Source organism: Prinia subflava, chromosome 12, assembly GCF_021018805.1.
Source record: "Prinia subflava isolate CZ2003 ecotype Zambia chromosome 12, Cam_Psub_1.2, whole genome shotgun sequence".
NCBI classification, from domain to species: Eukaryota; Metazoa; Chordata; class Aves; order Passeriformes; family Cisticolidae; genus Prinia; species Prinia subflava.
The window spans coordinates 2548503-2664836 of NC_086258.1; the positions used below are offsets into that span (position 1 = coordinate 2548503).

General features: G+C 57.0%; 3 protein-coding genes and 1 long non-coding RNA gene across 10 annotated transcripts; 2 read left to right on the top strand and 2 right to left on the bottom strand.

The window, feature by feature from the left end:
• The first annotated feature begins 6181 nt into the window (after positions 1–6181).
• On the top strand, positions 6182–27417 carry STXBP1 (syntaxin binding protein 1). 2 transcript variants are annotated; one of them, XM_063410128.1, is made up of 19 exons: positions 6182–6288; positions 16204–16253; positions 16437–16518; positions 17236–17312; positions 17493–17571; positions 17686–17789; positions 18493–18641; positions 18973–19057; positions 19203–19333; positions 19725–19832; positions 19946–20006; positions 20557–20622; positions 20766–20846; positions 20948–21086; positions 21259–21368; positions 21512–21613; positions 22749–22834; positions 23529–23683; positions 25650–27417. In XM_063410128.1, exons 1-19 carry the CDS (start codon positions 6252–6254, stop codon positions 25730–25732), a joined length of 1785 nt encoding a protein of 594 aa, XP_063266198.1. In that variant the 5' UTR covers positions 6182–6251; the 3' UTR covers positions 25733–27417. The 2 variants fall into 2 exon arrangements, with proteins under 2 accessions (XP_063266198.1, XP_063266197.1); XM_063410127.1 differs by lacking the exon at positions 25650–27417 and adding an exon at positions 24511–25630.
• Positions 27418–27566: 149 nt separating this feature from the next.
• On the bottom strand, positions 27567–42694 carry AKNA (AT-hook transcription factor). 2 transcript variants are annotated; one of them, XM_063410126.1, is made up of 22 exons: positions 42526–42694; positions 37502–37784; positions 36388–37379; positions 35820–35894; positions 35141–35324; positions 34872–35029; positions 34363–34422; positions 34154–34254; positions 33761–34055; positions 33551–33678; positions 33297–33470; positions 32918–33125; positions 32720–32826; positions 32314–32543; positions 31959–32145; positions 31520–31693; positions 31274–31368; positions 30957–31109; positions 30767–30868; positions 30111–30236; positions 29718–29874; positions 27567–29421 (listed from the first exon to the last, which is right to left on the bottom strand). In XM_063410126.1, the coding sequence occupies exons 2-22, from the start codon at positions 37671–37673 to the stop codon at positions 29163–29165; spliced, it is 4137 nt and encodes a 1378-aa protein (XP_063266196.1). In that variant the 5' UTR covers positions 37674–37784; positions 42526–42694; the 3' UTR covers positions 27567–29162. The 2 variants fall into 2 exon arrangements, with proteins under 2 accessions (XP_063266196.1, XP_063266195.1); XM_063410125.1 differs by having other exon boundaries at positions 29718–29877; positions 42526–42693.
• LOC134557277 (uncharacterized) lies at positions 37666–42516 on the top strand. Of its 2 annotated transcripts, none has more exons than XR_010082010.1 (3): positions 37666–37758; positions 37864–38045; positions 40822–42516. It is a non-coding gene; the product is annotated as an uncharacterized LOC134557277 (long non-coding RNA). The 2 variants fall into 2 exon arrangements; XR_010082009.1 differs by having other exon boundaries at positions 41719–42516.
• A 652-nt stretch (positions 42695–43346) lies between the features above and the next one.
• Positions 43347–94733, bottom strand: WHRN (whirlin). Of its 4 annotated transcripts, XM_063409381.1 has the most exons (14): positions 93974–94733; positions 80257–80472; positions 68060–68185; positions 59880–60082; positions 59470–59520; positions 57650–57686; positions 55919–56131; positions 54961–55167; positions 52597–52629; positions 48521–48592; positions 47276–47840; positions 45334–45512; positions 44585–44707; positions 43347–44034 (listed from the first exon to the last, which is right to left on the bottom strand). In XM_063409381.1, the coding sequence occupies exons 1-14, from the start codon at positions 94571–94573 to the stop codon at positions 43852–43854; spliced, it is 2808 nt and encodes a 935-aa protein (XP_063265451.1). In that variant the 5' UTR covers positions 94574–94733; the 3' UTR covers positions 43347–43851. The 4 variants fall into 4 exon arrangements, with proteins under 4 accessions (XP_063265451.1, XP_063265454.1, XP_063265453.1 ...); XM_063409384.1 differs by lacking the exon at positions 68060–68185; XM_063409383.1 differs by lacking the exon at positions 59470–59520.
• Positions 94734–116334: the final 21601 nt, after the last annotated feature.

The following is a 116334-nucleotide window of genomic DNA, read 5'->3' on the forward strand; positions in this document are numbered from 1 at the left end:
GGGAGGCTCCTGCGGACCGCCATTCCCCTCTGCTGGTCGGCACTGGGATAACTGGTGGCCGCCAGCCAGGCGCTGGCGGGGAGCCGGGATGGGCTCGGTGCAGCCTGCGGAGGGTGCGACAGACTGGCGACACTGGCACCGGCGGGGACACGGGGTGTGGGCACGGGGACAGGCACCGGCATGGCACGGGACATGGGACATGGGACATGGGACATGGGACATGGGACATGGGACATGGGACATGGGACATGGGACGTGGGACATAGGACATAGGACATGGGACAGGCATGGACATGGGACATGGGATGTGGGACATGGGACATGGGACGTGGGATGTGGGATGTGGGACAGGCACTGGCACAGGCAGGACAGCCTAGGCACTGGGATGAGCACAGGACATGGCCATTGACGTGGCATGGATGTGGCCCTGGCTCTGCTCCTTGGACGGATACTGGACGGTCTCACACCCTCCCATAGTGTCCTAAAATCCTAAATGTTCCGGGGCAGCCCCCAGGGAAGATGATGAGTAGAGCAGCAGGAGCTGCCAGTGCTTCCCCATTCAGCCCCAGGACTCAGCAGATTGTGGGGCACCCCCATTTCTGCCAGTTAAAGACATTTCCAACATCTTAACAGTTTTTAACTAAATTTTTGGGGTTGAAAAAGCCCAGAGCGAGGCCTCCTGGCCTAGACTCCTTAGGAGAGGAGGGGTCAGGATGTGGCCCCAAGGCTGCAGGGGGAGGCATCTCCTACATCAACTTCCCCTTGGTACCACAGACATCCTTAAACTTGTCTGTCAGGAAAACTGGGCTGAGCCAGCTCTGACCCCAAGACCAATCCCTTCTCTGGCCCCTCAGCTCCCTGTTCTTTCCCAGAGCTCCATCCCACACCAACAGCCACTGGTGGAGGGCCCAGTTGCCAGACCTGGCCATCCCAATTTCCATGATTTGGACCAAAACAGCACAGGATGGAGTGAGGGGAGCAGCCACTCTGAAGCTCCTTCCCAGCCCTGTGTGGAAAGGGGGCTGAGGAAAACCCCTTCCCTTCCCTTCCCTTCCCTTCCCTTCCCTTCCCTTCCCTTCCCTTCCCTTCCCTTCCCTTCCCTTCCCTTCCCTTCCCTTCCCTTCCCTTCCCTTCCCTTCCCTTCCCTTCCCTTCCCTTCCCTTCCCTTCCCTTCCCTTCCCTTCCCTTCCCTTCCCTTCCCTTCCCTTCCCTTCCCTTCCCTTCCCTTCCCTTCCCTTCCCTTCCCTTCCCTTCCCTTCCCTTCCCTTCCCTTCCCTTCCCTTCCCTTCCCTTCCCTTCCCTTCCCTTCCCTTCCCTTCCCTTCCCTTCCCTTCCCTTCCCTTCCCTTCCCTTCCCTTCCCTTCCCTTCCCTTCCCTTCCCTTCCCTTCCCTTCCCTTCCCTTCCCTTCCCTTCCCTTCCCTTCCTTTCCCTTCCCTTCCCTGCTGGGGGTCTCCAGCCCTGCCTCCTCACCCACATCCCCCTGTACACAGAAAGGCTTCTGGGGATCCCAGAGGTTCTGAGGGCTGTGGCCACCATCCCACAGTCCCTGCCTGGAGCACCGTCCTGGGACATTCTGCACTCCAGAAAATGCCCTGGAGTGGGAACCAGGCTCTGAGTCCCATCCAGCCCTCAGCCAGCAGGGTCCTGGATGTCAGGATGGGGCCTGCCCATATTTGAGCTGCGTTGTCAGGAGGGCTCCATGGGGAGGGTGTTCCCATCCCTGCCCTCCCAGCCTTCCCCTCCAAAGCCTCCATCCCCAGCCCGACACCCTCCCCAGGCAGCCTGTGGAGCGGCGCAGCGTGGCTCCCAATTTCTCCAGTGAAACAAGTGCCACTCTTTCCTTATTTATATTTTCTACCAGGTGTGATGGATCCAAGAGAACCACCAGGCTGCCAGGGAGCTGACTGTCCCCAAGGACAAGGGGACACACCTTGGGGACCCCTCCAGCTGGATCCTGCTCTCCTGCAGCCCCCTCCTATAGCCGGGGCTTTTCCTACAGACAAGCGATGCTCGGCCTCCCTGGGAAGGCTGACGGGGAGATGGAGGAGCAGTATAAATACCTCACTCCTAAATAGCCTGCTGGTATTTATAGCCTGTGCTTGGCACTGAGTCCGGTGCCTCTGACAAACCCAGCTCAGGATTATTTTTAAGGAAGCGTCGAGGAGAGCGGGTTTTGTAGCAGAGGACTGGGACTGGCGGCTGCCTGACCTGGGGCTGCTGGAGCTGGATGGGGCCTTTGTCACTCTGCTGTCCCTCGGGGCGCTCCTTTGCTGTCCTGTGTCCCCGGGCATGCCGTGACAGGGTGAACCTCTCTGTGGCCGTACATACATGCATGCATACATGTAAATCTATCCATGTGCACACACCTGCGGACACAACCTGCCTCTGGATCGCTGCCATGTGCTCCGGCTCTGTGCTGGCACCACCCCGTTCCCACCTCCTTTCCCATTTTCCCCCCTCCACATACGGCCCAGGCTCGAAAGGGGAAGCACAGAAGCTCCCAAATCCCCTGGGCACAGCACTGGGAGTCAGCCTGGAGGGAAAGCTCATCGAGTGCCGTGCTGGGTGAGGGGTGAACACACACCCTTTGCCCCCAGATTTACAGCTCTGCCATGCCCAGCGTGGAGGGGTGGCCACGGGGTCACTGATCCACGGCGTCACTGATCCACGGCGTCACTGATCCACGGGCTGTGTGATGTGTGTGATGATGTTTTACTGGGAAATAAACCTGATTCACCCCACGACCCCTCCCCACTGCAGCCCTGGGAGTGGGAGGGTCAGGTTCCCTCCAGCCCCACCATGGGGTGGGGGGCAATGCCTTGTTTTGGCAGAGCTCTGGTGGCAGAGCTGAGCCCTGGGGCACGGGAAGGGGCTGTGCTGGGTGCGGGGGTGATGGCGGGTGTGCGGGGATACCGGGTGGGTGTCTGTGGGTGCTGCTGGGGGTGTGTGGGTGATGGTGGGTGTGGGTGGGATTCTGGGTGCGGGGAGATGCCAGAGGTGTGTGTGATGCAGCGTGTGGGGTTCCTTTCGGATGTGGGGGCCTGCTGGGGGTGCGTCTGTGTTAATTCCGGTTGTGGGGGTGTGCTGGGTGTGTGTCTGTGGGTCATTCCGGGTGCTTGGGGTTCCGAGTGTGTCTGTGTGTCTGTTGGTGTCCGTAGGTGACGCTGTATGGGGGGGTTCTGTGTGTGTGTATGTGTGATTCCAGTTACAGGGGGGTTCTGTGCGTTTGTCCGTGGGTGATTCCAGCACGGAGGGTCCGTGTGTGCCCCGTGTCTGTGTGTGCCCCGTGTCTCTGTGTGTCCCCATGTCTGTGTGTCTGTGTCAGTGTCTGTGGGTGATGCCGTATGCAGGGGATTCCGTGTGTACACCCATGGGTGACTCTGGTTGTGGAGGGTCAGTTCGTGTCCTCCTGTCCGTTCGTGTCCCCCTGTCCGTTCGTGTCCCCTCTCCATTCATGTCCCCTGTCTGTTCCTGTCCCCCTGTCCATTTGTGTCCCGTGTCCGTTCGTGTTCCCCTGTCCGTTCCTGTCCCTCTGTCCATTTGTGCCCCCGTGTCCATTTGTGTCCCCTGTCCATTCATGTCCCATGTCCATTTGTGTCCCTGTGTCCGTATGTGTCCCCATGTCCGTTCGTGTCCCCATGTTCGTTCGTGTCCCCGTGTCCGTTCCTGTCCCGTGTCCCGTGTCCGTTCCTGTCCCGTGTCCGTTCCTGTCCCGTGTCCGTCGTGTCCCCGTGTCCATTCCTGTCCCCCTGTCCGTTCCTGTCCCGTGTCCGTTTGTGTCCCCGTGTCCGTTCCTGTCCCGTGTCCGTTCCTGTCCCCCTGTCCGTTCCTGTCCCGTGTCCATTCGTGTCCCCGTGTCTGTTCCTGTCCCGTGTCCGTTCGTGTCCCCGTGTCCGTTCCTGTCCCCCTGTCCGTTCCTGTCCCGTGTCTGTCGTGTCCCCGTGTCCGTTCCTGTCCCGTGTCCGTTCCTGTCCCGTGTCCGTTCGTGTCCTGGTGTCTGTTCCTGTCCCGTATCCGTTCCTGTCCCGTGTCCGTTCATGTCCCCGTGTCCGTTCCTGTCCCCCTGTCCGTTCCTGTCCCATGTCCGTTCTTGTCCCCGTGTCCGTTCCTGTCCCGTGTCCCGTGTCCGTTCCTGTCCTGTGTCCGTTCGTGTCCCCGTGTCCGTTCCTGTCCTGTGTCCGTTCCTGTCCCCCTGTCCGTTCCTGTCCCCGTGTCCGTTCCTGTCCGGTGTCCGTTCCTGTCCCCTGTCCGATCCTGTCCCGTGTCCGTTCCTGTCCCGTGTCCGTTCCTGTCCCCGTGTCCGTTCGTGTCCCCGTGTCCGTTCGTGTCCCCCTGTCTGTTCCTGTCTCCCTGTCCGTTCCTGTCCCCTGTCCGTTCCTGTCCCCGTGTCCGTTCGTGTCCCTGTGTCCATTCGTGTCCCCGTGTCCGTTCCTGTCCCCCTGTCCGTTCCTGTCCCGTGTCCGTTCATGTCCCCGTGTCCGTTCCTGTCCCTCTGTCCGTTCGTGTCTCGTGTCCTTCATGTCCCGTGTCCGTTCCTGTCCCGTGTCCGTTCTTGTCCCCGTGTCCGTTCCTGTCCCGTGTCCCGTGTCCGTTCCTGTCCTGTGTCCGTTCCTGTCCCCCTGTCCGTTCCTGTCCCCGTGTCCGTTCCTGTCTGGTGTCCGTTCCCGTCCCCTGTCCGATCCTGTCCCGTGTCCGTTCCTGTCCCGTGTCCGTTCCTGTCCCCGTGTCCGTTCGTGTCCCCGTGTCCGTTCGTGTCCCCCTGTCTGTTCCTGTCTCCCTGTCCGTTCCTGTCCCCTGTCCGTTCCTGTCCCCGTGTCCGTTCGTGTCCCTGTGTCCATTCCTGTCCCCCTGTCCGTTCCTGTCCCCGTGTCCGTTCCTGTCTGGTGTCCGTTCCCGTCCCCTGTCCGATCCTGTCCCGTGTCCGTTCCTGTCCCGTGTCCGTTCCTGTCCCCGTGTCCGTTCGTGTCCCCGTGTCCGTTCGTGTCCCCCTGTCTGTTCCTGTCTCCCTGTCCGTTCCTGTCCCCGTGTCCGTTCCTGTCCCCCTGTCCGTTCCTGTCCCGTGTCCGTTCATGTCCCCGTGTCCGTTCCTGTCCCTCTGTCCGTTCGTGTCTCGTGTCCTTCGTGTCCCGTGTCCGTTCATGTCCCCGTGTCCGTTCGTGTCCCCTGTCCGTTCGTGTCCCCTGTCCGTTCCTGTCCCGTGTCCGTTCATGTCCCCGTGTCCGTTCCTGTCCCGTGTCCGTTCGTGTCCCGTGTCCGTTCATGTCCCCGTGTCCGTTCGTGTCCCCTGTCCGTTCGTGTCCCCTGTCCGTTCCTGTCCCGTGTCCGTTCATGTCCCCGTGTCCGTTCGTGTCCCCGTGTCCGTTCGTGTCCCGTGTCCGTTCGTGTCCCCTGTCCGTTCCTGTCCCCTGTCCGTTCCTGTCTCCCTGTCCGTTCGTGTCCCCTGTCCGTTCGTGTCCCCGTGTCCGTTCATGTCCCCTGTCCGTTCCTGTCCCGTGTCCCTTCCTGTCCCCGTGTCCGTTCGTGTCCCCTGTCCGTTCGTGTCCCCTGTCCTTCGTGTCCCGTGTCCGTTCCTGTCTCCCTGTCCGTTCGTGTCCCCTGTCTGTTCCTGTCCCGTGTCCCGTGTCCGTTCCTGTCCCGTGTCCGTTCCTGTCCCCCTGTCCGATCCTGTCTCCCTGTCCGTTCGTGTCCCCTGTCCGTTCCTGTCCCGTGTCCCGTGTCCGTTCCTGTCCCGTGTCCGTTCCTGTCCCGTGTCCGTTCCTGTCCCCTGTCGTTTCTGTCTCCCTGTCCGTTCTTGTCCCCGTGTCCGTTCGTGTCCCTCTGTCCATTCGTGTCCCCATGTTCGTTCCTGTCCCCGTGTCCGTTCCTGTCCCTCTGTCCGTTCCTGTCCCCGTGTCCGTTCGTGTCCTCTGTCCGTTCGTGTCCCGTGTCCTTCGTGTCCCGTGTCCGTTCGGGTGCCGCCGCTGCAGTACCGTGTCCCGCCTGCCGGGGGCGCTGGCGGGGGCTCCGCGCTGCGGCGCGGGGCGTGGCCGTGTCTGGGCGTGGCGGGGGCGTGGCCGTGACGCAGCCCCGGGCCCCGCCCCGGTCAGCTGAGCCCGCGCCGCCCCCCGCGCCCCCCGCGCCCCCCCGTCCTGCCCGCTCTTCCTCCGCCCTCCGCATCCCTGCGCCGCCACCCGCAGCCTCGCCCGGCCCTTGCGCGCCTCTGGGTGCCCCCGAGCCCCCCCAGCCGCTGCGCCCCCCCCGGCACCGAGACATGGCCCCCATCGGACTCAAGGCTGTGGTGGGAGAGAGTAAGACCCGCGCCCCCCCGCGGGGTTTGGGGGTGGGGGGCGACGCGGGGAAGCCGCGGGGGCGGAGGGGTCGGAGCGGCCGCGCTGCCCCGGCCGGGGTGGGGGGGATGCTGCGGATGCGCAATACGGACCCTCGGGGGGCTGGGGGGCACACGGCGACACGGGACACCCCCGTGGGGACACGCTGGCGGCGCGGGCTGGGGGGGTCGGGGGTGCTGTCACCTTCCGGGGTGTGTTTGTTGAATTTTTGCGGTGTCGGGGGTTTTTCTGCAGTGCTGGGGGAGGGGGGGATTGCTGACGGGGCGACGGTGGAAAGGCGGGGGGGGGGGGACAAGGAAGCCGGAGACTCTCGAGGCCCCCTCGGTTTGATCCCCCCTCGACCCCCGTGGCCCCCAACCTCCCCAGGGGCCTCCCCCCCACGGGGGGCTGAGCCCCGAGGGCGGGCACAGAGGGGCGCGGACCCCCCCAAACCCTCCCCCAGCGCAGTGCCAGGCCAGGCCCTCCCGCTTTGTCTGCAGCAAATCCCGCTCAAACGCTGGGCTTCGTTTCATTATTATTATTACCTCTCCTATTATTATTATTGTTATTTTCCCGGATGTGCCTCCCCTCCCCCGCTCCGGGGGTGCCCCTGTGTGTGTCCCCCCTCCCCGGGCATCCCCTGCCCGCGGGGGTCGCGCTATTCCCGGCCGGGAACGTTCCCGGGAGCCGCGGGCGGGGGCACGGCCCCATCGTCCCCGGCCCCGCTTCCTCCTTCCCGGCTGTTGCAAGGCGATATTTTCCCGGGGGAGAACCGCGAGGGAGGGGGGGCTGTTCTCCAAAAACACCCGAGGCTGGACGAGGAAGGAGGGGCGCTCCTTTCCCCGGGGCGAAATTAAGGCGAAAAAACTCCGCATTAAGGAAAAAAAAAACCAAGAAAATGAAAGGGCAGGAACCGGTGGGAACTTCCCCCCGCAGCCATCAGCCTTCCTCCTCCTCCTCCTCCCCGCCTCTCGCAGGGTTTATTTCCGTGGCACCGTGGCCGGCCGCGGCCGGATCTGGGTTTTTTTTTGGGTTTTTCGCTGGTTTTGGGGGTGTTTTCGCCGTGCCAGCCGTGCCCGCGGCCGTCCCCCGCCCTCCCGCGCCGCTGCAGATGGCGCGGCCGGGGCTGGTGGTGTGATGGGTGGGTGGCGATGGGCAGGGGGGGATCGGGGGGATCCCCGCGCACCCACGGCCCCGCCGCGCTCCCGCCGCCTCCATCCGCGGGTGGGGGCTGCGCCATCCCCGCCGGCGGCTGCGGCGGGGACAGAGCCCGGAATGGCCGGGGAGAGGCAGGGACGTGGCCCGGCGCTGCTGTGCTGCAGGATCCGCGCTGGGGACGGGGGGGCGGCCCTGGGGCTCTGCTGGGGTTTATTGGGGGGTCGGTCCCGGAGTGGGGACAGGGCTGTCCCCAGCCCGGTGGGGTGCGGGAAGGGGGGGTTGGACCCGCAGCCCCCCTGGCAGGGCCGCACGCGGTGCCCTCGCCCGAGAGGGGACAGAGACCAGCGCCACTGCGTGTCCCTTATCTTCATTCATTGTCTCTGCTCCGGAGCAGGCTGGCACAGAGCACAGACACACACACAGACACGCACAGAGAGGTTCGAGGCAGCATCAGGGAGATCTGACTTAATCCTCCCCTTCAGCGTTTGGTGACAAACCGCCCGTTCTTTCCCTGAAAAACATCGTTCAGACTGAAAATGATAATGTGGAGCCGGGCAGCGGCGCCGGAGCCGGGCTGGCGGGGAAGCGTGGGTGGCTGCAGGGGGAGCGGGGTTTGTGCAGGCAGAATGCTGCAGAGGAGCGGGGCTGGCACCCGGGGGAGCACCCTGGGGTCCAGCGCTGCCTCCGCAGGGACCGGGGTGCTCCTCACGCTGCCCCGGGGAGCTCCTGGGCTTGGTGCAGCAGTGCCTGTGGCAGGTGGAGCTGCTGCCCCAGCGTTGGGAGCAGCCTGCAGGGGCTCCAGACCCCTGTCCCTGGGCACTGGTGCGGCTGGCACGGGATCCCCCGGGCTGCGCCAGCCTGGCGCTCCCGGGAGCTTTTCCTGCAGGGGATGTTTGCTCCTGAGCAGCAAGAGGGCCAAGCCTGGGGCTGAGCCCAGGGCAGGGCATCTCCTGTGGGCTCCTTCCCCAGGATGGATGGCGAGGATGAGGATGCTGCCGCGTTGCCATGGCTGGCTCCGCCAGCCCCCCCTCCCGAGCTGCATTCTGCCCTGGCTCCCCTCCAGACCCGGATTATTCCTCTGACCAGCTGGTGCCATAACAAGACGGGGGTTGGAGGCCTCTGAAGAGGTGGGAGGCGGTGGGCAGGGGGAGAGGTGGGCCAGGGCTGCCGGAGGAGGAGGACAGGAGCAGATTGTCACCCCCCAGAGCTGTGGGGTGTGTGCTGGGGGGTGTCCCTGTGCCTTCCTGAGGTGTCCAGTGACGGTGACTGCATCCTCCTGCACTTGCTGTTGTCTGGACAGGGTTGGAGCTGAGTGTGCTTGTCCCCAGGGTGATGTCTGGGGACCAGGTCCTACTGCTGTGTCTCTGTGTCCCCTCCCAGGGAGAACTGGCCCCTCTGCCCTGGTGCTGGTTGGGAAAATGTCACCTGAGAGTGGCTGCTCTGAGGACACCCATCCCCAAACCTTCACCTGACCCCTCCTGCGTGGACATCCCTCCCATCCTCTCGTGCCCCTTGGATCTTCTCAGGGCCACCTTCCCTGAGCTTCCCCTGCCCAGCCCAGCTCTCCTGCAGCAGCCTGCAGTGAGGAGGAGGAGGCTGGTTTTATTTCACTGAGCTGTCAGCAGCGAGGAGAGACGGGCCCTGCTGCAGGGGTGACACCTGTGCAGCACCTGCCACGATGGAGCTGGAGCATACAGATGTGATCCCGAGCTGGATCCAAAAACCCTGCAGCCCTTCAGCCTCCCCAAGGGCTCCTCTTGCTCCCGGGGCTGCCACGGGCAGGTGGCAGAAGCGGAGGAGCCCTGGGATAAGGAAGCGCTTTGCAAAGACAGCAAGAAAACACCTTTCCCCCAGGCCACCAGGTGATCCTCCCACGGAGCAGCCTCACCTGCACAGCCTCCCCCAGAGCTGACCTGTGCCTGGTGCCTCCTGCCAGGGCCGTGCCCAGGAGCCCCATGGCCAAATCCTGCCTGGACTGGGCCTGGCACTGCCCAGTGTCACTCCGTGTCCCCAGCTGGGCCTCTCCAGGGTCCAGCCCTACCTGGGGATGACTCAGGGACTCAGGCTGGGGTTGTGCTGCACCTGCAGAGACAGGGAGGAGGCAGGGGCAGGGCTGGGGCTGCTGCCAGCCTGGGCACAGCCGGGCACCTGCTGGTACCTGGCTCAGCCTGGCTGTTTGGGCACCCTGCAGCTGCCACCAGCCCCTGCTGGGGCACAGGGAGCCTTGGAGGGTCACATGCTGCTCGAGGAGGATGTTCTGAGCCTGTCTCAGTGCCCAGGGGACACGGCTGGTGTGCTGCCCATGCAAGGGCTGTGCCAGGCAGAGAGGAAGAGGAGGCAGCGGAGGGCACAGGGACCATTGGAGGGGTGCCCATGGCATCCTGTGGCCTGCACAGGGCACAGCTGTGACCTCAGCCTGCTGCAGAGGTGGATGGGTGAGGAGCAGGAGGTCTCTGCAGCCTGACCCCACCCATGGGTGGGAGCAGACCCTGCATGCAGTGGCTCCCTGGGCAGCCCATCCTGCCAGTTCCCGCTTTGCAGGAGTCCCCGTGGTGCCACCAGCCTGCAGTGGGTACAGGAATGGACAGAGCCTCTGCCGGGGCTGTGGCTCTGGCACCAGGCTGTGTCTCACCTCCGGTGTTGGCTCAAAGTTGGAAAAGCTTGAAAAAACAGTTGTAAAATTCAGCGTTCACCATCTCAGGTGTTGCAGAACAATTTCAATCTCCAGACCACAGTCTGCACCAGGGGCTGAGAAACTCCTGCCCATATGTGACCATGGAAGGTTACCAAGAGTGACAAAGCTCAATTTGGCAGGACTGCATCCACTCACCAGTGTCTGCACATGCAAGGTTAAAAAAGCCACTAATGGGGAAGATTTAGACTCTTTCCTTCTTAAAAATAAAAGAAAAAGTAAGGTCTGAGTGCTGATTCCTCTGCCCCTCTTGGAAAAGGTGTCCCAGGAGAGATTCCTTCCCTCTTCCCACAGAATCAACACCTCTCAAAGGAGAATCATCCCCGTCACAAGGCTGTGGTCGCACGCTGAGGAGCAGATGCTGCTCCCTCCCGCTCGTGGTGCGGGGAAGGAGCTTGGCTCTGGAGAGTGCAAAAATAGAGCAGGGCTGAAGGTGCTTTAATCTGCGGGCTCCCCCGGGATGTGGGAGAAGCTGGGAGTGTGCACACACCTGTGGGCACCTGTGCTAGAGGCTCTTGTGTGGAGCCCGTCAGATGGTTTGGCCTTGGGTCAGGGAGCAGCGAGGACCCCTCTGCCAGCTGCCAGCTGCCCTCCAGCCTGTCCTGGTGTCCCCGAGGGCACAGGAGACCAGCCCAGCATCATTCCCACCAAAGAACCACAATTTGATGGTGTTTTCCTCTGTTTTGTGCCAAGACAGAGAAGAACCAGCTCAGAAAGTCATGGCCACATGTAGGGATGTGAGGGTCACCTCCCCTTGGGGACACTGTGACACCGTGTGAGTGCTGTCCTGCTGCAGGACAGCTCTGGGCTCCTCGTGGCACCAGCACTGGCCACACCACCAGCACAGCCAGGGACAGCATCTGGGGACAGAAACATCAGCAGCAAGAGGACAAGTGTTGGAGAAGGGTGGTGCCTTCAGCAGGGACCTGAAGGGCTCTGGGTTGTTGGTTGTTCCCAAACAGGGAAACTCTGCTCAACTCCCAGATCCTTGTGCAGACCCCAGGAAACCGTCTGGAGTTACCACAGAGTATCCTGAGCTGGAAGGACCCACGAGGATCATCAGAGTTCAGCTTCTGTCCCTGCACAGGACTCCCCAACAATCACCCTGTGCCTGATCCTGCAGTGGAAACCTCGTGAATTTTCCTCTGTTCCTCCAGGGCACTCAGAGGGTTCATGGATGTGATCATGCATTTAATTTCCCTTTTTCACTTCTGGCTGTGTTACTCAACTTCTACAGAGTTCCAGAGCTCCAGGTCTCCATCCTCCTTCTCCCTAGGCTGTTTTCCCAAAGCTTTGCCCAGCAGGGTTAAATGTGGACATCCTTCACGAGAGCAGTGCAAACAGGAAAAGGAGGAATTAAACACAGGTTACCACCATGAGTGGGACTAATCCCTGGGGAATGTGTCCTCCAGGAAGGCTTCCAGATGGGCATAATCCAGTGGGAAAAGTGGATGTTCAGGATTTGGGCTGCTGAAGGGGAGGTGGTTTGGGTTATGGGCACAGCAGTGTCCAGGCTCAGGTCACCCCTGGATGGTTCTTGGCCGTGCTGAGGGACATCAGCTGGGCTCTGTCTCCTCTTGGTGATTTCCCTGTGCTGGGTGGTGCTGGTGGCCGTGCAGGGCCCTTGCTGCCACCCTCTGCTCTGTGCTGCCAGTTTTATTTGGGGGTGGCACCTGCAGAGCCCGGCTGGGGCTGTTGGAGGTGGGCGCGTGCTCTGCTCCGTCCAGCCGTGCTGGGAGCAGGGCACCGTTCACACTGGCGTGAGCAATTAGTTAATGAACCAGCACAAAAGCAGTTGCCAGGCCAACCCAAAGCCAAACGTGTCAGTCTGGGAGATGCAGCCTGACAGCTTTTTAGGAGAGTGGCACTCCAGCAAACCTCGCCGTGGGTTTCTGTGATTTGGGGATTTGGGATCCTGAGACACAGGGTGTGTGAGGAGAGGGAGGAGCTCATGGCTGGGATCAGCTCCTGCCCATCCACAGAGCAGCTCCGTCCTCCTGTGCCACGTCAGGGCAGGTGAGGTCCCGGGGTGTGGCAGTGGAGGAGCATTTCCAAGCAGCAGGAATCCCCAGGAGGGGATGGCCATCGCTGCTGGCACTGGGGCGTCCCTGCCTGCAGCACCCCCACCCTGGGGTGGTGGCCAGGACAAGGGGACCACTCCCCCCAGGGAGGTCAGGGCTGCTCTTCAGCTTCCAGGCCTGTTCTGAAGCAGGACAATGGCCTTGGGGGACCCCAAAAAGGGTCCATCTCCTGGGAAACCCCAAGAAGGGGTTCTCTTGGAGCGTCATTAAAAGGGTCCATCTCTTCCAACGGGCTTCCAGGCCTGTTCTGAAGCAGGACAATGGCCTTGGGGAACTCCAGAAAGGGTCCATCTCTTGGGAAACCCCAAAAAGGGTCCATCTCTTGGGAAACCCCAAAAAGGGGTTCATTAAAAGGGTCCATCTCTTCCAACAGGCTTCAAGGCCTGTTCTGAAGCAGGACAATGATCTTGGGGAATTCTGGAAAGGGTCCTTCTCTTGGGGAACTCCAAAAAGGGTCCATATCTTGGGGACACAGCTTTGTTGGTGTGGCAGGGAACCCTCCTTCCCCAGCTCCAGTGGGGCTGGCTCAGTTTCCACGCCCAAGGCAGGGCTGGGGGAAGGCCAGGGTATAAATACCATGGGATAAGCCTCTTGGAGGGATGGATGGGCTCAAGTCCTACTAGGCCAGCGTGTCACCTGCGTGGAAATGATGCAGGGGGTCACGTCCATGCCACGTGTCACCCCGAGAAGGAGCCTGGCTGCAGGTGCTGGGCTGGGTCTCCAACGTGACACCTGCCTGGTGGCACTTTTGGGGCCATGCTGCTCCAGGGGTTCTCCATTCACAGCAGGGATGTGCTGCCCTGCCCAGGGGCTCTGAGGCTGGAGGAGGATCCAGAGCTGTCTCTATTCCCTGTTCTTGGGGGAAGCTGTCATTAAAATTCTTTCAGCCTGAAGGAAGCAGATGTGACGTGGTAGGTCCACACAAGCCAAGTGTTGGAGGCACTGGATGAGATGCTCGTGTGGATTTCTTTTTCCCCCTTGAAACCTGGTTCTATCTCCAGGATGAAAAACTTGCCTGTGAGCATCACCAGCTGATGTTAAATCATAAAAACTGTCTGACCAGATGTTTGAGGCCATGGACAGCAACATCTGGCCTGCTGGTGTGGATTGGGAGAGCACCACTTCTGGGAGGGGACTGGGCATGACTTGAGGGCTTTGGGACCTCAGGACCTCCTGTTTCCCCTGGGAGCCCAGAGCACTCTTCCCTAAGCTGGGGTTGGATGGCTGCTCCAGGGACAGCCCAGAGGGGAAGTTCATGGCCACATCTCCCAAAAAGTGACACCACTCTCCAGCTTTTGCTCGAGTTTGTGCCCTTTGGCAGGACCCTGGGGCTCTCTGGAGGATGCTCTGTGGATCTGCCTCTTTCCTGACCCTGCCTGGGCTCTGAGCTGGCTCTGGCAGCCTGTGGAAGAGACAAAATTTGGAGTCAAATCTGACCCGTGGTCAGGGCAGGAGAGGACATCAACGTAGAGAATGACTGTGCCTGGGGATCAGGGATTTAGAGATTGGCACCCTAAGCCTACAAAGCTCAGAGAAATTACCCTTTGAAGTGCCCAGTTCCTGCTCTGAGAGGCCCAGCTTGGTTCCAGGGTCGGGCTGAGGATGTGACAGCACTGTTTGCAGCCAGGCAGATGCTCCCACCTCAAGCATCCTCCATCCAGCCCAACATCCCTGTGCAGGAGGGACACGGCGTTCCCACAAAGCCACAGTGTCCCCTGCAGCTGCTCGGGGTGGGACTGAGGCAGCATTGGGAGCCTTTTTTGGGATCTCGTGCCCTTGGGCCCACTTTCCTCATGGGAACACCATCCCCTGGGCCACAGGATGCTCTTCCCAGCCTCCTTCCTTCTGTCCTTCCTCCCCTCCTTCCTTCCCCAGCTGGATTTTTGTTGCAGGGGCAGGAATTCTTCCTGGCTGCTGCTTTTTGCTGACGCCTTTCATTGTGTACCACCATGGCCCCTGTGCTTTACTAGGATGGAGCCTGTGGGATGGTGATGGAGCCTGTGGGATTGGGATGATGGACCCTGTGGGATTGGGATGATGGAGCCTGTGGGATCAGGATGGAGCCTGTGGTATGGGATGGAGCCTGTGGGGTGATGATGGTGATGATGGAGCCTGTGGGATGGTGATGGAGCCTGTGGGATGGTGATGCAGCCTCGGTGCTGCCCTGCAGCAGTGCTGTTGTTGCTGGCTCCCAGCCCCGGGGCAGGAGGCAGATGTGGGTGATGCCAGGAGCAGCAGGGACGTGCTGGCATCGCTCCCTCCAGGCCGTGCCCCACTGCCAGGGCACGAGCAGGGGCAGCACCGGGGTGCAGGGACAGCACCGGGGAGCAGGGACAGCACCAGGGAGCAGGGACAGCACCGGGGAGCAGGGACAGCACTGGGGTGCAGGGGCAGCACCGGGGAGCAGGGGCAGCACCGGGGAGCAGGGACAGCACCGGGGTGCAGGGACAGCACCGGGGAGCAGGGACAGCACCAGGGAGCAGGGGCAGCACCGGGGAGCAGGGACAGCACCAGGGAGCAGGGGCAGCACCGGGGAGCAGGGACAGCACTGGGGTGCAGGGGCAGAACTGGGGTGCAGGGGCAGCACTGGGGTGCAGGGGCAGCACCGGGGTGCAGGGGCAGCACCGGGGTGCAGGGACAGCCCTCACTGCCAGCTGCTGCCCCAGAGCAGCTCCTGGTGCATTTGGTGGGTGCAGCTGGGCAGCACATGTGGGCACAGCAGCTTTGCCTGCCCAGTGTAGGTACCAGGTACCTCCATCCCTCTGCCCCAGCCCTGAGCTCCCTGCGCCCCCTCCCCATGGAGAGACCAGAGGATGTGACCAAGGGCAGGCAGGACACCGAGGACAAGGCCAGTGCCCTTCTGGGGCTCCCTGCAGGCAGGATTAGCTGGGAGAGGTGGTGGATGTGCAGGGGCATTGAGGAGTGGCTGTTTTCTGCAGGTTTTGCAGCAGGACAGACAGCATCACTCAGAGGCTCCTGTTTCATCCCTGCTGGCACCAGTGCCAGCTCTGGACCCTGCTGGGCTTAACCCAGGGAATCAGCACCCGTGGGGTGACCCACAGGGAAGGCTCCCAAGGCTGAGCCTGGCAGGGTGACATCCTCACACCTCTGTTTTCTAACTTAGAAACATTCCTTAACTGTCTTGTTATTGGGTATTTCCATCCCTTCCCTGGGACCAGGAGCTCAGAGCAAAACCCTGCAGGGATGAAATGCAGGGAAAATGCTGTGTGAGGACATGGACAGACTCCTTTCCTCAGGCTCAGCTCTGTGAGGGACACACACGTGGGTGAAAGGGGCACCTGCAGGGTTTGGGGGGCACCTTGTTCCCCCAAAACAGATCTTTGGGCAGCACTGGCAGGAGGGCAAGGCTTGAACCCCCCTTCCTGCAGCCCAGCCCCAAAGGCTGTCCCTCTGCCACCTCCTCATGGCCCTGAACTGCGTCTCCCAGGGAGCTGGCCCGGGGCAGGGGTGGGGGGCTCTGGGCTGGGGTGGTCCCGGGGGTGCTGCTGTCCTGCCTGGTTGCATAAGCCTGGCAGCCACGGGAGGTGAAATGGGATTGTGAGGGATTACAAGGAGCAGGCTCAGGCTGCTTGATTCTTGTTTCTAAAAGGAGCTCTTAAGCTGCTGTTGTTTTCCCAGCACTTTGGATTAGGGCTGAACCTCATGGGGTGGCCCTCAGGCTCCCCCAGGGACCCCCCAACCAGCACACGCTCCCCACCAGCCTGGGGTCTGTCTGTGAGTGCCAAGCACGAGAGAAAAACAGGCCTGGGGGGTGACCACCCCTCCCTGGGTACCCCCAAACCTCCCCCATCCCCTCCTTACCCCACAGGGTGGGCAGGGCTCAGTGTGACCCTGCACATGGGTGGGGTGTGGTGCCCCCAGTGCAGCCCCTGCTGCTGCCAGCAGGCCCTGGGGTGCTGGAGGAGGGAACCTGGGCTCTCACATTGCCCATCCCCTTTCTTGCAGAGATTATGCACGATGTGATCCGGAAGGTGAAGAAGAAGGGGGAATGGAAGGTGAGCACCAAACCTGGGGAGGAGCCAGGAGGGGAGGGGCCAGGGTGAGGAAGGTCCTGGCAGGGTGGGGGAGGTCCTGCCGTGCCCCCAGCTCAGGGGGTGCTCACAGGGTGCTCAGGGGGTGCTCACAGGGTGCTCAGGGGGTGCTCACAGGGTGCTCACAGGGTGCTCACCTGTCCCCAGGTGCTGGTGGTGGACCAGCTGAGCATGCGCATGCTCTCTTCCTGCTGCAAGATGACCGACATCATGACAGAGGGCATAACCAGTGAGTTCCCCTCCCTGCCTCCCATGTTCCCTGTGGGAAGGGCAGGATCTCCCTCTGCACCAGGACACCCACAGAGGCATCTCCAGGCTGGCACAGGGCGGTTGGCAGAGGCCCCAGCCAGCCCTGTCCCACTTAGGATGGAGCCACTCCGCCTCCCATTGCCCGTGGACGGCTCCTGGTGCCAGGCTGGAGTTCCACAGCCCCTCCTTGCCTGCTGGGGCTGGAGCAGCCAGAACACCCAGAACACCTCGTGTCCTGGCAGTCCTTCAGTTCCAGGAGGGGACCAGGTGTTGGTTTCTATCAGCCTGATAACCTAATAGCTCCCTGCAACACTGGGAAAGGAGGAGGAAATCCCAGGCTGGGTCCTGGGAGGTGCTGGGGGCAGGGGGGTTTATCTGGTACAGCCAGAGCTTCATCCTCGGGTGGGTGAAGGGGATGTGAGGGGAAATCAAGGGAACAGCAGCACAGGAGCACTGACAGATCCACGGCCCCTGGGACCTGGCCAGGTGCCCACAGCTCCAGCGGGGACCACGGGGCTGGGATGGGGTGGGCAGGGGTGCCCCAGCTCCTGGGGGGCAGGGAGGAGTGGCTGGGGGTGTTTTGGATATGTAGGGGGGGCCATGGAGCCTCCAGTGGCCATGGGATGTCCAGCCAGGGGGTGTCCAACAACCCTGCCTGGCTGAGTGCCCTGCCCACCATCCCTGTTTTCCCCCCAAGTTGTGGAAGATATCAACAAGCGGCGGGAGCCCCTGCCCAGCCTGGAGGCCGTGTACCTCATCACCCCCTCCGAGAAGGTGAGTGGGGGACACAGGGACACCCGGGGACGTACTGGGATGGGCAGCTGTGCCCGTGGGAGGCATCCAGGCCCCAGTGGTGCCACAGGGTGATGGGGTGAGGTGAAGAGCGTGCCCTGAGGCAGCAGGGGGGCCCACAGTGCCATCCTGCCCAGCCCAGCTGCTGCCTCTCTCTTGCAGTCCATCCACTCCCTCATCAACGACTTCAAGGATCCCCCCACCTCCAAGTACAGAGCTGCCCACGTCTTCTTCACTGACTGTGAGTACCCAGAGGGGAGGGACAGCCACCGAAACGGTGCCAGCAGGTGGGGAGGGATGAGGGATGAGGGATGGAGGGATGCTAAGCGCCACCCTGCTGCTCCTCCCCCTGCAGCCTGTCCTGACGCCCTCTTCAATGAGCTGGTGAAGTCCCGCGCCGCCAAGGTCATCAAAACCCTGACAGAGATCAACATTGCCTTCCTCCCTTCTGAGTCCCAGGTGAGCCTGGGCGGGCTGGGACAGTCAGGGGTGCTCCAGGCCCCTCTGCAGCCGTCAGGGTTTGTGTAACAGCCCCGCAGCCCCAGCTGCCTCCTTGCTCTGCCCCCCTGTCTCCTGAGATGCCTTCCCAGGCTGATGCCGCCGGGGATTTAGCAGGTGCTGTGCCTTGGCCCCGTGCCCACAGCTGTGCTGGCCAGCTCTGCCATCAGCCAAGGGCACCAAGAAGCTGGCCCTGGGCCATCTGCCCCTGCTGGGGACAAAGGGAGCAGGGGACAGACGGTGCCAGACCTGCTTGGTGCCATTAACCCTTCAATCCTCAGCATTCCTAGGGAGTGACCTCTTGGCATCTTCACATGGTTTTTACTGGGGGCACAGCTGGGGACCTGTGTGTTTCTGCTTGTCCCCAGGTCTCTGTTTCCCTGCCTGGGAGCAGGTGACTGCTGAGGGCAGGGGTCTTCTGCCCCCTCTGCCCAGCTGGGAGGGACCCATGGGTAGGGATCCTGCCATGGAGCTGGAGCTGGGCTCCTGGGAGCTGGAAATTCTGAGGGCTCCTGGGAGCTGGAAATTCTGAGGGGTGCCCTGCGCATCGCTGAGCTGCAGCTGCTGGGTCCATGTGGGGATGAATCTGGTTTGCAAACCCAGCTGGGGCATGGCTGCTCTGCTGCAGACATCCCCCCTGACCTCCCTCCCTCTGCTCCCCCAGGTTTATTCTCTGGATTCGGCCGACTCCTTCCAAAGCTTTTACAGCCCACACAAGGCCCAGATGAAGAACCCGATCCTGGAGCGCCTGGCAGAGCAGATTGCCACGCTGTGTGCCACCCTGAAGGAGTACCCAGCCGTGCGGTACCGCGGGTGAGGCCAGCCTGGCACCACGGGGCATGGCTGGGGCTGCTGCAGCAGTGCTGCTCAGGGCGTGGGGATGGACAGGCTGGGGGATGGACAGACACCCGTGCTCAGTGTAAACAGGCTCACACTTGATGGTCTGGGGAGCTGAGGGGGTTGGGATCCTGAAATCTAAACAGCACCAAGGTGAAGGGGAGCTCGTTGAGGAGAGATGGGAATGGGCAACAAAACCTGCTCAGGTCCCTGCTCTTCCACGAGCCAAGGGTGTTGCACAGGGAAGCAAACATCTCCTCCCCGTGCCGTGCCCTGTGGGGCTGAGCTGTCCCCCTGCCTCCCCCAGGGATTACAAGGACAATGCCATGCTGGCACAGCTCATCCAGGACAAGCTGGACGCCTACAAGGCTGACGACCCCACCATGGGCGAGGTGAGCGCCGCTGGCGGCCCTGGGAGGGTGCTGGGGGTGATGCTTCACTCCTGAAGTGGGGAGTGGGGACCCCAGAAGAGCCCCCTGAGCTGCTGCGGGGCTGGGCAGCCCCAGGCTGGTGCTGATGGCTCTGCTGTGTCCGCAGGGGCCGGACAAGGCTCGCTCCCAGCTCCTCATCCTGGACCGTGGCTTCGACCCCGCGTCCCCGGTGCTGCACGAGCTGACCTTCCAGGCCATGAGCTACGACCTGCTGCCCATCGAGAACGATGTCTACAAGTGAGTGCAGTGCTGCCATCCCATCCCCACCCCTGTGACACCCCTGAGGCCAGTCCTAGAGCAGGAGCTGGGAGCTCAGCGTCCCTCCATCCATCACAAGTGTTCCCTTGGAGGAGGAGGGGGGAGTCCTCCCCAGTGCTGCACTCTGGTGAGCCTGGTGGGCAGGACTGGGACAAGAAGGGCTTTTCCAGCCTTCAGCCCTCGGCCCATTCCCAACATTTAGGAGCTGAAGGGGTACAAGAAGGGAAGAGGTCAATCTCAGCTGAAATCACTTTGCTACTGGCACAGCCAAGAGGAGCCCTTGTGTCTCCCCAGCTCCCTAAACCCAGCAGTGAGGGGACTGTGTGACCCCAGCCCCTTCCCCCCTGTGACATCCCTGCCCTCATCCCAGGTACGAGACGAGTGGCATCGGTGAGGCCCGGATCAAGGAGGTTCTCCTGGACGAGGATGACGACCTGTGGGTCACCCTGCGCCACAAGCACATCGCCGAGGTGTCCCAGTGAGTGGCCCTGGGGCTGCTGTGCTGCCTGGGTGGGACACTGGCTTGGCATTGCCACCCACCCCGCTGTGAGGGTCCCCTCCCCGCTCACGACTCTGCCCTCCTCTCTGCAGGGAGGTGACCCGGTCCCTGAAGGAGTTTTCTTCCAGCAAGAGGATGAACACGGGTGACAAGGTGACCTGATGCATCCAGGGAGCTGGGGACAGGCCCAGCCATGAGCTGGCACATGGTGGGGGACACTTTGCCTAGGAGGAAGAGTGGTCAGGTTCCTGGCAGGGGGAGATGGCTGTGGGGGACCAGCCCTACCCCTGGGGCTGGAAAACGGGGTGCTCTGGGAGAGCTCTGCCCCCAGGGGTCAGTCTGCCCCCAGTACAGGATCCGTGCACCTCCCACAGCAGCTACTCTGTCCCCATCCCTCAGCTGGTGGCAGTGAGGGGACCCTGGTGGCAGTAGGATGTAGAAGTGGCCAGGAGCTGAAAGTACCATCTGAGCCCCAGGCAGGCTCCAAGGGAGATCTTCAGCTGCTTTCTCCCCAGTGCACCCCAGTTTGCAGAGCTGCAGACCCCTCCTGCCTCTTAGCTTCAGGCAGTGACACATCAGGGGTCACCAAACCCCCACAGGGGGCTCACGTGGGGACAGAAGTCCTTGGCAGGGTCATCCCCTCTCTGCTCTCAGTCACCCCCAGGTCCCTGAGGGTGAGTGACCGTGTCCCCTTCCCTCACAGACCACCATGAGGGACCTGTCCCAGATGCTGAAGAAGATGCCACAGTACCAGAAGGAGCTCAGCAAGGTATGGGGAGGGGACATTGTGTGTCCAGGGACTGAGGCCACCTGGGCAGCAGGAGCTGGCAGCTCTCCCCTGGCCACGGGTGGTGGCACAGGGACCCTCAGCTGCTGCCAGCGCTGCAGAGGTGACCACTCTCGTGTCCCCAGTACTCGACCCACCTGCACCTGGCCGAGGACTGCATGAAGCACTACCAGGGCACTGTGGACAAGCTCTGCCGAGTTGAGCAGGTACCAAAGAGCTCCCCCAGCCCCACGTCCCCACAGGAGCATCAGGAGCTGCAGCTCCACCCTCCCAGCACAGAGTGGTGATGAGCATGTGCTCCCTGCAGGACCTGGCCATGGGCACCGATGCTGAAGGTGAGAAGATCAAGGACCCCATGAGGGCCATTGTCCCCATCCTGCTGGATGGCAACGTCAGCACCTATGACAAGATCCGCATCATCCTGCTCTACATCTTCCTGAAGAACGGTGAGGATGGGCAGGGCTGTGGGCAGGCAGATCCAGCTTTGGCCAGGGCTGTCCAGCTGGGAAAACCCAGCCCTGCCTCCCTGAGCAGGCTGGGTGTCCTGAGCTGGCAGCAGAGGGGCTGTGTCCCCTTGGGGAGCCATTCCTGAGGAGAACACCCCCTGTGCCGTCCCAGGAATCACCGAGGAGAACCTGAACAAGCTGATCCAGCACGCCCAGATCCCGGCCGAGGACAGCGAGATCATCACCAACATGGCCCACCTCGGGGTGCCCATCATCACAGACGTGAGTGCCCTCCTCCCTCCGTCCCTGCCGCCCTGCCCTGGCAGCGCTGAGCCCCCGGGGTGCCCTGGGGTGTCCCTGGGGGTGTCCCTGGGGGTGTCCCTGGGGCCGCAGTGTCTCAGGCTGTCCCTGTGCTCTGTGCCCAGTCCACGCTGCGCCGCCGGAGCAAGCCCGAGCGCAAGGAGCGCATCAGCGAGCAGACGTACCAGCTGTCCCGGTGGACCCCGGTGATCAAGGACATCATGGAGGTGAGACAGCAGCCAGCACAGGGCTGGGGCCACGGCAGGGGACACCGGAGCTGCTCAGGAAGGGACCTGCAGAGAGCTGGGGGCTCTCAGCCCAAACCTGACACCTCTGTGGTTGCGTGTCCTGCAGGCTGCTCCCTGCCGGGGGCTGCAGCACAGTTGGGATATTTTGGGAGGCTTTCCTGGCCTCCACAAGCTGGCCCCAGGTAGGGTGCACAGAATCACAGGATGTGCTGAGTTGGAAGGGATATCAAGGATCATCAAATCCAGCCCCTATCCCTGCACAGCCCCCACCAACCCCACCCTGGGCATCCCTGGCAGCGCTGTCCAAAGGCTCCTGGAGCTGTGGCAGCCTCGGGGCCGTGCCCATTCCCTGGGGAGCCTGGGCAGTGCCAGCACCTCGGGGGGAAGAACCTTTCCCTGCTCTGCAGCCTGAGCCTGCCCTGGCCCAGCTCCAGCCATGCCCTGGGTGCTGTCCCTGTCCCAGAGCAGAGCTGGGAGCTGCCCTTTCTCTTTCCCTCACGAGGAAGTTTCAGACTGCAGTGAGGTCTCCCCCGAGACTTCACAGCCCAAACCAGGCTTGCCCAGCATCCCTGGAATATGAGTGCGGTAACAGCTTGGCTGGTTGTGTCTGTGCCACCGTGGCCACCAAGACTGGCTGGCCTTGTCACAGCCTTGCCCATGTCCCAGCAGAGCCAGGGGACAGGCATGGCTCTGTACAGCTCTGTGTCCTCAGGAACTGTCCCAGGAGCTCTGCACTGGGACAGCTTGAGCAGTTCAGGGCTGCCTCTGCCCTCAGAGCAGCAGAGCTGCAGCTCCCTGAGGTCCCAAAAGCAGAGAGCTCCTGTTTTCCACTGTCACAACCCCCCCGGGGTGGCTTCACGCCCAGGACACCCCTCAGCCTCACCCCCAGGACAGAGGGGCCTGCCCAGGGCAGCAGCACCTCAGCAGGGTCTCCCAGGTGTCACTGTCCCTCTGCCACTGTGAAGCAGCAGCGGGTCCCTCATGCTGGAGGGGATCCCAGGGCTGAAACCTCCAGCTCAGCGCCTGCTCCTGAGCTCAGGAGGGGAATCCTGGGCACAGCCGTGCAGAGGGGCTGTGCCTGGCTCCCCGCTGAGCCGTGCCTCTGTGTCCTCAGGATGCCATCGATGACAAGCTGGACACCAAGCACTACCCGTACATCTCCACCCGCTCCTCCGCCTCCTTCAGCACCACTGCCGTCAGGTGGGTGCCCCTCCTGCTGCCCACCCCCCTGCGTCACTGTCAGCATCATCCCACACCCACCCCCGGGCTGGAGCCAGCAGCACCTCTGGGAGCTGCTCAGAGGCCGTTCAGACATCCCGTGCCTCAGTTTCCCCTCAGGCACTTGGTGTCTCTATTTCCTTGAGGTACTCTGGATCTCAGCTTCCCTCCAGACAGCCTGTGCCTGTTTCCCTTCAGGAATCAATCCCTTGTCTCAGTTTCTGTCAGGCTTCCCGTGCCTCAATTTCCCCTCAGGCACTTCGTGTCTCTGTTCCCTTGAGGCACCCTGCGTCTCAGTTTCTGTCAGGCATTCTGTGCCTCAGTTTCCCTTCAGGCACCCTGTGTCTCTGTTTTTCTTTAGGCATCCTGTGCTCCAGTTTCCCTACAGATACCCTTGTGTCTCCATTTCCCTTTAGGAATCCCGTGCCTTCACTTCTCTTCAGGCATCCCACTCTTCAGTTTCCCTTTGGGAATCCCATGCCTCAGTTTCCCTTTAGGAATCCCATGCCTCAGTTTCCCTTCGGACACGTGGTGCCTCAGTTTCCCTCCCTGTACCAGCGAGCAGCACTCGTGGCTGGAGCCCTGCACTTGACCTGCCGTAGCAGCAATGTCTGTGTGATGTAACTGAGCTGCGGTGCCTCGTGCCCGTCCTTCACCCTCCTCTTCCTCTCCTCAGTGCCCGCTACGGCCACTGGCACAAGAACAAGGCCCCCGGCGAGTACCGGAGCGGCCCCCGCCTCATCATCTTCATCCTGGGCGGGGTGAGCATGAACGAGATGCGCTGCGCCTACGAGGTGACACAAGCCAGCGGCAAGTGGGAGGTGCTAATAGGTGAGTGCGGCCCCGGGCCGGCCCGTCCCGCCCGCTGCTCATCCCACGCTCCATCCCGCCAATTCCCGGCTCGGGAGCGCCGCGGGAGCTGGAACTCTGCGGAAGGGTTTTCTCCGGACATCTGTTGTCACCCCCGGGTGCCTCCTCCCTGCCCCGTCTGGGTTACATCACCCCAAACATCCTCATTTCTGCTTCCATTTTTTCTTCCATTTTTCACGTCTCCTGGCTGGGCTGGCTGAGAAGGGAGGAGGTTTGGCAGCTCGGGTTGCTCCTCGGTTTTGGGGTCATTACAGGAGGAAAAGTGCACAATAAAGAGGGAAGCAGCTTTTTCAGTTGCACAGGACATGGTCAGGGGCAGCTCCCATCTCGCAGGGGAGCCGTGGTCAGGCACAGAGGACACAGTGGGAGCTCTGCCAGGTGTTAGTGGGAGCTGTTAGGTCCCTGACATTCTCCTGGGAAGCACAGCTTGGATACTCACCTTGCAGGGCACAGGCAGGTGTCCTTCACCATCTCATCGGTTGCTGTGGATGCCTGGTGGAGCCTGTCCCCAGCATCCCTTCAGCTCCTTGGGAGCAGCATCCCGCTCTCCACCACCTCCTGCTGCCCCAGCTGTGTCCCTGTCACCGGACACCCATCCCAGCTCCATCCTGCCTGTCACCCATCTCACCCCGCCTCTCTCCAGGCTCCATCCCCTGCATGCGGCTCAGAAGCTCCAGGCTCCACCCGCCCCCTTCCTCTTCCTCTTCCTCCCCCCAGGCGCAGCTGGTGGTGCCGGTGGCGTGGGGCAGCCTCGGCGCCGCCGTCAGCCCCGCTCTGTTCTCCCACAGGTTCTACTCACATTCTCACTCCCACCAAATTTCTCATGGACCTGAGGCACCCCGACTTCAGGGACTCCACTAGGGTATCATTTGAGGATCAGGCTCCAGCAATGGAGTGAGCCAAAGAAACCAAGTAAAGGCAGCTTACTAATGAAAAAGAAACTCTTCCTCCCCGAAGGGTTTTCTTTGATTCTTCCGTTCCTCCTTTTTTGAATTGTTCTTTTGGGGTCTGTCGGGTTCTCCGATCAGAAAATGCTTGCGGTTCCTCCGCCCAGGTGGAAAAGCACCCGGCATTGCTCCATCATCCCTCAGCCACGTCCCCTGGCCGGCTCCCTCCTGCCATGAGCTCCCCCTTGCCAGGGTCCTGCCTGCCCCACAGAGGGGTCCCGGGGCCGGGCAGGGGCACAGAGCTCCTTAGTACTGCCCTGGGAGTGGGGCTGGGGCAGAGGGGCAGCGGTGCAGACCCCAGCACTCGTCCTGCTCCATCCCCACGGGCTGGGCACTGCTGGCACCCCCGGGTGCCCTGGGGCTGGGATCCCACTCAGCCCAGGTTTGCTCTTGGATAGGCAGGAGAGTCCCGACGTTGCAGACCCCAAACCCTGCTCTGGGGTTCAGCCCCCCTGGCATCCCCCGTGTGCTGGTCCCTGCAGTGTCTGTGGGGCTGTGCCAGTGTGGGCAGCATGGTGGGAGCCCCGTTGCCCCCCAGCGAGGGGCAGCAGAAGGCCAGAGCCATTTGTTTTCCTTGTCCCCTGCCACCCCTTCCAGCCCCTCTGTGTCCCCAGGATGCTCCGTGCAGTTTGGGGGACCTGGGGAAGGTCCCTCCATGCCAGCTGGTCCCTGCATCTCCCACCCTGCACCCCAGCAGTGCCTCCTGCATCCCCCGTGAGTCCTGCAGTGCCACAGCCCCCCTGCAGCGGCACCCCCCGGCCCCGCCTCATCCCTCCCGCTCCATCCCTCGCCTCCATTCTCCTGCTCCGTCCTTTTCCCGTTCCCCTGCCCCACCCCGGCCCCACAGGCTGCATTTCCTCGCAAGCATTTCCAGCGGCGCGGGGCCGCCAGGTAAGGGGGACCCGGGACAGCGGGGACATGGCGGGGCCATCCCAAACCAGCACTGATCCCCCTGCACCCCTTCTCCTCTGCTCCCACAGGGTCCACGCACATCCTCACCCCACAGAAGCTGCTGGACACGCTGAAGAAACTCAATAAAACAGAGGAAGAGAGCAGCAGTTAAAAGGAAACGCTGTCACCACTCGATGCCGACCCACGTCCCCACCGGGCGCCCGGCCCCGGGTGCCACCCTGCACCCAGTGGGCCCAGCTTCTCTCTTGTTCTTGTGTTGACCCCCCCTCTCCCCTCCCAGTGCCTCCCCCATCTCATTTTATCCACAGGGAGGGGATAACAGCCAAAAAAATTAATAATATATATATATAAATATTAAGAAAATGGATGCATTGTGTTTAAGAGAAAAAGAAAAAAAAAATCTATATATTTGTAGCTGCAGCTGTGGGAAGCGCCCAGGAGCTCATTGCTGAGTAACCATCTGCTCATTGCTAGTGAATATGGTGGGGAAAATGACAGAAAAACGCTTTTTTTTGGGGAATGCTCCTCACTGGGGTCTTGTGTGGACGGGAGGACAGATGGATGGACACCCCACACCGCTCCAGCCGCTGCTCAGGCTGGCACCAGGCTGGCACCACCGTCTGTCCCATGGCTTGTGGGGCGGTGGCTGCTCCTGCCAGATGTGCACGCCAACATCTGGATGGGAATCTGGCATGGGGGTGGTGTGGGAGTGCAGCCAGGACGCTTCACACCGTGGTAATTCCCATGTGAAAAGGGACCAAACCGGTCAAACTGGGAGCTGGGGCCTGTCTGCTTGCACGGCCTTGCTGCAGCCCTGCTCCCTCTCTGGGAATTCCTTCCAAAAAAAAAATATATATATAAAATAAAAAGCTATTTTATATATATATCTCTGTGTTATCTCTCCATGGATACCTCTCTCCATCCATCCCCACAGGAGCTCGGTGCCTGTGCCCAGCTCCACTCATGTCGTCCCGTGGTGAAGCGTTTCTGAGCGTGCCGTCACCCTGAGGCGCCCCAAAAACCCTCTGGGCCCTCCCCAAAAACCCTCTGGGCCCTCCCCAAAAATCCTCTGGGCCCTCCCCAAAAACCCTCTGGGCCCTCCCCAAAACCCTCTGGGCCCTCCCAAAAAACCCTCTGGGCCCTCCCCAAAACCCTCTGGGGCCCCCCAAACCCTCCAGGCCCCCCAAACCCCCTGGACTCTGTGTATATTAATGACTGTGTCTTGTGACGTTCTTACGAGCTTGGTGTATAGTGATTTCCCCAGACCTCTGATTTTAGTTGGGTTTTTATTTGACGCCCCTGGATTGCCCCCTCTCCCTTGCCATTAGATGCACTGCAATATTTTGGGGTCTATGGTTTTGTTCTCTTCCCCCTGAAGGCTGTGAGCCCCCTTTTCCTTCCCTAAAATTGCTCTTTCTTGCCTCGTTGGTGGTTAGCCCCTTCCCTTCCCATCTGCTCCTTGCCCATAAAGTTAAATATATATTTTTAGGGCAAAGGCTGTATCATTGCACTGATATTTGTTGGTTCCCCCTTGGTCTCCCAGCCCGTTTCTGTTCCTCCTTGGTTTAGCAATGCAAATGCTTCAGGATCTTGTATGTTGGACATTATTATTATTATTTTTTCTGTTACAGTTATTTATATAAAAAATAATTTATCAAAAAGGAAAACTTTAAAAAAAATAATCTAGTCTGTCTTGGAACTTGTTTACCTTGAAATTACTGGAATCTAAATGTTTGAAAGTGTTGAAGCACAAACATGTATCATCTCTGTATATCTGTTCTTCTGTACTAAAGCACTTGAGTGACTAAATAAAAGCGATCTCCATCCCTAGTGCAACTGGGGCCGTGCTGTGCTGCTCCCTCAGGGCCAGGGAAACAGGGAAAAGCATGGGAAAATATTGCATCCAACCCCAAGGGAGGGCTCCTGGTGTCGTGATGCCAAACCTCCCCCAGGAGTGGCTCTGGGAAGAAAAATCAGCACACGAGTTGTCCAAGTGCGTTTATTTCCTTCAAAAATAGGTGATTTCTTCGTACAAAATACCACCCCAGTGGCTCTGCTGGGTGTTAAAAAATAGGGGATAAGGGAAGAAAAACATCATTTGGTCCTGGCTACTGCATTTGGGCTAAGTGACCACTTTCCACATGCTCCCACCACGCCCTGGCTGGGCTAGGGGAGGTCACAGCTTCCAGCTTGGGGCACAGGCATGAGCAGAGAGACACAGAAAACCTCTTTAAAATCCCCCAAACCTCTTTAAAATCCTCCAAACCCAGCCCTCTAACGCCCAAAATAGGAGGAAGGGACAGCCCCATTCCCAACCCCTCCGGGCTCATGTCAGGATCAGGCTCGGGGGGAGCTTGGAGGGCTCCAGACCTGAGCCACTCACTGATCCCTCCCTCCAAATACGGGCATTCGTACTACAAATAAAAGCAAAAAATAAATACATTTGACACTGGCACTTCAGGTAGGTCCTACAGATAAACACAGGCTGAGGGGTGGAGCAGGGGGTTTGGCTGGACCCATCCCAGGAAAAGCTGCCCTAACCACATCCTTTTCCCTAAAAAAATTGGCATTCACTCCTTAGAAACCCAGCTGGGAGGAACAGGGGCTGCACAGAGCCCACACCTGCTTTGGTCTGAGCAGGTGACTTTTCCACCATCAGCCCAAATTCCCTGAGGATCCCAGGGGAAAAACCTCAAATCCTTCATTTTATTTTCTGTGGGGCTGCCACATCCAGGGATGACCAGAAAAACCCCACAAATGCCCCTAGGGTTGTGCTGGAAATGCAAACCAGAATATTTTTATATATGTATCTGTAGAAAGATATATCTGTAGAATCAGATACAGATCTGTACATACACAGATCTATTTATATCTGTCTCTCTAGATACAGACATACAACTAAATATAGATATGCCTATATCTAGATATATCCATTTATAGATACACATATATCACACACACACATTATAGATCATCAATCAACACAAGAGTGATTTAGCTGCTTACTAGCTAAAAAAAATTCACATAAAAACCACCAAAAAAGCAAGTTTCCCCTGGGGGGATCCTGCTGGGTTCAAGTCCAAGGGTAGAGAGCACGGGGCACAGCCCCCTGAGGAGGCCCCAAGGCTGGGAAAGGGGTGGAATGGGGAATCCCAAGGAATCCCAGGGAATCCCAGGGAATCCCAGGGAATCCCAGGGAATCCCAGGTATTTCTGCCCACACAGGCACAGAGGTAAACACAGCTGCCAAGGGGGCTCGACCCCCTCGGGGTCAGAGCATCCCCAGAAGTGCTCAGGGTGGGGTGGCCGCTGCCCTGGGGGGACACAGGGCCACCCCGCTGGTCCCAGGGGACAGTGCTGCGGGATGCTGGAGACTGCTGCCCACGCCTCCCCCCTCCTGCAGCTCAAAACCGGACAGACAGATGGACAGGCCATGCAGGGAGAGCGGGGAGGGGTGAGAGCCAGGGCAGGAGCCACCTCCAGCCCTGCTGCCCCCAGGTTTGGCAGGGACTCTGCAGTGCAGGGGCGCTGAGGGGGCCCATCCTCCTCCTCCTCCTCCTGGCAGGGAGGCTTTGGGGTCCCTCAGAAGAGGCAGGAGCGGCGCAGGCCCCGTGCCCGGCCCAGCTCTGCGGCCAGTGCCCGGCTCATGCGGGTCGTGGTCAGCCTGGCGCTCTGGGCAGCATCCACTGCCCTCCTCAGAGACCAGTTCAGCTCCTCCAGCTCCTCCAGCTGCAGGCTCAGGCAGCGCTGGTGGCCCTGGGACCGGCGGGGACGCTCTGGATGACCCAGGGGGACCCCGGCCAGGGCTGGGGCTGAGGTAGAAACTGCCGGGGAGCAGTAGCTGGGGAGAGAAAGGGACATGGGCTCAGTGTTGGGCACTGGCTGTGCCCCACAGGGCTCTGTGCCCCCACAGGGCTCTGTGCCCCCACTCCACCGTATTTCCATCCCTCCATCTCCTCCATGTCCACCCCCTAAACACAGCCCCCACCCCCAGAGGAGCTGGTGGCCGTGTCACCCCATTGCCATGGGCAAACCAGCAGGTCCCTGGCATGGTCCCTGGAAGGTCCCCCTTCCGTCTTCACCCCTGGGGGATGCTGACCCTCCCCGAGCCCCCAACCAGCCCCAGGGCATCCTTACAGCATGGAGGGCACGTAAGGCACGAGGGGGACGGGTGCCAGGCAGACGGTGGCAGTGGTGGCAGCAGGGGTGGCTGCCAAGTACCAAACTCCAGGTTGCTCCAGCTTCTCGGCTGCAGCGGCGGGGGCTGGGGGACAGGAGGCACCAGGGCCACACTCTGCTGCGGGGAGGAAGGTGGTTAGGTGTCCCCAGGGGGGTTAGATGTCCCCAGGGGGGTTAGGTGTCCCCAGGCGTGTGCATCGAGTGGCATCCCCAGGTGACATCACCCCGAGCCACTGCCCGGTGGGGACAGTCCCCAAGCACTGTCGAGGGGCTGAGGTTGTTCCTTGTCCCACCACCCAGCCCCCACGCAGGCAGGAGTTGTGCCAGGCACGGGTCACCCTTGTCACCCACCGTGTGTGGCCCTGTCCCTGCTGCCCGCCGCAGAGGGGCCCAAGGGTGCCCGGCAGGTGGGGCAGGACGTCCTCCTCGGGGTGCTGTGCTGGGGCTGCCGGGGGGCACCGCCTCCCCCAAATCCAGCTGTGGAGAGAGGGAGTCAGGAATGTCCCGTGCAGAGCCAGCCGGGGATGTTTGGGAGGAGCTGGGTGGTTTGGGGGGGCTGATGAGATGGGAGGGGGGCTTTCCCTGCAGGGAAAGGGGGGTCTGCAAATGTGGGCTCTGCACTGGTACCTGGGACAGGGCTAGGGACAGGTGACACTGCTCCCGGTGGCACCAGGAACTCCAGGGAGTCCCAGGGAATCCCAGGAGTCCCAGGGAACCCCAGAGAACCCCAGGGAATCCCAGGGAACCCCAGGTATTTCTGCCCACAAGGCACAGACAAACACAGATGCCAAGGGGGGCTTGACCCATGCAGGACCCACACGAGGTCAGAGCTGCCCGGGTTTGTCACCCTGGGGGACAGTGAGGTCTGGCCAAGGGACAGTGGGGAGAGCCTCAGGCCATGAGGAATGGGTTTGTCCCCTCCCTAAGCCTCTCCAGTTAATTAATTAAGGTCATTAGCAGCTGTTAAGGGTGGTAGAGAAGGCTGGAAGGGGCTGGGGGCCACTCACCTGATGCCATCCTGCCCTTGTGACATCGGGGACACCCCGAGGTGCCCGGCTCTTCCCGGGGTGCCGGGGTGGCACGTGGTGTCCCCGCCTGGTACCGTGTCCCTGCCAAAGCCCAGCGTGAGCATGGCCAGGGTCCCCAAGGTGACGGTGGCCGCCTTCAGCCCCACCACGGACCGCCACCAGCACCCACCTGTGTACTGTCCCCGGAATGTGACCGGGGGCTTCCCAAGGTGCTTCCGCAGGGCGGGGGGCGCCCGGGGCCCCGCGGGGCACGGCTCCGGCTCGGAGGCTGCGGCGGAGGACGGGGACGCGGGGTGGGACCCGCCGGGGCCGAGCTCCAGACCTGCAGGACCCGCCTGGGCTGAGCACCGAGGGTCCGTGGGACCGCCAGGACCTGCTCCCAGCGGTTCTGCGGCCCCGGCACACCCTGCTGCCTTCAGGGAGGGGAGGGGGCGTGCAGGGAGGAGCGTGTCCCCCCTGTCCCCACGCCAGTGGGGTCCCACTCACCGAGGTCCACGCCCCGTGGCAGCGATGCCGACCTCTCCCTCCGCGTGGCCGTGACCCCGGGAGCCACCCTGCCCCGCGCCGGGGGGCTCGGGTCCCTGCAGAGGGGACAGAAATGCTGCCACCACCTCCACCCACCAGGCTGGCAGTCCCCTCAAGCCAAACCCCTCCGTGGTCACAGTAGAGGGGGGGACAGGCTGAGGCTGGGGGTGTCCCCACGCTGCCCTCCAGGTCCCCCCTGCCACCTACCCCGAGGGTGCAGCGTCCTGAGGGGACGATGGCCCGCTGGTCAGCGGCTGCCTCCCGGCCGGGGTGACACGGGGAGTGACCTTTCCGTCGGGATAGCTGCGGGAGCCGTGCAGGCTCTCCTCCAGCCGCAGCCGCAGCCGCCACACCTCGTCCTGCAGCGCCCGGATGGCCTGGCTGCCCCGGGACAGAGGTCACAGTGAGGAGGGGCTGCAGCCAGCAGGGACCCCAGCAGTGCTGGGGGCACTGGGGCAGCATCAGCAGCCCCCGCCCAGATCCCCCACCCCCAGCACCCAGCGGCTCTGGCACACCCCAAAACCAAGGAGCCCAACCTGAGCCGGGCTGGGCTGGCGTCCAGCGCCCAGTGGGCGCCTTTGGGGGGTCCCTGTGCCACCCAGGGGGGCCTGGCCTGGTTTGGGGCAGTGGGGACACAGCCACTCACTCGCGCTCCAGGCGGGAGCCCAGCAGGTCACAGCGAGCCACATCGAGGGACGGCAGGTCGGGGGACAGCAGGGTGGGGGATGGCGTTTCGGGGGACGGCAGGGGGCTGGTCGGGCTCCCGGCCATGGCGGGGGGGTGGCCATCGGCGCTGGCACAACTCCTGTCTCCCCCCTCCGAGTCCGTGTGAGCTGGGCAGGAAGGGGAGAGCTGAGAGCAGAGACTGGGACACACCTCCCTGCAGGGAGGGTGACACCAGCACACCGGCGACACCAGCACCACGAGGAGTCTGGGAACCCCACAAACCAGAGCCAGGGCACCCCCAGTTCTCTGTCCCTCGCCAGGTCCCCTGTACTCACTGCCATCACCGTCGGGCTCCGGCCCCGCCTCGCTGCCCGCGCTCTCGGCCCAGCGAGGGGGGGAGCTGCTCCGGGAGGGGCTGCTGGGGGGCAGCCGGGCCCCCCCTGTGCCCGCCGGGGGGTAGATGCCCATCAGTGCTGTGTCGGGGGAAAGCGGGGCGGTGTCTCTCTTCCGTGGGGCATGGAGGGTGCTGGGGATGGCGATGGAAGGTCCCAGCGAGCCCGGGGTCCTGGGGAAGGGACGGGTCATGCGGGCAGGGCTCACCCCCGGCGCTCTGCACATCCCCAACCCCGCCGGAGCCAGAACCGCGCTCCCCACACCCTCAGCGCCTCTCCCGCCATCCGTGCTCCTCTCCAGCCCTCCGAATCCCGCAGGCAGAGCCCCGTGGCTGCAGGCGGGCCGTACCCCGGGCCGGGGGCAGGGTGCTCGGGGGTGTGCACGGGGGGTGACACCCTGCTGGCCTCCGAGCCCACGAAGCCGCTGTCGGTCTCCGGGGACACGATGCGCTGCTCCTGCAGAGCACGGGGATAGCGGGATGGGTGCCCAGGCCCGGGAGGCTCTGGGGGTGCTCTCGGGTGGGCACCCGCAGCCCCAGGGACTCACCTTGCGGGGCCCGTGCTGGGTGGCAGCGCTGCCTGTCCCACTGCTGCGGAGGGACAGGGGCACCCGTGGCGGCCCAGGGACCCCCAGCGGGGGCTTGGCAGGGGCTGGTGGCTCCTCAGCAGTGGCAGGGAAGGGGTGGCCCCGTGTCTCCCCCAGGTTTGGGGGTCCTCTGGGGGAAAGTGTCGCAGCTCTTCTCTCCGGGAGGTGCCTGTGGGTAGGGGATGGAGCAGGAATGACGGGGCAGAGCAACCCCAGACGTGGGGAAGTGTCCTGGTCCAGCTCTCCCACGGAGGCCGTTAAATCTGAGGTAAAACTGGAGACGTGGTGTCAAACCTCCTGCTCACGCCTGCCCGGGGACTCGACCTCTCACAGCACTTACAAGGGCGAGGTCTCGAGGCTGGGCCCCTCCTCGAGTGACCGTGTCCTGCAGGGGACCTTGCTGTGGCCACCGTCCCCTGCCGCGGGTGCCTCCTCCTCCCCCTGGGACCCGCTCTCCGCCAGGCTCAGCTGCTCCAGGCTCAGCGACTCCGGCAAGGACTTGAGGTGCTCGTACCTGGGGGGACCCGCGGGCAGGGGCGGGTGGGTTTGGAGCCACGCTCCGTGCCCCCCCTGCCCCGCTGGGAGGGCACTCACTGCTCCAGCAGGTCCCCGAAATCCTCCTCCACTTGGCGCTGCTTGTGCCAGAGGGGCCAGGGCAGCCTCCCTGCCATCCCCTCGCTGTCCCCTGCTGCCCCCCGAGGACCCTCCACCAGCGCAGTGCTCTGTGGGCACAGCAAAAGGCGGTGAGAGAGGCAACACCCCATAAAGGCAGTGGGTTGAGGAACCTTTGCACCCCCAGCTCACCTCGGGGTGCGGGGAGTGGGCGGCCGGCGGTGGGGACGGGGCTGGGGGGCAGCGGGGCTGCGGGAGGGGCTGCGGGAGGGGCTGAGGGAAGGACTGCGGGAAGGACTGCGGGAGGGGCTGCGGGAGGGGGTGAGGGAAGGGCTGCGGGAGGGGCTGCGGGAGGGGCTGAGGGAAGGACTGCGGGAGGGGCTGCGGGAGGGGCTGCGGGAGGGGCTGCCGCCTGTCCCCCAGCTCCAGCCGCTCCTTCAGCCCCTCCAGGCACAGCCCCAGGCGGTAAATCTCCCCTTCCACCGTCCTGCAAGACACCAGCCATCAGTGCGGGAGGGGGACAGCGACCCCCGGGGACTCTCCGGGGACTCTGGGGAGGTGGTAGCAGGGAGACTGAGCACGTACCGGTCAGGATCAAACCCCTCCGCAGCCTCCGGGAGCTGCTGCCGGCCCCGCAGGTATTCCCGCTCCAGCGCATCCTGCGCGTCCTTCAGCATCCTCATCCTCTGCGGCACAAGGGTGCGGGGTCACAGCCTGTCCCCTGGGCCCCCGGCACCGCCACCCCCCGTGGCCCTGCCGCCCCCCGGCTGGGGTCGGGGAAGGGGCTGACGCACCTGGAGCTGTTCCGAGGGTGCGGGGGTCCCTGCACGCATCCAGCTCTCGAAGGATTCCACCTGGCCGGGATTGTACGGGCTGAGCCGGCCCGGCTGTGCTCCCCCCATATGAAGCATCCCCAGAGACTGCTCCAGCGCAATCCCCCCCTGCAGCCCCTCCCCAGCCTGCCTTCCTTCCCAGCTCCTTCCAGGCACCCCATAACACTCCTCATCCCCACAGCCCCCCCCGCAGCATCTCCCCAACCCCTCCAATCCAGACCCCCTCCACACTGCCCTCAGCACCCTCTGCAGCGCCTCCCCAGCCTATCCCTGTAGTGCCCCCCAGAACTCCCCCCAAATCCCCTCCTCCCTGCCCCACCCCTGCAGCCCCCACCTGCAGGACTCTCCCCAAAAGCTTTTCTCCATGGAGCCCCCCAAGCCCCCTGCTCAGAGCCCCCCAGCACTCCCCTCTGCAGCTCCCCTTCCCTGCACCTCTCCATGCCCCAGCGTCCCCCGCCCCCGGTCCTTACCTGTGCCTGCAGCCGGCGGCTCTGCCCCGCCAGGGCCCGGGTGAGCCGGGGCCCGGGGCAGCGGCACGGCTCGGGGCAGCTGGGGCAGCGCCCCCCGGGCACAGGAGGGGACCGAGGCTGGGGCGAACCCCCCCGCTCCGACCGTCCCGGGGCTGCAGCTGCGACAAAACACGAGGACAAGTGACACCGGTGACCCCAGCGCGGGGAAGGGGCTGTGGGGGAGCATTCCCCCGAAGCGGTGAGGGAGCAGGGGACATGGGTCAACACACCTGCACCTGGCGAGGCCGGGGCTGCGGCCGGGGCTGCGGCCGGGGCTGTGGCCGGGGCCGTGGCCATGCCGAGGGCCGCTGTCCGTGCCTGCGGGATGCTGAGGGTCATCACTCGGCTCCCGGAGCCCACGGTGCCCACGGCGAGGCTGCGGCTGGGCTGCGGCGGGTCGGAGAACAGGCTCACCTGGGCAGGGAGAGCGGGTTTGGGCAGCCAGCCCGCACCCCGACCCACGCACCGCGCCCCGGGGCACCTCACGGGCACGGCGTGGGGCGGGGTGACGGCGGGGACACGAGTGCGGGGGTCGGTTGGCACAGCCCTGCCTCAGTTTCCCCACACGCGCAGTGGTGAAGGGCGGGAGGTGGCAGAGGTGACACGGGGACGCGCTTCCGCCCGTGGCCCTGCCACCTCAGAGACGTGTCCCGCCATTCCGGGGACAGTCGGGCTCAGCCACAGCCCCGGCACGGAGGGGACCCCGCCGGGCGAGGGGGGCGCGGCGGTCCCCAGGGTGCTGCGGGCTCTGCGGTGGCCTCAACCCCCTCCCTGCGCCGGGACTGCTCAACCGCGGCTCCCCGGGAGGAGGAAGAGGAGGGAGCCCGGGGGAGGAAGATATAACAAATAACCTCAGGGAGGGGGGAGCAGAATGGGGAACCCCCCCAGGCATCCTGAGCCCCCACCCACCCTGGCGCCCAGGCGCAGCTGGTCGATGGTGTTCTCAGCCTCGGCGTACTTGGTCAGCAGCTTGTGGTAGTCGTCCTGCGAGGAGGGGACACCAGTGGGTGACAGCACCCGGCACGGGGGATGCCCGAGGGGTGGGTGCTAAAGGGGGAAGGCAGTCCTGTGTGGGGACAGCAATGCCAGGGGAGTGCCATGGGTGGATGCAGAAATCCCCTCTCCAAAACACCCGACCCATCCCTGCAGATGTGGCCCCCTTTTTCTGCGCGGGGACAGCCCTCCCGTTCTCCCAGGGGGACAAACATCCTGAAGGTGACAAGCTTTGGGGGGCGGCCGCCATTCCGGGGGGACACGAGCATCCTGTCTCCAGCCTGCACTGCCCACACATCCCTGCTCCTTCCCTCCTCGCCAGCTCCACGCAGGATGGAGAAGGCGTGACCAGCACCAAACCCCCATCGGTGTCCCAGAGACGGTGACACCCCCATGTCCCCTGCACGCCCTGCTCCCCCCACCCTGGAGAACCCCCAGCACCGCCCCCTCCTCTCTGGCTGGCGGGGGGAGAGCCGGGCCTTACCTGGAGCTGCTGCACCAGCGCCGTGGCCTGTCTGGGGGACCTGAACTCCTGCGGCAGCCCGGCCGTGCCGGGGGGCTGCGGGGACGGCCCCTCCCCGCTGCTCAGCAGCACCTCCCGGACGATTTCGGCCGGGGATTTGAAGGCGATGGGGCCGCCGGGGCCGCGGGGGCGGGCGGGCAGCACCCGGCCCCGGGGTGGGCGGTAGCTCTGGTCGAACTTCACCCGCGCCTCCACCTTGGAGAGGTCGGGCAGGGGGTGGTTGAGGCGCCCCCGGCCGTACTGGGTGCCCTCGGTGCCCGTTCCCGAGGGATCCCTCGTCCCCTTGGCACCCGTTCGCCTCCGGGGGCTCAGGGACCGCGACTGCCGGCCGGGCTTGGGGGGCACCGCCGCGGGCGCTGCTTTCTTGGGCACCCGGGATCGGTCGTGCCCTCGGGGTGCCGGGGGATTCCCGGCGCTCTGGGGCTGCCCGGTGGGTGCCAAGCCAGCGGTGCCGGGGGCTGGCATCCCTGTGCCAGCTGTCTGGGGCTCGGGGACACGCTCGGGGCTGCGCTCATCGGTGGAGAGGTGCAGGGGGAGGCTCCGTCTCGGGGTCCACTCCTGCCTGTGCCCCTCGATGGTGTCCCCGGCCGTGCCCCAGCCCCGGCGGGACGGGGTGCCAGGGCCAGGGCTGGTGTCCGACAGCCCTGAGGTGTCCCCGCCGTCCGTGCTGCAGCCCTGGGGCTGGCAGAGAGCGCGGCCGCCCCTCAACGCCTCGGGGCTGCCGCAGGAGCCTGAGCCCCAGCGGCCCTCAGAGGACAGCTCGGGGTAGGGCTCCCCATCGCCCTCTGCCCCCCAGGGCCCCTCGTCCCCCCCGGAGCTGCCCCTCTCCTCCTCTTCCTCCTCCTCGGCCGGGTCGTGCCGCAGGTGCCAGCGCCCCTCCTCTGCCGGGGACCCCTCCTCTGCCCGGGACCCCTCCTCTGCCGGGGACCCCTCCTCCAGGTCCTCACTGTCACCTGCAAAACACGGGCCCCGCGGGGCTGTCGCCACCCAGAGCCAGCCGGTGTCCTCCGCGCAGCCCCCTTGGCTCCTGCAGCTCCTGGGACATTTGGGACCCCCCCTTTCGGGCAGCACTCACCCCACGGTGGGCTCCTGGCACCCTCCCCCAGGCCGATGACCCCATGCTGGTCCATCCGCCTTTCAAAGTCGTCTTCTTCCTCCTCCTCCTCCTCCTCCTCCTCCTGCTGCTGGCCCCGCCAGCTCCTGTGCTCTGTTTGTGTCCAGCGCAGCCATGGTGCCGGGCTGGCCATGGCCGCGGGCGCGCCCGCCCCGTCACTTGTGTCGCTTCATGGCCCGGCGGCGGTGACGGCGGGCTGGGACCTCCTTGTCGCGAATGTAGGTCACAGCATCGCCGCCGCGTCCTGCGGGGCCGGGGGAGAGGGAGGGATGCTCAGCGGGACGTGGTGGGCTCTGTTTGAGGTGTTTCCCCCACGCTGGCAGGGGGAGGTTTTTTTGGCAGGACAGGTTTGCCCCTGTCCCCCAAATCCCGGGGACAAGAGCAAGCCCCGATGACACCCTCGGATCAGACCCACTCTGCATGCCACCACCAGGCTGGAGCTGCCACATCTCTCCCAGCCGTGAGGTCCTCGTGGGGAAGGAGCCTCTCAAGGTCACCCCAAAAGGTTTGTGTCCCCCCCCGGGAACACCCAGCCTACGCTGGCACCCTGTGGATGTCACCCCAGCTGGGTGGCCACACCCTGGGGACCACCAGCACTGCTGGGGGGCAGAAGCACCCCAAAGACCCCCGTGGGTGTGGGGGCTGACAGAGAGAGGGAGCAGAGCCCAGACCTGACACACAAATTCCCCTGATGATCCCAGAGCAGGAGCTCCCCCCTCACCCCCACCCGGGGTTTCCACCAGCAGCTGGAGAAACGCCGGATGCCAAAACCCCAAACGTGGGGTGTGGCAAGAAAGGCCACGGGGTTTTCCAACCAATGTCCCCTCTGCTTGATCTGAGTCCCATAACCCCAAATTTTGGCCTGGGGGGTCAAACCAGGCATTACCAGCCCCATGCAGGGGACACTCACCCTGTACCAGCAGCCCCAGGACACCCCCGTCACCGTGACCCCATGGGGAGTTTTCTGAGCACCCCAAAACCTTCCTGTGCCTGTGGGGCAGCCGAGCTTTCACAGAAGGAGGAAATGATGTTTCCTGCAAGTTTGCAGGTGGCCACAAAAGTTTTAACCCCATCCAGCCCTGCGCAGTGGGGGCTGAACCCTGCTCCCGCAGCATTTCCCATCAAAACCTTTATTTTTTAATCCAGTTCAGAGCAAAACGCTGTAAGAAGAGATGGGAGGGAGATCCCTGGGACCACCAGCAGCTGGGTCCAAAAAACATCAGCATGAGGATCTTCCAGGAGTTGAGTTTTATTGCCCCAATAAAATTGGGGCAATAAAATTGAGTTTTAAAGCCCCAAAATTCAGCCAGGTGGACCCCATCCTTGGAAATTCCCCCAGATTTCCAAAGGGAGGGTCCAGCTGGCCCCATCCTGGGATGCTGCTCACAATCCCAGGGATGCTGGGGATGTACCCATCACTGTCTTGGCCTGTCTTGGCACATTCACAGGCAGCCAATTAAGCCAGCTCGTTACTGTGTAATTAGTGGCATGCAGAGGACAGCTTAATGAGCTAATGAAACCACAGCCCAGTGCCTGGGGTGGCTGCTCTTAGCCACAGGGTGCTGCGGTGATTTTGGGGTGCTGCTGGCTGGGGGATGGTGGTGATGAGGAGTAAACCTATCCATAGCACCCACAAGCTCCAGGAAAAGTCCTCTCATCCACTCCCAAGCCTCAGATCTGCAAATTCCTTGGGTGTTTGTGAGGTTTGAGGTTGTTTTCCAGCACTACCTGGCATCATCCTTGCACCAGCCTTGCTTCCAGCCCTGCCTGCATCCTCGGGGCATTCCAGGCAGGAGTAACCCCCAAAACATCCCTTAGGGTGTTGCAAACCTCCTGAGGGGTTTGCATGAGGTTTTCCCTATACACTGAGTGGATAACCCCATTCTCCACACCCGGAGATGCTCCACAGCTCCTCTTGCCACCGGGAAGGACGGGGCTGCCCATGGGATTCTTCAGACTCTGAGCTACTGAAACCACAGAGGGATTTTGGCTTTAGCTCCTCCCTGAGCTGGGATGTTTCCAGCCCCAAGTCCTTACTCAGAGATCCCCACCAAAGTGCCTCACATCCCACCTTGAGCCCTGCAGGATCCCAGAGGGATGAGGGGCCCCAGACACCACGTCCAGGATTCCCAGAGGGACAGTGCTGGGTGAAAGGAGCCTGGGGCTCCTGTTCTCTTGGGACAAAGGGGGTTAAAACATCCCCAACCCATTTCTGGTGTTTCTTTAACCCCATCCTGGGGCTAAAGTCAAAGGATGGGGATTTTGCATCTCTTGAAGGAGTCCATGCCTAATCCACATGCCACTGGCTGTCACCCCGTTTCTGAGCAGTGGTTCCCATGTGCACAGCCCACAGCAGCTGCAGTCTGCAGGATCCACTTCCAAACACAGCCACAATTACTGCTTTCCCAGAAAATCCCTCTGCTGATGGTAATGGTGGCAACAATGAAAAATCTCGGATGCTTTTCTCTCCCTCTAAGTGATTTTCTCGCTGTTATGGGAGCACAGAAAAGCTTGAAAAATGATGTGGCTTCGTGCGCAGCAGCCACAAATCAAACAGAAACAATCCCAAATGTATGTGCAGAAACATATCCATATATTTTAATGTCCCCTATGAAAGCCAGGATTTTTGCAACAAAGAGCTAAAAAGAAATTTTAAAGCCTCAGCTAGAAAACCCTGAGCTCTGCTCTTCCCCAGCCTCTCAACCCCTCTCCTGCCCTACAAATCCCAGCCAGGGCTGTCCCAAAATGTGGCTCGGCTGAGGGAGGGATGCTCCCAGCAGTGCTGAGTGCTGCCCTCAGCTCCGAGCCCCCGATGCTCTCTGCAGGCAGCGATCCCATCCCTGTCCCACTCCCTGCCCCGAGGGAAGGACGGAGGTGCGAGGCTGAGCCCGCCCAGCTCCTTACAGGGGCAGGGGAGCAGCGCCCATCGAGGCCAGCACGGAGCCATCGTGGCTCCTGGGTTTATCGGTGCTGACAGCAGAGGAGACGGGAGCATCCTCCGCCCCAGGGCTCGCTCGGTGACAGGGAAGGGGGGGACAGGGCTGCTGTCACTCTGCCTTCACTGTCTTGTCAACCCCGGGCAGAGCAGGGGGGCTGGGGGGGGCTCTAAACCCCACACCTCCATCCCCACATGCCCTGAGTGATGTGGAATTACCCTCCTTCCCAAAAATCACTTGCCTGGGATGGGTTAAAGCCCCCCCTGCACATCCGTGCCTGTCAGGGAGGCAGAGGGGATTAACCCCCGCCCCAGGCAAGGGATGGACGTTTTGCATCTCTTTTAGGGAGATTTGAAGGAGGCCAGAACGGCCTCGGGCCGACACTTGGCAAGGGATGTCTGCGCTCCAGGAGGGAGAAATTCCTCGTGTATAAACCCTTTTTTAAAGCCCACAGAGCCCCGTTTTTATAGGCATGAAAGAGGGCAGAGAAGCGGAAACGCTGCGTTCTTAGTTTGCATTATTTCCTACTAGAACAAGGGCGGGACCATCACAGCGAGGAAGAGCCTGACAAACCTCCCTGGCCCTCTGAAAGCACACGCCTGTCACCATCACTCCAAAGCCCACGTGTCACCCCAGTCCCAGCGGCTGGAGGGGCCGTGTCTCCCCCAGCCCCCCCATACTGGCACACCCCCACGGAGAGGCACCAAAACCCCGTGGAAATGTAATTTTCCCCATCACTCGCACCGAAGCAAAGCCCCATGGCAGGACAGCTCCTTTTTCCCACCCCTTCCTGGCACTGGGACCCTCCTGTCCTCGCCGGGGACACCCCGGGTGCGCCCCCAGGGCCGGGGGCGGGTGGCCGTAATGCCCCTCAAGGACAGCCTTAATCCCCGTCTGGAGAGCGCTGCCGCTGTCCCCGCCACAGCCGGTGCCGCTGAGATCCCTGCTTAGCACAAGGCAGCGAGAGGCGGCGGGGGCACGGCAGGGCGGCTGCCCGGGGAGATTGTGCTGCGGTGAACCAGCCACAGCTTCTACCCTGTGCCACGGCCTCAACCTCTCACAGCAAAGAAATTCTCCCCAATATTCAGTTGAATCCCGCTCTTTGTCAGTTTGAAGCCATTCCCTGTGTCGTGTCCCTCCATCCCTTGTTCCCAGTCCCTCACCAGCTCTCTTGATGCCCCTACAGGCGCTGGGAGAGGCTCTGAGCTCTCCCTGGAGCCTTTTTATCCCCATCTCTCCCAGGCTGTGCGGACAGTGCCCGCCCTGCCGCGCTCTCCGCCTGCCCTTGAACTTTAAGAAGTGATTAAAGCCGTGCCCAGGAGGTACCGAGAGGCTGCGGCTGAGCACGGGACACCCGCGGCACCCTCGGGCACCCACCGGCTGCCAGGAACACGGCTGCCCTTTAAATAAAACACGGAACTGAAGCTGAAAGCTGCCGCGGCCACTTCCTCGGAGGAGCCGCCGGCACTCCCGGCCCCGCAGCCTCCGCCGAGCCCGGCCGTGCCTCCGAGCCGCCTCCGCAGCCCCTGACGAAACCCTCCCGGAATCCTCCGGCCCCGGCAGGGAGGAGGCACCTCCAGATGAAAAGTTACGACAAGTTTCCTCGGGGCCACGAAGGCTGCGATGGCGTGGGGAGGACACGCCTCGGCAAGGAGCGGCGTGTCCCGCATCCTCCCGCCGTGTCCCGCATCCTCCCGGTGTGTCCCATGTCCTCGGCCGCAGGGACCCCGCCGGGGCTGGGGGTTCCCCCGCTCCGCCCAGGGACCCCAAGCAGCTCCCGGCTGCGAGCCAGCCCAGCCCGAGCCGGGCTCAGCAGAGCCGGGAGCTCTGGATGCGGCCCCGGGATGGGGCCCGCGGGCTCTGCCTCCAGCTGTGCCTCCAGCTGTGCCTGCGGCGGCTCCCCGGGGCCTCTCCTTCCTTCCAGCTGCAGCAGGGCGGCTTGCAGGGAGCAGCCGAGCCATCCCCGCCCCCCCCGGGCACAGCTGGGGCACATCTGGCCCGAGGGCACCGCTGCAGAGGCGCCCCCAGCCCCACGAGCGCGCTGCCCACCTGTAGGGAGGGCCCGGCCGGCGCCTCCTCGGCCGGCGCGGGGCGGCTCCGGCTGTGCTCCCGATCCCGCTCCCGGCTCTGATCCCGGTCCCGGTCCCGCTCCCGGTCCCGATCCAGCCCCGGCCCGGCCCCGCCGGACAAAAGCGCGGCCCGCGGCGCCAGGGGGCGTGGCCTCCCTCATTAACATACCCGCCGCACTCCGCCAATCCGCGAGCGGAGCGGAAATTCGTTAGCATAAATCCCGCCCACCCTTCATTTGCATATCCCGCGGCTGGCGGCCAATCAGAGCCGCGGCTGAGGGGACCTCATTGGCATAATTTATACAGCGCGGGCACCCCCTGGCGGGGCGCTGCCCATTCCCGGAATCCCATGGGATGGGACAGGATGGCACGGCATGGCATGGCATGGCATGGCATGGCATGGCATGGCATGGCATGGCATGGCATGGCATGGCATGGCATGGCATGGCATGGCATGGCATGGCATGGCATGGCCGATCCCAGAGATCCTTGGCAGGGATTGAGATGAGAACAGGGAAGGGATGGGGTAGGAATGAGGAGCTATTGTGACAGGAAAGAACGAGGTGGGATGGAATGAAATGGGGACAGGACTGGACATGGGATAGGATGGGAATAAGGGCTGGATGAGTCAAGGATGGGATGGGGCTGGCACAGACATCCCCTCCCAGCCCACCACCACCACTGCACTCCCACTAGCCCTGCCAGCCCTGGGAAGCTCCCAGGATATGAGGGAAAATATCCTGGCACCCCTGCCCCTTCCTACCCCTCATCCCAGCCCCGAAGCACCCCCCAAGAGAAGCCTTTTTTCTACCCTGACAGATTTATTGAAAAATTAAAAGCACAAGCTCTCTATATATAAATACGACAACATTGCCAGCGATTTACAAGGCCTCCGGTTGCTCTCTCTGCATCCCCACCTGTGGCCGGTGCCACCCACCTGGACACCCTGGGGACCACCCAAGGGAGCAGCAATCCCCGAAACTCCCTCCAGCCTGAGCCACGGGCCCACCTCGCTCTGTGTGTGGCACTCAAATGACAGCGGGGACACCCAGACCGTGCCGTCCTCCTGCCCTGCTCCCAGCCTGGCCGCGGGGGAGAGGATGTTCCCCACCCCAGGGAGGACAGGGATGGAGATCTGAAGGGATGTGCCCGTTCTCAGCCTGCAGCGGGCCTGCAGTGGGCGCGGGGACGTTTGGGGACAAGCTGGGGGCGTGTGCGCGTGCGGGGGGCGCGGGCTGCGCGCGCTGGGACGCTGCTGTCACACCTCCGTCCCTGTCCCAGCGCTCCCCACCCGCCAAAGCAGCTCCTAAAGGGCCACATTGAACTCTGTGACAAGGAAATCGATGTAGTCCTTCTCCTTCAGCTTAAAGGCCTCGGCGATGATGCGGGCGGCCTCCCGGTGCTCCTTCCCTCGCAGCCCGGTGCCGTTCACCTCCAGAATGACGTGTCCCACCTTCAGCTTCCCGCAGTTGTGTGCCGAGCCCCCCCGCTGCAGGAGAGAGAGGGGTCAGAGCACGTTCCCACCACTCCCTGCATCAACCGGGGGGAAAAAACTGGGAAATATTTCATATCTGACAGGGTGGATATGAAATATTTCACTTTTTGGAGAGAGGGGGTGAATTTGGCTTCCCCCCTGCTTGCTCCTGGAGCGTGATGCCAGCTGGGATGGCCAAGAATAACCAAGGCAGAGACGGCTCTGCTTCTTTTTGCTGTAAATAACTTGAATTTTGCCCCAAGTCAACAGCAAACAGGGAGACAGCTCCAGAGGGCTCAGTTCCCTGGCTCCCATCCACCATTCCCCCTCCTCAATCCTCTGTCTGGCAGTTTCCAGACATCTGGAGACGGGCTGCCCTGATCCCCTCGGCGATGTCTGGAGCAAACAGCTGGCTCCCAGGAGGCGTGCTCTGGGATGGGATCATCCCCGGGACACAGGCACCGTCCTCAGCATGGCAGAATGGGGCCTGGGGAGGTGCAGGGCTGTAAGGGGGGGAACAAACCCCCCAAACCCCCCTGGCCACGGATCAAGGGCTTTGCCCTACCTGGATGGTGACGATGCGGGGCAGCGGCTGCCGCGTGTTGGCGCCGCCCTCGATGGCGATGCCCAAGGTGGGAGCGCTCTTGGACACCCGGATCAGGCACGATGTGGGCTCCAGGAGCCCTGGCTGTGGGGACAGATGGCAGCACTGCCGAGGGCGCCTGCACACCGTGTGCCAGCCCTGCTCCCTCGGCCAGGGCCCCACAGCAGGCAGGGACACTCTGGCTGCCACCACAGAGGGACAGACACAGCCTGCAGTCACTTTTTCACTCTTGACACCTAAAATCTCAACTCTGGGCAGGTCTGGAAGGGTTTGGGAAGGAGCAGAGCAGTTCTCTGCCTGCCTGAACAATCTCAGCCTCACCACCGTCAGAAAGTCTCCAAGTTATGTTTGACACTGCTGCCCCCTTCCCTCTGGGTGACAGGTAACTTCACTCACGTGGCTTGTGGCTGTCCCTTTAGAGCCAGGAATTCTCCTATGCCCCATGAAACTGCTTGCTGGAGCTGGGAGGGATGGGATTTACCCAGGACAGAGTGAACCGGCCCTACAGTGCCCCTCTCAGCCACTGCTGACCCCTTTCCCCCAGCTCAGCCCCCAGAGAACTGCCTGGCCTCCAGCAGAGAGGATAAACACCCCAGCTAAGCACCAGTGGTCGCTGCTTGTGGGGAGAGAGCAGAATGGGCTGGCCAAGGCAGTGGGGCACGGCCCCGGGTGCCCCCTCCCACACAGAGCAGCACCCCAGGGCCCCTCACCGGCTTGGAGGCCCCTTCTGCCGCCCCCTCGCTCCTGGCGGCCTCCTTGGGGCTCCGGCTTTTCCCGGCGCCCGGCTGCCGGCTCTTGTCCTTGCCGCTCGTCTCCACCTCCCCGATGTCCACCCCGCTGTCCTCGCTGAGGGTCTGCCCGCTGTCCGACAGCTGGGAGAGCGTGGAGGCTGGGGAGAGAGGCGGCGTTAGAGGGGCAGCGCCGGGCCGGGCGTGCGGGGCCGCGGGGCCAGGGCAGCTCCGCTCCCAGGGCCGGGCAGTGCCCCTGGGACTCACACCGGGGCTGCGTGCCCCAGCACAGCCCCACAGAAGGGCTGAGCTGGGAAAAGCCCTCGCAGATCAGAGTCCGAACACAAGACCAGCACTGCCAAGGCCACTTTGAAATGGTGTCCCCAAGTGCCACATCTACACAGCTTTTAAATTCTTCCATGGATGGGATGTCCACCACTGCTCTGGGCAGCCTCTCCCAATGCCTGGCCACTCGTTCAGTGAAGACATTTTCCCAATGAAAATGCCTGAAGCTCCCCTGGTACAGCTTGGGGCAATTTCCTCTTGTCATGCCCCTGTTTTCTGGGAGAAGAGATTGACCCCAACCTCACTGCACCCTCCTGTCAGAAGAGCAGAGCTGTGCACAGGCAGCATCCAGAGACGAGTGGCCCCAAACTCAGGTCTGGAACCCAACCCAGATCCCAAACTGGGATGGAGAAAGTGATGAATTCGGGGATCCCGCTGGAGGCCGGTTTATGCAGCCCATGCTCCACAACAGGGTCTGGAGGAGGCAGGGACGAAGCCCAGTGACGAGGCGCTGCCATGCGGGAGCTCTCTGCCCCTCGAGGGTGCAGACCGAGCGCAGACGGAGGCAGGAGCTGCCCGGAGCTGCCCCGCCCCCGCAGCGGGGACGGGGCCGGCTGCAGCCACGGCACCGCGCCACACGGGGGCGACATCGGCATGGGACCGAGCGGGAGGCGCTCCGGGACCCCGGGACTGCCCTGGATCCCCCTGGATCTCCAGGATTGCCCTGGATCTCCCTGGATTCTCAGGATTGTCCTGTATCCCCCTGAATGCTGGAATTGCCCTGGATCCCCCTGGACCACCCTGGATCCCTGGGATTGCACTGGATCCCCCTGGATCTCTGGGATTGCCTCTGGGATCCCCAGGATTGCCCTGGATCCCCGGGATTGCCCGGGACTCCCCCTCCCTCTCTCCCTCCAACAGATCCCCCTGGGCCCCCCTTTTTCTCTCCATCTCCCAGGGATCCCGGGATTCCCCTGGGGCCCCTCTTCCATCTGCATCTCTGAGGGACCCACACGGCCCCACATGCTGCTCCCTCACCTCCACTTCTCTTTCCTGGGATAAACGTGACTCCTCAGCTGAGTGTAGGCACAATCAGAATTTTACCCCCAAAAATACACAGTTAATGGGAAAGGACCAGAATTATTCCTGGTCCTTGAGATCGCAGAATGGCCTGGGTTGGAAGGGGTCTTAAAGCTCATCCCATCCCACCCCCTGCCATGGCAGGGACATCTCCCACGGAACTGAGCCCTGTCCAGCCTGGCTTTGGACGCTGCCAGGGGCAGCCACAGCTTCTGTGGGCACCCTGTGCCAGGGCCTCATCACAGGGAAGAACTTCTCCCCAATCTCCCTCTGGCAGCGGGAAGCCATTCCCTGTGTCCTGTCCCTCCATCCCTTGTCCCCAGTCCCTCTCCAGCTCTCCTGGAGCCCCTTTAGGCCCTGGCAGGGCTCTGAGCTCTCCCTGGAGCCTTCTCCAGGTGAACACCCCCAGCGCCTTCAGTCTCCATAGCAGAGATGCTCCAACCTTCGGATCACAAGATCCACCACGAGACCTGCAGCCTCTAGATCTGTGTCCTGTCCCGTTTACCTCTCTCCCCACACCCCAGGGATGGTTTTTCCCTGCTGCTAAGGTGCCACCCACCTCTGGCCTGTGGCAGGGGCCTCACTTCGTTGACGTCGGGCTCGCTGTTGGGCTGGTGCACCTCCACCATGATGAAATGCTGGTTGCCCACGGCCGGGGGGCTGCCCTTGTCCGGGGGAGGGGGCGCGGGGTGCGGCGGCGGGGGAGGGGGCGACGGCGACGGGGGGCTCTGGAGCCCCTCCGGGGACGGGCTCTTCAGCCTGCCGGGGGACTGCACCCTGGGGAAGGGCCCGATGGGGGCCTGGCCCAGCAGCGAGAGCTGCGCCCCGCGGCAGCCGGGCAGAGACGGCGAGATGGTGGCGTAGATGGCGCCGGGGGCCGAGTCCTCGGTGGATGTGGAGGTGACGCTGAGCGCGTCCTTCTCGGGGGCGCCCGGAGGGGGAGAGGGGTTTCGGGGGGCCACGAAGAACAGGCCAGACTGGGAGGACTCGGAGGAGGGGCGCTTGGGCTTGTCCTTGGCTGGGAGGCGCTGCTGGGCACTGGGGGGGTCCGGGGGCTGGGGGGCCGACGGAGGAGGAGGAGGCTTGAAGTTGGGTGGTTCCTCTGGGAAGGAGGAGAGATCGTCCTGCCAAAGCAAGCACAGTTTGTGGGACACCGTGCCCAGGCTGAGTGTCACAGCATCTCCATCTCCTCACGCTGACCACGGCTAAAGGAGCTGGTTATAGAAACACCTTCCTGACCTGGCAGTGTTAGAGGAACACCTTCCTGACCTGGCAGTGTTAGAGGAACACCTTCCTGACCTGGCAGTGTTAGAGGAACACCTTCCTGACCTGGCAGTGTTAGAGGAAAACCTCCTGACCTGGCAGGGTTAGAGGAACACCTCCTGACCTGGCAGTGTTAGAGGAAAACCTCCTGACCTGGCAGGGTTAGAGGAACACCTTCCTGACCTGGCAGGGTTAGAGGAACACCTTCCTGACCTGGCAGGGTTAGAGGAACACCTCCTGACCTGGCAGGGTTAGAGGAAGATCTTCCTGACCTGGCAGTGTTAGAGGAACACCTCCTGACCTGGCAGGGTTAGAGGAACATCTTCCTGACCTTTTGACAATGAGAACACGACTCACAAATGAGCACAGCTGCACAACAACCCACCCAACCTTTGCACAAGGCTGCTCCTGTGCAGCCAGCCAGGATCCCTCTCCTGACTCGCTGTGGCTCCCCTGAGGGTTGATGTGGCAGAGCTGCTGAAGCTGAGGCACAACCCAGCACCCCCAGGGTGCTCCCACCCAGCTCCCTGCAGGGTCTTACCAGCGACACGTCTGGCAGGGTGTTGATGCTGCTCTGGTGGCAGTCCCCAGCTCCCTCCAGCTCTGACGTGTTCTGAGAGGGCAGAGAAGGGAGAGAGAACCATGGCACAGCAGCAGGAGCGACCAGCACAGTGCCAGCGTGACAGGGGCAGGCTCAGGGATGCTCCAAACCCCTCCCCATGCTGGGCCAGCCTTACCCAAAGGTTTTTGCCTCCTTGGGGGTGCCCTGGAGACCCCCAGCTTTGGTGGGATACAGGCTCTCCCAAGGAAAATTCACCCCAAGGAATGTGCTCAGAGCATGCTGTGGACCTGATACATTGGGTTGAGCTCCTCCAGTTCCAGATCAGCTGTTCCTGCCAGATTTGGAAGGAGGGAAGGAACCAGCCCTGAGGGCTGCAGGTTCAATATCTGGATTTTTTTTTTTTTTTCCCAGAGGAAGGACAATAGAAATTTAAAACTCTCCTCCCCTGCAACCCAGAGCAGTGGGTCTCAGATGCCAAGAGAAGACACTGCCACTGCTTTATGAGTCCAAAAATGTCACCAGGAAATGCCACACCACAGTTGTGAGGATATCACAGCTCCAGAAATCCAGAGGGGATTTCCTGTGGGAATCTGTCAGTAGGGATTGGCCCAGGCAGAGGCCATGGATGCAGCCAAGCAGAGCAAACCTGGCTAAGCCAGGGGGGGCAGAGCAGAGCTGGGGGTGCAGCTCTGCCCTGGGGAGCTGTGCCTGGCCCTGCTGAGGGAATCCTCTGCCAGGGGGGCATCCCCAGCTCTTCTGGTGCCCCTGCCAGGGCAAACCCAGCCTCAGCCTCCCCTCCCTCAGTATGTGCTGCTCTGGAGAGAGGCTGCTGCTGCTCAGCAAGGCTGAACCCGGCTCCTGTCACGCTCACAGGGCTGTCTGGGTGGGGCAGGGCACAGTTTGTGCTTAAGTGCCTGTTATTTATTGCAGGGTAAACAGCTGATTAGCTGAAATGCTGCTGCTGCATCTGCATCTCCCCCAGCTGCTGGAGGCTGCTGCTGTGCCTGAGAGATGTTCATGTCCCAAAATAGACATGGGAGACAATTAAGACCATTAGAGGAGCAGCAAAAACATTGATGCAAAGTGCTTTTATCCCTGTAGAATCTGAAGGAGCCCTGGAGAATAAGAACACAAAGAAACAGCTTGTTCAGGGAGTGACAGGTAAAGGCCTTGCTTGGGAAACCTTCCTCTGGCACAGGATGGTTTCATCCTCAGTGAGTCCAACATAAGGGCATGTAGCTTTTTAAAGAGAATCACACAAGGATTTGGGTTGGAAAGGACTTTAAAAATCATCTAATTCCACCCCCCTGCCATGGCAGAGACACCTTCTGCTGTCCCAGGTTGTTCCAAGCCACATCCAACCTGGCCTTGGACACTGCCAGGGATGCAGGGGCAGCCACAGCTGCTCTGGGGAATGTGCCTGGCAGCAGCCAAACTGTCACAGTTGTGTCGCCACTAAAATGGGAATAATCTGCCCAATGCCCCCTAAAACCTGCCAGAGCCCTTTCCCCGAATCCTCCACACAGGCCATGTCCCAGCTCTGGCCTGGCAGCAAGGACCAGTCTGTCCCTGTGCCCCCAGTGCCACTGCCACCTCTGTCCCCCCCAGCCAGGGACACTGGTGCTGCTCCTCCTCCTCAGGGCACCTCTGGCTGCTGCAGTGTTTGAGCAGGAGATTTGCCTCTCCCCAGGCTCGGTTCTTTGGGGGCAAAGGCAATTAAACAGTGATTGCTCCGGGCCATGAAACACGAGGACTTTTAAGCACATTTGCTTTCAAGAATTGGCTATTTCGAGGCTGTGCCTTCCTGGATTTCCCTTGAAAGATTCACGGAAGCCATTGCCCTGAAAAATGAGTCTCTACTGAGAGGCTGCTCCCTCCTGCTCCTCTACCCCACCTATTTTCCAGTTCCTCCCAGCCCCTCCTCAGAGCAGCTGGGAAATGTCTGATTCTCTTATCCTGAACAGAGTCCCCAGCAGGAGTGATGGAGCTGCAGAGCATCTTTCAGTTTTTCAGTTTTTCATTTGCAGATTAAAGGGTGGAGAAACTGCCACCTCCCCGGGGAACACAGCCCAACCTTTAATTAACCTCTCAGCTCCAAATCAGTCCCCTAATTTGCAGTTACTGCTAACGAGAGCTTTGCTGAGCTACTCAGCCTGAGTCCTGCAGGGCTTCAATTCTGAACTGCACCAGCCTGGGAATAAGCCTGGGAATAAGCCTGGGAATAAGCCTGGCTTCCCTCCTCTCTTCCCTTCCATCTCCCCCTCTGGAATGCAGCCACAGGGATGGAGGAGCCACAAGCCTCCACTCTAGATTTAGGGGCTCTAGGCATGCATAATGATGTCCACACAGTGGTTTCACTCTGTCCTTATTCTCTGAGGATCATTCCCAGCACGTGGGAACCCTCCAGCACCTCTGGAACCAGCCCTGGGAGGAGAAGGCACCTCTGGATGGCAGCAGCTTTGCCAGGAGGTGGTGGAGAGGAAAAACAAGACCCATAGGGATATCAACTCCTTCATCCCAACACTGAGGGTTAGGCAGGAGGTAGGGACAAAGGGAATGCCAGAAAAATCAGGAATACCCACTGCTCTGGTCAGACATGCTGCACCTGATCATTGCAGTCTGCAGCTGATCTCTGCCCTGCAGGACTCATCTGGAGTCCCAGGATTTCCAGGAGGTGCTGATGACACTCAGTGGCTGAGCACCCCTGGCTGACACCATCAAACACAGCGTCTCATTCCCAAGCATTCCTTAATGGAATCACTTATCCCACAGCAGGGCCTGCCCAGCTTCCCCCTGGTTGTTTTTGGTGGGAGTTCTGAGCCTTGGGGCAGGTGGCCTGCCCTGGTGTCACTGTGTTTGGTCACAAAACCAAAAGGATGAGTGTGCCACAGTCTGGCGTGCCTGGGATGAGCTCCACCAGGGAATGCTGCAGCATCCTCTGCTGGGTTAGAGCCATTCCCACCGGGATGCAGCTCTGGGGGGGTTCCCAGCTGCAGCTCCTCTCTCCCAGCTCTCAGCCCCACCCTTTGCTCCCTGCCCGTGCTGACCCTGTGAATTCCTCCCGGCCCAGGAGCAGGGAATGAGCTCCACACCCTGGAGGTTCCCTGAGCCTGCTCCCACCAGGAGCCCTGCTGTGGCACAGGGGGTTCCTGGGGCTCTCCCACATCCATGCCCTGCCCCTCCACGGCCTGGCTGAGGATTTCTCACACACACTGCAAGTGCACTGACCCCCCGAACTGCAGCACAGAGCTCTGCACACACAAGGCCCATGAGGAAAATCCTCCCCCATCCTAAGGATGTGTGCTGGGATGTGAGCAGCCTGCTGAGAGAGCTGGGGCTGCTCAGCCTGGACAAGAGGAGGCTCTGCAGGGACCTTGTTGTGGCATTTCACTGCTTGGACAGGGCTGTACAAAAGATGGGGACAGGTTTTTTAACAGGGTTTGTTGTTATAACATGAGAGGAAATGATTTTAAACTAAAAGAGGGTCATTTTAGATTAGATAGAAAGAAGAGATAAGTGTTTTATAACAAGGGTGGGCAGAGCCTGGCACAGGGTGCCCAGAGAAGCTGTGGCTGGATCCCTGGAAACATCCAAGGCCAGGTTGGACGGGGCTCTGAGCACTTTGGTTGAAGATGTCCCTGCTCACTGCAGGGCAGTTGAATTAGATGTGCTTTAAAGGTCCCTTCCACCCAAACCACCCTGTGTTTGACGAGTTTCTCTGGTGTTTAGCCAGGGTGCCCACCCAGCCACACAGCACAGCAGCAGGCAGAGCAGGGCAGGGAGGGCTGTGTGGGCTCTGCCAGGCTCCAGCTCTGCTGGCCCCTCCAAAACGCCATCCCCGAGGTGCCCGTGGCACCCAGGTACCAGCTGGGCCCGGTTCAGGCTGAGCCTTGCAGCACCAAGGACCGGGGGAAGGAGCTCTCCTGTGCACAGACACAGAGGGACAGCACGCGAGGGTGACACGAGGTGGCCGTGCACGAGCAGGAGCTGCAGCATCCCCTGCCAGCCCGTCCCTCCCCTGCCCACTCCCCCTGCCCAGCCACTGCAGCCCCTACCTCCATCAGGTCTATGAGCCACAGGAGTCGCTCCTGGGACGTGCCAGGGGGAGAGCAGAGGAAAACAAGCACAAAAGCAAAAATGAACTGTCAGGGGAGGTGCAGAACAACTGAGTGAGCTGAGCAGTTCCCACCCCCAAACCCACCCTGCAGAACCCACACCCAGCTGCACCCAGGGGTGGGGGAGGCTGGGGTGAGCCCCTCCTGAGAGGGGTGATGGGGAGGGCACAGCAGCAGGGGCTGAGGGCAGAGGGAATAGTTTGGCAGCCCTGCCCCACTTCTCTCTGCTGCCATCCGAGTTCCCATCCACCGTGAGCTGCTGCTCTTTGCTGGGCAGCTGCTTCAGCAGGAGTGGGCACAGCCATCTCCAGTGGCAGCATTCCCATCACCAGGCAGGGCTCAGAGGAGCAGGGTGTGTTCTTACACCCATGGGAAGAGGTGCCACACAGCCAGGGAGGCCCTGCAGTGGCACCGAGGGACACTTGAAGGAAGCTTTGACAGCAGCGGTGCCCACTCCCTTCTCTGTGCCACAGCAGCACCCTGGTGTCCCTCCTTGAGCTCTGGGCTCCTGTGCCAGGTGGGGCTGGGCCACTGCTCACACACCAGCCCAGGCAGCCACGTTTGGCACGCAGGAGGCACATCTGGAGCACGTGGCACAGCCCCAGGCAGGGGCACAGCGTGAGAGCAGGGTGTCACCCTCAGCACACAATGCTGGCAGACCTGTGCCAGCCCTCAGAAAGAATTTCCTAGCAGCTCCTTGGAGAGCAGAGCAAAACTCACTTTGTTCATGCAGATCCAGAAAGGGTCTCACTGAAATCCCTCCTGACCTGAGCAGGGGGCTTTCCTGTGGCACTTGTGGATTTAACAGGACAAAAGCACAGTTCTGACATTCTCTGAGGTCTCTCTCAGGCAGAGAGAGCCCCAGGAAAGCCCCCTCTCCTCTCCCCTCCGCAGCCCCATCCCACCACTGTGGACTGCTGCCCTCGCTGAGGAACCAGCACAGAGCCCACTGCTCCTCCTCCTTTCCACGAAGGGTTTAATTTCCAAGGTTACTAATGCATTCGTGATGAAAGGCATTTTATGGCGAGGAAATTAATTTGGGGGCTGTGCGCCTGCACAGTCTGAGGTGATTACAGTAACTTAATTAGGTGGTGCGTGCGACAGGGGCTTGGCAGGGACGTGGGAGTGCTGCTGAGTGCTGGAGAGTGGGCTGGGAATGGGATGCAGCTGCCTGGCCACTGTGGCTCCCACTGGCATGGGGAGCAGGCAGCCAGCATCCTTAGGGAGGGGATTGAAGGGCTGGTGAGCAGCAGCAGGCATGGGAAGGGCATTGCTGGGGTGTCTGTGTGGCTGCAGCTCCAATGGGCTTGTGGAAGCAAGGCAGGCTGTCTTGGGTTGAAAAATGTAACCAAAAATGTGTATTCTATTTTCATCTGTTGAAGCCGGTTGGGAGATATTGTTCTTTATCTCTTGTAACTCTAGGGGGGGAAGAGGGCGATGCCTTCTGTTAATGGGACACCTGATAACACCAGATAAGGCAGGGCCTCCTTATCTCTTCCTCCACCCATCCTCCTCTGAGGGACATCCCCTGTGAATGGGCCATTGAAGGCCTCTCACATCACTGATAACATCACCTCATCCCATTGGGAGATGCTCCACACAGTGGGGAGGAGCCAACCATTCCTACCCAGATAAAAATGGGGACACAGGGACCCCAGACATTCCTCTTTTCTACTGGATTCCCAGAGGAAGACTGGACTCATCTCACCGCCACTACAGGATCATCTCTGCTCCAACAGAACCACATCTGTCACTCCAGGAGGATTTATTTGGACTTCTCCCAACACCCTGAACAACACAGTGTCAGGTCGTATTCCTGACTCCATCAGGATTCTCTAGGACTTTTTGTTTGTTTGCTCGCTTGGTTTTTTTTGCATTACTGTATTTGCATTTTTAATATTCCTAGTAAAGAACTGTTATTCCTACTCCCATATCTTTGCCTGAAAGCTCCTAATTGCAAAATTGTAATAATTTGGAGGGAGGGGCTTTTACATTCTCCACTCCAAGGGAGACTCCAGTTTTCCCTGACAGACACCTGTCTTTCCAAACCTAGACACAGGCTCTGCCCCTCACTGGGATGAAGGGACACGCAGCCCTCAAGCAGAGGACAGCAGCCCCTCGGTGTCAGGGGCACGGAGATACTCAGCACCTCACAGCATTACACACAGATCACCCAGACTGCATGGAAAAATAAACAGCACTGGGGGAATCCACGGGGGAAGCTGAACGGGGCTCCCTGTGGGGTGGAAAGCAGCTCACTGCAGGATTGCCAGGAGGAGGCAGGGCCAGGCAGGAGGGACCCACCCGTGCCGAGCTGACGGTGGTGGCAGTGAAGTGGCTGCTGGAGGACGAGACGGTGTCGCTGTAGGACATCATGGAGCAGGAGTCGGTGCTGGGCGCCGCGGGCTGCCGGGCCTTCATGGACTCGATCTCCCTCTTCAGCACCAGGTTGTCGAAGCGGTCGAGGTCCTGCGGGGAGATCACCCCCCGCACCTCGGAGAGCAGCGAGAACTGGGCAGGCACAGCACAGACAGGTTGGAGATCAATCACGTTCCTGGGAAGGTGGAGATTTCCCTCCCACCACGGTCAGCAGAGGCAATGGGATGTACTGGCAGGTGGAGGAGGAGGTTTGGTCCTAAACATTACCAGAAGCTCCTCTGCCACTGAACAGCAGCCTGCATCCCTCAGAATGGGCCTGGCACAGGGTGCCCAGAGCAGCTGTGGCTGCCCCAGGATCCCTGGCAGTGCCCAAGGCCAGGCTGGACAGGGCTTGGAGCAGCCTGGGACAGTGGGAGGTGTCCCTGCCATGGCAGGGGGTTGGAATGAGATGAATTTTAAGGTCCCTTCCAACCCAAACCAGGGTGGAATTCTGTGCTGGTTCCATGATTATGTGGACTTGGCTCCTGTACCCTCCTGCTTTCCCTGAGCAGATCACCTTGGAGGCACAGGGCCACACCGTGGCAATGCCCACACTGTGACAATGCCCACACCGTGGCAATGCCCACACTGTGACAATGCCCACACCGTGGCAATGCCCACACCGTGACAATACCCACACTGTGACAATGCCCACACCCTGACAATCTCCATATTGTGACAGTGCCCACACTGTGACAGTGCCCACACTGTGACAATGCCCCACTCTCTGACAGTGCCCCACTCTCTGACAATGCCCACACCGTGGCAATGCCCACACCATGACAGTGACTCTGCTCAGCCCACCAGCCCCAAGGAGCAGCCCGTGCCCTGGTGAGGGCCTCACCTTGGCGTGTGTGTTGAGCAGCTCGAAGAGGGCCATGACCAGAGCATCCACGGAGATGTTGCCCTCCTTGTACTCGTCCAGGTAGTAGGCCATGGTGGCCCGCTCCTGCTCGTTGAGCAGGTGCCGTGCCTGCTCCTCCAGCATGACGCGGGTCTGGTTCACCATGGTGCTCAGGGTCACCTGCGAGCCGGCCAGCCCCCGGTAGAACACGGGCTGCAGGGACAGGGGACAGCCTTGGCACACCAAGGGCTTGGCAGCGGGAAGGAGGGCAGTGCTCTGCTGAGACAGCCGGGCTGTGCAGGCTGCACCAAGGAGTGCCCCTGCTCTGGGCTCTGCCCTCTCTGCCTGTGTGCCAGACACTGCCTGTGGGGGAGCTGGGAATCAGACAGGAAGGAGGATTTGGGGAATGACATGAGGAAGGTACCCCCAGGAATTCATCAGCCTTTCAGTAGCACCACTTGTTTGGGTAACTCCAGAGCCATGATCAGAGGAGCTGAACTTTGCTCTCTGGGTCAGGGACAGGAGCCAGAGCATGGCTGGAGCTGGGCCAGGGCAGGCTCAGGCTGCAGAGCAGGGAAAGGTTCTTCCCCCAGAGGTGCTGGCACTGCCCAGGCTCCCCAGGGAATGGGCACGGCCCCGAGGCTGCCACAGCTCCAGGAGCCTTTGGACAGCACTGCCAGGGATGCCCAGGGTGGGGTTGGTGGGGTCTGTGCAGGGACAGGGGATGGGCTGGGTGATCCTGTGGGTCCCTCCCAGCTCAGGATATTCTGTGCTACTCTGATTCTCTGAGTTCGTGCAGCACCAGTTGAGTTTCCCATCCTTTTCAGCAAGCAGAGATCCTGTTCCCCAACCAGGCAGTGATTCAATCCCAAGCTGTGTTCCTCCCTGGCAGAACTGGGGCCACAGGAGACAGACCAGCTTGTCATCCCATGGAATGCTGTGGAAAAGGCACATTTGCCCCCACTGCCAGCTTGAAGCAGATCCTAGTGAAGAAAGAGCCACTGGCAACCAAAGGAGCCCCAGGGAGAGACAAGCCTGGCTGCAGATGAAAGACTTTTTCCCTTTGAGAGGGATTTCTGAGGGGAGGTCCTTAGTGTTTCCTCCCAGGCAGAGTTGGCAGGGGAATATGGAGCCAGACAAGACCCTGACTATCCCAGAGACAGAGAGGAGTTGAGGCTGGGAATGTTTTGCCAGCAAAGAGTACAAAGCTGTTATCAGTGAGAGCCACCTGTGAAACCTCCCTGCCTAATTTCCATGTAAAAGCAATGTGCTTTGCAAGGAGGTGTGGGGAGAAGACACTGGCACAGAGCTGCAGACACAGCACGGGCTGAGTCCCTGTGCCTGCTGGGCTGGACAGCGCTGGCTCAGCTCTGCTGGGGCTGGGACAGATCCCTGCAGCTGGCAGGACCCAGAGACAGCCACCAGGAGGGAGGAATCCTGGTCACCTCTGCAGGGTGCAGGGGGTCCCCACAGTCCTTGTCCATGGGTGACTATTGCCCCTTGCCCATTAAGGCTGGAGGGCACCAGATGTGCTTGGAAGTGGCACAGGAGAGGGGACACCCCTGTGCCACTCTGTACAACACGGCTGCCAACTCGGCATGGCGAGGAGAAAGGCCCATTAAAACCCCAAACCAGCATCCCTGCCACAACCAGGGGCACAGCTCCCTCCCTCCCATGGAAAACAAAACACAACAGCAGTGACATTTTCATGAGGCATCAGCAAAGTCTTACCCTGGCTGCCACGTCCATGGCATGGTCACCCACTGCCCTGCAGGGAGAGAAGATCAGTTAGCACTGCACGCCTGGCACAGCACCTGGCACAGCTCCTGGCACCCCCTCTCCTCTCTGGAGAGCCAAAGCTTCTGGTGGGGAGAAGGGCAAGGGGCAGCACAGCGTTGTCCAGCCCTGCATGGCCCATACTGCAGCTGTGGGAAGGCTATGTGATAAGGGAGGGACTCCACAAATGCAGAGTCCCAGGTGGCTGCTTTTGTGAGAATTAAAAGCCACGAGAGAACTGTTCTTTCTTGTGGGGAGGTTTCCATGGCAGACCAAAAGAGACTTCTCTCTCTAAATAAACTGATGACAGATTATTTTATAGGTGATAAACTGACCTAAGGTTCCAAGTTTTGTCCCTACTCGTTGTCAGTAAGAAAGAAATAAAGCTATTGGGGGCAAAGGGACAGTTTTGAAAGTTTTATTCTAATTCTTATTGATTTTTCTCTCTTGTAGTTTTGTTAATAAACCTGTCTTTACACCCTTTTAAGTTTTGAGCCTCCTTTGCTTTTCTCCTAATGCTATCTCACAGCAGAAAAGGAGTAAATAATTCTACTGGGCACTGAAACCACTGCATTAAATTAGTACTGAAACCCAGGAAACAGAAACAGGTGAATTTGAAACCACTACAACCCTACAGGCCAGAGAGGCTTCCCTGATACAGGAGCCAGACCCCAGAGCGGGGAGCTCCATGGACAGGCTGGGGGTCCCCACCCTCCCAGGGCCCTGTGAGCACCCCCAGGGGCTCGGAGATGACAGAAACCCCCCAAAAGCTCCCCAGGCACATGTTGGAACCCTGGGCACTGAGAATTTTAGACTTTCTCTGCTGACAGGCACTGACCCTCCAGAAAACACTGCATTTGACCTGAGGCCTTGGAGAAAGTTTCCAAAATTGAGTGACAGCACTGGGATTGTGGGTGTGTAGTTTGAATAGAAGTGTGTGATATCACAGGGTGGAAAACTTGGAGTTTAAGGGTTTAGAATAGAGTAATATATATAAAGCAAGATGGAGGTTTTAGGGTGTAGGCCAGTCCTCCTTTTTCACCTTCTTCTTCATGGGTCTGGGTGGTATTTTGTAACTGGATAGAAAAATCCACATTGGGGGCCACAGATGGTTGGTTATTGGGTTAAAAGTAAAAATAATTTGGGTGTCATTTCATAATTGAACAGTTTCTTCTTAAAAGGCCTTGTAAAGAGATGGAGATGGTGTGGATGCTGACAGCCTGGTCAAAGAGAAATGTTTAGGTATCAGGCAGCAGCAGAGCCTGTGGGAAAGCAAGTCAGATAATTTTCCCAATACACTGAAGCTGTGGAGGGAATCCAAACAATCCAGCACCTGCTGTTTTCCCAACCTGTTTACTTCCAAAGATGTCTACGAAGACGTGTTGGTTTGAAGGACCAGTCATGTCCAGTTGTACTGGAACAGTGTATAAAATGGGTGTGCTTTTTAATGAACCTTGGTATATGCAGGAAGATTTGGAGTCATATCGTTATTTCTGCCATCCCAAATACAACAATGAAAAGACAGAGCCATTCTTCACTTTGTTAGCTAGAACTCACAGCTTGTGAGACTGTAATACATATAATAATTAATAAACATCTGAGCCCAAACATGAAACAAGGCCTCTCAAGCATTTAATCCTGACTCTGGCAGAAAATAAGATTAAAAAAGCCACATTTAATGGTGCCCCATGTGAGGATGGAGCTCAGATGTAGCAGTGCATCTGTGCACCAGGCCATTCTGATGCACCAGCCAAACTGCTCGTGAGGAATCTTACCAAGCCACTTGCAGCCTTGCTTTCAGGGTTCTCAGGGATCCATCAAGGTTACTGGGAAAACAACAGGATTGAAGTGAGAGCAGAGAGCCTGAGAAACTGTCCACAAGGAAACCCTAGATACAGAAGGTGTGATGTGATGATGGACATTTGACCAACTGGATGTCCTGAAGGACATGTACCTGCCTCTTGAGCTGGTGACTTAGCCAACCCAGAGATGTGTGCCCACATGGGCTGGGGACTGAGAATCTATAACTGGAGTTGTGTTGTAAACAATAAAGGGCTTCTGGTGAAATCAGACTGGTTCACTATTCTGTGGCCCACATCCCCCTGCACTCTCCAGCATTTAACCCCGACTCTGGCAGCAGAGCAGATGAAAAAGCCCCACTTTCTGTGTGCAGTGGTGCACGTACCCCGCCGGGCCGAGCAGGGTCTCCCCGAGCTGGGAGCTGGAGATCCAGCGCGTCTCGTCCACGGTGGTGCGCGCGTGCGGCAGGCGCCCGATGTCCTTCACCGTCATGATGAGGTGGCGCGAGGACTTGAGCAGCTTCACGGCCTCGTCGTGGGGGATGCTCAGGAAGCTGCGCCCGTTCACCTCCAGGATCTGGTCTCCCACCTGTGGAACCGGCATGGGCTGAGCCTGGCGAGCCCTTGGAGCTCTCCTGCTGGGAGTGGCGTGCTCCTGTCCCAGCAGGGAGGTGCTAACCCCGCTCCAAATTAGGGACACAGCAATTGGAGGGGACAGGGAAAACGCTGTTGGATGGAGACCCCTCAAGCTGGCAGCCAGTGAGGACCAGTCTGTGGAGGTCAGGATCCCAGCTCAGACTGATCTGCCCAGTCTCCTCCATCAGCCAGACCAACCCCAAAGAACATCAAGGCCTCCAGCCCCTGCTGCTGCTCTGGGAGGCAGGAACCATCTGTGGAAGCCCCAAACCTCAGATCTCTGCATGCAGCAGGGAGGGTCTCACCACAGCCTCCAACACCCCGCAGCATCTGGGACAGCTGCATTCCATCCCTCCTCTGACATTTCCTCCCCAGCTGCTCCTGAGAGATTTAACTTTGTGGGCAAGGCCTTTGCTGGGACCAGGAGCTTCCCTGGCCTTGTCTGAGACACAGCACCCATCTGGTGCTCCACCCTTCATCCCAGGTCCTCTTCCTCTGTGCTCCCAGGGTGTGCAGGGCTGCTCCTCCTCACTCCCATATCACAATTCACCCTGTTCCTGACACACCACATTTTGGAAACTGCCCTTTCCTATCTTCACTTAACCACGGGCCTCAGTTCAGCTCTACCAAAACACAGGATGGATTTTCTGCTCTGCCTGGCCAGCAAGGAGACACAGGGAGAGAAAAGCTCTGGAGAAACAAAACAAAAATGATCAGTATCAGATGAAGGTGCCTGTGAAAGGACAGATGGAAGAGATTAGGGCTGTTAAATTTAGAGAGGAGATCATGTGGGGAGGCTGGATGGGGCTATACAAAATAATGCTGGCAATAATGAGAAGCCAGAGAAGGGCTCCTGTTTGCCCTTCCCTCTGCTCAAAGGACACAGGAGGCTCAGAGAGGCTGCAAGGATGCTCAGGGTGGTGCTGAGGGATAAAGGACCTGCAGCAAGAGCATCATGGACTCATTTGGGTTGGAAAAGGCCTTTAAGAACATTGAGTCCAGATGCAGCAGAGTTCAGCTCCACGTTCAGCTCCATCCCAGGACCCTGAGTGGATTTGTTTCATTCTTCAGCATAAAGTTCAATGGTTTGTGTTGGAAGTGACCTAAAATACCCCAGAAGTGCAAAGGGAGCGATCCCAGGGGAAGGCAAATGACCCAAATGACCCAAATGACCTAAATGACACAAATGACCCATTCCCAGCCATGGGGCTCCACAGATATCTCAGGTTCCCTTCGAGCTCTGCCAGCTTTAAATCCACTGTCACACAATTGCTGACTACCAACGTTACCAGGGCAGGGGAATTATGCCAGGGTCTAAAGGGCCAAGAGAAACACCCCAATGAATTAGTTCAGGTGCACAAATGGCATCTCCCAGGGCTTTCTGATCCATCAGGAGTGGATTTCTTATCCCTGGAGTGGATTTTGCTGCTCAGACAAGGAGCACAGAGTTTACTGCAGCACCAAAACATTAAAAATCCAAATTTGATTAGCCTGTTTTATTGCAATTATGAATCTTTAATGGTTTACCATACCAGGGATTAAATTTTCATGATTTTTTGGTTCAGGACAGTTACACAGGTTTAATAATCTTTCTTTAATTTCTCCTTTTAAGAGTGAACCAAGAGGAGCCTGGCACGCTCTCATAACATCAGGGACACCAGAGGGGCCCTGGATTTTTTGCCAATTAACATAGATAATAATTATACTTTTCTCCCCCAAAGTCAAGGACAAGTGGGCAAGCAATAAAAAAACTGCAGAGATGCAAAAGAACCACCTACTAAAACAAAAGCTGACCCTGAGAAATGATTTGTTGTATTCACAGCTCCAAACTGGCACCGAATAAAAGAAGTAATAATAAGACATAAAAAAAGAAAATTATAATAAAACACAGGAAAATTATTGCCCTGGATATTTCAGGAACTACTTTTCAGTTGTGCTCAGCTAATGGTGGGTGGATACCCAGAATGTGCTGAATGCTTGAACACCTCTGAAAATGTGGATTATTCTCATTTCCTAGGGAAAAATGTAGCCTGAAATGCAGGGGCTGAACACGACATGCAAAAAAGTGACAGACCATGACAAGAAGAGAGCTTGGAAATAACACCTTGATGACAGCCCTGGCTCTTTCTCCTTCTGGAGACAGTGGGGAAGGGGAGGTGCAGCCAAAAGAAACTTAATGGGCTTCAGACAAGGGTTCTGAGCACCTAAAGTCTCTTAAAAATAATCAGAACTGGCTCTGGGAGGAATTCAATCGTACAGACAGAAAAATAGGCAAGAGATTTTAGATATGAGTTCAGGTTAAATGGCACCAAACGGAGCTGGGAATTACAGGGCCAAGGGGATGCCAAATGGGTTGGCACTGGCACCAGTCCTGTTTAATGCCATTAAAGTGCCAGCAGAGAGGCTAAACGGCACTGGAGATAGCACTAAAGTAGAAGGAGCCTCTCTCCAGCACAAATAATTACCAAAAGCCCTTAAGAAATTAAAGATATGGGCAGGGAAATGTATGGATCAATTTGGAATTGACCAAATTAAGATTTGCAGTAAACAAGGAAGTGCTCAGCTTCTCCAGGAGGGGAACGGGTCAGGGCAGAGGATCCACGTCCAACAGAGCCTGTGGGAGGGATCCAGGACAGGTCTGGGAGCAGGACAGGGAATGGGGGGGCCATGGCTGGCTGGAAATGGGTCCTTGCCCCAAACAAAGAGCCCAAAGAGCAGGAACAACACAGCCACAGAGGGGAGAGGGAAGCCCAGGGAGGGAAGGGGCTCTCTGGGGGTGGCAGTGCTTGTGGCACTGATGGGGGGAGGTTTTTGGTGGCCTCCCAGGAGAGGAAATTGATGTCCCCATCGAGGTGACACCACTGGAAGGACCAGGAAAATGTTACATCTTGGGTACCACAATCACGAACCTCCTGAGTGACTTTCTCCCTTTGCAGCTCATTCCCAAACTCTGAGGGAGCCACAAGACTTTTACCTCCTCTTCTCTTTTCCAGGAAATTTGTCTGTGTCCAGACCTCAAAGCTCAATGAAGCTTTCAAGGGGTGGCTTTGGGATGAGGGGCACCCCAGGGAGTTTGCAGATGACACCAAATTGTGTCCAGGGAAGGGAACGGAGCTGGGGAAGGAGCCCCAGGAGAGGCTGAGGGAGCTGGAAAGGGGCTCAGCCTGGAGAAAAGGAGGCTCAGGGGGACCTTGTGGCTCTGCACAGCTCCTGACAGGAGGGGACAGCCGGGGGGGATTTAGGATCTGCTGCCAGGGAACAGGGACAGGAGGAGAGGGAACGGCCTCAGGCTGGGCCAGGGGAGGGGCAGGGTTGGATATAAGGAATAAGGGAAACACTGTCCAGCACAGCTGCCCAGGGCAGTGTTGGTGTCCCCACCCCTGGAGGGATTCAAAATCCACATGGATGTGGCACTTAGGGACATGGGCCAGTGGTGGCCTTGGCAGTGCTGGAGGAATGGTGGGACACGATGATCTTGCAGATCTTTTTCAGCTTGAATTACTCTTTGTTCTATGACAGCCACAGCTGATGTAAAATCATTCAGCTCTTCCTATCTACAGTCTCCCTCTCCTCTCATATCTGGATAAATATGGATTGTGGCAGCCCTTTTCACCCCAGCCCTCGTTCTGGGAACTCAATATTGAGTTGTTTGCACAGAGCAAGCTCCCTGGAATCTGCTATTTCTGTTCTAAAGGTCAAGGAGAGACAACAAAAATGGCTTAAGGAGGAAAAAGAACCCAAATCCTGACATAACACAGCACCAGGAAAAATGAGCAAGGAAGAAATCAGGGCCAGCAGAGGCAGGAACAGCAGCAGGAGCTCAGCTCGTGCTGGGAACGTCTCGAAGGAGGCAGGAAGGACAGAGGCTGCAAGCAAACAAGGCTGACTCACCTCCCTGCTCTGCCAACCCCCCCTTTGCCACTCTCAGAACTGCCTCAGAGGCAGCAGATCTGAAGACGTGCCCCAAGAACACGTTGGCAGAAGTTTCATGAATGAATAAACATCAAGAAGGCCAAGGCCAAGGCTATGAATATTTAGTTATTGACTGACTGCAGAGACCCAGCCTGGTTTTTGCTCGAGCTCTGCCTGCTGAGGGAGCAGAACAGCAGCACCTGAACCTGCACCAGCGGGGCTGGAGCTCCTCTGGGACCCTCATCTCAGGACCTTGGTCCCTGTTTCTGGAGCTGGCAAAAGTTTCTGGGCCTCAGAGAAACTTCCTTGGTCTTGCCTGGCTTTCAATACCTTTTGTTTGTCCTTCGATCAAAATTTAAGGGAAGTGCAAAACATTAATTCTTTATTTCAGTTATTATTAAAAGAGCCCAAAATTCTGATTTGGTGCCACAGATGCAAGGAGGTAAAAATGAAATGTCTGGCAAAATTACAGATTGGTTTGGGTTAAAAGGGACCTTGGAGCCCATCCAGTGCCACCCTGCCATGGCAGGGACACCTCCCACTGTCCCAGGCTGCTCCAAGCCCCAGTGTCCAGCCTGGCCTTGGGCACTGCCAGGGATCCAGGGGCAGCCACAGCTGCTCTGGGCACCCTGTGCCAGGGCCTGCCCACCCTCCCAGGGAAGGATTTCTGCCTTGTCTCTCATCTAAACATCACCTGAGAATCAGCTCGGTTCTGGTACCAAACCCAGTGAAAGCAGCAATCCCCAGAGAAGGATCCAGTCCTGGAGGGCAGCAGGAACCTTTCCATCAACCCAGCCACGCTGTGGTGAGCCCACACTGAGCAAACCCACAATATTTCCACTTTAGAGAGCAACTCACTACCTGGAAATCACATTTATCCACCAGTTCTTGCTTCCTTGTGCATCACACCCCTTCCAGCACCACCTGGAGCAGCAATCTACACCCGAGCATGTCTAACAGCAGGACATAAAAGGCCTTTTTTACCCCAGACCTCCAGGCAGCACTGAATTTACAGCCCATAGCACACACAGATCAGCACGGGAACCGCCTGTGAGGGTCTGAAATCACCCCAGGCCTGACACTGAGCACAGCACGAGCCTGCTGGACACACAGATCACTGCCTGGAGAGCAGAGCAGCCACGGGAGAGCTGCAGCATCAACAAGCAGAGGCTCGGGTGTGCCAACAACAGGGGCAGGGCCTGGGGCACAGGGAGCTGGCACTGCTCTGGGTGCCCAGCGTGGTTATTTGCTGGCATTCCAAGCAGGGATGGGATGGGGATGGAGGGATTCAGCCACGTGTTCTGCTGTTGGGACTGTCCCTGTGACACCTCCTCTGCTGAGCTCACTGCCAGGGGGTGCAAAGGAAAGAAAAGCAGTGATTTTCCCTGGGCAGCAAAACCAGGGATTTGGAGCAGCAGGGGATCAAACAGAAAAAACACCAAGGAGAACAATGCAGCTTCTGCTTTCTTATTCTGTATTTAAACTTTCAGTCTGGTGTTTAGGAGCTGGATCCTGGCCCTGGCACAGGGGACAAACACTCTGGAGTCAGCAAGGTCACCCGTAGCAGCTCCAGCCAGTCCCTCCCCTTCCAGCTTGACCAAGCACAAATAAATTGTGCTGTGTCCCTTCTGCCCTGAAATCCTGTGCCCCAGAGCACTGCCCCTCTGGCTGATGAAGCCACCAACATCCCTGGGACACAGCTGGGGACCCAGCCAGGGGTGTGGGCAGAGGTGCCAGGCCAGAGGAGCACTCTGGGGCTCTGCAGGGAGCTTCCAGCAGCATTTCTGCAGCCTGAAAAGCACTCGGCCATCTCTAGGATGCTCCTACAGCTCCCTGTCCCAGCCTGTGATCCCCTTGTGGCCCATTTCCCTGCTTAGGACCTGAGAGAGATCCAAACCTCCGAGTGCAGCATTTTTATTCTGTGGCACAAAGGGAGACAGGAGTCTGCAGTGGCTGCATCACCCCTGAAAGTCTCCTTGGCTACACAGGGAACCCTGCTGACCTCAGTGCCACAGTTTGAGGGACAGGATCGTGTCTGTCCCAGCCCTCCCCACCACACCGTCCCCAGCTCGTGCTGCCAGCCTTGGCAGATTTAAGTGGGGAACCCTGAGCAAAGCTGAGGCTTAGCCCTAAACAGCCAAGGGGAAATCACAGAATCCTTTAGGGTGGAAAAGACCTTTAGGATCAGTGAGTCCAAGGAATGTCTCACTGCACAAACAAAGAGGGGATCAGAGCAGATCACCCCTCACCCTCAGCAGCCCAGCAGCCCTGCAGGGGACTGAGAGGACATTTCAGAGTTTAACATGCATCAGACCTCAGCTGACACATAAGGAATGGGGAAGAACTGACCCTCAGAGCCCACGAGATTGTACTGGAGGAAGCAGTGATTGGATGTCATCGCAGGGAATTGGGTCATTTAGAGGGAAAAACACACCAGGAAAGAAACTGGGACTGAAGTAAATGATCCAGCCTGAGGAGTGTGAGTGCCCCATTTCTGCCTGGCACACAGAGACACTCAACTGCTCCTTTCCAACTTATTCCACTGGTAAAGACACACTAATTTTCTATATTCTCTGTATTCTTTGCACATATATTTGGAGCTCTATAGCCTCTTGTTGCATTCCTACTCAGTTTTCCCAGCACTTTTCCCTGCCCTGATAGGCAGAAGGACAAAATATATTCCAAAGCCCCTATCTCATCTTGGTTCTCCCTGGGAACCAAGGCCAAAACCCAGCTCTTCGAGACATTTTCATGAACAAAATTCAGTTCCATCTGAGGGGAGCAGATTTAAAAGGAGCTTGAACTGGAGGGGAATTGCATCACCGCTTGTGCTCCTAATTGGTGAGCACAATTGAGTATAATTGTCAATTATGCCAATTTGCTAAACTCGTAAAACTGTGTTCACCCCATAGGGAGGCTTTTGTGGACATTTTCCATATTCCCCCCTGGAGGCCTCCAATGAAGACCAGCTTTTATATCACCTCCTATACTAACATTATCTCAAAAGTGTGTTTCATTTATAGGTTCTAAAGGCATCCCTGTCCCCAGGGTGATCCTGCTGGTTCACACAGGATCCTGTGAACACCAGTGCTGCAGGAGGAGCCAGCACAGAGAGCTGCCCTCTGAAATCCTCTCCTGCAGGCAGGCTGGGAGCTCCTCGGCACAGCACTGCCTCCAGACCCAGCAGCTCTGGATGACAGATACAGGACCAGGATCTTTAATGGAAAACTCTTCCCTGCCAGCTCGGGGAGGTGTTGATACCTTAGAGTGGCTACCTGGAACAGAGGCTAGAGCAGACTGAGAAAATAAAAGTGGGTATTTACTAAAGGCCTTCAAGAGCTACACCCTGGGCAGTCAAAAGCCTCCCAGAGGCTACACCAAGATGGACAATGGAGTTTTTCATACAGATACAAATTTGGTTCATTTACATATCAGGGGTTAATCCTCCAATTACAGCTTCAGGTAATGAAGTCATTTACTCCCAGTTTGCTCCTCCCATCTCACTTTTGTTTAAACCTTTTGGGGCCTGAGGCAGTGAGGAGTTCTTGGACCTCAGGTCCAGAGGGTTTGTTGTGTCTGACCAAAAAGTGGGGACAGTAACTAACACTTCATATGGAGTTTAGAGTTATACACTAATGCAATACGGGATTTGAAAAATAGAAAGGCTAAAATCTTAAGGCATCAGGTGAGAGGGACTTTCTGATGAAGAGACTGCTGGAGCTGTTTTGTCTGGAGAAGAGAGGAATGAGATGGGATCCCATCAATCCATACAAAAAACTCCAAGGGGTGTCAGAGGATGGTGCCAGAGGCCTTTCAGTGACAGGATGAGGAGCAATGGCCATAGATTAGAACACAACAAGTTCCACTTCAACATGAGGAAGAAATTCTTTCCCTGAGGGTGGCAGAGCTCTGGAGCAGCTACCCAGGGCGGGTTTGGATTCTCCCTCTCTGGAGACACCCCAAACCCACCTGGACACGTGCCTGTGCCACCTGCCACCCTCTCTGGGATCACTCTCACCTTCAAGCCAGTGCTCTCTGCCTCGGAGCCCTTGTCCACACCCGTGATGTAGATGCCCAGGGAATACTCTGCCCCTCCTCGGATCATGAGGCCCAGGGATTTCCCTTCATTCAGGACCAGATTCACCTGCAGAGGAATAGGAAGAGATACTTGGGGAGTGTCCAAGCGCTGCCCAAAACAGAGGTGGGACACAGCCCTGGGTTGGACAGCAGCTCCAGTGGGATTGAGGAGGCACTGGGAGCACCAGGAGGAAAAGCTCTTGAGGCTGAGAGGTTCAGCTACATGAGGGGCAGCACATGTGGGTGGATTTTCAGCCACAAATCAGCTGATCCACAGCAGTTTTCCACTTTCTCCTTTTACAGGTGCATCCCTGAGGTAGAGACTGAGCTGAGAGCAAAACCCCACAAGCACCAGCGGGGTGCCCACAGCACTGGCTGTGAATTCCCCCTCTGGCATTCCTGCCCTGTGCAAACAGAGCCATCATCCCCCTGCACCCAGCTGGGAATGAGCCCAGCCCTCTGCCCTTCCCTGTGCTGAGCCTGCAGGGCCACCCCAGGCACTGCCCACAGGACAGACCCCACGGGGGGCTGCTCCCAGTGTGAAATGTGGGGCTGTGTTTGGTGTCAGGTAGATAAAGGTGGCCTGTGTAGTTGTGTACTGGTTTGAAAGCAAAACCAGTGAGAATCCAAGTCAGAAATACAATTTAATAGAGAAGAAACAAACAACAAAAAAGATAAAATAAAATAAGATAAATGCAATAGTACAAAGGAGCACTGACAGTCAGAATGCAAACCTGACACCCTGTTGGGCAGGGTGTTGGGAGCAGTCCCAAATAAAACCTCCCAGAGTGACAGATGTGGCTCCATTGGAGTAGAGATGATCCTCAGGAAAGGGTCCAGTCATCCTCTGGGAATCCAGTGGGAACGGCTCCCTTGGTGTCTGGGATTGCTGTTTTATCCCATGGAAAGGCTTTGGCTCCTCCCCACTGGGTGGAGCATCTCACAATGGAATGAGGTGATGTTATCAGTCCTGTGAGAGCCTTCAATGGCCCATTCACAGGGGATGTCCCTCGGAGGAGGATGGGTGGAGGAAGAGATAAGGAGGCCCTGCCTTATCTGGTGTTATCAGGTGTCCATTAACAGAAGGCATCGCCCTCTTCCCCCCCTAGAGTCACAAGAGATAAAGAACAATATCTCCCAACTGGCTTCAACAGGTGAAAATAGAATACACATTTTTGGTTACATTTTTCAACCCAAGGCAAGTTGTAATTGGGAAATGTGTGGAGCGTGGCCATAGGACAGTTATAAAAATGAGCTTTAATAAACAACCAGAAGAGACATGGAAGGAGGCTTTTGAACAAATATTTTTGCTTGCTTATAAGTAAATAATGTAAGCTTTAAAGTTTTTACAATGTAAGTCTTAGGGTTTTAGTTAATATGAGTTTTATAGGCCCTGTGTAGGATAGAAGAATGCAGAAGTATTATTATTTGCTTGTGAAAATAAAATTATTAGAAGCTTTAAGCTGCTTTGTAATAAGAGGTTTTGAACTACAGCTTTAGAAAGTATAGAAGGATTTGTAATCACCTAAACAAAGGAGGGAAGTGAGTTTATCCCAAGCTACAATCCTGGAAAGGGAAGCTGGACATCACCATCACTGATTTATGATTCTGGGAAGGGAAGATGAACATCACCATCACTGATTCACAACCCCGGGGTATAGAAATTTGATGTCACAAATAGGAACTGATCACAATGGAGTATAGGAATAGGACTTATTTTCAACCCTAAGGTATAGAAATCCAAATTCACAAATAGAAACTAGGAGGAAACAACAGGAAAAAAAAAAAAGAAACCTGCTGAGAAATGCTTATGAACAGGCTCAATAAATACCAGCAAGAATTAACAGTGGGTGTGCAGCTGGAGGGGAGACCCTAATCCACTATACCCAGCGCTGCTTTGCTCACACTTTGTCACTTCAACTAATAAATTAATAAATTGATTGTTGCTTGGTATATTGGCTGAGTCAAGCTCCTTATTTATTACACCAGCCGTGGGCGTGATTATCTCCAATTAACAATGCCAGGACAAACCTCCCACAGACCCAGCACATACTGCAGGAGACATTTCCTATTCCCCACGACCTGCCAGGCAGCACCTGCACAGATTTCTCCCCATCAAATGCTGATTTGCAAACCCAGCTTCCATCTGCCTTCATCCACGCTCTCTTCCTCACCGGGCCTGACAACACTGGGGTGTTCAGATGGGGATTTGGAGTGGATGAGCAATCCTGTGCTCAGCTCCCTCGAGGACTCTCCATTTAAAATGGCCTTTGTTCACTAGCTGCACGACACTTTCTAAATAAATGACTCCAGGGTTATTTCTTTTTTTGCTTTGCTCCCAAGTTTTGAGTCACTTCTGAAGAAAGGCAGACAGCAGGAATAAAAACAAATGAGAAAAGCCAAAATGTGTTTCACACTGATAGAAACAACCAGAAACAAGCTGTTTGTGAAGGGCTTTTATATTTAAACCCCTTTGCTGCGGTCAAACCAAAATCTTGCACATTTACCTGGATGGAAAAATAATTCCCAGCTTCAAGTCAGTAATTAATCCATCTTTCTAGAGGACACAGCATCACAGAGGGAATTCAGGCCACTCTTAGAGTGGCTGGTATTGAAAACTCATTTTCTGTCTTGGTGACAGAAACACAGGAATCAGCAGCAGGACACAAATCCACCTAAGGCTCCAAATTTTGGATTCAGAGGAAAGGATGCAAAGCTGGAATGAGAACTGTAAGACATCAACTACCTGTACCAGCATCCTTCTCTGAAAAGCCTGATCTTCCCTGGGTTTCCTTTCCCTGCTTTAAAGGACAGAAAGTGCTGGAAACAATTTCAACTTTGAAGGATTATAAAGGAATTACAGAGACCTTCACACTTCAGGCTGGAGAGACAAGCTGGGCGCTGCAGCCACCCCCAGGAGCAGCTGCCTGTCACATCCAAGGGCAGTTTGGTTTTCTCTTTACAGGGAAACCTTGCTCTGGACACAGAACACTTCACTGAGTGTTTTCGAAAATTAGGAAAATGTTCAGCTTTTCTGAAGTGCTCTTACCTGCCAATCTGTCTGATGGTGTTTAGCATTTCCCTGCTGTAGGTTTTTCACCCCACTGAGGCTGTGCCTCTCAAAAAAATTCCCCAGTCTGAGAAAAATACAAGTAGAAGAAATGCAGCAAAGTGCCTGGAATCACAGATCATGTCAGAACAGACTGGGAATGACAAAATTCCCTCTCTAAGTGCCTGAATGAACAGACTGGGAATGACAAAATTCCCTCTCTAAGTGCCTGAATGAATAGACTGGGAATGACAAAATTCCTTTTCTAAGCCACTGAATGACACTGGGATTTGCTGGGGTCAGCAGCAGCAGGGGCAGCCCTGCATGCAGCATTTCCATTTCTCTTTAACTCTGTCCTGGTAAGATGAGAAGCTGCTCCCCACACGGGGAGAGCATCAGATGGAGTAAGAGATACCCCCAGTCCCTGTGCTCCCCAGGTGCTGCCACGTGAGCTGCTCTGCTCACCCCTGCTCCGGGCAGGAAAGCCACGGACACAGAAACCCTGGAGCCACAAAAAAAAAAACCCGAGGAAAAACCTCTGAGCTCCTGGAAAATCCATCGCTGCTGGCAGCCCGGCAAGCTGGGTTGCTGAGAGCTTAATTGCATCTCTTAATCAGCTAATAGCTGCAGCTCCCTGAATGAACCCTGCGGCAGGAACTGCCGGGAACAGCGTGGCAGGGAGCAGGGACAGGCAGGGAGCATCCAGGGAGAATCCAGGGAGAATCCAGAGAGCCTCCAGCTCATGGACACACCGCAGGTTTGCTGGCAGGCAGGGGCTCAGTGCAATCAGCCTGGGGAGGGCAGGTGATGCCTTTTTGGGACTACCTAAAGGCAGAAGCCAAACAAAATTAAGGGAATAAAAAGCAGGTGTATTTATGGAAGGGCCTTCAGGTACATCTCAGGCAGACAAAGCCCCCCAGGGGCTGCACCCACAATGGACAAAGGCTCACGGGTTTCACACTTTTATCAGTTTGGGCCATTTGCAGATTGGGGTTCATCTTCCAATTACAGCTGCAGCTAATGAAGTCACTTACCCCCAGTTTGCTCCCCCAACTCACTTTAGTTCCCATCTCTCAGGCCTGAGGCAGTGAGGTGTCCTTGACTGCCAGGCCTGGAGAGGAATTGCTGTGTCTGCCCCAAATGGGGAAGCAGCAGCTCACACTGTGTGTGGAGTTTGGAGTTACACACTAAAGAACTGCAGGGTTACAAATATAGAAATAGATAAAAGCTAAAATCCTGAGGCATCAAAGGAGCAATGGAGGGATGAGCTGATTGCCAGGATGAAGCAAAGGCTGAGCCACTCCATGCCAAGGGCAGGATCACAGGGGACAATTTGCACCCTCCTTCCCAAGGGATGGGCACAGCACAGGGTGGTGACAGGAGGGGTGGCCCTGCCGTGCTGGCTGTCCCTGGCACAGCACTGTCACACTCCTGCCAGCCTAGCCCCACACACGGCTCTGGGCTGACACTGAACACAAGCCCAGCTGTGTCCAAGGAGGGAGCTAAACCTGTGACCGGGCTGATGTTCCCAGTGGTTCCCAGTGATTCTAGCAGTTTCCAGTGGTTCCAAGTGGTTCCCAGTGGTTCCCAGTGGACAGCGGTGAGCCAGGGCCCCTCTGGGAACACACCCTCAATACAGCATTCCCTGGGCCAAGCCCTCCTGTTTGGGCTCTTCCACTCAGGCTGCCACACATGTTAACACTCCAGTGCCAAGGCTTGGCCCAAAGAGGGCATTTTGGTTCCATTTCCACTTTATGCTTCTACTCTACCCCCTGGGTGAAGCTGTAACGCCCCTCAGGGAGAGCTGGGATCACTCAGAGCTCCTAAATCCAGACTGTCCTGACACTGTCCCAAAGCAGGCAGCAAACAAGGGCAGCAGTTCTGTGGGGGAAACTGAGGACATCACACATAACAGAATGGTTTGGGTTGGAAAGAACCTTAAAGCCCACCCAGTCCCACCCCTGCCATGGCAGGGACACCTCCCATTGTCCCGGACTGCTCCAAGCCCAGCCCAACCTGGCCTTGGGCACTGCCAGGGATGCAGGGGCAGCCACAGCTGCTCTGGGCACCCTGTGCCAGGGCCTGCCCACCCTCCCAGGGAAGGATTTCTTCCCAATATCCCATCTAATTCTATCATCCTTCAGCTTAAAGCTGTTCCTTGTGTCCTGTCCCTCCATGCCCTTGTCCCAAGGCCCTCTCCAGCTCTCCTGGAGCCCCGTTAGGTCCTGGAAGCTCAGTAACATCCAGGCAAGGTCACCATGGCATTCCCACTGCCCAGTCCCCACCTCCTTCCCTGTGCCATTCCCAGCCCCAGGGAACTCCTGCCTGCATCACACAGAAACATTTGGAAGTCCAAGGTCACAGTTTTAATTTCTGTTTCAATGCTGAAACATCTGCCATCTCCTGTAGCAGGCAATGAGGGAAATAAACGCCATCATCAGCGAGGCGCCTGCTCCGAGCTGATTCCTGCGCCGCATTCCTTCTGCCCAGCTTTGTGGAATTACCTGTTGACAGATTCAATTTTGCCATCAGAGAAATGCCTTTCAGACAGGAATTAGCCTGCCCCAGCACGGCTCAGCACGCAGCTGCGTGGCTGAGGAGGTTCCAGCCATGCTGGCAGCTATTTCCAGGCCATTACTGCTGCCACACAACACAAACAACGCCTCGGGAGGCTCGCAGGGCTCATCCTCCTCCTGCTTCCCAAGGAAACCCCACAGATTGTGTCTAGACATCCTGCACACAGCGAGTGTGGGGAGGCAGAGCTGCCTCACAGCCACTGATGCTGTCCTGGGAGCGGCTGGGGGGTGCCAGGGCCATCAGAGCTGTCCCAAGGTCACCCCCTGCCCAGGGCAGCTCCCAGCACTTGGGCTGCCCCCCAGTATCCAGCACTGGGGACAGGGAGCAGCTCCCAGGGCTGAGAGGTGACTTCAGAGCACAGGGGCAGTGGCCAAACCAGGTCCTCTGCCCATCCCAAGCCTCAGTCCAGCTCCTGCCTGCCCACGGGGCAGGGCTTGGCTCTCACACCATCTGCACCTTTGGGTGCTTTTTCTACCTAAAGCACCTAAAATAAGCAAGAGGTGGAACTGCTGCCCCTCGGGGTGGGCTGGGGTGTGACACAAAGGGCATTTTTGGGTAAGTCTGCTGGGACAGAGCTACAGAATGCCCAAGGCAGAAGGATGACCCCTGGAAACACTGAAGGCCAGGCTGGACGTGGCTCAGGGCAACCTGAGGTAGATGAGGATGCAGGGGGTTGGAGTAGATGGGATTTAAAGGTCCTTTCCAACCCAAACTATTCCATGCCTTTAATCCCCAGGACCCTGGTGCACCAGTGGCTCATATCCCACATTCCAGTCCCACAGGGAACTAAACCAGCCCTCCACGAGCCTGGATATCCTTAAAGCTGTAAACAAAATCCAACCCCAGCAGAGTCAGAGCAAGCCAACAGCGAGAGACGTGGGGAGCTGGATCATTCCCACTGCAAATGTCATTACAGACTGATAGAAAGAAATCCTTCCTTCCCTCTCCTGCATCTCTTATCCTTCATGCTCAAGTAGTTACCAGCAGTGCCTCAAACATTCAAGCCACGCAATATTAGCAGAGATATTTTATTTTTTTTTTAGTAATAATTACTGCTACTTTTGGCTCCAGAACTGCCTGAAGCCGAGGAGATGTTCACATTCTCTTTATTATGTTTTCTTTCTTGCGCTGCACCAAAAGCTTGCAGGAATAAGCAGCTCCCCTGGCAATAAGCACATTAAGGCACCAATTCAGCTGATGGAATGGTGCTTCTCAGAGAACTCGCAGCCCAGCACTGCCAGAGTGCTTTGCACACTTCATCTTCCTCCCAGCTCAGCAGCAACTCCGAGTTTTCACTGTCTGAGGGCTCCCAAAGTGCTTTTAATGAAATAAGCTGTCGATCCCAGAAGTCCATCAATGACAATTCACAGCACAAATGGCTCTTGCTGCTGCTGTGACAAAGCCAGAGGACTCTAAGCCTGGCCAGACGTTGGAAATCCAAGTGCTCTGAAGCAGAAGGTGAGCAGGGGGAGCAGGTCCCAGCTTCCAGCAGGCAGTGACATCCTGGGATGGGGCTGGGGGCTCTCACCTGCTCTTCTGTCTGGCCTGGCTCCAGCAACATTTCCTAGAGCTTTGCAGTATTGCAAACCCTTCCTTTTGCACTTCCTGCCCACTGGTGACTCCACCTGCAGACACGGGGCTCTGGTGAGACACTGGGTTCACCAATTACAGCTACGGGAAAATGCGAAATTTGGGAAATACAGCACCTGCCACACACAGCACAGCCATGGAAAACAAGGATCTGTGTGACACCCTGCACAATCACAGGCTGAACCTGCCAGCAGCTCCTCCAGCCCAGCATTCCCTCAATCCTCACCTCCCTTCTCCAGTGCCATCCCTCGGGGTAGGTCAGGTCTACACAGAGAACCTGGCCCAGAGCTCAGCACCTCTCTGTACCCAGAACAGCCCCTGACCCGAGCTTGGGGAGGGCTGGAAGAGGATGGGGAAAGCCAAATCCCAACCCCCAGAGCCCTTTGGTGGGGATTCTTCCACAGCTGGAAGTGAAGGAATCCCCGTGTCCACAGGAAAACGTGGCCAAAGCCACAGGCTGGGAATGAACAGGCTCTGGAGCTGAACCACAGAGCACAACCACCCTGTTCCACACCTCATCCCACTGGGATGATCCCACACACCCCTACACGGATCAGTTACACCCTCACACACCTCACAGTGCTGGTTTCCATCTCAAGCCTTTGGACAACAAATCCTTCTGCCTCGGGAGAATCAACTCAGTGACAAACCCATCCTTCCAGGCATGCAGATGACAAACCCATCCTTCCAGGCATGTGCTGGAGGAAGAGGCAGCCAGACAGGGATATCTCCATTGCCTGAAGAATGCCAGAAGCCTCCAGCAGCCGTGAATTTAACCTTGGGAAAGGTGGAAATCTCCCTTTGACCCCAGAGGTGCTGCAGCCGTGCCGAGCTGCAGCCGTGTGTTGCATCGCCCCAGCCTCCTGCTGCAGGGCTGGAGCTGCTCTGCTGTGCTTCCCCAAACCCTGCCTCTCTGAAAGCTTTGGCACATCCATCCCAGGACTTTCAGATCGATTGGAAATAGGAGAGAGCAGGATAAAAAAAAACAACAAACCAATTCTTCCATCAGAATGTAAAACCACCCACAAATCAAACAGGCCTCGGTGCCTGTCAGTTCTGGTTGACTGGGCTGAATTAACCAGGGATGTGATGCATTTATTTGCATTTCTGTGAACAGAATAACCCCACTTTCAGCAGTTAATTATAGATCTGTAGCTAGCTATAAATCTGCACAGACAAACAGAAAGGGAGAGAACTGGTGGCGGGCTGTTCCCCTGTTCTGGGACACGTTTGCACCCCTCCACGGCACTCAGTCATTCAGGCCACAGCGACTCAGCTCACCCACACCCTGCAGCCCATGTGCAGGAAATGTCACACCAAAGAACCCCTGTCCAACACCAGCCAGGGCAGCTCTGCTGCCTGCCAACACCCTTGGACTGGGGGGAATTGCTTCCATCACCAGCTGGCACAGCATGGCACCTCTGGATGTGGAGGTGTCTGGGCAGCCTGGAGCATTTCAGAGTGAGAGCAGCCAGTAATTTTCTTTTTTTCTGCTTTTACAGATGGGAAATCAGGAGTGGAGGCTACTGCAAAGTGCATTCCAAGCCTTGTGCACTTAAAGCAGTGACCAATGTCCCTGCTGGTGTGTCACCAAGGAGTGGGGCCAGGAGAAGGTTGAACGCTCCCTCTCCATCCCATCTCCATCAATGAGAGCTTCAAATATTTCCTGCAGCTGCCATGGATTCTTCCCAGGGTAACAGAGAGGCCTGCAGGCCCCTGTCCTGGGGTGAAAGTGTGATCCTCTGCTGCAGAGATCCAGAGGAGGCACAGGGGGATCAGAGGGATGGAGCAGCTGTGCTGGGAGGAAAGGCTGGGAGAGCTGGGAGTGTTCACCTGGAGAGGAGAAGCTTTGGGGTGACCTCAGTGTGGCCTTGCAGGGCCTTAAGGGGCTACAGGAAAGATGGAGAGAGACAGCTTGGACAAGGGGCTGGAGTGCCAGGACAAGGGGGAATGGGTGCAGACTGCCAGAGGGCAGGGATGGATGGGAGATTGGGCAGGAATTGTTCCCTGTGAGGGTGGGCAGGCCCTGGCACAGGGTGCCCAGAGCAGCTGTGGCTGCCCCTGGATCCCTGGCAGTGCCCAAGGCCAGGCTGGACATTGGGGCTTGGAGCAGCCTGGGACAGTGGGAGGTGTCCCTGCCATGGCAGGGGTGGGACTGGATGGGCTTTGAGGTCCCTTCCAACCCAAACCAGTCTGGGATTCTCTGAAGAAGCCCAAGGACTGCCTGGGTGTGTGGAGCAGCACCAAGGAATGGAAGGACACAAGCTCAGATTTTGGAAGAGCCACTCCTCACACCAGGGCAAAGGTGCCCACAGCAGGATGAGCAGGAGCACACCCAGGGCTGGCACATCCTCCCAGGGCTCTGCAAGCTGCCAGGACCACACGAGGCTGAGACAGGGGCAGGGGACACACAGCTCCAGGCTTCTGAGCATTTCATGCCCACACAAAGTGAGGACTGAAGGAATGATGTGCACAGAAACAACTCCCCACAGCTGCCCAGAGCTGCTGCTGCTCTGTCAAGGTGACACTGGGTGGCAGGGGGTGGGGGACACCAGCCAGCAGCGCCTGCTTTTCTCCTCGCCTTAAAATAAAAATAATAGGCTCTTCTCCCTTGTGGCCCACATGAATATTTCATCAGCAAACTGCCTCACCCTGTATTAGATTTTTCTCTCCCTCTGGCTGAGATGGGAAGCTCACAGACCCTTCCACAGCGCTTCCAGGAGCTGAGGACATTTTGGACACAGACAGAGAAGTATCAGGATAAAAGGATGGAAACAGTCAAGGCTCCAAGCAATTCTGTCTTTGGGAAGGCAGTGCTGACTCCTAGGACAGTACTGTGATATTCTATGGGTGGCAATGAGGAAACACCACGTCCTGCTTGTACAGGAGGAGGTTCCCTGTCCATCTGTCCCTTCAGCTGTGCCTCACTCCAGGGGCACCTGAGCACTGTGACTCTGCAGTGACACCTCTGCAGGCCATGGCAAGTGTGAGGGAGAGGAGACATCAAATCCCTGAGATCAAATATTGCAGCTCCAACACCCTGTGCTGGCTTCCCTTACACCAGGGGCTGCTGAAAGGAGGGCAGCTCAGAGAGGGAGAGCAGGGCTGGAAATTCGATGTGCTGATGGTTTCCTTCTGTCACAGGCCTGGGATCCAGGGCCACACTCCCCTGGTGTCACTACAGGAGCCATTCCCTTCCCTGCTCCTTTTTCCCTCACCAGGGTTTTCACTCAGGCCCCTCCTGGCTCAGGCTGCCTCTCCCCAAACAGAAAAGGAAAATAATCTGGTTTATTTCAGAGCATTTGTCCCCCAGAAGAACTGGGGGTGTTATTTTTTTACTAAGACAGAACTGCCAAGAGACCCAAGAAGGCTTCACAGAAACACCTGAGGAAGGATCTGACTGCAGGAGGAAGGGCAGGAATGCACTCTGAGATCCAGCCCTCCACACCCACGGGTGACACACATCAGAAGGGACCTTAAAGCCCATCCAGCGCCACCCTGCCATAGCAGGGACACCTCCCACTATCCCAGGTTGCTCCAAGCCCCAATGTCCAACCTGGCCTTGGGCACTGCCAGGGATCCAGGGGCAGCCACAGCTGCTCTGGGCACCCTGTGCCAGGGCCTGCCCACCCTGCCAGGGAACAATTCCTGCCCAAATCCCATCCAGCCCTGCCCTATGGCAGTGGAAGCTATTCCCTGTGTCCTGTTCCTCTGTCCCTTGTCCCCAGTCCCTCTCCAGCTCTCCTGGAGCCCCTTTAGGTCCTGGCAGGAGCTCTGAGCTCTCCCCAGAGCTTTCCTGCCCCAGGCTGGACATGGGTGTCAGTCCTTCAATGTCCAGCCAAACAACCTCCTTTGGGAAAGCCTTAAACCCACTCCTGCTTTGGTGGCTGCTCCTGGCAGGACCTTCCCATCCAGACCAGACTGGACAATTCCTCCCCTCCAGCCCAGCTTCTCCCTGTGCCAAACAGGAACAAAGTCAACCCACCCCATCCTACAGGACTCCTGGGGGCAGACAGGGGGAAAGCTACAGCCCACGGGAGAAAACCTGAGGATGCTAAAGGAGAGCCAGTGGAGAATCACAGAGATGACAAACCCGGGGAAACACAGAGAGCTGGGACCTGCATGGGAGGAGACCCCAGGGCTGAGTCTGATCCCCCTTTGCTCACTGTCTTGGGTTATGTAACCAAAAAAAAAGTGTCTTCTATTTCATCTGTTGAAAGCAGTTGGGGGATGGTTTCTTTTTTCTTTATCTCTTGTAACTCCAGGGGGAGGAGGGCGGATGCCTTCTGATCACAGCCCAGCTGTTAAACCAGGTGGGGCAGTGTTTGTGATCTCTGTCACCACTGCCCACCCTCGGGGATATCTTCTGTTCATGGGCCATTGAGGCTCACAGTGACTGACACATTCCATCATCCATTGGGAGATGGAACACCCAGTGGGGAGGAGACAACCATTCCCTACCCAGATAAAAACTGAGCTGTAGGAACACCAAGCAGCCTGTTTGCCACTGGATACCCAGAGGAAGACTGGACCCATCTCACCACCAGGATCATCTCTACTCCACAGAACCACGTCTGTCACTCCAGGAGGATTTATCTGGACTGCTTCCAGGAGTTTATTTGGACCCTGGCTGACAGGGTGTCAGGTCGTACTCCTGACTCTGTCAGGGTTTTCTAGGACTTTTGTTTGTTTGATTGCTTGCTTGGTTTTTTTTTTGGTTTTTTTTTTTTTTTTTTTTTGTATTACTGCATTTGCATTTTTTTTTAATATTCTTGGTAAAGAACTGTTACTACTATCCCCATATTTTTTGCCTGAAAGCTTCTAATTGCAAAATTAAAATAATCTGGAGGGAGGAGTTTTCACATTCTCCATTCCAAGAGAAATTCCTGTTTTTCCCTGTCTTTCCAAACCAAGGCACTCACCTTCTTCTCATCGCCCTCCTGCAGCAGCTGGAGGTGGCTCCTCTTCTCGCTGTCCCTGCGCAGGGAGCTGTTCTGGTGGTGGGGCAGCCCCGTGGGGGGGGACACGCTGCGGCCCTGGGGGTCCACCCAGGTGTAGATGTGGTTGGTGACATAACCCCCCGGGATGCGCCCCACCGAGTGCACCGACAGGTTCAGCTTCTTGCAGCCCTTCAGCACCTGCAAGGCAAGCCAAGGACAAGGGGTTAATGCCCTCAGGGCTGCCTGGACTGCAGGCAGGCACAGCTCAGCACTTCTGGAGGTTCAGAGATCTCCAGCTCCTCTGCAGGCATCAACTGAATGATGGAGCTGCTGGTGGGAAAAGCTGGGGTTTTGTGTTCTCTCCAGAGTTAAGGCAAAGCTGCTGCTGCTGAGAAAACAGAGAAAACCTTTCCCATCAGCCAGGGAAAGAGCAGAGTGAAGCAAAGTGGGGAGGTGAGGTGGGCAGAGCCCAGGATGGGCTGAGCGTGGGACTGAGCAGCTTCTGCAGCCCTGGAGAGGAGTCAGCAGGACAGGGAACAGAGCTGGAGGACAGCAGCACTGATCCCTGCCCAAAGTCCTCTCCAGCTCTCACGGAGCTCCTTTAGGCACTGGAAAGATCTCCCTGGAGCCATCTCCCCTCCAGGCTGAACACAGATGTCAGCCTCTCAATGACCGTGCTGGCAGCAAACAAAACCAGAGTGGGAAAAGCCTCAGCTCAGCCCCAGCTCTGTCCCCACAGCTCCAACCCCTGCCACTGGAAGCGCTCCTGATGCCTTCAGGGAACATTGACAGCACTCCCAGAAATTCAGCCACTGAGTTACCAGATGCCTTCCCCAGCACAAGCAGTCAATTAGTGAGTGGAATAATTACTAAATACATACACACACTTAAACCAGCATGCACAGAGATGACCTTGGGGGCCAGAGGAGGTGATTTGCAATCATTCCTCTGCCCCTCCAGCTTCCACTGTGAGAAGCTGACACAGGAAACTTCAATTAACAGAGAGGAGTTCTCCCTGGGGACAGCTGTAAGTGCTGATCCCTCCAGAGCCCTCAGGAACATCAGCACTGCAGATCTGCTCTCAGAAAGGAGGTGTTTGGGACTTTTTTCCCAAGTATACATCATTTTGATGAGCTGCTCCTGCAAGGTCTCCTGTCCCCACTGAGCAGAGAAGCTGCTGAGCAAAGCTTGTGGCTGGGAAGAACTAAAACCAGCAGTAAAGGGTAAAATGGTCAGTAATAGTGGGCTGGCTGGATCCCAGCCCTGGCCTGGCAGCACTGCTGTCCCTCCCCTCCAGAGCCACAGAGAACCCAGCTCAAACCCCAGCTCAGCATCTCCACCACACAGAGCAACTTGGCTGCAAACTTGTCACATGCTCCCAAGGTCACCCTGTGCCTGGAGGGCTGGCACAAGGACTGCAAAACCAACACCACCCTGGGCTGCCCAGCAGCTCCAGCCCCTGCTCCTGCAGCTTCCCAGTCCCTCAAACACAGCCCTGCTGGGATCTCCTCCTCTCCTCCCTCCCAGCTGGGCTGCCAGAGGTGCTCACCACGCTCCATCCTGCCCAGGTCTCTCTGGGGTGATGGAGCAGGTTCTGAGCGCTCTGCCTGCTCCAGGGGACCGCTCTCCCATGGCCGTGCCAGGCTTCAGGGCACAGAGCAGCTTCCTGAGCCAAAGCTGCCACACAGCCAGGCTCAGGATGGGCTGAACTCCATGGAAATCAATGAGCTGGGGTGGCAGGGACCCTTCTCACCCTCCAGACATACCAGGGCAAGGGATCCCTGTCAGATGGGTACAGGACGCCCTGAAATGTTCTTTGTTCATCCAAACTGGAGCCACTTCTATAAAGCCTCTTTTGAGTCTGCAAAACATCACTGTCCCCCTGTACCTGTGTGCAGTTCTGGGCCACTCAAAGGAAGAACTGGAACATGTACAGAGAAGGGAACGGAGTTGGGGAAGGGTCTGGAGCCCCAGGAGAGGCTGAGGGAGCTGGGAAAGGGCTGGAGCCCCAGGAGAGGCTGAGGGAGCTGGAAAGGGGCTCAGCCTGGAGAAAAGGAGGCTCAGGGGGGACCTTGTGGCTCTGCACAGCTCCTGACAGGAGGGGACAGCCGGGGGGTCGGGCTCTGGGAACAGGGAACAGGGACAGGAGGAGAGGGAACGGGCTCAGGCTGGGCCAGGGGAGGGGCAGGGTGGACACCAGCAGGAATTTCTCCATGGAAGGGAAGATAAAACATTGGCAGGGGCTGCCCAGGAGGTTTTGGAGTGCCATCCCTGGAGGTGTTTAGGGGATGACTGGACAATGGCACAGGGGTCCCCTTCCCTGCCTTCCTCAGAGAATCCATGCTGGCAGGGAGGAGAAGGAGCAAAGGGAACCCTCTGGGGTTTGTACCACACAGGAGGGACCTGAGGCACAGGAGCAGGGACTGGGCACAGGAGGAGGGACAGGCACAGGCAGGGGCTCCACGTGGAGTGTCCAGGGACAGGGCAGAGGGGGCTGATGAAGCCTGGCAGAGCCATTTAGCCTCAGCCAAACGTCACCCCCTGGCAGGGCAGGCACGGCACCAGAGCTGCTCTCTGGAGGCACAGTGAAGCTGGCAGGGATGAGAGGCCAGAGATTTACACGGGGATTTTTATGTCTCCCTGCAGCTCCCTTGACAGGGCCACCAGGAGCGGGGATCTGGGCTCAGGGAGATGTTTTATGCATGAAGGTGACAGCAGATGTGAGGGGAGGGGAGCAGCTGCACGGCTGGGGGCAGCAGGAGGCCAGGGCTCCCTCCATCCAAGAGGGGACACGGAAGGAGCAGGAGCTGGGAGTGCCCAGCAGGACACTGCTGGTGACAGCGCTGCAGCAGGCTGGTGACACTCTGGGGAGTCCTTTACACATTTCCTGAGAGGTCTCTCCTGTGCTCAGTGAGAAGCAGTTTCCTGCCCAGCACAGTTTCCTTCCTAAAAACCCTCCCTGCTCATGCCCAGGACAGGGCTGGAAGAGGAGCCCATCAGGACCCTCCCTCACTCAGAAGCACCTTTAGGACCAGGTCACCTGCTGACCTGCACCTTTGGGTGATCCCAGGTGGGGGAGGACAGGGACACCCACAAAAGATTTTTAAGGGACTTTTAGAGGGACTATGTAGGAATAGGACAAGGAGGAATGGCTTCACGCTGAGGGATGGTAGAATCAGATTGGATATTGGGAAGAAACTTCCCTGTGAGGGTGCAAACCTCTTCCCCAACCTGGTGACCACTAAAGTCAGTTCTGCTCAAACATCTGAGCTCCCAAGAGCTTTCTGTTCATCAGGCACCAGGTCTTTCATCTGCAGCTGCCAGGGAGGTGAGAGGAGATGAGAGGGGAGCAGTTTTCCCTCCCTTTCCCTGGGATAACAGCACAGTATGTGATCCACACTGAAGCACAGCACAGGGACAGGATCTGGCACACATCTACAGAACCTTTGTGCAGCCACACTCTGAACCAGACTGTGACAAAGAGCTTGGCACCAGGAGCTGCAGAGTGACGAGGCACCAGGTGAGCCAAGTGGAAGAAGCTTCCACCTGCATCCAAACCAGGACAGAATCCACCAGCAGCTGCTGAGCTGAGCTCCAGGAGAGCAGAGTTTCCATCCATCTCCCTGCACAGAGAGAAATGCTGCATTTCCCCTCTATTTTTTTTCCTCCCCAGGTTTTACCAAGGCCAGACCTCAGCCCTGTGTGTCCCTGTGTGCAGGGAGGGCTCAGGGCAGGGCCCAGGCTCTGCTCTGTGGGGCCCAGCAATGGGACAAGAGGAATGGGCAGGAACTGATGCCCAGGAAGTTCCACCTGGACATGAGGAAGAATTTCCTCCCTGTGCAGTGCCTGAGCCCTGGGACAGGAGCCCAAAGAAGGTTTCACAACTGTGGCCTGCTCCCTTGGAAGCCTTTATCCTGCTGGTCTGTTCCCAGCTGCTGCTCAGGCTTTGAGCACTGCACTGTCCCCATTCCCAGTGAGGTGTCACAGTGCCACCAGGCTGGCACCAGCCCTTCAATGTCCATTTTGCTGCCAGTCCTGCTTATAAAGGCACCACAGCAAGTGAGAGGGTCAGAACCTGCCCACACAGACAATACACACCATCCCAGCTCCCTGGGACAAAAGGAGAAGCTTTTCAGCATTATTCTTATCACAGAATTCCAGAATCATTGAGGTTGGAAAAGACCTCCCAGAGGTGGTTCCCACCTCATCCCCAGCCCAGAGCACTGAGTGACACCTCCAGCCCTTCTTTGGACACCTCCAGGGATGGCACTCCAAACCCCCCTGGGCAACTCCTGCCAATGTTTAATCTCCCTTTCCATGGAGAAATTCCTGCTGGTGTCCACCCTGAGGCCGTTCCCTCTCCTCCTGTCCCTGTTCCCCGTTCCCAGAGCCCGACCCCCCCGGCTGTCCCCTCCTGTCAGGAGCTGTGCAGAGCCACAAGGTCCCCCCTGAGCCTCCTTTTCTCCAGGCTGAGCCCCTTTCCAGCTCCCTCAGCCTCTCCTGGGGCTCCAGCCCCTTCCCCAGCTCCGTTCCCTTCCCTGGAATTGCTCCAGCCTTTCAAGGTCCTTCCCAAACTGACAGACCCAGAACTGGACACAGGATTTGAGGTGGCCCCAGCAGTGCCCAGCACTGGGGGACATCACAAAGGCCAGGCTCTGGGTGGGAATTCTACAACACAAACCTTTTTGCTCCCAGACACACAAAATGTCCTGTGTGCACTGAGTGCAGAGATACCCCCAAAGCCACAGCAGAACTCATCCTGCGAGTTTTTTTGGGAAATCAGGTGTTCTGATGGGCACACTGGACCTCACCCAGCCAGCCCTAAAGAACAAATTCCACCTCCTTCATGCCCTGTGCAGAATCAGACAGTGCAGGCTGCATCTCCATCTCCTTTCTCAAGCCATTCCAGGGATTTGCTGCCTGCTGTTCAGTGCTGCTGGGTTTTGCTCCAGCCTCAGATAAGATTTGGCTTTGCCCCATCTCTGATGTGTTTGAGGACCATGGGGTGGGAGGTTTAGGCTGGCATCACAGTGTGCAAGCTCACCTGCCAGCAGCCCAGCTTAAAGAAATCATTTATGTGAATCTAGGAATTAGTGCCAAAACCTTTAGCAGAGAAACAGTCAGCAACTGCCCAGAAATGTCAGCAGAAGCAGCAAGTGCCAGAGACAGGGGCAGATTGATTCCAGGAGGCCACTGATCCCCTAACAACACTCTATTTAATTATCTGTCAAGCCCTCTCAGAGGGAAGGAGAACGTTTAAACTGATCAGAAAAGGAAACACACATCTCATGTGCCACAATTACCTTTTAAAAACCCCATAAAACCCTAACAGCTCCCAGTACATCATGTTCTTTCCTAGGATGCAGAGTGGCAGCTGCCACCCTTCTGAAACCCTGCCAGTCTCACATCATTGGAGGCTTTCCCCCCCTCATATTCCCCACTTCCCAAGAGCCCTGAGAGGCTGTGTAAAAACACCTCCAAAAATCTCCCCAGCAGGAGCACAGACGGCAGAAATCCAGGGCAATTAATCCCCAGCAATTAACCCTCCTGGCAGCCTGCCCCAGCCTGCCCCTGGCAGGGGCACTGCCCACTCACTTCACCCCCAAATCAAGGAGCAAGGGGCTCCCGTGGAGGAGAGGGAAGATCCCAGCTGGACACCGGCAGCACGGACCATGAGCCATCCTCCCCCTCAACACAGCCTCAAGCTGCTTCTCCTCCCGGCAGGAACAGCCTCGCTGGAGCTGGGCTGGCTCTGGGATAACGAGCACGGGATAATGGGCACGGAATAATGAGCACGGAATAAAGGGTGTGGGATAATGGGCACGGAATAATGGGTATGGAATAATGGGCACCGCTCTGCTGGCGAGCTCCAAAGGTCAGTGTGGAGGTTATCAATCAGCAAAGCACCAGGAATTTGGCAGCACGTCCCCAAAAAAGTAAGGCACAGGCTTAGAAATAAAGCTGCAAAGGGAAAGAAGCGCTGAGGTACCACAGGAGGGAGGCAGAGGCAGCTTTTACAGCACGCTCCGGCACCGTGCAGGGAGGGATCGGCACAAGTTTGTCCAGCCACTCTTCCCTGCTCCATCCCGGGGTGTTCCGGCTGGACTCCGGTGGGTTTAAGGCTGTGGGATCAGACGGACTGAGCAAAACCACCCCGCTGGCAGGGGGAACGGAGCAGCTCCTGCGGCTGTGGGGAGGGCAGGGGCTGCGGGGCTGGAGCCTTTACAGGACAGGGATGGAGCCACAGCAGCTGGAAGGCTCCTCTGCCCGGGGGGACACAGACACAGGCACCCCCAAAACGTCTGCTCCAGGGATCAGCTGCAGGCGGGGGGATGAAATACTGATGATGTTCAGCGTCCCACTGCACACCTGGTTAAGGCCAAGTTTGCCAGGTGAAGCAAAGAGAGACTGTCCCAGCCTCAGACTGCAGAGTGCAGCTGTAAATGAGGATTTTGGAGTAAGTGCTGCCCAGAGCAGCTGTGGCTGCCCCTGGATCCCTGGCAGTGCCCAAGGCCAGGTTGGACAGGGCTTGGAGCAGCCTGGGACAGTGGGAGGTCTCCCTGCCGTGGAACTGGATGAGCTTTGAGGTCCCTTCCAACCCAAACCAGCCTGGCATTCCATGATTTTAACTCTGTGCTATCCCAGTGTTGCCTGACAAAGCGCAGGGAGCCTGGAACGCTCTGCCGTGGGCAAACAACTCAACCTGAGCGGGAACAGAGAGAGGGAACGAGGGAAAGGCGACCCAGAGGCAGGAGGGGAGAGCAGCACGGGTGGAGGGACAGCAGCGCGGGGGACACGGGAGGGGGACACGGGGAGGGGGACACGGGGAGGGGTGACACGGGGAGGGGGTGACACGGGGGATGCAGGAGGCACAGTCCAGCCTCTCCCCCTCCCTAGGAAAAGGACAGCAGTTGGGCTTTCAAGTAGCGGCGCTTATGCAAATCAATGCAAATCGATGTATAATTATGGTGATTGCACACATTTAGCCCCAAGGCATCGGGAAGCCCATGTCCCTCTCACCGGGAAAGGTCAAGTGAAATGGTAGCTCCAGCAGCTTCTCCCTCCCAGGGCTGACACCTCCCCATCCCCATCCTGCCACCTCCCGCCCCTCCGAGCTGCTCTCTGCCCAGCGCAGCCCTCAGACAAGCCCGTGACAATCCTAAAAAACGCAGAAAACTCCACAGAATTGTGGAAACAAAGCAAACCCAAAGCTGTTTGGGTGCTTTCAGGGCAGGGGGGGAGGCATAAGGGAAATGCAGATTAAAGCACTGCCTCCTGCTTCCTCAGGTCTTCTGCTCCACACCAAGCAATGCTGAAAGGAGTGAAGCACCACCAAGGTCATGTTGTCTCACAGGGTTAATTCCTTGGGGGAAAAACTTTGGAAGAATCAATGAGGAAGGCGCTGGATGAAGCACCGAGGGCATCCAGGCAGAGCCTGCACAGGGCAGAGCCCCTCCAGCCTCCCCTGCCCTGAGGGGCTCCCAGGCGATTCCTGACCCAGCAAGAGGCAGGACCAGAGCTCCTCCAGGGCTCCATCTGTGCTCACCACCTGGGAGAACTCAGAGAGCACCCAGTCAAAAGAACCCGAGGTAAATCACATCAGCAGATAGCTTTGTCACTTTAACTGAGGGCACTTAAAGCTGAATAATTCTCCGTGGCACGGAGGAAAGTGTCAAGAAAATCCATCCTCTTCCCCGAGGACAGGCAAACTGGGTAAAGGATATTTTAATTCACCACTTCTGACGCTTTTGTTTTCTTGCAATGGTCACCAGAAGGAAATAAGCTTTTATCCTCCAGGTTATCTTATCAAATTCTCTGCCGAGGCAAAACTGTTTATTTACAAGGAGCCCACTAAATCACACTGATGCTGCAAGAACTCCAGGATGCCCTGACAATGCTAACCCTGATGAACAAGCCAGTCCTAGTGCCAACTCCTATCATCCTTGCACGATGAGGAGAGGAGAGATTAAGGCCCTCATTCCAATCCTTTGCATCAGTACAAAGTCATTTGATTTCATTAGGGCTGATTGTGATTTGCTGGTGAAATGAAGGGAAACAGATGACTAAGGAACTTACCCACTGAGGGAAACCAGAGGCAGAGCAGCCAACACAAGCGACTCCTACCCAGGTGGAGCAGCCAAACCCACGGCCCGGGCTGGGTGTGCAGCTTCACTCCAGCCCAGGTGGCACCAGGAATTCACCTGGGGCTCGGAGGAGCTCACAGCGACAGGAGAGCAGCACCGCGGGCAGCTCCGTGCTCAAACCTGCTCCACATCTGCTCTGGAGGCAGGAGCGGCCCTTCCACATCCATCCCCTGTCACTGCCATCAGCTCCTCCTCCCCAAGGAGCTTTAAAAGTCATTTTAAATGCAGATGCCGCCAAGCTCAGGAGTGACCCTTTCCCCTCCTCCTTTTTCTCAGAGGGAGATCCCGGTGCCTTTACACTTTCCACCCTCTCCCTGCAAGTCCAGCTGACCGGAGGAGCTGAAATGGAAACTTTGCAGGACAGGAGGGCACAGCAGGAGCCCCTGGCAGCACACAGCACCTGCCTTTTAAGCTGTGAGTGCTTTTTTTGAGTGCAGTTTGGGGGTTTTTAGTTTCTGAGCAGATCCAGAGATGAAGGAAGCGATTATCACTCTGACTATTGGGATGGGTGCCAGTCACATCCTCCTTTTCCACGCTCCAGCTCCCCGAGCTCCCTTGGGAAGGGAGGAGGTTTGCAGCTTCTTTCTTTAGCGCCTTCTAAAGACACAGAGCCGGCGATCAGCACGCAGCAGTGAAAGGAGCAGGGCTGGCATCCTCACAGAGTCAGGGATCCGTGGATTGCCTTCAGTCACCCCAGCCCGGCTCTGGCTGATCATCCACAGCTCCAGCCCTGGGGAGGGTCAAAACCCAACCAAACCGAGCTGCACTTATTGCTCTGAGCCATGGTGATTAAATAAGCAGGGTCGGGTCACGGTAATCAATTAATTTGGCATCACAAGAAACAATGACATGGAATTTGCTTTATTGTAAGCTGGCTGGAAATAAAGCAAATTTTCAAGCAAAAATGGCTCGAAATATGTTTTTGAGGCTCAGGGCTGCACATCTCTGCTGTCATTTCTCAGAGGTCTTTCAGCAATCCCACACCTGGGGTCCTTTCTTATGAAATATTACAGTCTCTGAAGAGATCACCTTGTTTGCCAGCATGAAAACCCACAGTAATAGGACATAAAAGGAATTTTAATCTCCTTTTGATTAGTTTTATGTGCCCACCTGACACTTCCATCAGAGCAGGAGATGGAAAGGCTGGAGGGAGTGAAAAGCTCTGCTGGAACAGAGAGATGGTGGTGGGTGGATCCCCCTCTGTGCCAGGCTGGGGCGTGATGTGATCCCCCCAGTGCAATCCCCTTCCCCCACAGGGCAGGGAGGGGATGAGATCCCCCTGGCTCTGATCCCCGTCCCCTCCCAGGCAGGGCTGGCACAGGACACACAGCACAGGCTGGCAGTGCCCCATGCTGCCCCCTCTGCCTTGGCAGCCACAGCTCTGCCTCATCCCAGCTTTCCCCAGCCCCCTCCAGCCTCTCCACAGATGAAAAACCCAACACAGGGCACTTGAACCACCCCAGTTCCTTCAGAATAAACTCAATTCCAGCCCACTGACTTTGGTTTACATCAACACCAAAGAATCAAGCTCCCCAAGCCCAGCACATCCACATTAGTGGAGTTCTGGTGATTTTGGCCAGGCTGATCCAGATTTGCCCAGCTGTCAGCAGGGCCAATGGTGGAACCAGTGCAGCTCTTTGAGGCTGGTGTAGCTCATTAAGCCAAATCCCAAATCAGGAATTATTCCACATTTTGCTTTCTCTTGTCCCCTCCCTCCTTAAATGTCCTTTTATTCAAAGGACATAAAAAAACTACAGCAAAGCAAGAGAAATAAGGGGTGGAGGAGAAAGCAGTGTGAATTTAATGCCAATGGAGCATTGGGGAAACACCTCCCTGGGTAACATTTTGATGGTCTAAAGCCACAAACACTTTGATTTTAAGTCCAATGGATAAAATATGACAGCTTCTCAATACAAACTTTCAGCACAACTGATAAAATAGAGCAGTATATGCTAAAATACAGCAGCATATACACCATAAATAATAAATATATGTATATAGTATATAGTCATAATATAATGCTCTAAATAGCAAGGCTGATAAAAGCCAAGCGAGCTCTAAAAATATGACAGACAACACAAACTTCTCCACTTACCCCATAATTCAAATGCCGCTTGATCTTTAGCTAAAGTGCACTCTTGAATGCTGCAATGATGGAGCCGTAATTGTAATGGAGTCATTTAATTTGGATTTGGATGAAACAGCCGAGCGTGGAGCAGACAAGGCATAAAACTCCTGTGCTCATGTAAAGGTTAAGGAGCTGGTCCTTAAGGGAATTGATTTGGAGTGCTAAGGAAATCTTGTAGTTGAAGTCAGAATGCCACATTTTATCTAATTTACACTGAAACATCTGCAAACATCACTGCCCTGGTGCCAGGCCAGCAGTGAGTCTTGAGCTGGGACATCACACAGGTCACTTAGCCCGGTGTCCTGGCAGTTCTCATCTGCTGCCACGGTTCCCTTTGGGTGCATCACTGAGTGATGCCTGGAAATTCCAGGAGTAAACAGAAATTGCTGCTGCCCACAGCCAGCACCTCTCTCCTCCCTGAGGGAAGGGACAAGAGCAGCCGGGCTGCTCCTGCACGGCTGGACACGCACAGAAAGGCAACGGAGCTACCACGGCTCGTGAGAGGAAGGCAGGCTGCCGTGGGAGTGCTCATCCAGGGCTGCACAAACAGAGCCAGACACGCATTCACTCCCTGCTCTGCCTGAGCAGCTGCCCCCCTGCCAGAGCCGGGCACCTCGAGCACCCCGAGCGGAGCTGTGCCTTGGGAAGTTTGTCACGCTCAGCCCGGGGAGCGCCGAGTGCCCGGGAGCCCTCCCGAGCCCTGTCCCCAGAACGAGCTGTGACATCTTCTGTCAGCAGCGCCCGCCGTGCCTGTGATGGAGAGCAGGGCTGCCTGGCCAGACAGCTCCTTGCTGCAGGACAGCGCGAGCGAGGCGCAGCGGGAGCATCGCTGCACACGCAGGGACCGGAGCTGAGCCTGGATCACAATTCTGGCCCGGGGAGCTCGGCACAGCCCCTCCTCTGGAGCAGCAGGCAGTGAGTGTCTGAGAGATCACATACACAGCCAGGGGCTCGTGTTTACAAAGCCTCTCCTCAGCTTTCTCTCTCTCTGTTTGATCCTGAATACAGCGTGTGAGCGAATGTCAGCAACAAACCCAGCTCTGGTTCATCACAATATTCCGAGTCGGAAGGCATCACAAGGATCATCGAGTCCATCTCTTAAGTGAACAGCCAATAAAGGGATCAAATCCCCAATCCTGGGCTTATGAGCACCCAGCTCTGACCAACTGAGCTGGTGTTTCCCTCCCCACTGACCCAGTGCAGGGCAGAGCAAGAGAGCAGGGAGGAGAGCAGGAATGGCCGGGTTTGCTCTGCCTCGGGACACGGCCGGGCTTTGCTCTGCCTCGGGACACGGCCGGGCTTTGCTCTGCCTCGGGACACGGCCGGGCTTTGCTCTGCCTCGGGACACGGCCGGGCTTTGCTCTGCCTCGGGACACGGCCGGGCTTTGCTCTGCCTCGGGACACGGCCGGGCTTTGCTCTGCCTCGGGACACCAGCCCACAGCCTTTGCAGAGCTGTCACTGCTCCCAGCCCGAGCCCCAGACCCCAGGTTTCAAGGGGAAGCACAAAACCACCATCACCACCTCTTGTCCCTGCAGCTCTGACACTCTGAACGACACCCAAAATATTGGGCTGAGGCATTTGTACCTTAAACCTTCAAATGCCGCCCTTGAGCATTGCTGAACTAATCTCTTCATCTCCCCCCTCCCAAATGCAGCATCTCAGGGCAAATTAACACTTGGTTATTTTAGCCTCTCCCAAGGATTTATTAGAGCTGTACTGTAAATCACTCTGCCACTCTTCCCAAGCAAAATGTTTCCACCACCACGATGGGTCATAAAATCCCTTCCCAGATGTGAAAAGAACCCAGGAGCTCAAGAAGGTGCCAGCACAGGACAAGTGATGAATTTGTTGTTGAAAGAAGTTCAGCTCACAAGGAGACAATTTCTAAGCTGCTTTTTCCTATCAGGATCATATTAACAAAATATAGTTCTTGGCAAGCCACATCCTCCAGGAATTATTCTGTGCAGGAAGCACTTAGTTTCACTCAAAATTAATAACGTCTAAAAGGCATCAATTACATTACATTAGAGAACAAACAGAAAGTGATGTGAATTACCCAGCAGAGTGGGATGAATTGGAGATGAAGTCATGGAGCAGAGCATTCCTGTCACCTGGTTCCTCTCCATTCCAATGCCACAACCAAAATATGTGGGGACTGCAATCTCCGAGGCACGAAATTGCAGACTAACAACTGAAAGCTTCCCCTGCTGTTGTCCTATCATTAGGAACAAGAGAAAAAGAATTCCTACAGACCTTTCCTCTGCTCTCAGGATTACCAGGGACTCATTTCCAGCCTGGAAGTCGTGCCCTTGCCCAGAGCACTGATTTAAAGCTGGAGCAGGGAAGGCACGGGTCGGCAGGGAATAAGTGTTCAAAGCTGTGCAAGATTAATGTGCTGTCAAAGGAACGCTCCACATGGAACAGGCTCCCAACAGAAGCACTTTAGCTTATTATGGAAAAATTAAAGTACAAACAGCTGGAAAACAGCCTTGTCACGCCAGATCCCAGCTCTCCATACGCTGCCTACAAATTGCTGCTGTAAAAGTCGATTCTCCAGCTCGATAGGTTTGTGCCTCGGGAACGCTCCGAGCAGAGCCCACCAGTCACAAGATCAGCTCTGGGAATGGTCTGGGACACTCAGACCTGGATTCGCCTCAGAACCCCGCGTTTCAAGTGAAAACCCCACAGTTTATGGAGTTCTCCTCCCCCATTAAAGCTTTTATCGACAGCCCCCGTGCTGTTATGGGCTACAACAGGTCTCCGGGGCATGTGGAGCCGTGCTGGGAGTCCTTCAGTTGTGTAACCGTTCTGCTTCTCCCCCTGGAACATTCAAAGGGGAATCGGGGATCTGCTCCTGCCTCGGGCACGATGCAGCCCTTGGAGGGGTCTGTTCTCCTTCTTCGTGCCTCAGTTTCCCCATCTTTGAGAGGAGAAACCCACTAGAGCGGCTGGAGCGCATCCCTTGAAACCCGGCTCACGCACATCTCCAGCTTCACGAGCTCCCCAGGCTGCAGGCGAGCCACCAGCAGCACCGCCGCGCTTCAGAGGCGCGACAGCAGCGCAGGACGAGCCCGCCGTGCCCAGAGCCGCCCCGGCAGCTCGGTCCGGGCACCGCTGCTGCCGCCGCAAACTTTCCGGCCGGGCTGCGCGCACGGCGGGACCCGCGCGGTGCAAACGCGGAGCGGCTCCGCTCGCCGGGGGCGGCGGGTCCCGGAGAGCGGCACCGGCGGCTCCGGTCCCACCGGCCCGCGGAGCCGCGGAGGGACGCGGCTGGACGGGGACAAGACCCAGGGAGAGGGAAGGGAGGAGCGGGGGGACACGGACAGGCACCGGAGAGGCAGAGCGGGACGGGGCGCGCAGCGGAGCTCGGGACAAGGCTCGCATGGAGGAAACACGAACCGGAGCCCGGTGCGGAGCCGCCTTACCTTGACCGCCTCGGCGTGGGTCACCCTGTCCAGGGACTTGCCGTTGACCCCCAGGATCTGATCGCCGACGCGCAGCCCCTCCCGCTCGGCCAGAGATCCCGGTTCCACCAGCGACACGTAGATGCCCACGCCGTGCTCGGCGCCGCCGCGGATGCTGAAGCCCAGACCCTCGTGGGCTTTGCTCCGGCGCAGCGTCACCTGCCGCAGCTCGCCCGGGACCACCGGCGGCGGGGCGGGGGGCGGCGGGGGGCGGCCGGGCGGCGGCAGGTAGGGCCCCTCGGCCGTGTACTGGTCGAAGAGGAGCTGGTCGGAGCGCGGCAGGACGAGGCGCAGCAGCGGCAGCAGCTGCCGGCGGCGGGGCCCGTCGAGGAGAGCGCGCAGGGAGCGCACCAGGTCGCAGACGTTGCGGCGGCCGTGGTAGGCATTGAGGCAGAGGATGAAGCGCTCCCGCTCCGCCTCGCTCAGCAGCGCCGTGAGCGCCTGGTGCAGCCGCCGCACGTTCGCCGAGAGCGGCCGCGGCGCCGGCCCCGCCGCCGAGCCCAGCGAGCCCGACGAGGAGGAGGAGGAGTGCACGGACACGCCGTCCAGCTCCGCGCTCATCGCCGCGGCACCACGGGCGCACCGCGGGACGGAGCGGCCGGACCGCGCCGGGCGGGAGCGCAGCCGGGGCGGGCGGGAGCGCAGCCCCCGGGCAGCACCGCTGCCGGCCGGCCCCGCTGCTCCACCTGGCCGTGCGCTCGCCGCCGGCTCCCCAGGAAGTGACGCGGCCGCCGTTGCCGGGAGACGGGTTATACAGAGCGGCCCCGGCGGCGGGACCGGACCCCCCCGCCCCGCCCCAGCGCCCGCCCCCGCGGGACCCGCAATTAGCGCGCCCGCTCATCAGCGCTCATCAGCGCGCCCAGCCCTGCCCGCAGTCCCGCGCAGCCCGCGCGGGTGGGAGCTGCGCTGGACGGAAAGTGCCGGCACCCTTCCCGACCCTCCCGGGATGGATCGCGCCCATCCCAGAGCTTCCCCAGCTCGCCTCCATCCCGGCACGGCAGCGCGCTGGGGATGGAGGACACGCGGCAGAGGACGCTCGGCAGGGATCGGTTTCCACCTGAGAACAGGCTGCCCTGGCACACGGCGCCGTTACCTGACCCGCGGGGCTGTTTTTCCATTGCCCGGCGTGCCAGGTGTGGGGTTGCTGTTCCCTCGCAGGGCACGGTCACTGCTCAGTTACGGTGCTGGGGATGCGCCGGTTCGGCTCAGCACAGGCGTTGTTGTAATCACACCTAAAGGAAATTCAGACACGTTTGTTGCTGACAGGGTGTTGAAGGAATCGATGATTGAGGGAGCAGTTTTTAAAAAGGAGAAATTTAGATTGGATCTTAGAAAGAAATTGTTCCTAAAAATGGAGTGAGGGTGGGCAGGCCCTGGCACAGGCTGCCCGGAGAAGCTGTGGCTGCCCCTGGATCCCTGGAAGTGCCCAAGGCCAGGCTGGACAGGGCTTGGAGCAGCCTGGGACAGTGGGAGGTGTCCCTGCCATGGCAGGGGGTACAATGGAATGATCTTTAAGGTCCCTTCCAACCCAACCCACTCTGTGATGTCGGGTTTGGAGTCTACCCCAAACTCACAGCGATTAACTCCTCGTTTACAAACACAACCAACGCAGGGAAGCCCTTCCCGTGAGGGATCCTGGCGGTCCAGATGCGATGATCAAGAAGCCGGCAGGGCCTCAGGCACACGGTATTGCAAACCTGGACAGGTGGGACTCAGGGAAGCACATTCCCACCTGGGATGCTCCAGCCACCTCTTCTCTGCCCCCACACCCATAACCCGTGACCTCAGACCCAAAGGAGAAGCACTGGGATCAGGAATCAGTGCAGAAATCCAGGGACTGCTTTTCTGCTTGCTGGATGAATTATTTCTTACTACGTGAGGTTTGAGCTTCTTTTATGTCTCTGAAGCACCTGAGCAAAGACCATTTTCCATCTCAGTCATTTGAAATCTCTCTGTCTTTGCTGAAGTACGTTCCATCTGCTCCAGTAGGGGAGGATTAAACCTAATTCATCAGATGCATCTTGATAGCAGTAGAATTCATTTTGTTCATGGATATGATGGAAGAGCTTAAACAGCTGCATTACAAGTAGCTTTATGTATTAAAGCTTTGTTGCAGCTCTCAATGCCTTGTTTAAAACAAAACTAAACAAAGCAGATTGCTAATTGAAATTCGCGTTCAAACTGTGGCTGATAAATAAGCAGATGGAGCAGTCAACATTACTGGAAAGGAAAGGGGCAATATAGGACAGAGAAGTGAGTAAAAACAAAAATACGCCTACATCAGCCAAACAAAGTGAGAGAAGGGCAAACAAGGCACTGCAAGTCTCTGAATTGCACTCAGACACGAGGGTAGTGCTCAGTCCTGCTCAGACTCCTCTATTTAAAGCACTGCTGTTCCCACCAGCGCCGTGTCTGAGCTCCTCCAGCCTTTTTTAATCCCACACGAAGACTCCAAACGTGTGAAGATGACAGATGCAGTGAGAGCTGCCCCTGCTCTGCGCCAGCTCCAGCCTGGAGCAGCACCCATCGCTTCCCCCCTCAGCAGAGCACGGCAGTGCCCAGGGCAGAGCACCAGGGCTCTATGATGGTCAGAGCTGCCCAGGGGTGGCACTCGGTCCCTGATCTTTTGTCACTGCTCCAGAATATCACAAAACCAGTTTCCCTGTCCCAGAACAACCCCAGTCCAGTGCCACCTGGCAGGAACTCACAGAGCAGCTGCTTTTGGGAACAATTCTGTTTTCTTGCTGTCACTACAGCCCTGCCAGAAGACACTGCTCATCCTTGGGATGCCCCATCCACTTACTGCTGTCACAGGACAGCTCTGGGCCTCCCTTTGGAAGTGATCCCTGTTTTAGTTTCTCCCCAGAGAAGCTTCACATTTAGATTGTTCACACTTTGGCAAGTTGGATCTTTATCATACACTTCAAACAGGGGCTCCCACTGCTTTTCCTTTGGAGAAGAAAAGGATTGAGGTCTTCTCATGGAGCCTCAGCTTTAAAGTGAATCCGATGGATTTCTGGGTTTGTCCTTTCCACTGCTGAAAACACTAAAGCCAGGCAGTTGAGAGGGAGCAGCACATGGTCTTGGGCCAGAGGGGAAGGAGGGGTTCATGCAGCTCTTGGGCTCAGGAGTGTTCCCACACCTGAGCAAAACCTCTCCAAACCTCCTCAGCCCAGACAATGCTGCTGAATAGATGCCCCCCATCAGTGTGCAATACCTCTGCAGGGCTGCAGGGCTCTGAGGGCAGAGTCTCACTACATCAAAGTGGTCCTTCAGGATTCCTGAGAAAGAAATTGTTCCCTCTGAAGGTGGGGAGGCCCTGGCACAGGTTGCCCAGAGAAGCTGTGGCTGCCCCATCCTTGCAAGTGTTTAAGGTCAGCTTGGACAGAGCAACCTGGGACAGTGGAAGGTGTCCCTGCTCGTGGCAGGGTGGTAGGACAGGGTGATCTTTATGGACCTAACCCAAACCATTGGTGGTGAAGCCCCATCCCTGGAGGTGTCCATGGAAGGGCTGGAGGTGGCACTCAGTGCTCTGGGCTGGTGACAAGGTGGGGATTGCTCACAGGTTGGACTTGATGATCTTGGAGGCCTTTTCCAACCTCAGTGATTCTGTGATGAGCTCGAAAGGGAGCTCTGCCGGGGGGAGTTGGCAGCAAATGCTCTGGGCAGAGGATCAATGCCAGGTACAAACAGCATCACCTACAAACATCCTCTGGAGGCAAGATTTATGAACACTGAGAGTCCACAATAATTCCTGGGACAGCTCCTGCCTGAACTGAACCTTTGCTAACTTGGGGGGACCCAACAGCGCTGGCAATGGGACCTCAGCACCCACTCACACTGGAGAGCTCCAGAGGAGCTGGGCACTGCTCATTCCCCAACAGCTTTCAGCTCCACCACCTGCCTTGCCCAGCAGAGACCCTCAAGGCCAGCAGGAGCCCAAAAGGTGTTATTCTTGTGAGTTTTTAAATCATCCTTGCAGCACAAAATAATCCGATGCGTTTGCTAAGTGCCACCTGAATAAATTGCCTAACCTTTCCACTTTAATCCGCTGTAATCACTTTCCAGAGGCACTCTTTAGAAAAGTGAGCTCCGTGTTTCCAGAGCAGCTGTGCTCCTAATTAAAAGGCACTGTAGCAAGAAGCCAGCAAAACCTAATTCTGCTTGGAAATTCCTTGCTGCGGTTGGATGACTGAGGTGAACTGTGAGGAGGGCCAGGGAGGAAGCAGCAGCTGCCTGTGCTGCTTAAGAGAGTATTAGGAGAGGGCTGGCCCTCGGGGCTGCCTCTTGGCTAAATCCCTGTTTAGCAGATTGGCTCCCAATCCTCTGTCCCTGGCCAGGCTGGTTTGCACAGCTTGGACATGTGCAGGAATCAGCTGAGTGCTGCAGCTGAGTGCTCACAGAAGGAGCCAGCGCAGAGGGAGAAGCATCCAGAGGCTTTTCCAGCAGAATTCCTGGGTGCCTTGGCTTCCAGCATCGTTCCTCCTGCAGCAAAGCTGAATCCAGCACAGTTCAGGCACAAGTTCCCCACGGTGCAGGGAGCAGGCTCACGCTCCGTCTCTTCAGCTCCAGATATAACAGGCAGAAGTTGGATTTGAAGGAAAGCCGTAGGAGCAGTGAGAAATCATCATTTCAAGGGAGATTTTTTAAGCTCTGCATTATGAGCATAAACCACTCGCACCAGGAATGTTTCCAATGAGTGAAGGGTGCTGTGCTTCCTCAGACCAAGTCCAGTTTGACACATCCTGGCTGGGGCAGGTCCTGAAGAGCAGGGTCCAAGCAGGCAGAGGGGGCAGGAAACTCTGACACTCCTTAAACCTTTCTGTATCTGCACATCCACAAATCTCCTATAGCTCAGTGCCACACTCAGACTGTACCTAAGCAAAGCCAGCCCCAAACACCTTCGTTTGAGTGGGAATTTAGTGGTTTCCATTTTGCATGAGAACATCAAAGATGAGAGTTTAGCACCAAACCCTAATGTTTCCATGGCGTCGACACCACAGGGTTAGAGTTTATCAGTCATTTATATAGTGTGGATTAAAACCTCAATCAAATCAAATCAGACAGCAATAGTTTCACCTGTATTCCCAGCCATATTTTGATTTCAAGCCATTGAAATGCTGTGACACTTACTAAAACCCTAAATCAAAGCAATTCCCATTCAAACAAACCTCCAATTGCTCCATTTTCTGAAGAAAAAGCCTTTCCAAGGAGCAGAAGTTCCCCCTGATTTGCCTGCAGTGATCTCTCCACGGTGCCAACACCACTGAGTGTAACCCTGCATCGCAGAGCCAGATGATTTAAGAGCTGCAATCCTCCTCCCCTCTCCAGCAATTTCTTGCACTTATGCACTCTCCAGTCCTGCTTGAAATGCCTGAAAGAAAAAGCCACTTGCGTCATCAGCTTTTTTTTTTTTTTTTTTTTTTCTTTTAATGCCCAGCACAAATCATGGCTAAGTCACGAAGTGGGCCTGGGTGTCACTGCCAGGCAGAGCTGCCACTGGCACAGGATCAGGGCAGTGCCTGCTCTCTGATTTGGGCACCCTGGCTGTTCCACTTGGTGTTTAAGGACACAGAGCCTGTTCTGAGGACTGACTGTCCTTGGATGGGACAGGTGAAGTTTAGTGACCCTGGTTAGTGGGAGGTGTCCCTGCCCATGGCAGGGGGTTGGAGCTGGATGAGGTCCCTTCCCTTTAAGGTCCCTTCCAAGCCAAATCATTCTGTGATTCCATGATTCTAAGGCCATTTTATGGGGAGCTGTAGCATAGGGAACACCTGCAGAAGGAGGCAGCCTCGGGCTGTGAATAACTTACTGCACAGGGCTGGGTTTGTTCACTCTGCAGACATTGTCAAGCAAGCCAAATATTCCCAGCAGAGGAGCTGGAAGGCAGAGAATGGCTGGGAAGAGGCAGGATGGAAGGAGAGCACAGAGTCTTTGTCCTCAGTGGTGCCTTTCTGCATGATTTGGGGTTGGCCTTGTGCACAGGGGATGCCCCTGAATTCTCTTCCTGGTGGGTCCATCACTGCCCCAGCCCAGTCTCCACCCTTCAGGCAGGGACTTCACCCTGCTGGAGGTCTTGGCTATTCTTGGAGTGAAGCACCTCACACACAGGCTGGGATGCTTTACTGACAGAACCATGGAATGGTTTGGCCTTAAAGATCTTCTTGGTTCGACCCCCTGCCATGGCAGGGACACCTCCCACCATCCCAGGCTGTTCCAAACCCTGTCCAACCTGGCCTTGGGCACTGCCAGGGATCCAGGGGCAGCCACAGCTGCTCTGGGCACCCTGTGCCAGGGCCTGCCCACCCTGCCAGGGAACAATTCCTGCCCAATCTCCCATCCATCCCTGCCCTCTGGCAGTGGAAGCCATTCCCTGTGTCCTGTCCCTCCATCCCTTGTCCCCAGTCCCTCTCCAGCTCTCCTGGAGCCCCTTTAGGCCCTGGCAGGGGCTCTGAGCTCTCCCTGGAGCCTTCTCCTCTCCAGGTGACCACCCCCAGCTCTCTCCATCTCCAGAGCAGAGGGGCTCCAGCCCTCAGAGCACCTTCACTGTCCTCTCTGGACTCACTTCAGCAGCTCCACATCATTCTTATGTCGGGGGCTGGCTGGGGAGCACCAAATGAATTTGGGAGAAGTCCAGTCCCTTTCTGAAGAGCTTTGTTAATATATCCAACAATTTCACGTCAGACCTGAGCACTGCAGAGCTCATTTGCACATGTTCAGCCTCCCAGCAGGTGGGAAAATCAGGGGCTTCACTCACACTGTGAATTGACAAACTCACACAGAGCTAATCTAATTGGAAGGTATTTATCTCATTTGAAAACATTTATCCAATTCAAATACATTTATCAGTCTGCTGGTTGTGAAAGCCTGTCAGTCTGGCAGGATTTATGGGCCGGCTTCCCAAGCATTTCTGCAGTGGTGGAAGTGACTGCAGTGGTACAAACTATCGCTGCAGGTTTGCATCAGGAGCACAACTCAGCCCTGCCAGCAGAACTCAGCTGCAAGGCCTGGTGGCACAGATTTGGGGGGACAAACTCCATGGCAGAAAGGGGGTGCTCCTTACAGCTCCTCACTGAGACCATTCCTTTCCTTGTGTATCTATCTAGAGACTGTCTGTGTCCCAGGGGAAAGCGCAACACCAAAACTTCCCCAGGGAGCAGCTCCCTCCTGCTGTGGCAGCCCTGGAGTGTTGCCAGAGCACCGGGAAATTCATCCTCCACCCTCCACCCCAGCTTTGCATTGCTGGGAGTTTTGTTCCCCGTTCAACCATTGCCACAGGAATACAGGACTGAGACTTTCGTGAGCCTGGAACCTCCCCATGAGCATCTCTCCTGGTGGGGATGATTTACACTGAGTTTCCTCCACTCACTCCGAGGGTAATGGGGCTGCAGGGTCACACTCTTCATCCAAAGCATCACTTCCATCTCCTGCAGCCTGCAAACCCATCCCTGCCAGGCTGGAGAGGAATGCAGAGCCCTGGGCTCCCTTATTACAACACTGCAGGAAGACAATCAAAAGAAAAGGTTAATGAGGTACTAATCATTATAGATTTGTAGTATATAATGCAATAAATACCCGCTGCCATCGATTAAATGTAGTGGGGCAAAGACATCTAATCCATCATAATGGCCATTTGATTTTCCAAAATTCATTTCCTACCATCGAGGAGAGGCTGGAGGATGCCAGAGGCCCAATCTCCTGCCCAAGAAGCTCGGCTGGCATTCCCTCCCAGCTGTCACAGACAACACACAAAGAACTGCTCGAGGACACGCTGGTGAGCAAAGCAGCAAAAGGGGCGAGTTTATTTACAAAACCCCATTTTATACATTTCCTATGGTGCCTGTGGATTGGAGGATGGAATTCCACCTCTCAAACCACATTGGTCAAGCAAACTTTCTCCTTCTACCTAAAAATATGTAAACAATGAAGGACAGTTAGCAAAACATGGCCATTGTTTATAGTAGAAAGTGTGATAAAGTAAAAATTCTGACTCCAATATGAAGAACAATACAGAAGGCATAGAAAAGTCTTCAAAACCAGGTTGACACCAGCACCCATCACACTGGGGCCAGCCCAGACCTTCTGATAGGGCTCTGCCAGGTTCCACTAAAAATCCCACCTTGAGGAACTGGGAACTTGGAGAGATGGGAAGAACAGGCAGGACAAGCTTGAATCCTGGATCCTTTCTCTGCAGATTTTTATTTGTTTGTTTCCTGCCCAACTGCTCTGGTTTTCTTGCAGAGATGAGGCTTTTGGGAAAACAAACATCAGTTTTAACAAACAAACAAAAACAAACAAAAAACAAACAAACAAAAAGGAAGGAAAATCTGTTCTGAATACCTGAAATTCTCCTAAAGTGACAAAAGGCCAAGAGAAAACAGATCAAAAAACCCTCCCAGAGATGTCACCACACTTCTAAAACTTGCCAGAAGACAGGAAAAAGCGCTCAGGCTTCTCTTAGGAAGACAAAGATGACAAACCCCAGCTACAACCAGGAGTAGGTGATGGGCAGTGCTGTGGTAAAGCCTGAGGAACTCCAGAGTGGCTGCGCTGGCAGCGAGGATGAGACTAATGAGGGCTGCGATCCCCAGCCTCACACGCGCTAATGCCCGTGGATAGATCGCTAATGCTCTCAATTCATGCTCATTAGCACCGGCAGCAAAGACAAGACAAGCGTGTTATGTCATCGTTTAAATCCTGTCACATTTCCCCAATGACTCTGATTACATTTTAAAATATTCATTCTCCTCCCCCGAGGCAGGACTGCCTTGCCCTGGCAGCTCCAGATCTGGCAGATCTGCTCCAAGCAAAGCTCTCCCACCCGGACTGAGCCCTGCCCGGTGTCCTCAGGAAAGGGGAATCCCCCGGTGGGAACATGCAAGGCATCAGCTCACGCTGCCCTCATTTTCCACATGACTTTACACCTCAGGCTGGAGTTTAACTGAGTATTTTCCAGTCACCTTTGCAGGAGTCTGGGGCCGTGCATCTCTGGATGAGCAGCCACACTCCAGTTCAATAAGCACAAAACACCTTTGCAGCACGAGGAGTCAATGGTTCTTCAGTCAACTGGCAGGAGTGAAAAGAATAAATATTTACAGACACTTCCTGCACTCACCTGGACTGATACCAGCTCTCAGAGGGGGGGTTCAGCCTTCTGCCCTCGCTGCCCACTGACCTGCTGGTGGGGATGGGGGGTTGGAAGGACTGGAGCTCCTTCCACAGGGACCCGACTAGGGAATACCCAGGAACACTCAGCAGGAGTGGGAGGGCTGTGAAATCCACTCTCATGCCTTGAAACTCAGGGCAGGGCACATGGAAATGGTCACAGACACACCCTGTCCAAGGGGAGGGAACATCTCCGGAGCTCAGCACAGGCTGCATCAGGCCCATTCCCTCTTCCCTGCAACAAACCCCATCCCATCCCATCCCATCCCATCCCATCCCATCCCATCCCATCCCATCCCATCCCATCCCATCCCATCCCATCCCATCCCATCCCATCCCATCCCATCCCATCCCATCCCATCCCATCCCATCCCATCCCATCCCATCCCATCCCATCCCATCCCATCCCATCCCATCCCATCCCATCCCATCCCATCCCATCCCATCCCATCCCATCCCATCCCATCCCATCCCATCCCATCCCATCCCATCCCATCCCATCCCATCCCATCCCATCCCATCCCATCCCATCCCATCCCATCCCATCCCATCCCATCCCATCCCATCCCATCCCATCCCATCCCATCCCATCCCATCCCATCCCATCCCATCCCATCCCATTGGATCTTTCTCCTGCCCTCCCTTTAGCACTGCAGACAGCACCAGGAGGACTTGGTGAGGTTTTTGCTGCAGAATCTCCTGGGAAAGGGCTGAATTGCTTTTGTTCCAGCAGCTGAGGGTTTCAGAGCTTGCATATCAAAGCAGGGCAAGGAAGAAATAACAGAAATAACTGGATGGAGTCAGATGTGCATTGAGAGGAAGGGTTTACACTAGATGGCACCTGATCTCATCACTTTAGATGCAGAAGGTAAACACAGCAGGATTACCGTAGGGAATGATGTTATTCCTTCCCCAGGAGCTGCCTCTGTGGCCCTCCCCGAGCTCCCAGGCATGCAGGAGGAGCAGCTCACCCTGCAGCCAGCACTGCTGTGAATGTTAAACACGCTTTGCATAACCCTACTCAGAATCTCCTTCCAGGGGCTGGAGTTCCCTGCTTTGCTCAGCCCAAGCTGCTTCCAGAGCCACTTCCAGAGGCTAAAGCCTGTTTCCAGCCAGGTTTCCCTCACTGGAAGAACAACCTCCCTGAGTGAAGCAAAGGGAGGAAGAAGGGCTCTGTCCCTCAGGGACTTAACTCGGTGCTAAGAGGCAGCAAAGCCGTGCAGGGCCGTGACGTGGATAATCCAGCAGATCCACCCGAGCACAGCCCGGCACAGCGGGCACTTGGGCACATGGGGACACTCCAGCTCTGCCACAGGGGTGCCACAGCTCTGCCAGAGCTCAGGCCCTGATCCCACGTGCTCCCTGCGAGGACTTGGAAGGTGCTGAAGACACCAAATAAGTGGCCATTTCGGCAGCCCACAGGGGATGAAGGGTTTGCAGGAACCACTGCTCCACACACACATCCACACACACATGGGATGAGTCAGGGAATTGCCTTGGGAGAAGAGGCAGGTGCTGCCAGCTGGGAAGGGAAGGGAAGGGAAGGGAAGGGAAGGGAAGGGAAGGGAAGGGAAGGGAAGGGAAGGGAAGGGAAGGGAAGGGAAGGGAAGGGAAGGGAAGGGAAGGGAAGGGAAGGGAAGGGAAGGGAAGGGAAGGGAAGGGAAGGGAAGGGAAGGGAAGGGAAGGGAAGGGAAGGGAAGGGAAGGGAAGGGAAGGGAAGGGAAGGGAAGGGAAGCTGAGCCTCAGGCTTGCTCTGCTGCAGTACATCCTTTCTCCTGCTACCAGCAGGAGTCAAACACCACAGGAGAAAGCTGGCCTCAGTCTGTGGGCACAGTGGCCACTCCAGAATTACCAGCCTGACCTGGATTTAAGCTGCATGGATGGGGCTTGGAGCAAGCTGCTCTAGGGGAAAGTGTCCCTAGGGGGTGGAACAAGATGGTTTTTAAGGTCCCTTCCAACCCAAACCAGTCTGTCATTGTACAACCTGAGCTAGAGCTGCCCACCCCATCATCCACTGTCTGCCTCTAAATACCATCAGCGAGATTCCCGTTAACAAAGAAGCTGGTAAAGAAATAAAATCTAAATGGTGAGTGAGGAAATGATTTCTCTACAGAGGCAGAACCAGCAACAAGTCTCAGCCCTCTCCTGAATTATTTTTCCTCCTCTTGGATTCTCCCCGGACTGGGGAAGGAATTTCTGCTCCTGGCAGCTGCACAGCACCTCTGTCACAACTCTCAGAGTGTAAGGTCACAGTCGTGCTGCTCTGAAGACATTTGCAGGCAAATTACTCTGCCTCTCCCAAGCACAGACACTCATTGCTTCAGCAGGAGGCGGCGAGCAGATTACATGAGATAATTTAGTAGCTGGCATTAAAAACACCTCATTTAGCCTGGAATAAAACTATCTTCATTCAGCCTAAACCATATTAAGATAACTGCATTCATTGTAGGCTTTGAGTAGCTGCTCATCTGGGCAGCTGAATGAAGACTCCAAGACAACCTCTCCCTGTCACTGTGTCCTTGCTGGAGAGCAGGAATGCCAGCAGGGACTGCTGGAGTAGGAGTCTCATGTGGCCTAAACCTCCCTCTCTGGTAAAACAGATTGAATTTTCCAGCTTTCCTGGATGAATTGCTTTTTACCTTTTCCCTGGTGTGGGCCAAGGCCTCCAGCTAATAGAGTAGAGAGATGAATTTTGCTGCATCTCAAGCAGCTGTTGCACTATTTGGTTTAATGCTGTGCTGTGAGCAGAGCCATGGCTACAGAGAGAGAGTTAATAATATCCTGAATGAGACAAGTGACAGGAGAGGAGATGGAATGGGATGCAGGGAGGAGGGATACTTTAACCACCGGTTTATCTGACAAATTCTGCAGTTATATGTCCTCTACTCTGCTTTCCAGCAGACAGATGGAAACAAAACATGGCATGAGCAGAGGAGAAGCAAATGAACCCTTCCTCCCTGTGCAAGGCTCAGCTGCACAGGGACCACCTCTGTAACCTTTGGAGACCACCATAATTAAAGAATTACGCAAAAAGGGGAAGATGTAATCCTTGTCTGACCCCATTTTGGGGCAGCAGGTGCTCTGGGGTGTTTGGGATTCACTCAGGCACCAGTTCAGGAGAATCTTCCCCCAGTAGCTCCAAGTTCTGGCTTTCAGCAGCAGAACCCAGAGCTCTTTGTGCAGTGCTCTTACCCCCCTGCTCTCCCAGCAGCCCCAGAAAAGCACCACTGGCAATGCCCAGAGTGCTTTAATTTGGGATTCTTCATCTCAGTACTTCTTTTCCTATTATCCAGAAGAGTCAGAATTTGCCATTCCCCTCTGCCCTGGAGGCTGCCAGCAGTTCAAGGTGCTGCTGCTCCCTGTACCTGCCCAGGTAGGGAGGATTCCCTGGAGGTACACAGGTGCTGTCCCAGCCCTCTGTTCCCACCACACCATCAGCACAGCACTTTTCAGAGAAAAACAATCAAAGCCAAAGCCCTGTGGCACCCTGGTCCTTTGGATCCCTTCCAGAGGTACCCTGGTCTCTTCAGACACTCTGTGTACCCAGCTGATGGCTGCTGGTGCCCCAGTTCCCTCCCTACCTCTGAACATAACACAGAGTCATCTTCCACAGGGATTTGCTCTGAGCTGGCACTTTTTGGGTCACATGCTCCTGAAAGTGATGGACAGAATGACTTCCAGCCATGAGGAATTGCAGGACAAACTCACCAGTATAAAATGCAACAGAACCTTTGGCTGCAACAGAGCTGCGTGATTTAAAATCTTAGGCTATCCTGAGCTGGAAGGGACCCACAAGGATCATCAAAGTCCAGCTCCTGACCCTGCACAGGGCAACCCCAACAATCCCACCCTGTGCCTGAGGGCATTGTCTAAATGCTTCTTGAACTCCTGAGGACCAGACCCCAAGGAATCCCACAGAGCAACTCCAAAGGCTGGATGGATGGGGCTTGGAGCATGAAACCAAGCTCTGCCTGTCCATGGACTGCAGGAAACGCTGATAAACCAGAGGAGATGTCACTGTCCTTCTGGATTTGCTCCCTGGAGCTCTGTCAGGGAAGTCAGAAGGCATTTGGCATGTGCAGCTGAATATCAGACTTACAATGAGGATGTCTGGGCTTGTTTCCCAACTTTGAGACTGACACACTTTGCAAGCTCAGTCAGTTCTCCTTCCTCCCCAGGCCGGATTTCTTCCCACTCTGCACCTTCCCGAGTCATTTTGTACCTGCACAAAGCATTAACCCAGCCAGAACATTTTGCTCACTTAGATGGGTGTCACATCTAACACCAAGAGGGGAGTGCTTTCAGCATCACTTAATGAGGCTTTTCTGCTTTGCATAAAAACTTGGCAATGAGCTGGGCAGGATGATAAAGGAGGAGGAGAGCTGCCAGCTGCCAGGCAGGAGAGACAGACAGCTCCTGCCACCCTCCTCCTCCTTGGACACAAGCAGGATGAGCTGGGGAGGCAACCCAGGCTGCAGTTTTGGGGCTCCAGCAGCCCATGGGATCTGTGCTCACATCCCAGCCCACAGGGGCTGTGTTAACCTCTCATTCCTGCTCTCCCAGCAGTGTGCCTGTCCCAGATCCCAGCATTTTCCCACTGCCTTGTGAAGTTATTACTCTGTATTATTGCTGCCTACAGGCCTTCAGCGCTTCCAATCCACACAACCCAAGGCTGGTGCAGCCAAATTCTCCTCCCTGAGCTCTGCCAGGAGCAGCTGGCTTCTGGCTCCCCTAACCAGAGCGGAAGGCTTCTGCCTTCCCCTCTCACACTCTCCAGCCCCCTTTCTCCTGGCACCAATAAACACTCCCAGGGTTTCAAGTTTTCCTCATCCAAGTTCCTTCTTGTATCCCCTTGCAGGAATTCTGTGGGGGAAGATGCAGCTGAGTGGCCCCTGCTCTGTTGCTTGATGGAAAATGGTTCTTTTTCCCCTTTTCCCTTTTTCCCCTTTCCCCTTTCCCCCTTTTTCCCTTTTCCCCTTTTTCCCTTTTTCCCTTTTTCCCTTTTTCTCTTTGCTCCCTTAGCACAGACAGGCTCTCAGAGCTGCAAAGGAACCTCAGGCTGGGTGAGCCCCATCTGCAGCTCCTTCTGGGCTACTGGGGACACCGAAGGGAAGAGTCCCCAGGGCCACCTCATCTTCCCACCCCTCCTCCTGTCTTCTTGCACTGCCCACAGCCTTGCTGGCTCAGGATGAGCCTTTGCTTCCCAAGAAATGGGAGATTTTTGGTTTCAAACAAGTTTCTGGTAACAGGACATTTGCTGAGTTTTGGCACAAGTAATTACTGTTTAAATTAATTTGCCTCTGTGAGTGGTCAGTGCTGTGAGGCTGCAGCTTTGCACCACACAGGCTCTTCCTGCAGCTCCCAGAGCTGCTCTCCCTGCAGGATGAGCCCTGTTCCACAGCATTTTAGCAGAGTTTATTAGGAGACACTGCCTAGTGTTTGATCTTGGAAGCTTTTCTCCCCCGGTACGAACCAGAGCATTTAAGTGGTAAATTATGTGCATTTGGGATATGTATAAAAATGCAGACCCATAGGCCAGGAGGCTCCTAGTAGTATTAACCTTGGAAATTCTAAATTACCCTTTAGGCAGGGGACTTGGCAGGGATTTAAACAAGAAATGCTAGAAAAAGCAAGGCTTGTTCTCACATGGGTGACTATGCAGCCTGCAGCAAATTGTAAAGGATTTCTTTTTTTTTTTTGCAAGAGTACTGAACCTCCTTTGGCTTTCTAAGAACCAAATAATTTCCTTGATTTGGGGCATAGGGACACATCCTCCAAAACAAAGACTGTCTGTAGTGTTGTACATTTAACTATCAACATGCTACACCAAAGATCCACTTTCCCCAAGCACCAGGCTCTGGTCACCTCTTTCTCCTGAAGGCACAGACAGAAAAACCCAAATTTTAATAGGCTGAGTGCTTGCTGTTGCTATAAGCAGCAACATGCAGCAGACAGGAGCTCAAGTCTAAGTGTCAGGTCAGGACACTGCAAAAATCCCCAGCACTGAGGGTTGTGGCACCAGAACAGCAACTGAGACCTTTAATTTGATAAATAGCACACGATGCTTTAGAAAAACTTGGAGAGAGAAAATGCTTAAAGCCCAGATTTAAGTGAAAAACAGCATGCAAGCCAATGTGGCTAATGATCTGACAAGGAACATGCAAGACTAATTTAGGACTTCTTTAAGTAGAATGCTTGATTAGGCACCAGAAAGGCATTAAATCATGTAGGTGTTCCTTGGGAAAAGCATCTGTAATGAGCCTGTGGTGGGAAAGTTTGAGTGAAGTTGGGGAAAACAGAGATGAAGATAACAGAGAGATGATCTGGTGAAAGAAGGGATGGCAGCAGCCACTGACACTGATGATTTTCAGGAACACAGGGTGCCAAAGCCAGGGAAGACATTTCATCTGCACATCCTAACTTTTTGTCAGGGTACTTTAGGAATTCTTAAGAAAAATCAGTCCTTAAAGGAGCTCCATCCCTGTGTTCCGCCTGGCTCTGGTTGCCCTGGGCAGCCCCATCTGGGGTCTCACTCCTGGCTCTCACTGGAGGGCTCAGGAGATGAATTCCAGCTCAGCCCTTGGATCAGGCTGTGCTGTGTCATGTGTGGGTTTGTGCCTTGGGTTCCTGATTGGTTTCCTGGGGACCTATCTGGAAATGAGATTTCTGGATATCTGGAAGTGATTCCTGATCGACCTAGAGCTCCTCTCCTCAACAGGCGCTGTGCTCTGCTTGGTGGGGATGCTGCCTTTTGCTCCCTGTCCACCCTCCCTGGAACAACAGCTCCTTTTTCCCATTCCCAACACAGCTGCAGCAGGAATCTCACGCCCTGAGGAGCTGAGATGCTGTGCCCAGGCTGTGGGGTCATGTATGTGATGTGATATGGCAAAAAAAGGGTGAGGAGTGATCACTGCTAACCTGTGTTGTCACATCTCAGTTCCAGAGCCTGGGCAGCAGCAGTCACTGGATGAGAAGAGGCATGCTAAAAATGACATGAAAATGAGATGTTTGTCAGCAGCCAGGTTCAGTTTTGTAAAGGAAACTCCTGACCTCTGATTTAGATGAGAGGCTGCCCAACCTGTTGGCTGCTGGTTTTGCTTTGCTGTGCAGACACGAAGCCGGGGGCTGCCTCCCCTCTTGTTTCTGGTGAGAGGTTCTGTGGGAGGTGTGGGGCTTGGCTTTTCCTGCTCTGCTCCCTGCCCAGGAGAGGTCAGGAGGCAGCTCTGCCTGGTGGCTGCTGCCTGCAGCACACCCACCACTGCCCTCTGTGGTCACGGGCTGGTGACAAAGCCCTTTCACAGCAGCCTTTGCTCTTGTTTGATGCCATTTGGGCAGTTTTGGGTGCTCCTTTTGAACAGCCAACAGCTGATGAATAACCTGGTGTTTCACACGTGATTATGGTCCTCACAGTCTGGATCAATAAATACAACAAGCTTGAACAGCCTGGTGTTGTGAGCTCTTTAAAATCACATTCTCTGTTAGAGACAGCAATCGATGGTGCTTATTCCAGTTTAGCAGTGATTATGTGCTGGTTACTGCAAAAAGCCACCTGCAACCCAAAGTGGGGACTGTAACTTCCTGCTGGTGTACAGCACACCTGGCCTGCTCTATAAATATAAGTTTTTAATTAAAGTGGATAAACTGCTTCAGAAAAGCAATGTGCTTGTTTAAATACCAACCATCAGTCATGGCAAAGGGATTTAACCAGGGAAGTTTGGGCTTTTTGCAAAGAAATGTGTATCTGGTGCTGCTCTTAGCTCAGTGCAATCCATCCTGTCAGCCCTGAATTCCACGTGCTCTCTAAATGAGCGGGAGAGGAGGAAATGGATGTTCTGTGTGTATATACAGTCTATAGATATGAAATGCTTGGGTTTGATAACAAACATCTTTATTGAAATGGTGGAAATCACACAGAAAACAAACAAAACTGGGGGTTAACCTCAGCACACTGACATGAGGAACACCAGGGGGCTGGAGCTGGCCATTGGGGAAGAAAATTCCAGGTGTGGGTGTGCTGATAAGTGCACACCTGCTGCTTTGGATCTTATCTGCTGGAGCATTGGAGATAGACAAACTGAATTCCTCTTGAGCAAAATCCCAGGATTTAGGCCTCCTGTACCAATAAAGCAGGATCAGAATTAGGTTTTAGGAGAGAGGATTTTATCCATCATAAATGTGTTTTTCTGTATGACAACAGTAAAACCAGGTTTCCTGGAGTGATGGACAAAGTGTCTGTGGTAGGAACAAGCAAAAGTGGTTCCATTCCCATTTCCAGGCTGGCTGGAATGGAGCTGGTGTTTGGACACTGCCAGAGTCCTATCCAGGAGCAGAATGAGATGGCAAAGACAAGCTCCACATGCTTTTTTCCCTTTTTACTGCAATTTCACTATTTTATTTTGTTGTGGACAGAACAACCGAGGCAGCGAGGCAGGTGCTGTGCTGCTGGTGCCAGGTTCCAGTTCGGGAGTGTTCCAAAGGGGCTGCCTGGGGCTGCTCCAAGAGGAGGGGCATGGGATCACAGTGAGCTGGATATAGGGAGGCAGGATGGGATATTGATGGGCTCTTCCCCAGGGAGGGAATTCAAGGCTCCTGCAGCACTTGGGGCTCAGTCAGACCTTGCCTGGGGCTCTGCAGGGAAGGACTGGCAGCCTGGAGCTGACTTCCAACCCAGGCTGGGTTACCTGGGAAAGAAGCAGCTTGGCCACTGTTACCTGCTGCTCCCAGAGAGAGGGGCTCAGGACTGGGGGATGTGTGGATCAGCTCCATGTTCCATGCACTGCAGGAATGGGAAGGGAGCAGCTGAGGAGTCTCACTCCTCTGGGATCACTGCTGGAAGAGCTGCGATTTCTCCCACCTGCATCCCAGACTTTCCAAGCCCTGACTCCTCCACCCCTGCAGTGTGTGCCAGGCTTTGAGACACCCAATCTGCTAATCCCTCTCTGGATTCCTCCTGGCCCCGGCATGGCTCTAGAAAAGGTTCCTTCTGAGGGTTCAGGGGAGCCCTGCTGCAGTTCCCAATAAATCTCTGGGCCCTGTGGGTGTTTTGCCTCCGATGCGAGTACGAATCCAGGTCAGCAGATTCCATGAATCCAACTGGCCAGTGCCTGGGTGTCTCAGTGATCTCCTTGACTTGGATCTAGGTTTTTTGTCACTGGCTGTAAATAAACCTCAATTGAAAGCAGTGAGCTGTGGCCCAGCGCCTGGAATTGGATGGATGGACTTGCTTTGACTCAATGACAGCAGCTGACACTTCTTGTCCCATCTGTCCTTGTGAAAACTCCTGCTCCACTCTCAGCCTCTTACAAGGAGCAGGGAGCAGCTGTGATGGAATTTCTCAAGCACTGCAGAGCCAGAGGGCTGGGGAGGGTCTGTGATCTGCGGATTCCCAGTGCAGATCAGAGTTGATGGAAGGGACGGGGACCTTCTGAGCTGTAGAAATACCTGAGCACCTTCCTACAGCTGAACTGCACTTGAGAGTACCCAGGAGACACCTGGAAGTGAAAAGAACCCAGGCACTGGTGTGCTCCAGGTCCTGCTGGCGTGGATGGGGACTGGGTGTGGCAGAGGACTCCAATCCCAAACCAAATGTCTCTTTTTCCGCTTCTGTGCCTGCGGAATATTTTAAAATTATCCCCTGAAATGTTCCTTGATGTTATAAATAGCCTGCTTCAGAGGCTGAGAGGCACATCCTTTTTCCCTCTCAGCCATGCTCCGTGGATGTGCATTTGGCATGGCAATGTCACAGCTGATGGTCAAGGAAACTGCCCCAGTTCATGGAATAATTCACCTTCCAGGATGTGAGCAGGGCCCTTCCCAGGGCTTGCTCAAAGTTTCCTGTCTGGAATCGGGATTCAGGAGCAGATGACTCAGTCCACGTGCAGGAGTTATTCACTTGTGTCTCCAAGGAAATGACAGTTCACATTCCCACATAAACCACATTCATGTGGGTTTTATGGGGTGGATTTGGGTATCTGGAGCTTCAGTGTCCTTCAAACATCACACCTCTGTGGGATCCCTGTTTCTGTGGGGGGAAGGCAGCTGGACCCAGCAGGCTGAACCTTTAGCAACAGCCCTTCTGCATTCCAAGGGTTGTGTATGGAAAACTGCAGGAGTAAATCCAAGGAGCTCAGGGCTCTGGGATGCAGGGGGAGCAGGCCATCACTCCACTGCTGCATGCTGGAGTAGCCACACTCCTTCCCATGCCCTTCATGCCCGGAGCAGCCACATCTTGTCCTGGCTCCAGGCCCTGCAAAGTCATTCCCAAAGTTTTCTGGAAAGAGCTGGTCAGCAGGTGGAGGTGGGGAGGGGCAGAAAAAGAGCTCACATCACTTGTGTCTGTATCTTAGAGCTGTAAAATCCAGCAGCCTTCTCCTCCTTTGCATTCTGCATTCCCAAAATAGTTTAATCATATTTTGGTTGGCTTTTTCTTGGGTATTGTTCCGTGCTGGGGGTTGTTTCAGTCCTGTAGAGAAACTCATGGCTTTGCAATACAAAAACCCCCCAGGCTACCTCCATGTGTGAGATGATTTATTGTTCTTGATAATCAATTTTTTACTGCGGCTGTTTCAGGTTAATCCCACTATTAATATCCCGAAATCACCGAAGTGCAATCCCATTACACGAGCCCAAACTCTGCTCCTGAGCCCATGGCACAGTCAGGCAGATCACTGCAGCTCCAGCAGCTCTGAAACTCGGTGACCAGATGGCCCTGGGCTGCTTTGGTGGTGGCCAGTGCTGGGGAGCTCATCCTGCCAGCACGAGGCTCGATGCCGGGCAGAGCATGAAGCTGCTGGATGAGGGAGTGGAAAAAGAGATTGATTTTATTTTTCCCTGCAGCTGAGAGCTGTCTGACAAATCACAATGGAAATCAAGCAGGATGGAGCAGGGGTTTGATCTGGGGAGGGGAGAGCAGTGGGAGAATCAAGGGGTTAATTCAGGTAAACCGAGTGGACTTGATTTTTGCAATGAGCTGTGTAATTAAGAGTCCAAACTGCACGTGCAGGGTGGCCAAAGCAGGGGAGCAGCCTTTGGGTTGGTTTGGACAAAATCAGGACCATGGGAGGGTCATGCTGGCTGTAGGTTTATTTTTGGATTTTTCCCATAGTTGCACAGGAGTGGATGGGGACAGTGAGCACAGGGATGTAGAGCTTGGATTTTCAAAAGCATTTAGGCTAAATATAGAAATTGGTTATTAAGATTTTTCCGTGAATGTTGTAAACAAATTAGTTCCACTAGGTAGCTATCTGCATGCCTAGGTGCTTATGTACCTCTGACAAACCTTCCTGGAGGAGCAATTTGTTGTCTGGCTTCAGGCTCCAAACTTTCTGAGCTAGGAGTGAAGGAAATTCACCTTCCTGGGGTAATTCCGAGTGTTTGGCTGAACTTGTGCAGGGAAGAGTCTATCGCTCCACTGCCCTGATGGAGAAAAATCTGCTTGGTTTAGCAGGCAGGAGCCCTGTAGCTGAGTGATGTGAACAGTCCCACGAGGAAGCTGCACATCAGCAGCTCTTGTTCTACATCTCCTCAGGCCCCAGAGGCCACGGGGATGTTTGCTGGAGCTCCAGACACTGTCACTTCCCGGCATCACTTTTGTTTGAACAAGTGTTGGAGAAGGATCCCCCAGCACCCGCAGCTCCATCCCTCATGGCCTAGAAATTCATCAGCTGCTCGAGGCTGCTTGGCATCACTGCTGCAGTGTTTTGTTATTGTCACACATTTCCATTTCTCCCGAGCTTATGATAAGCATCCAAATTAAACTGCGGCCTCCGATGTTTTTGATATTTCCAGGCAATATTGATAATGAAGCTTGTGCTGTGCTGTGTCATTTACTCAAAGAGCTCCGAGCACCAAACAATCTCCGTACACAGGGATTGTCTCATCCATCACTGCAAGTCACTGTGCCTGTGCCACGGTGCATGGTGACGTTACTCAGTGGTTTGGGGCAGAAAAAGAGGAATTGAGAAGCCAAAAGATCTTTTATAGTGGGGAAAACCAAGATTTTCTGTGTGTTTCTTACCCGTGGAGAGGGAGTAACGCTCTCATGAGGAACTGGAAGCTGCCTTCGGCAGCCAAACCTTTGGTGCTGCCCATTAGAGGAGATGCTATTTATTACTGTAGTTACTCCAGGGGCTGCTTTGCTTTGCTGTCACATCCAAAAATCCCGGTCCAGGCAGTCTGTGTGAGTCCATGAGGGCCCTCCAGGATATTCCCTGATGGAGGAATCCCAGTGGATGGGACACACAGATACCCCATGGAGAACACTCAGTCTCGTGTCCATTTATCTTCCCAGCCACGTCCTTTGCAAAGGACAGCTGAGCTCTGATTAAGGATGGACACCAGGAGATGTCAAGGAAACAGGAATGGAGATTTCCTTTGGTGGACAAGGAATTAATAAGGTCTGCTGACACTTCATCCCAAAAGGAGAATATAGGAACAGAGCTCCCAGGCTGGCTTTTCCAAGAGACCCTGATTTATGTGAAACTGAGCCTGGTGGCTGATGTAAGCCACTGGCACAGCCAAGCATCACCCCCAAGCAGCTCTCTTATTCCGAAGGAGGATAACAGGAGCTGACACAGAAATATGGCTTCTTAAACTGCTTTTAAAAAAATCAATTCTTACAATATCAATGGAAGTCCATTCTGGTGTAATTCCATCACTGCAATTGGGTTACTCCTGGCTTTAAATCGTCCTTGATCACAGAGCAACTCCAGATGATAAATGGAGCTTTCTTTCTCATTTTGGGATATTTGGGCCAAATTCTTGGCACAGGTCAGGTTCAGACAAGTGGCACCAACTTGTGCATTTCAGGGTTTAATTGATTTATCTATGTAAATTCTACTGCTAAGCTGTACTTTGATTTTTAATAGTCTGTTTATAAATTGAAAAATCCATCCAAAATATAAATGCTCGTTAGTAATCATTCACTGACCGTCTTTTAATAATCAACCAATGATCTTTTATCAACATCCAACAGCTGCATCACCTCAGTGCATTTCTGAGAATGAATTAAACCTCAGAAGAGAGAGATCAGCTCAGTTCCCAGGGGCAAGCACAAAACCTCTTTGAAAGAACAGACAATTGCACAGCCTAACAGTTTAACTTGAGGAATGGAGAATAATAACAGATCCAATTGAAAGTGTAAGGGAATTTAGAGAGGA

Coding starts and splice junctions, on each gene's coding strand:
- AKNA (XM_063410125.1), bottom strand. CDS start 37,673: ATGGCCAGCCCGGCACCATGGCTGCGCTGGACACAAACAGAGCACAGG. Junction 33,471..33,550: donor TTCGGGGACCTGCTGGAGCA/GTGAGTGCCCTC, acceptor GGGTCCCCCCAG/GTACGAGCACCTCAAGTCCT. Junction 31,694..31,958: donor GGCTCCCGCCTGGAGCGCGA/GTGAGTGGCTGT, acceptor GTCCCGGGGCAG/CCAGGCCATCCGGGCGCTGC.
- STXBP1 (XM_063410127.1), top strand. CDS start 6,252: ATGGCCCCCATCGGACTCAAGGCTGTGGTGGGAGAGA. Junction 18,642..18,972: donor CCAGCCGTGCGGTACCGCGG/GTGAGGCCAGCC, acceptor TGCCTCCCCCAG/GGATTACAAGGACAATGCCA. Junction 21,369..21,511: donor GGGTGCCCATCATCACAGAC/GTGAGTGCCCTC, acceptor CTCTGTGCCCAG/TCCACGCTGCGCCGCCGGAG.
- WHRN (XM_063409381.1), bottom strand. CDS start 94,573: ATGAGCGCGGAGCTGGACGGCGTGTCCGTGCACTCCTCCTCCTCCTCG. Junction 68,186..80,256: donor AGGAGGGCGATGAGAAGAAG/GTGAGTGCCTTG, acceptor ATTCCTCTGCAG/GTGAATCTGGTCCTGAATGA. Junction 57,687..59,469: donor GCAAGGCTGCAAGTGGCTTG/GTAAGATTCCTC, acceptor CTCTCCCTGCAG/GGCAGTGGGTGACCATGCCA.